The sequence below is a fragment of the Neoarius graeffei genome, chromosome 7, assembly GCF_027579695.1.
Source record: "Neoarius graeffei isolate fNeoGra1 chromosome 7, fNeoGra1.pri, whole genome shotgun sequence".
Taxonomy (NCBI): domain Eukaryota; kingdom Metazoa; phylum Chordata; class Actinopteri; order Siluriformes; family Ariidae; genus Neoarius; species Neoarius graeffei.
In genome coordinates this window covers 3,545,322-3,689,500 of record NC_083575.1, presented here as the reverse complement: position 1 = coordinate 3,689,500, position 144,179 = coordinate 3,545,322, and the positions used below count along the sequence as shown (strand labels likewise).

The window sequence follows — 144,179 nt, the reverse complement described above, 5'->3', positions numbered from 1 at the left end:
TCAATTCACGCATCCTGATGTTCCGATGCATTTTTGGATGCCTCTTATCGCCATGTCATGACTCTTGACCGAGTAGGCCTAAATGTAGTTGCGTTGCTCTGCCTCTAAGTGTCACCAAGTACCAAGATACACCAGAAATGTGTGTACGCCAGCCATGAGGTTTGCGTAGAGTACCGCACTTTTCCATGCCAAGTCAATCTTTGTACATACGAATGTTTGCGCAGAAAGTGACGTACGTAGCTTTTTTTGTGCGTACGCAAGCTTTGTACATGAGGCCCCTGTTCCTTATTTCCTGCCCCGCCTAGTTCTAATTGCCCTGTGTATAAATACTTCCTCAGTTTGGTCCCTAGTCATGGAGTCTTTGTGCTGTTATCACCTGAGATCTCTGTTCCAAGTTCCTTGCCTTTGTCTTTGTGGTCTTTTGTACTTTGTTTTCTTGTGGACATTTTGGACTTTGTGTTTACCATTTTGGGATCTGCTGAGTGTTTGGATTTTTGCCTTTTCTTTTCTTATCTTTGGCTTTTTGTTTTGACTTTGAACTTTTGGATTTTTTTAATTTTTCTCGTATATCTTCTGAGCGTTTGGATTATACTTTTGTTTTTGCCTGGGATTTTGTATATTGTAAATAAACTGTTTTTTCTACTCTACTTTCGCCTCACTCCTCTGCACTTGAGTCATTCCCCTGGTGGCCTAGTGGGGGCTTGCTGGATCACTACACCAGCGACCCGGGTTCGATCCCCAGCAAAACCCTAACAGAAAGACTCCATCATGACCGACTCAGCAGAGGCTTCTTCAACTGTCTACCTGGCTAACCTTCAGGGAATGATGCCCGCGTTAACACGCCTCGGATCTACCATGGACACTCAGGGATGGACTCTTGCAAGCCAACGTGAGACCCTTGCTCACCACGAGATACTGCTTCAGCAAATTGGGAAAGCCCTGGCACAGCTGACCCCTCTGTCCCCATCTCGTCCTCCTGCTCCACCATCTGCTCCCGCTCCAGTGCCTCCTGCCACGCTGCCCTCTTCACCTCGTGAGCCCTGCCTTCCTGCACCACAGAGGTATGACGGTGAGTGCCAGGAGTTCCTTACCCAGTGCCAACTCACCTTTGAGCTCCAGCCTACCACCTACACTACGGATCGCCGCAAGATTGCCTTTGTGATAACCTTGTTAGCTGGTAAGGCACGAGCTTGGGCAACAGCTATCTGGCAGAGACAGGGATCCGAGTGTTCTGATTTCAAGCTGTTTATGGAGGAGATGCTTCGTGTCTTCGATCAGGCAGACACCAGTAAGGATGCAGCCAGGAAGCTCATGTCCGTCTGGCAAGGAGGAAGCATTGCAGACTACGCCATCTTGTTCCAGATGCTCGCAGCAGTCAGCGGATGGAACGAGGCTGCCCTGGTTTCAGCCTTCCACCATGGTTTGTCTGACTAGAGGTCTGCGCGGGTCAGATTTTTCAGTCCCGCCCGCGCCCGCATTGTGCAGTCCCACTCCCACCCGTGCCTGCAAAGAATTATGATTTTCAGTCCCGCTCCCCCCCGCGCCTGCCATATTTTGTCCCGCTCCCGCCCACAAATCCCGCATGATGTAGACGTTCGCGTTATTTCTCAGGAAAGTTCTTGTCTTGACACAGCGTGATGGTGCCCCGCCCCCTACTTTGAGTGGATTTGAGCATAAATATCTACAGCTCATGTTCACATTTGTTGTTATTTACCTTGTTTCTGAATTCAGCATGTAGTGTCTCTAATAATAATAATTAGTGCTGTCAAGCGATTAAAATATTTAATAGCAAATCACACATTTTTGTCACATGAGAAACCATTGTAATTCTCTGATCAGCATAAAAAAGTGAATGGGCTTGCTTTGTACCAATGTTTTTTTTTTTTTTAATTGCAAAGCAGAGCTAGCAAGAGAACCATGAGTGAACAACTCTAATCAGAGAGACAGGTTACACAGTGACGGTAGGCTTGACTCAATGCTATCCCAGAAATCCTTCCTGTAATATGCAAATTTGGCCGCCTCTGATTGGACAGCCAAATTTGCATATTACAGGAAGGATTTCTGGGATAGCATTGAGTCAAGCCTACCGTCACTGTGTAACCTGTCTCTCTGATTAGAGTTGTAGACTAACTCAAGCAGTAAATCACTTCACTTATGGTTCTCTTGCTAGCTGGGTGTGAACGGCGAGTCATTTGAGTGATCAAAGGATTTCCCGTTAGGGTGATCAATGGCAAATTTAAGATGTCATTCCTCACTCAATCTGGCAATCTGACTCTCTCTACAAATTTAGGCATCTTAAAATGTTTTTATTAATGCCAAATAAAATATCCAGTGCAAATTATATATGATAGACATAAATTAATAATTTATAAATTTTATTTCAAACACGTTTTTAGTTAGTGGGACTGCAGCTTATCACCGCTCCCGCCCGCGCCGCATATGTGCACTCCTGCCCACGCTCGCATATGTGCATTTCCGGTCCCGCCCGCACCCGCAACGAGCTTTCAAAATTTGTCCCGCGCCGCACTACTTTGCAGCGGGTCCCGTGAGTCCCACGGGACTCCCGCGGGAGTGCAGGGCTCTATGTCTGACCCCATCAAAGACGGCCTCTATCGGATGCCCAAATGACCTCGAAACTCTGATTTCACATGCCATTCGTCTTGACAACAGGATTAGAGAACGCCGTCAAGTCCTGAGCCTCCCCGGCCTCACTGCCTCTACATGGAGCCCATCTACCTCCTCCAGTGACTGTCCAGAGCCCATGTAATTGGGCCGTACTTGCCTCTCCACATCTGAGAGGGAGCGCAGAAGGAGGGACAAGTGCTGCATCTACTGTGGTAAGCCTGGCCACTTCCGAGCATCATGTCCCGAGCTCTCGGGAAAAGGACCGCCCCGTCCAGCCGAGGGAGGGTTGTGACGGGGCCTACCCTCTCTCCTGAACTTCCTGGCCAAGGAGTCTACATCCTGGTCTCCATCTCCTGGGGTGAGTCCGTCCACTCTTGCCAGGCCTTGCTAGACTCCGGGGCGGCTGGAAACTTTATGGATGTCCACTTCACCCGCAGAATCAATGTCCCTACTGTTCCTCTTGAAGTTCCACTGTCTGTGTCTGCCCTGGATGGCCAAGCTTTAGGTGATGGAAGAATCACCCAAGTTACTTCTCCAGTCTTTCTCCAGTCCCAAGGTCACCAAGAAGAAATATCCCTGCACCTGATTCATTCACCAGAGTTCCAGGTGATTCTAGGCCTTCCTTGGCTTACCCATCACAACCCTCGTATAGACTGGGTAACAAGCCAGGTTGTGAAATGGGGTCCTGCATGCTATGCCTCTTGTCTGCTCTCTAGCTCTCCTGTGTCTCCTGCCGAGCCTCCTGATCTCACAGAGTTATCTCAAGTTCCCACAGAGTACTGGGATCTGAAAGAAGTGTTTAGCAAGAGCAGGGCCGCCGTTCTTCCTCCGCACCGTGCCTACGACTGTGCCATCGACTTGCTCCCTGGGGCTACCCCTCCTCGTGGCAGACTGTTTTCCCTCAGCCAGAACGCAAGGCCATGGAGGAGTACATCAAGGACGCCTTGGCCTCTGGGTTCATTCGACCCTCCACCTCACCCGCAGGTGCCTGCTTCTTCTTTGTCGGCAAGAAGGATGGGGGGCTCCGGCCGTGTATTGATTACAGGGGCCTGAATAAGATCACTGTGCGCAACCGCTATCCCCTTCTGCTGATGTCCACAGTGTTCGATCTGCTCCAAGGTGCCACTGTCTTCACCAAGTTGGACTTACGGAATGCATACCACCTCATCCGCATCCAACAGGGAGATGAGTGGAAGACTGCCTTTAACACCCCGTCTGGGCACTACGAGTACCAAGTTATGCCCTTCGGACTCACCAATGCACCAGCAGTGTTTCAGGCCCTTATCAACGACGTCTTGAGGGATATGATCAATCAGTACGTTTTCGTCTACCTCGACGACATCCTAATATTTTCCAAGACCATGCAGGAGCACCGCCACCATGTCCGCCAGGTTCTCAAGAGGCTGCTACAGAACAATCTGTTTGCCAAAGCCCAGAAATGTGAGTTCCATGTTCCCGAGGTCTCCTTTCTGGGCTTTATTGTACGAACGGGACAACTCCAGATGGATCCAGCCAAGACCCTGGCCATCCGGGACTGGCCCATTCCCAAGTCCATTAAAGAAGTTCAGCAGTTCTTAGGGTTTGCTAACTTCTACCACAAGTTTGTCAGGAACTTCAGTTCTGTAGCAGCGCCCATATCGGAGCCCACCAAGAAGACAGGTGGATCTTTTGTCTGGTCTCCTCAGGCGGAAAAGGCATTTAGGGACCTCAAGCACCGCTTCTGCATGGCACCCATCCTGGTCCTCCCAGACACATCACAACCATTCGTTGTCGAGGTGGACGCCTCGGACAGTGTAATCGGCGCGGTCCTCTCTCAATGTTCGGAGGGAAAGCTGCACCCCTGCGCATATTTCTCCCACCGCCTGACCCCTGCGGAGTCCCGGTATGATGTGGGGGATCGGGAACTGCTCGCAGTCAAACTGGCCCTTGAGGAGTGGAGGCACTGGTTGGAGGGAGCACAACATCCATTCCTGGTTTGGACGGACCACAAGAACCTGGAGTACCTCCAGCGAGCCAAGAGACTGAATCCACGACAGGCTAGGTGGGCCTTGTTCTTTAGCCGATTCAACTTCACCCTATCGTACCGCCCTGGCTCTAAGAACACCAAACCGGACGCGCTCTCCAGGCTATTCTCACCCAACAACAGGGAGAGTGAAGTTGGGCCTATTATCCCTGTGTCTCAGATTGTGGCCCCTGTCCGCTGGGGTGTTGAGGAGGCCGTCCGACAAGCTCAACTCCAGGACCCCGGCCCTGGGACGGGGCCACCGGGCCTCCTGTACATCCCTAGTCAAGCCCGGGCCAAGGTTCTTCAATGGGGTCATTCATCCCCTCTCACTGCCCACCCGGGAGCCCGGAGGACCCTGGACTTCTTGAAAAGACACTTCTGGTGGCCAAGCATGGAGAAGGAAGTGAGGTCATTTGTCCTGTCCTGTGAGGTGTGCACCAGAACCAAGAACCCACAACAGCGTCCCCAGGGCCTCCTGCATCCTCTGCCTATTCCCCGGCGTCCCTGGTCCCATGTGGCGGTCGACTTCATCACGGGTCTTCCCGACTCACAAGGTAACACTGTCATTTTGGTCATTGTCGACAGATTCTCCAAAGCCTGCCGCTTCATACCACTGTGCAAACTTCCTTCTGCTCTTGAAACAGCCAAAATTATTTTTACCCATGTCTTCCGAGTCTTTGGTCTCCCGCAGGACATCGTCTCAGACCGAGGGCCCCAGTTCTCCTCCCGAGTGTGGCAGGGGTTCTGCAAACTCATCGGGGCCACTGCCAGCCTCTCTTCTGGGTTCCACCCCCAGTCCAACGGCCAGACCGAGAGGCTCAACCAGGACCTGGAAACCACCCTGCGAGGCCTGGCAATGGATAACCCGACATCTTGGAGCACCTGGCTGCCATGGGCAGAGTATGCCCACAACACCCTGCAGTCATCTGCCACCAGGTTGTCGCCGTTCCAGTGCCAGTTCGGGCAGAGTGCGAATTACCCCGCCATAATTGGGGGGTACCATCATGGTCCACTATCATATCAATCACCCCCCTGGTCCTGTCCCGTCTCGTCTATGGAAGTCGGTGTCAGTAACTCAACACAATAACTCTGAACAATAATTTTTAATGTCATTAAGAAGCATGACAAACCATACAGTACTACCACAGAAGAAAAACAGCAGTACAACCTGATAACCTTCTTTGTCAGAACAAACTGGGTATCAACACTACAAATGAGTCACATACAGTATATACACACATGCAGAACAGTCCTGCTGAATGTCTTGCTCTCTTTCGTCCTGCTGTGCCTCTCCTGTCTGCTGGGAACCCATTTTCTTTATTCACATGAACAGTGTATAAAACCTAACTGCACCTACACTTGTACTGTAATTGTCTGTAGATCTTAGTGCTAATATTTACTACTTACTCTTTTAGCACCAAAAAAATGCCTGATGTCTGGCCCTTTTCTTTTCCTCATGTTTGGCCTACTGTCTCTGTGAATAAACTCAAACAGGGTACTCAGATGAAACTATGACTATCTTAAAAATAATACAAAAGGAATGTAAGTAAAAACAATAGAAAACATCCATGTACTAGGCTATTTTGCCTAGGCTAGCCTACTACCTGGCTCTTTTTATGTTGCCCCCAGTCCCCAGAGGTCTCATCTCATCTCATCTCATCTCATCTCATCTCATCTCATCTCATCTCATCTCATTATCTCTAGCCGCTTTATCCTGTTCTACAGGGTCGCAGGCAAGCTGGAGCCTATCCCAGCTGACTATGGGTGAAAGGCGGGGTACACCCTGGACAAGTTGCCAGGTGTCCCCAGAGGTTCTGATTGTAATTTTACATAGGCTTAGCTAGGCCTACATCAGAACTTCTTGTGCCTAATCACACACACAGGATGGGCCTATGTGCCAAATGAATTTCAGAAGGGCACAATTTATTCATGATAAAATGAGAATGGAAACATATGGAGTTCTTCTCCTTTGAAATGAGAATCGTTTCTATACCACACTGTAATAAGCTTGATTTAAATAGAGACTTAGCTTATCTTGCTAACTAACATTGGTAACTAACGTTAATGTCCGTCCACTGTAGCCTACTGGCCTCAGTGGGTAAGTAATTCAATGTATAAAGATGTGACATGAGCTGAAAGAACAAATCACTTTAATAAATGAAAGTTGTAAAATAACACATTTTCAACAGGCCAAAAGTTGGTTAGCAACTAACATTACCAATGCACGTCTTCTGCTGCAAACCACAGACTGTATAAATTGCTGCAAACCCATGGACTGTATCTGATGAATCAACTGAATACGGTGTGGACTAGAAGCTATTGCTTCTAGTGCAGGGCTTTTCAAAGTGTGGGGCGCATCTCCCCTAGGGGGCGCCAGAGTTCTTCGGGGTGGGCGCAACGTGAGGAAAAATAAACCAGAATAAGTTACTATTGCGGACATTTAGCGAACTTCAGCTAGCCTTTGCCAGAGACAAAATGGATCGATTTTTAGTACCTAAAGGTACAGTGAGTGAGGAGACAGAGTCTGGGCCAAACAAAAAAAGAAGGAAGTATGACCATGATTATTTAAAATTTGGATTTTCATGGACTGGATCTGAAGATGCTCCACCGCCACAGTGTGTTGTCTGCCAAGAGGTGCTAGCTAATGATGCTATGAGATGTTTAAAATGTGTAAAACAAGATGTTTAAAAAAAGCACATGTTTAAAATGTGTAAAAAAAAGAGGTTTTCAAAAAGCACAGATGTTTAAAATGTGTAAAAAAGATCTTTTAATAAAGCCCATATGTTTTAAATGTGTAAAAAAAAAGATGTTTTCAAAAAGCACAGATGTTTAAAATGTGTAAAAGAAAAAAATAAAAATGTGTACAACACCCATTTTTTAAAATACGAATGGAACATTAAGTATAGCAACAAGAAAAATTGTGTGTGGGGGGGGCTGTTATTTATTTGCTCTCTGCGGGGGGGCTGACTCTCCCACACTTTGAAAACCCCTGCTCTAGCGCATTCTAGCGCTGCGGTGACTAAAAATGGTACAGTCCACAATAGGGGTGTCTGTCTGAAATCAATTTACAATTTACAATTTCCTTTTCACAATTTCAGAAAAAATATCGGACCCCCCCAAAACTTATATTTTTGTCTCTTTGGGGGGTATTGGGTCTTCATTGGGGGGTATAGTACCCCCCAGTACCCCCCGTAATTTGAACTATGAGTTCGGGTTCCAACCACCTCTGTTTCCAGAACAGGAGGAGGACGCTGGGGTGCCCTCGGCCAACCAGTACATGAGACGGTGTCGCAAGACCTGGAACAAGGTCAGGAGGACCCTCATCCAGACTTCCAGGGCCAACCAGACTCAGGCCAACCGCCATAGAAGGCCTGCCCACATTTTCCGCCCCGAGCAGCGGGTTTGGCTGTCCGCCAAGGACCTTCCACTGCAGGTGGAGAACTGCAAGCTTGCTCCTCGCTACATTGGCCCCTTCAAGGTTGTGTGCAGGGTGAACCCTGTTGCCTACCGGCTCCAGCTGCCCCGGACTCTAAGGATCAACCCCACATTCCATGTTTCCCTGTTGCGGCCCGTACTGTCGTCCATGTATGCCCCTGCCCCTAGGAATCCCCAGCCCCCCCCGCGTCTTCCAGGGTCAGACTGTGTTCACCGTGCACCATCTGCTGGACTCCCGCCGGGTCCGTGGCGGGCTTCAATGTCTTGTGGACTGGGAGGGCTATGGCCCTGAGGAACGCTGTTGGGTCCCCGCCCGGGACATTTTAGACAAAGAACTTTGTCGGGACTTCCATTCGGCCCATCCGGATAGCCCTGGGAACGTCAGGAGACTCTCCTTGAGGAGGGGGTCCTGTTAGGACTGGGGACTGTTTTGGCCTCTAGAGGCTGCTGTTATTGCTTTATCTTGTCATGTTTGTTTTGGCCTCTAGAGGCCGCCACTGTTTTCTGTGTTTTGTGTTTGTTTTGACAGCCTTTGTTTTCATGTGCTTTTGCCTCACCTGTTCCTTATTTCCTGCCCCGCCTAGTTCTAATTGCCCTGTGTATAAATACTTCCTCAGTTTGGTCCCTAGTCACGGAGTCTTTGTGCTGTTATGTTATCACCTGAGATCTCTGTTCCAAGTTCCTTGCCTTTGTCTTTGTGGTCTTTTGTACTTTGTTTTCTTGTGGACATTTTGGACTTTGTGTTTACCATTTTGGGATCTTCTGAGCGTTTGGATTTTTGCCTTTTCTTTTCTTATCTTTGGCTTTTTGTTTTGACTTTGAACTTTTGGATTTTTTATCTTTCTCGTATATCTTCTGAGCATTTGGATTATACTTTTGTTTTTGCCTGGGATTTTGTATATTGTAAATAAACTGTTTTTTCTACTCTACTTTTGCCTCACTCCTCTGCACTTGAGTCATTCCCCTGGTGGCCTAGTGGGGGTTTGTTGGATCACTACACTAGCGACCTGGGTTCAATCCCCAGCAAAACCCTAACAATAAGAAATGGGAGTAAAACTCTTTGCAAACAGACATGTGACTCCACCACTAACGTTGGAATTGTGGCTCAAAAGAGAAAGACCCTCCCACTCCAGTGCCCAATCAGCTGCATTCCTTGCATCACTGTGCGTCTCTTGCAAGAGAAGGGCGTCTAAATGCTTAATGCGTGACAAAAGATGAAGCTGTGCCCTTTTCAAGGGATCCCTCACCCCATTGATATTTAGGGAGGCTACACGAAAATCATCCATGATCAAAAACAAAAGAGAAATAAAAATAAACTGTATAATTACAATCATTTTGCTGCTTGTTTGGGTGCTACCTTCTTTGATTTACTGTTTTTACCCAGAAGGGTATTTAGCTTCATAAGGAACTTAGTTAAACGGTAAACTTCAGGGTTAGAAAAAAGCCCATCCGAAATGAACTGCTTTGTTCTAGCCATGAACTGTTCAAGATCAGGGAAAAAATCGTCAATATGAACATTTCTGACATTCTTAGTTTCACTCAGAACATTTTTAATATCTTCTACAGTGTAATCTTGAGTAGTGTAGCCACTCTTGCGCAAACTACAATCCACAATACAGTCAGACTCTAAATCGCTTTCTATCGTAGGTTTGCTTTGGCCTCGTGCAGGCTTCTTTTTTGATTTAGCAAACTCATTGCTTTGTAATTGCTTACGAGTTTTGGGGGGCACTTTAAAAACATTAGGTTCATCCTCTGTTTCCATTTGAGAACTTTCATCCTCTGCATCAATCTCATCCGTCAGATAATCATTTTCTACTGTACTGCTCCACTAGTTTGGGGAATATCTACGCTTTCAGGCTCAGCTTGGGATGCACCTTCCCCTGCTGGCTCATCAGGGGTACCATGCGGGGGACTTACCTCGGCTGAGGAACTTTCCCTCTCTCCCTCTGTCGGAGCACTATTAACTTCTACACCCTCCCCATTATTGGGAACGTTATCACTGGGGGTTTGCTCGCTATTATATTCCCCCTCAGCGGGAGTACTAGCCATTCTGTCTGGGCAAGCCTGCACTAAATGGCCAGTCTGGCCACAGCCAAAACACTTCATCAGACAGGAGGACACATAAACCGAATAATGAAACCCCTCTACCGGCACGTTCAGAGTAAAATCTAAGTCTTTGTTGTCTTTGATGATCATATACACAAAACGTCTGAACGACACATGTTTAAGGAGTGGATTGCTGCTGGAAATCACTATCTTCCTTATGGGTGTGTAGCGGTTCAGTGTTGGTGGGTGGAGCACAAAGGACAGCAGGACAGAGATCAGGTTCGACAATCGTGTTTATTGCTATACTTTTCAGTTTAACAATCGTTTCAAATAGACACACACATGACTGGCGTCTTGTTCGGGGACGAGCTCTCCTCTGCTCTCTGCTCTCCCTCTTTAAATAGGGCGCGGTCACTGGGAAGACACACACAAACAGGTTAATTGACGTCAGGTGTAGTGATTCTGCCACTTACCATTCCTGACTCCGCCCTCCTGTCACAGACTGGCGCTTGACCACGCCCCCACTGCCACATACCCCCACCGCCCGACTCAGGCTGGGTGGCCGTCCGGCCTGCAGCTGACTCCCCCCCCTTGACGGGAGAGGAAGTCCGCCACAACCATCTGTGCCCCTGGCCTGTGGACCACCTTGAAATTAAAGGGTTGGAGTGCCAGATACCAACGGGTGATCCGCATGTTGGCATCCTTCATGCGGTGGAGCCACTGGAGGGGCGCGTGGTCCGAACAGAGGGTGAAAGGGCGCCCCAGCAGGTAGCACCGGAGGGCGAGGACCGCCCACTTGATGGCCAGACACTCTTTCTCTATGGTGCTGTAGCGCCCCTCACGCACCGACAGCTTCCTGCTGATGTACAGGACTAGGCGGTCCTCCCCCTCCACCTTCTGGGACAACACCGCCCCCAGCCTTCTGTCCGACGCATCGGTCTGCAACATAAAGGGGAGAGAAAAGTCAGGGGAGTGTAAAAGTGGCCCCCCACACAATGCAGCCTTTACCTCAGAAAAAGCCCGCTGGCATTGCTCCGTCCACTGGAACGGATCTGGTGCCCCCTTTTTAGTGAGATCAGTCAGCGGGCTGATGACGTCCGAATACTTAGGTATAAACCTACGATAATAGCCAGCCAGCCCCAGGAACTGTCTCGCCCCCTTTTTGGTCTTGGGCCTCGGGCAGGCCGCAATTGCTGCGGTCTTGTTAATTTGGGGACACACCTGCCCGTTGCCCAAGTGGAAGCCCAGATACCGTACTTCCACCCGCCCAATCGCACACTTCTTCGGGTTGGCTGTGAGACCCGCTCACCTCAGTGACCTAAGGATGGCCCTTAGATGTTCGAGGTGCCTCGGCCAGTCATTGCTATAGACGATGATGTCGTCGAGATAAGTGGCTGCATAGGTGGCGTGGGGGCAGAGGACCCTGTCCATCAGTCGCTGAAATGTAGCGGGCGCCCCAAACAGCCCAAATGGAAGTGTGATGAATTGGTGTAAACCAAACGGTGTGGAAAAGGCCGTTTTTTCTCGGGATAGTGGAGTCAAGAGGATCTGCCAATATCCCTTCATCAAATCCAGTGTTGAATAAAAGCGAGCCGTGCCGAGTCGATCGAGCAACTCATCAATACGAGGCATTGGGTACGCGTCGAATTTAGACACTGCGTTGACTTTTCTATAGTCCACACAGAACCGGACCGACCCGTCGGCCTTGGGTACCAAGACCACCGGGCTGCTCCAGTCACTGTGGGACTCCTCGACGATGCCCATTTCAAGCATGGTCTCAAGTTCTTCCCGAACCACCTTTTTTTTATGTTCGGGTAGCCTGTAAGGGCGGCTACGCACTACCACCCCCGGGGGCGTCTCTATGTGGTGCTCTATGAGGTTAGTGCGACCGGGCAGGGGCGAGAACACATCCGAAAACTCAGTCTGCAACTGGGCGACCTCCGTGAGTTGGGTCGGGGAGAGGTGGTCTCCACAGGGGACCGGAGAGGTACATGATGCCAAAGCCCCTTTTTGAACCTCCGGCCCCAGCTCCGCCTTCTCCGGAACCACCGACACCAACGCCACAGGGACCTCCTCATTCCAGAGTTTAAGCAGATTGAGGTGGTAAATCTGTAGCACCCCACCCCTGTCCGTTCGCCTCACCTCGTAGTCGACGTCCCCGACTCGCCGTGTGACCTCAAAGGGTCCTTGCCACTTGGTGATCAATTTGGAGCTCGATGCGGGCAACAGTACGAGTACCTTATCTCCCGGTGTGAACTCCCTAAGGCGCGTACCCTTGTTGTACAGGCGGGCTTGCTGTTCTTGGGCCTGCCGCAAATTCTCCTGGGTTAGGTGGGTGAGCGTGTGGAGTTTTGCGTGCAGGTCCATAATGTATTGAATTTCGTTCTTACTTTGCGAAGGTCCCTCCTCCCAATTTTCCCGCAGCACATCTAGAATGCCACGCGGCTTACGCCCATATAATAATTCGAACGGGGAGAACCCCGTGGAGGCTTGGGGGACCTCTCGCACTGAAAACAACAAGGGCTTGAGCCACTTATCCCAATTACGTGCGTCCTCACTTACGAATTTTTTAATGATGTTCTTGAGGGTGCGATTGAATCATTCCACTAAACCGTCCGTTTGTGGGTCATACACACTGGTGCGGATCGGCTTAATCCCCAGTAACCCATACAGTTCACGCAGTGTCTGTGACATAAATGTGGTGCCTTGATCAGTCAGAATCTCTTTCGGGATTCCAACTCGGGAGATAACACGGAAGAGCGTCTCCGCAATACTGCGTGCTGAGATATTGTGCAGAGGCACTGCTTCTGGGTATCGCATTGCATAGTCCACCAGAACTAATATAAAGCGGTACCCTCGTGCTGACCGATCTAATGGCCCGACGAGATCCATCCCAATCCTTTCGAACGGGGTCTCGATTAATGGTAGAGGGCACAAAGGCGCTTTTGGAATGGCCGCTGGATTTACTAACTGGCATTCGCAGCACGCTGTACACCACCTACGAACATCACCGCGAATCCCCGGCCAATAGAATCGGGCCATTATTCGGGCTAGTGTCTTATCCTGCCCTAAGTGTCCAGCCATGGGATTAAAGTGAGCCGCCTGGAATACCAATTCCCGGCGGCTCTTTGGAATTAAAAGTTGCGTGACTCACTCTTTAGTTTGAGTGTCCTGTGTCATTCGGTATAACCTATCCTTCATAATCGCGAAGTAGGGGAAGGACGGGGTGGTGTTCGGCTGGAGCGTTTGACCATCGATTACTCTCACTTGGTCAAACGCATGTTGCAGAGTCTCGTCTCGTGACTGCTCTAATGGGAAATCTGCGAGGGATTCCCCAATAGAGAGAGGAGGGGCCGGCGGCTCCTCACTCTGACGCGGAGATGACGTAGACGGCTCTGTGACAGCTTCTCCCGCCAAAGCGACACTGGGACCTCCCCCTGTTAAATGGCAGGACCCACTCTCTACTAAGCATGTCATTAAACCCCGAAATCCCGGCCAATCAGTCCCCAAAATTAATGAGTGGGTAAGGCGAGGATTAACCGCCACCTTCACTATAAATTTTTCCCCTCGGAACAAAATGTGGACTGACATCAAAGGGTAGCTATGAACGTCCCCGTGCACACACAACGTCTTCACCCCCTGTGCTCCCCCCAATGCCTCGTGTTGCACCAGGCTTTGGTGAATTGAGGTCTGATTACAATCAGAATCCACCAACACCTGATATGTATCCCCTTGGATACTCACCGGTATGCGATATGCTCCGGCCTGATCGAGGGCGGCTTCTGGCGTGTCAGGGATCCGAACCACCACGCCCACCTCCATTGCCGTGCACTGCTGTTGGTGGTGGCCCGGTTCCCCGCAGCGCCAGCAAACCGGCCCAGACTTCCTCTCTGCACTGGTGTTCTGGGGCTCACTCACCTGAGGGGGGGGAGAGACAGACACAGAAGGGAGAAACGGGAGGGCACCGTGGGTGCGGCGGGCCGGCTGGGGTGGTGCCAGCCCCCGCCTCCGCGGTGGGGGAATGGGGCGAGGACGGGACACAGGAGGAGGGGGGGAGAGAGAGAGAGAAGAGGAGAGAAGAGAAGAGGCTGTCTGCTGTCTTGCCGCTGGAACAGCCGCCAAATGGTCCTCCGCCAACTCGATGGCCTGATCCAGCGACGCCGGGTGGTGGCACTGGACCCACTCCGCGGTTCCTGTCGGCAAGCGCACGATGAACTGTTCCAGCACCACCTGATCGACGATCTCCTCGGCATCGCAGTTGTTGGCCCTCAGCCACCGCCAGCAGGCGTCCCGGAGTTGCTGGCCAAACGCGAACGGGCGGCCGACTTCCTCCAAGCGCAGAGCACGGAAGCGCTGGCGCTGCTGTTCGGGGGTGCGCCCCACACGCTGGAGGATGGCCTGGCGAAGGTCCGCGTAGGCCAGCTGGCGGTCGGCAGGGAGCTGTAGCGCGGCCAGCTGTGCCTCTCCTGTTAGCAGGGGGAGGAGGCGCGCCACGCGCTGATCCATTGGCCACCCCGAGGTCTCCGCGACTTGCTCAAAGAGCGTGATGAAAGCCTCAGGGTCATCCTGCGGGCCCATCTTTGTCAGGGTGAGGGAGGACGGGCCCACGGTGGAAGCGCGGTTGTCCCCGCTGACGCGAGGAGGTGCCGGAACGCCTGTCGGTCCTCTTGCTGGGCCAACACCAGGGACTCGAAGCGCTGCTCCTGCTCCTTACGGAGCGTGACTAGCGCCTGGTGCTGGCTTTGTTGGGCTGTGGCGAGGGCATGGACCAGGTCGGCGAACAGGGAAGACTCCATGGGGCAGTTCGGCGTTGGTGCTCCAGTCCCGGGTTTCGGCACCACTGTAGCGGTTCAGTGTTGGTGGGTGGAGCACAGAGGACGGCAGGACAGAGATCAGGTTCGACAATCACGTTTATTGCTATACTTTTCAGTTTAACAATCGTTTCAAATAGACACACACATGACTGGCGTCTTGTTCAGGGACAAGCTCTCCTCTGCTCTCTGCTCTCCCTCTTTAAATAGGGCGCAGTCACTGGGAAGACACACACAAACAGGTTAATTGATGTCAGGTGTAGTGATTCTGCCACTTACCTTCCCTGACTCCGCCCTCCTGTCACAGACCGGTGCTTGACCACGCCCCCACTGCCACAGGGTGAGACCAGTTTACCAGGATGGGATAGAGCTTCAATAAGGATTTCATCCTTAAGAAAGGGCGGAATATTGGATATAGTAATTACTTTTTTAGAGGGTGCTGATAAAGGGAGCACTGAGGTGAAGACACCATCAATTACTACTCCCCTTTCAAGCATTTCATTTGCCAGTTCCACCGTCTCAAGAAACAAAATGACTGCCTTGTTCATACGGGCAGCAGAGAGAATTTTGTCGTGACCGACCATCTCACCAACAGCCAAACTACACTCTTCAACGCTGGCTTTTGCTGCTATTTTAATGGCATGCCGCCGCATTAAAGACCCAAACATTCCTGTGCCTAAGGCCGCCATGCTCCCAGATCGGGGCAGACGCCTCGGCAAAGAAATAAAACAAAAAACCTAACTACTCCAAACAATCCACCCAAACTAAACCTTAAACAACAAAAAACAAAACAAGCCATACAAAAAAAAGAAAAAAATAAGCAAACAGACGAGAAAAGGTAGAAAAAGTAGTGAAAACAATGGCACAGCGGCCACACTCAGCACCACTCACACACTCGGACTCCGTCCACTTGCTCAGCATGCGCATGAGAGACAGAGAGAGAGAGTGAGGGAGAGAGACCAAGAGATTCAGAGAGAGAGAGAGAGACAGAGAGAGAGAGAGAGAGCAAGAGAGGAGAGAGAGAGAGCGAGAGTGAGGGAGACAGACCAAGAGAGGAGAAAGAGAGAGAGACAGAGAGAGAGAGAGCAAGAGAGGAGAGAGAGTGAGGGAGAGAGACCAAGAGAGGAGAAAGAGAGAGAGAGCAAGAGAGAAGAGAGGGAGTGAGCGAGAGAAGAGAGAGAGAGCAAGAGAGGAGAGAGAGCGAGAGTGAGAGAGAGAGACCGAGAGAGGAGAAAGAGAGATAGAGCAAGAGAGGAGAGAGAGAGGGAGCGGAGAGGAGAGAGAGAGCAAGAGAGGAGAGAGAAAGGGAGAGAGGAGAGAGAGAGCAAGAGAGAGAGAGCAAGAGAGGAGAGGGGGAGAGAGAGTGAGAGAGGAGAGAGAGACTGAGAGAGACAGGAGAGAGAGAGTGAGAGAGGAGGGGGGAGAGAAAGAGAACGAGAGAGGAGAGAGAGCAAGAGAGGAAAGAGAGAGCAAGAGAGGAGAGAGAGAGAAAGAGAGGAGAGAGAGCAAGAGAGGAGAGAGGGAGAGAGCAAGAGAGGAGAGAGGGAGAGAGCAAGAGAAGAGAGAGCGAGAGAGAGCGAGAGAGAGAGACTGAGAGAGAGAGGAGAGAGAGAGAGACTGAGAGAGAGAGGAGAGAGAGAGCAAGAGAGAAAAGAGAGAGCAAGAGAGGAGAGAGGGAGCAAGAGAGGAGAGAAAGAGCAAGAGAGGAGAAAGAGGAGAGAGAGCAGAGAGGAGAGAGAGGAGAGAGAACAAGAGAGGAGAGAGAGAGCAAGAGAGGAGAGTGAGAGCAAGAGAGGAGAGTGAGAGCAAGAGAGGAGAGAGAGAGCAAGAAAGGAGAGAGAGCAAGAGAGGAGAGAGAGGGAGAAAGAGGGATGTTGGAGCCATATTTTGAGTTTAAGAAGTTTGATTTAGTTTAATAACCTGTGAAGATAAGAAATTATTAGTTTCCATTATTTTTAGTTTATGTTATTAATTTGAGTTATGAGATGTGAATGCTTACCTGGATGTAACGTGTAATTAGCTAAACCTACCTGTTAATCAGATAGCTCCTCCTCTGAGGCGGGTCAGCGCGCGAACATGCAGGTGCTAATAGGAGGTTTGGGTCAGTGTTGAGCAGGTTAGATGGCGAGAGGAAACAGTTTTCCGACCGCAGTATATGTCGCTTTACCTTTTCGTTTATTTTGCCTTTGTAACACTTATAGAAAGTCAATCGGATTATGGAATAAACGTTATCCTTTCGATTTATTTCGTTTTACCGTGCGTGCTCACTGTGAAGTGTGTGTCGGAAGGCTCCCCATCTACCTCACGCGGCTATTGTGATATTGTTTGGAGCAGATAGCCGCAACAAGGGGAGAGAGCAAGAGAGGAGAGAGAGAGAGCGCAAGAGAGGAGGAAGAGAGCGAGAAAGGAGAGAGAGAGAGCAAGAGAGGGGTGAGAGAGAGGAGAGAGAGAGGAGGGAGAGAGAAAGAGGAGAGAGAGCAAGAGAGGAGAGAGAGAGCAAGTGAGGAGAGACTGACAGAGAGAGAGGAGAGAGAGCAAGAGAGGAGAGACACTGAGAGAGGAGAGAGTGAGAGAGAGGGAGAGAGGAGAGAGAGAGAGCAAGAGAGGAGAGACTGAGAGAGAGGAGAGAGAGAGTGAGACAGGAGAGAGAGAGACAGAGGAAAGCAAGAGCGAGAGAGAGGAGAGAGCAAGAGAGGAGAGAGAGCGAGAGAGGAGAGAGAGAGAAAGGGGAGAGAGAGCAAGAGAGGAGGGAGAGAGAGCAGAGAGAGGGAGGAGAGAGAGAGCAAGAGAAGAGAGAGAGAGGAGAGAGAGAGCAAGAGAAGAGAGAGAGAGAGAGAGAGAGGAGAGAGAGCAAGAAAGAGCAAGAGAGAGAGAGACTGAGAGAGAGGAGAGAGAGAGAGAGAGAGAGCATTTTATTCGTAATGAAGCCAAACGAGTCGGCGCTCTCAAAATGAAAGAGAAATTAATCTTCGGCTGAAAAAACTGCAAACTGCATTAACTGCAAACAGTTTGAACCCATTTCACCTGTGTTGGGGTTTATAACACACAGTCGATGTCCAGACCTGTGCAAAAGTCTTAGCACCCCCATTTTTTTCATCCAAACTTTGTTATAGATTTCTATTTTATGATTTCTACATTATCAAGTCACAACATTACAACAACATTTCAGAGTCCAAACGTTCGGGGGGTTTCAGCACAAAATCAAACGTTACGGAAAAAAATTTTTGTAATATATCTGAGCCGCATATTCCATAAGAGACACTTTTCAGATTAAAAAAGAAAGCATAATGAAGGCTGCTAGGTTTTGGTGTAAAATGAAGAAGTGAGTGTGACAGTCAAAGTGTCCAGAAGAACTGCGGCTGGTTCTGTAAGATGCTCAGGAAAACCTACAGATCATTTCCGCATAAAACTGCACTCACTGGACCTGAGACGGAGATTTTTTTTAAAGCAAAGTTTAATCTTACACCAAATATTGACTTTTTTCCATTTATTATGGCTTATTGATTACTGTTTATAGTATTTTTTTTAATGTTGAAACATTTTATTTCATTATTTTTAAGCCATTTTTGGTAGACAGCATTTCTTTACATGTGCCTCAGACTTTTGCAGAGGACCATACATCCTATTTTATGCAAACTATAAAATTTTGTCATACACTCCATATTTTTACCTCTGCACACTTTGTTGGTGGATGTTATGTTTTCACCTCCATTTTGTTTGTTTGTTCCCAATGTAACTCAAAAAGAAGTGAACGGATTTGGGGGAAATTTGGTGGACAGCTTTAGTATGATCCCCGGTTCAAGTGATTTGGCTTAATGTTGATGATATGTGACTTGGCGGAGGTATGAGCCCTGCTGAGTGTCCTTCTGGTTATTGTGGTGAAATGTGCTCATTGTGATATATGTTTATTTCTGTAATATCTCACAAAATATCAGGCCATTCTGTGGCTGGGAAGTTATTTAATTTGAGGGGATTAAAGCAAATAATGTGCATGAAATCGCTCGCTTGGCGCAGTCAAGCAGACAGAGGAAGTCCGTGTGCGCATGCGCAGGTTTACCTTCTTCTTCTTCTTTTGGGTTTTACAGCAGCTGGCATCCACAGTGTTGCATTACTGCCATCTACAGGTTTACCTTTGAGCGTGCACTGACAGTTCCATCATTCTGTCGCTAAACGAACAGCTGATCACACCGAGGTGCTCGCTGAGCGCCCATATTTATTAGTTTGGTCCTGCGTTTCCTTTCCTTCGTATAGAACATAACGTCTTTTCTTCTCGCTTTCTTTCCATTACTGTAGTCGGTCTTTCACGGTTCATTCACACACTCACGTCCTCCATTTTTCTCTCCTGTTTCAAATTTGCATCCCACAATGCCTTGCATGAACGGGGAAAGCCCAGCACGTGATGCATGATGTAGTATCTTGTATTGGGTCATGGTGAAGCAGGAAAAAATAGCGGAGAATTTAGGGCCACGTGGAAATAAATTAATTAATTGTTCTATTTTTAAAAAAACTAAAAATTTTAAGTCTTTGATTTGAATTCAGTAGCTTTCAGTCACTAAACAAAAATAATTGGGTGTCGGGAAAATTCTTTTTATGACCTACACTTGAAAAATCTGAAAGGCAGGCTAGCTTTAAGTGAAGTTTAGATGCCTGTCCGAGTATCTGGTTTAATAACAGTCATCCACTGTGCTGCACCACACATCCACACTGCCTCAAAACTCCCGTAAACGAGGCGAGACTTGACATCAGATTTGATCATCGCCTCCGCTTACGTCATGGCGTTATTGATAAATGCCGAGCTTTGTGTGGAACTAACTGCACACCCAGTTTTCTGTTGTACCTTCCTTTAGTAAATGAGGACCAGTGTGTTTAAACGTGATTAGCAGCACCTGTTTAGTCCTCTGTAACAGGTCTCAGTAAACAATGTGTTGAAATTTCCCAAAGGCTTCAGCTGCTTTTTATGAGCCATTATCGTTATAGATGTACGAAAGCTGTGCTGGAGGACTTTACACACTCGTAAATTAGTACAGACACTGCTGGGGAATGTGAACAGGGCCTGCAGAGTCCAAAAAAAACCCACAGAAGGCAGTGTGAGCAATAACATTAATAAATAAATAAAAAGTGCATTTAAAACTCCTATCCTGCACACCTTTATTTCTTTTCCAGTTAACAACAAAAATACATTTGAGTGAATTATGTGCTTTAAAAAATCTTTCTGTTTATCCAGCTATTGACCTTTTTTTTTTTTTTTGAGCGTAATTTAACAGGAAGTGATCTGCGGAAGGGATCCAGTCTGTAGTGTTAGCGTTTATTAAGATTAGCGTCCTGCACACACTTGGCCTGCCTCCAGTGTTCCTGCATCTCTCTGCACTGACGCAAACGAAGCAAAACAAATAAAAACACATTGTACCGGTCACTAAACACAAACACACTCATGCGTGTGTTAATCTGAGGTCTGCCTGTCCTGGAGACCGGAGATATTTATACATAGCAGTAAAAAAAAAAAAAATAACTGTTTGTTTGAAAATCACAGCTGCTGTTTTTTATGGATATATGAAGAATGTGTTCACATGGAGAGGCGCATAAAGTCGCTAGTGTGAGTTCACACACATGTTAAACACACGGTGACAGCATCCTGTTTAAACATGTTGACATCATCGTTGTACGTGACTGAAGCATCACCCCCTTTCCAGATTTCATCAAGTTCCTTTGAAAACGTCACGCGAGGTTCTGCAGTTCATGTTTGGCTACACACATTTTAATCCAGTATTTTACAGTGAGATATGAACTAGTAGCAAAGTTATTGAGCTGTTTAGCTATTTTTTGTTTCATGCCACCTAGCGAGCTATATATTTTGAAGATATATGTTTTCCTGACAAGAATTTAACTGGGTTATTTAATGCAATGCTAATCGTTGCAATGCTAACGAGACAAATAATCTAGTCCCCAAAAGTACAGCAATACATTCATAAAGGTGTGCAGTGTGTAGTCGTAGGAGTGTGTAGTAGTGGTGTGTGCAGTCCAGAGAGTCATTAAAAAATGTCATGAAGTGATTTGGCAGTTTGATTCCTCGCCAACAAACCACCGGTGGTCCCAGACTCTCATAAAACACAGAGGTGAAATATGGAGGCTGGAACACTTTTTTTTTTCTTTACATCCACCACGTGTCCAAAGCTAGAGTATAGAAATATGATTATGAACATCTGGATAAATCATCCATGATAAGTGAAATTGCTTCTGCTTCCATTCACACTCTACTCCAGAAGTTTACAAGCTCAAGATGCTTTCTCTCAGGTCTAAACCTCTCTACTCCCATCCTAATCCTCCTCATTCCACCCTAAAGTCTACAAACTGCTCCTTCTGCCAGTCTGAGGTCTACAAGCTCCTCCTCCTACCACTTTGAGGTCAACAAGCTCCTCTTTCTCCTACTCTGAGTTCTACAACCCCTAATCAGAAGAAGCTGGGACGGTAAATACAACTCCGATTCCAAAAAATTTGGGACAAAGTACAAATTGTAAATAAAAACAGAATGCAATGATGTGGAAGTTTCAAAATTCCATATTTTATTCAGAATAGAACATAGATGACATATCAAATGTTTAAACTGAGAAAATGTATCATTTAAAGAGAAAAATTAGGTGATTTTAAATTTCATGACAACAACACATCTCAAAAAAGTTGGGACAAGGCCATGTTTACCACTGTGAGACATCCCCTTTTCTCTTTAAAACAGTCTGTAAACGTCTGGGGATTGAGGAGACAAGGTGCTCAAGTTTAGGGATAGGAATGTTAACCCATTCTTGTCTAATGTAGGATTCTAGTTGCTCAACTGTCTTAGGTCTTTTTTGTTGTATCTTCCGTTTTATGATGCGCCAAATGTTTTCTATGGGTGAAAGATCTGGACTGCAGGCTGGCCAGTTCAGTACCCGGACCCTTCTTCTACGCAGCCATGATGCTGTAATTGATGCAGTATGTGGTTTGGCATTGTCATGTTGGAAAATGCAAGGTCTTCCCTGAAAGAGATGTCGTCTGGATGGGAGCATATGTTGCTCTAGAACCTGGATATACCTTTCAGCATTGATGGTGTCTTTCCAGATGTGTAAGCTGCCCATGCCACACGCACTAATGCAACCCCATACCATCAGAGATGCAGGCTTCTGAACTGAGCGCCGATAACAACTTGGGTCGTCTTTCTCCTCTTTAGTCCGAATGACACGGCGTCCCTGATTTCCATAAAGAACTTCAAATTTTGATTCGTCTGACCACAGAACAGTTTTCCACTTTGCCACAGTCCATTTTAAATGAGCCTTGGCCCAGAGAAGACGTCTGCGCTTCTGGATCGTGTTTAGATACGGCTTCTTCTTTGAACTATAGAGTTTTAGCTGGCAACGGCGGATGGCACGGTGAATTGTGTTCACAGATAATGTTCTCTGGAAATATTCCTGAGCCCATTTTGTGATTTCCAATACAGAAGCATGCTTGTATGTGATGCAGTGCCGTTTAAGGGCCCGAAGATCACGGGCACCCAGTATGGTTTTCCGGCCTTGACCCTTACGCACAGAGATTCTTCCAGATTCTCTGAATCTTTTGATGATATTATGCACTGTAGATGATGATATGTTCAAACTCTTTGCAATTTTACACTGTCGAACTCCTTTCTGATATTGCTCCACTATTTGTCGGTGCAGAATTAGGGGGATTGGTGATCCTCTTCCCATCTTTACTTCTGAGAGCCGCTGCCACTCCAAGACGCTCTTTTTATACCCAGTCATGTTAATGACCTATTGCCAATTGACCTAATGAGTTGCAATTTGGTCCTTCAGCTGTTCCTTTTTTGTACCTTTAACTTTTCCAGCCTCTTATTGCCCCTGTCCCAACTTTTTTGAGATGTGTTGCTGTCATGAAATTTCAAATGAGCCAATATTTGGCATGAAATTTCAAAATGTCTCACTTTTGACATTTGATATGTTGTCTATGTTCTATTGTGAATACAATATCAGTTTTTGAGATTTGTAAATTATTGCATTCCATTTTTATTTACAATTTGTACTTTGTCCCAACTTTTTTGGAATCAGGGTTGTAAAAAAAAAAAAGAAAGCAGTGATTTCTAAATGTACTTTGACTTGTGTTCAAAGCTATTTCATGTTTTGTTGGTCAACGTCATTTCATTTGTTAATATCCATCCATTCCTGAGTTTCAGACCTGCAACACATTCCAAAAAGAGTTGGGACAGGGAGATTTAGGGCAAGTAATGAGGTAAAACAATTAAATAATGATGTGATGTGAAACATGTGACTGTAATCATGATTTGGGACAAAATCAGTCTCCAGGAAAGGCCAAGTCTTTGAGGAGTAAAGATGGGCCAAGGATCTCCAGTTCATCAACAAATGCATGAGAAATTATTGAAATGTTTAAAAACAAAGAAAGATGGGAAGGGATTTGGATATTTCACCCTCTACGGTGCATAATATCATTAAACCATTCAAGGAATCTGGAGGAATTTCAGTGTGTAAAGGGCTTAAGCCTAATCTGAACCCCCGTGATCTTCGACCCCTAACTGCATCAAGAACCACCATTCATCTACAGCTGATAGAACCACATGGGCTCGGGATAACTTTGGCAAACCTTTATTAAGCTACAACACAGAGTTACATCCAAAAACACCAGTTAAGACTTTACTGTGCAAGAAGGATATTAACTGTGTCCAGAAGCACCGTCGACTTCTCTGGGCTTGGAGACTTCTGGGACGGACCATCACACAGTGGGAATGGGTATTGTGGTCAGATGAATCAGTATTCCAGGTCGTTTTTGGAAGAAATGGATGCCATGTGCTCTGAAGACGAAAAGGACCATCCAGACTGTTACCAGGAGCAAGTCCAAAAGCCAGGGTGTGTCATGGTATGGGGTTGAGTCAGTGTCCTTGGCAAAGGTAACTTTAATGCAGAAAAGTTCACTGAGATTTTGGAGCAACATCTGCTGCCTTCAAGATGACGTCTTTTCCAGGGAGATTTCAACAAGACAACGCAAAACTACATTCTGCTCACATTACAAAGGCGTGGCTGTGGAAGAAGAGGGCGTGTCCCCTCTGTCCCCAATAGAGAGTGGGTGGAGAATTTAGAAATGAAAAATATGACAGTGACGACCCCGAACTGTTACACACCTTAAGACCTGTTTACAGGAAGAACGGGACAAAAATAACACCTGAAACACTTCATCACTTGGAGATTTCAGTCCATAAACATCTTCTCAGTGTTGGGAGAAGGAACGGCAACATTATAATGATTGACTGTCACAACTTATTTTTAATTGTGTTGCAAGAATCAGAATTGAAATGTGTTTATTTTGAAAAAACAATAAAATCCATGAAGTGAAACATTAAATAATGTGCTGTTGTGCTGTTTTGAGTGCAATACAGGGCAAAGAAAAAATGTATGAATTATTTTCAGTTTTAATTTCAGTGTGATTTTTGGATTTGGGGTTATACAAGCTCCTCCTTCTGCCAGTCTGAGATCTTTAAGCTCCTCTTCCTGTCCTCACCCAAGTTCACAATAGAGATCTTGCATGTGACATCACAGCCAATCCAGATTGTGACAGACGCCATCTTGTCGGTCAAACGCCATATTTCCGCCTTCTACTTCTACTTCTGGTTCTACTTCTGCTTCTACTTCTACCTTTTCTTCTGGAAAACCCTACTATATACAATTCTACTACAATGGCTGCGGCTACAAGCTCTCCCTACCTGTGCACGGTTTTTATGTTTTTTGTGTGTATTTTGGCGTGTTGTTCGTCTGTACCGGACTTCAATATCCACTACAACTGTATGGACTTACTGGACATTGGTTTCCAGCAGAAAATGACGGTTTGTAGCGATTTCCATCGCATGCACAACGTTCCGGACGAGATAGCGAGACCAGCGGGGTCTCTGTGGATTGTTATCGGGTCTGGCAGGCGAAGGAGGCGGCGTCGGGAGAGGAAGCAAAAGCGAGGCTGCAGGCAGAGCCGGCCTGTTGACTAAGCTCAGAAAACAGCCACTCAAATCCCCACTGCCAAGCCTCTACCTCTCCAACGCCAGATCCATGGTAAACAAGACGGACGATTTGGAATTACAGCTGGAATTACCTTATTCTATTCTATTCTCTAATCGGCTGGTCAGTGCTATACTAGATACTACTGATATATCTAGTATCAATACTTAAGTGACTTACCCGTCCAATGAGGATTGTTATTTTCTTGTTTACAAGATGCCACATCTGAGGGGGGCTGACAAATCCTGAATTTCTGTAAAGATAACTGTGCAGAGATTTATAAGCACGCAGTGCTTCACCACTGAACAGCGAGGGAAAGTTAATGAGGTAATTATACACGTCTGGGTATTCCACCTCTGGCAGTTCCATATCCACTGACACGGTCGTGAAAACTACGTCCGGTAAGCCATAAGGGTCACTAATCTGTAGGTCGTTTATTTTAGACATATATCTAGTTATCTGTTCATTAGAGAAATGAGCCGTGTAGTCCGTCAGTTGAAATTGATCCATTTTGTACATGAGTGCAGGAGTATTCAGCGGTGTTTTTTACCGACAAGATGGCGGCTGTGTACTTTCCGGTCACGTGACTGCAAGATCTCTATAGCAAGCAAGCACCAAAGCAGGTGATTGGTTATTTTCTCAGTACTCATGCGATATGCTGTGTCGCATGTCACAGAGCAACAATTTCAGCAACAAAGCAACAGTTCAATTCTATGCAAACGAGTCATGACACTGTATCACAACCAATTCTCACGATTAGCTCAAATGATTCCTGGGACCAATCCTCTGGCACGTGTGGTCTGATGTTTCTTCAGTTCTGCACTCACAACTTTTTCTTATCTGCAGTTCGTTCCCATTTACTTTTTAACGCATAAATACGGCTCTGAGAATTTCCATTTTCTTTGTAACTGAAACGCGTGGGATAAAAACTGCCTGGTGTTTGTGAAGGCGATGCTAATGGCACTTCACTTCCTTCGAGAACAGGAAGAGGACATCGAGGCTGCGTTTCCATCAGGAATGTTTATACAGCGCTGAAGGAAAGACAGCGTGGAGATTTTCAACCGACACGATGCAGAGAACAGAGCAGGAGAGCTGAGCCGCGAGGAGCCGAGATAAATATCACATGAGCTCCAGCTGCCGGCTGTAAATGCTTGGAGGGTGAAGGAAGGCATTAGTGCTGAGCGTTCTGGGCGACGACGATGATTCAGCCTCGTAAAAAGCTCTTTAGCTTCTAATGAAATCGGCATTGTTTATGTTTTCGGCAAAACAGGTGCAGGGGCTGGAATAAAACAAAAAAACTCTTATTAAACAGCAATGAGGCTGAATTTTCCACCATAACTATTATTAGCTTCAACCCCCCCACACACACACACACTGAACCGATCAGCTGCTCATGATTAAAACATGTTCCCAGATTTCCTCTCTGGGTGTGTGTGTGTGTTCTGCATTGCTGGCATCGTCACTGCTGAAATCTCATCCACACCTGGTCCTCCAGAAGAAGGTGTTAAAACTGCAGGAGAGAGCGACAGAGCGATGAAGGGAGAGAAGAACTCATTAATGAACAGGTGCACACTTCAAATTAAAGCGGAGAGGACCACGTCGCTCGTAAAAAGCGTTTTATACACAGCCATCTCGCTGCCTCGCGGCTTTAAAGCGCTCCAACATGTGCAAAACTTCAGCCTTGAACCCTTCCTTCACTCAATTCAGATGTGAGAAGATGAAGATTTGCACTCGGAGTTTGGAGTTTCTCACTTCTTACACTCTCCCTGCTGCACAAATTGACTCACTCATGGATTTTTTTTTTAAATCTGAGTGTAATTATTATTACTACTGAGTTCACAGAGCCATGGTATTTATAAAGATGTGACTCAAATGGAGGAAAAAACATTTTAAACATGGTATTTTTCTAAAAACGGAAAAGCAATGATGTTTTTTGCCTCAAATTGCTTGACGCTGTGGGCATGTCTTATTTTCTCTGAATAGACCTCACCCATAACTACGTCATCGCTTGTTTACCGCAGTGCATTATGGTCGATACCCGTGGTCAGCTCCGCCGTATTGTTTATTTTCGCCTTTGTTAAACACTGCGTTGTTCTGTGTAACCGGTGTGAACCGTGCCGCCTAAAGTGAACTGCTGTGTGCCTGACTGTGTCTCCACAACAAAGTGAACACCTCAACTGAGCTTTTATCAGCTGCCAGTCGAGGAGAAGAGAAGAAAGAAAGGAATAAGTTTAATTTGCAACGCAAACCTTCGAACTGAATCGAAATGGACGAGTGTTTGTAGGTTACGTTTCTCTGGTGGGAAAAAGACGGACATAAACTGTGACCCAGCAATATTTCCTTCGGTTATAGAAGATTATAACAATCGACACTGTTCATCGTCTGAAACTAGCGACACTCCAAAGCCTGTAAAACACAGGAGCGTTCTTCAGCCTTTGTCTCTCAATGTAGCGAAGCACTCGGCAGCCGAACGAGCCTGTCGGACCGATAAAACTCCCAAACCACCAAGGGTTCTCTTTCGGGTGTGGATAATGTTCAGTGGATCGCACTAGCGCCGTTTATTGAAGTGAATGCATTTATACTGAAAATGACACGGCAGATCAGCGGCTTTCCAAAGATTCTTTTTTGTGTAATGTTTCCTGATATCAAATTTTATTTAAAGGGGAACTGAAGTCATTTTTAAACTTGCTTTATTTCTGAATTAACGTGTTATTCAATTACGTTTTCAGTTTTAGTAACCTTATATCATGACTCGTATTGCCAACTAATTACAATTAAATGTTTTACTTATTGGCCTGTTCAGTTTTTAGCCGTGTTGAATTTAGTTCGTTTGGTCCACGGCAGGCGTCACTTATCCGCGCGATCTTCCCGAGACTTGTGCGAGACTTCAAAACTTCAAGTGTCAGCCAGGTGTCAGTGCCGCCATTTTGAAAACCGTTTTCCAAACGAAATATTGCAAAAAAACGAGTTTAAATGACAATTACTGCCTACTTTTTTCAAACTTTCTTGATTGCTATCAAAACAAACAAAACTTCCAGCTTGATTACGTCAGCATTCAAAAGAGGGCACGCGCGTCTTTTGACAACACCTGTGTTCGAAATCGCTCCTTACTCACTATATAGGGCACTGTATAATGAGGACGCCATTTTGTAGCGCTGTCCAAAACCTTAGTGAGGATTATTTACACCCTGTATAGTGCACTCAAAAGTATCCCACAATGCATCACAAAAAGTAGTGTACAACGATGGTCACTGACCAAAGCAACATATCCCATCATGCATTGCAGTCGCACTGAAAGAAATCAAATTAAAAGTCTCAAATGTGATTTAATAAAAGGCAGCAGCAAAGAAGAAAGTATTCAGCCTTGATTTAAAAGAACTGAAAGCTGCAAGTACTTTGTGTTTATTAATGTGGGAAATACGCTCAGTATAATATGGATTTATCACAAAAACACACGCATGTATTTATTATTTTGAAACCCACCAGCCGACTGATCTGGCACGTTTTAATTGTGCGACAGTAATGACGTAAATACCAGCGTGACAGACTAGTGTCCAAAAGCGTTTTTTCATTTTACCAATGAGCTCAATATATAGTCCTCTATATAGTAATTCCCTATATAGTGAGTAGTGAACGAGTGAGCGATTTCAGACACAGGGAACATTGGCAAATGCTGGTCACTTTGATTTCCGCTGTATGTTTTACTTCCGTCCTACGATGTCTCGCACAGGTCTCAACGAATCTCGTTTACCACCATTGCTTTGACATATGGACTGATATATTACAGAGCATATTTCAAACACTCATAACTTGCTATAGCAATGACTGTCAGAAGTGTCGAGCTGAGGTGAAGTGAGGACCCAAGAGCAGACTCAAGACAGGCAGTGTACAAAAAGAAAATTCTTTAATGAAGTACAGGGCAGAGGCTTCTTCCTGGTCAATGCCCACATTCTCCTGCAGTGGCGCACAAACACCTGGGCAGAGGGCATGGCGACGACTTCTTCTTGGATGGGTAAAATGGTGGTTGGTAACCCAGAGAGCACTGGAAGGGGGAAAAGACCTGTAGCAGAGGTGGGTAAGGAGTTGAACGTACTCTATCCAAGGAAGGGTCTTGCTCCCGGAGGCAGCATCCTTGGACACCATGCGCCTGAGGGCCACTTCCAGCTCCTGGTTGGCCCGTTCTGTCTGTCCATTGGTCTGAGGGTGAAAACCTGAAGACAGACTGCGAGAAGCACCAATGAGTTTGGGCAGAGAACTGGGGTCCGCAGTCTGACACAATGTCTGAGGGGAGTCCGTGTAGGCGAAAAATGTGGAGTATCAGCAATTCGGCAGTCTCTTTGGCGGTGGGAAGCTTGGGCAGAGGGATAAAATGAAAAGCTTTAGAAAAACGGTCGACAACAGTGAGGATATAAGTATTGCCACCTGAATTAGGGAGTCCTGTGACAAAGTCCAGGGCTATGTGTGACCAGGGCTGGTGGGGAACAGGAAGGGGTCTCAGCAGGGGATCTGTTGCCAGTCTTGTTCCTGGCGCAGATGTCCCAAGCTGCCACAAACCTCTGGCTGTCCTCCTTGATGGATGGCCACCAAAAACATTGTCGGATGAGAGCCAGAGTCCGGGCTGCTCCTGGCTGGCACGCCATTCTGGAACCATGACCCCACTGCAACACCTGTGCCTGCACAGAAACAGGAACAAAAAGATGGTTAGGAGATGCATTACTGGGGCCTGGGGTCTGCTCATGGGCCTTCTGGACCAGGGTTTCCACCTCTAACAGAGCAGCCCCCACCAGGCACCATGGAGGAAGGATGGTCTCAGGGGAGGTCAATTCCTCCTGGAGGGGAGAGAACATTCTGTACAAGGCATCGGACTTACCATTCTTAGAGCCTGGGCGGAAGGAAAGTGTGAACTTGAAGTGAGAAAAGAAGAGACACCATCAGGCCTGGCGAGAATTGAGGCGCTTGGCAGTCCTGAGGTATTCGAGGTTCTTGTGATCTGTCCATACGATGAAGGGAAGGTCTGACCCCTTCAACCAATGTCTCCATTCTTCCAAGGCCAGTTTCACGGCCAACAGTTCCCTATTGCCAACGTTGTAGTTTCTCTCAGAGGGGGAAAGTCGATGAGAGAAGAAGGAGCAAGGATAAAGCTCGTTGTCACTAGCCGATCTTTGGGACAATATGGCTCCGACCCCTGACTCCAAAGCATCGACCTCAACCATGAACTGCCGGGACGGATCTGGGATGGTGAGTATGGGTGCTGATGTGAAGCTTTGTTTGAGCTCGGAGAACGCCTTCTCAGCCCCTTCCCCCCAGCTGAAAGGGACCTTGGTGGAAGTTAGAGCCATGAGGGGCCCAGCTACCATACCAAAGTTCCTGATGAATTGCCTGTAGAAATTCGCAAACCCAAGAAACCACTGGTGTTCTCACCGAGAGGATGGGGTGGGCCAGTCAGCAACTGCCTTGAGTTTCAGGGGGTCCATCTGCATCTGTGCGGGGGAGATAATGAAGCCCAGAAAGGAGACAGGGCTTCTATGGAACTCACATTTTTTGGCCTTAAGAGTTTATTTTCCAAGAGTCATTGAAGGACCTGCCTGATGTGGATGCGGTGTTCATCAAGGGAGCGGGAAGAAAAAAAAGCAATATATCGTCCAGATAAACAAAAAGGTTAAGGTAGTCCCTCAGGACATCATTAATGAGGGCCTGGAAAACCGTGGGAGTGTTAGTCAGGCCGAACGGGACCACAAGATATTAGTAGTGGCCCGTGGGGGTGTTGAACACCATCTTCCATTCGTCCCCTTCCCTGATCTTCATGAGGTGGTAAGCATTGCGGAGGTCTAGCTTGGTGAAAATCTGGGCTCTCTGGAGTAACTCAAAGGCTGTAGTCATGAGAGGTAGGGGGTAATGGTTCTTGATGGTGATGTCATTTAACCCCCGATAATCAATGCAAGGGTGCAAGCATTTGTCCTTCTCCACAAAAAAGAATCCTGCCCCTGCAGGAGAAGAGGAGGGACGAATAATTCCAGCTGATAAGGACTCAGTGATGTACTTATCCATGGCTTGCCTTTCAGAGAGAGATAGAGAGTAAAGTCACCCCTTGGGTGGTGCAATGCCAGGGAGAAGGTCAATTCCACAGTCATAGGGCCTATGGGGAGGAAGGGAAACAGCTTGAGACTTGCTGAACACAGGTTTTAGGTCATTATACTTGGGAGGCATGTTAGAGAGGTGAGGATATTCACCAATGGTGGGCTGGAGCAGCTCGGCATGTGGGAGGGCAGATGTCAGGCATGATGATAAACAGAATTGACCCCATCCTAAAATGGTGTTGTTAGTCCAGTTGACATGGGGGTTATGTAGAGTTAGCCAGGGCAGACCAAGAACTATGGGCACATGGGGATTACTCATGACGAAAAACTGGATGGATTCAGAGTGGTTGCCTGAAATTCTTAAAGTGACCAGGGCTGTTTTATGGGTGATAGTGGTCAGACCAGTACCGTTAAGGGTCAGCACAGTGAGGGACGGGTTAAGAGCCAGTAGTGGACTCCCCAGGCGCTTGGCGGTGGTCGAGCAGATCAGGTTTCTGCCAGCCACTGAATCAATGAGTGCCTGGAGGTCGTGGGGCTGATTGCCATGGATGACCACTGGGAGTAGCAGTCAATTGGTAGGGGGCTGATTCTGGACATTGCCCACCAGGGCCCCTAAATTCACTGGTGGGCTCTTCCTTTTAAAGGGCAGGATTGGCAGAAATGCCCCAGCTGTCAGCAATAAAAACATGCCCTCATATCCCAATGGCGCTGTCGTTCCTCAGGTGAGATGCGGACTCGGTCTACCTGCATTGGCTCAGCGGAAGGGATGGGAGGCTGAGGGGGAGCAAGACTAGTCCGAGTTCATTCTTTCACCCGCTGTCTGATCCGGGAGTCAATACAGCTGGCGAGGTCCATGAGGCTGGGGAGATCGGGTGGCAGTTCTCGTGAGACCAGTTCATCCTTGATGGAGTCTGACAGCCAGTTCAAAAATGTGTCAAACAAGGAAGAAACCTTTATTCGTCACATGCACACTTCAAGCACAGTGAAATTCATCCTCTGCATTTAACCCATCTGAAGCAGTGAAAACACACACACACTCATAGCAGTGGGCAGCCACACCAGAGCAGTCAGGGGTCAGGTACCTTGCTCAAGGGCACCTCAGCCCAAGGCCACCCCACGTCAACCTAACTGCATGTCTTTGGATTGTGGGGGAAAACGGAGCACCCGGAGGAAACCCACGCAGACACGGGGAGAACATGCAAACTCTACACAGAAAGGCCCTCGCCAGCCACTGGGTTCAAACCCAGAACCTTCTTGCTGTGAGGCGACCGTGCTAACCACTACACCACCGTGCCGCCCAAGGCATTCTCATTCCAGCCACACGATGCCACCAAAGTGCGAAACTCAATTGCATAATCAAACGTGGACCGGGCACCCTGCCACAGTCCCATGATTTCTCTTGCTGCCTCTCTGCCAGACAGAGAGTGATCAAAGGTTTGCCGCATCTCTTCTGTGAAATTCTTGAAGCTGGTGCAACATGGTGCATTGGTGTCCCACATAGCTGTTCCCCATTCCCTAACTTTGCCAGTGAGGAGAGTGATGGTGTAGGCCACTCGGGAACGCTCTGTGGGGAAGGCCAGTGGTTGGAGCTCAAGGGTTAGTGAGCATTGAGATAAGAATGATTGGCAAGTACTTGGTTCTCCATTGTATGGCTGTGGGGCGGGAAGTCTCGGCTCCCTGAAGAGGGCTGGAGTAGGAGTGGGAGGAGTGGTAGGCGGAGGGGGTTGTGTAAGAGCGGACTTTACTTGAAGGTGTTGTAGCTGAGTGGCAAGAAGATTGAGAGTGCTAGAGATGGCGACAAGGTTTTGGTTCACCTGTTGGATGTCCTGTTGGTGGGTCCCAAGGAGAGCTCCTTGCTTTTGCACTGCTGCTCTTAGCTGGGTGAAATCTGCTGGGTCCATGCTGGCCAGACTGTGCTGTCAGAAGTGGAGAGCTGAGGTGAAGTGAGGACCTAAGAGCAGACTCAAGACTGGCATTGTACAAAAAGAAACTTCTTTAATGAAGTACAGGGCAGAGGTACAATAGGGCTCAGGCAAAAATCAGTGGTCAAAGAACGGGCCAAGCGGTCAAAACAGAGAAGAGCAGGCAGGCATGGTCAGGGACAAAAACATCTTCACAAAAACTGAAGAAAACAGGGACAAGGAAAACCCAGGCAGAGGGAGCAAAAAACACAATCCAAAGGAACAGGCAGGTACAACAGGGGCAAAAACTGGACAGAAAACTAGACAAAAAAACATGGAATGATACAGGCAGGGGGAACCGAGAACTCACAATACCAAAGGGCTGTAGCAGGCCAGGAAAGTCTGCAAGAGACAGTCTGACAACTGGAGTAGCTCCAAACAGCTCTTAAGAAGGCCCTGGTTGATGGGAGAGGCATGGTAGCAGGTGTGGGAGTGCCGCTTCCAGGAAAATGGCCTACAGCAGGGCAGGACTGAATTCCTGTCCCGGATCCGGCCTGGAGCTGGTATGGAAGTCCCACAAACTCAGGCATGGATGGACTGGACCAGACTGTGACAGTGACAAAATAGCTATCAAAAATACATTCCTATATTTAATAAAATGAGATAAATATAATTTTGATTATAAAAAAATTGCCTTCAGTTCCCCTTTAACTAATCACTCATTTATAAATGTTTTGATGCTGTTCATCTGGGCCCGGGATCACGAAGCAATCTGAGACTGAAGTCAACAGTTGATTTTTCCTAATAGTTTCCATTACTGCATCTGTAACTTTCATTGTTCTGGATCAAGATTAAGTACAAGGTGAAGATTTCATTAGAACAAAGCTTCTTAGAAAATGGTCAGGAAGAACTGAGGATTAAAAGAAACAAATTTAGACTTCAGTCTCAGATTGCTTCGTGATCCAATATACGTCTTCAGAAATAAGATGTTGTGAGATTTGATGATGTTGTTGTTGTACAGTGTGGTCGACTCGGTCTGGACTCTTACCTTCTCACCAAGCTTGATTTGGATTCTGATTTTCCTGCTGTAAACCCTCGACATGTTATCACCTTTTTAAATCACCAGTTTCATTCAGAGCACGGCAAAATCACTCCTCTCACATAAAATTAATCTGACATCCGTCGCATCGTTCAACTGCTGACCCCGGCTATCCCCCACAGTGCACTGCGGGAAACAAGTGAAGATGTAGTTATGCTTGGGGGCTATTGACAGTTGCCATGGTATCACTAGTAGTGCTAACAAATGAGCATAGTTCAAGGTAGCAATTTGATCATAAGTATATGATCATACACCACTAAAAATAAAATTCCAAAGGTGGATCAGTTGGGTTCAAATCACAGCCGTGCAATTTTCCTCTTCATGATTTCTTCCAGTGATTTTACAACCTTAATTGGTTTGAAGAAACATCAAAAACATAGGTAGTGTTCAGTTTTTGGACAGTTAAACACTTACTGCATGGTTTTGGGGCGGCGAACTGAAACAAATACTTATGAAGTACTTGTGAGTTACGTCTCGCAGGAACGACAGCATCCACATACTAAAAAACATGAACAAATATTTCACAATTGGTGAAAAAAACCTCTCTCTTCATTTCTCATTGCATAAAGTTAAAGTCTTCACTTTGTAGCATTCCTTGTCTCACTCATGTCACGCTGCTGTCATGCATGATGTGCTTTTAAAGTGTGTTATTTCACTCGTCATTTTGTAGGTTGGTTGGATTTTATGTTAAAAATGTGCCTTTTTTCCGTATGCTGCATGAATTCTGAATCACTGTGTGATTTAAATCTGGAAAGCATCTTAGCTGTTTGCTAACTTCCGTGCTTTCAAACTGGCCTACAAAAACTTGCCGTCCAACCTGCGGAAGCATATTGAGGAATGTAAACGTTTTATTCCAAGAGAAAGCTTGCAACGAAGTTGTCTGTGCTTTTAGAGCTAGCGATAACATTGCAATAGCTATACAGTCTGGTTTGTCAAATGACTTTCTATGGATTCCCCCCCCCCCAAGTTGCCATCGCCTTGTCTATGACTAACGCTAACACATAGCTAGTTAACTTGGACACTGTTAGTTAGCATGTAAAAACAGAGTTACGCTAACATGAATAACGTTAACTTATCTGAAGTCCTTTCAGAAATAAGTTTTAGCAGAATCTTGCCAAATAAACAGAATGTAGAAATCTTTCTTTTCTAGTAGCGTTAGCTACATAATATGATTTCGAGTTTGAAAAGAGTTTGCTAGCATGTCAGGTGGCGCTTCACTGATAGCTAGCTTAACGTTAACCCACCATGATGGCACAGCATGCGTTCATTTTGTGAATTCACATTTCTGTCTTTGGTAATGGCATTAGGTTTTGTAAGCGTTGTGGCAATAATACAACAATGCGTTGACAGAAAATGTACTTTTCATACTTAAGTATTTTTAAAAGCAAGTACTTCAGTACTTTAACTTCAGTAAAAATTTGACTGGACAACTTTCACTTGTATCAGAGTAAAATTTGACCAGTGGGATCTGTACTTTAACTTCAGTAATGAAGGTGGGTACTTTGTCCACCTCTGATGGATTTTACATGATAAGAAATGTGAAATTAAACAAAATCGGCGACTCCTACGTATCTAGCTCGGCCCACACAACTGTGTTTGGTTCTCTCGGGATCCTGTTAGAAGGGAAACCATTGCGAATTCAGCACCATTGTTTGGTTCCAGTTCAACACAACATGGGTTCATAACCGTATGATGCTGTAAGATTAATTTTAAAAATTAGCGCAACACACTGAAACAGTGTCCTTCTGGAACATTAGTCATCTTCAGAAACATTTCAAGCAAAGAAAAGAAAGAAAGCACAACTTTATTCATCACACACTTGTGAACTTTCCTCTCTGCATTTAACCCATCTAAAGCAGTGAACACACACACACACATGAGCAATGAGCACACACACACATAGCAGTGGGCAGCCATGCTAATAGCGCCCGGGGAGCAGTTGGGAGTTCGATGCCTCGCTCAAGGGCACTTCAGCCCAAGGCCGTCCCATATTAACCTAACTGCATGTCTTTGGACTGTGGGGGAAACCGGTGCACCCGGAGGAAACCCACGCGGACATGGGGAGAACATGCAAACTCCACACAGAAAGGCCCTCGCCGGCCACGGGGCTCGAACCCGGACCCTCTTGCTGTGAGGCGACTGTGCTAACCACTACACCACCGTGCCACCCCAACTTGTCTAAAATACAAAAAAACAAACAAAAAAAGCCACATCCAACCTCAGGAGTGTTTCATAAAATGGCTCAAGCTTCAGTAATAACGTTGATGTCCATAAAGTTTACTGGTTAAAGTTTTTAACATCCTCTTTGACTTGTTTGAGAAATTCCATGAACATGACATGGGTTCTGATTCACTGACAGCTACTTGAGGACCTCTAGTGGACAAAATGCGCGTGTGTGTGTGTGTGTGTGTGTGTGTGTGTGTGTGATAGTGAGAGATGAACAGAGAGACAGGAGAGTGTGACTTTCTTTCCCTAAACAAGAAGCTGAATTGATGGACAGAGCGCCGCCGCAGGTTTCGTTCCGACACACTGGACCCTTTGTTAAAGGTTTTGTTATTGTTATTACTGCGGCTCGATCATGGGGAGCACGAACACACCCTGCTGAAACACACACACACATACAGAGTAAGACGTTTATTAATACTGCAGGCTTCTGAGTGATACTGTGACATTCCTTATATTTCATCTATCAATACATCAAAAAGAGTTCAAAGTAGAACCCTTTTTGGAAGATAAAAACCTGTAATTATCTGGTAGCAGAACCCCTGAAGAACCCTGTCTGTTCAAAATGTACCAAGTGCCCAAAAGCTAAATGTTAAACTCCTGTCAGGTTCAAAATACTCTACAAAGACGAAAATCACACAACAATTTGTAGCGCAAACTTGTCCGGTTCAGAAAAAGGGCTTATTAAGAGTTAATTAACTCAATTAAGGATAATTAAGGATTCTTAGCATAAAAAACGAGGTTCTACGTACATCCAACCCCAAGTCCAAAACATTGGGATACTGTGTAAAACATCATGTAAAAAAATCATAGAAACCTGATGTTCCATTGTAAATGGTACAAAGGCAACATATTAAATGATGAAACTGAGAAATGTTATTGTTTTTTGGTTTTGTTTTGTTTGTTTTTTTTAAATGATCTGCTTATTTTGAATTTAGTGGCAGAAACATGTTTCAAAAAAGTTGGGATGGGGTAACGAAAGAGTGGAAAAGCTCGTCTCGTCTTCTTCCGCTTTATCCGGGACCGGGTCGCGGAGGCAGCAGTCTAAGCATGGAAGCCCAAACTTCCCTTTCCCCAGACACCTCGGCCAGCTCCTCGGGAAGAACACCGAGGCGTTCCCAGGCCAGCCGAGAGACATAGTCCCTCCAGCATGTCCTGGGTCTTCCCCGGGGCCTCCTCCCAGGGGGACATGCCTGGAACACCTCCCCAGGGAGGCGTCCAGGAGGCATCCGAAAAAGATGCCCGAGCCACCTCAGCTGATTCCTCTCGATGTGGAGGAGCAGCGGCTCTACTCCGAGCTCCTCCCGAGTGACTGTGCTTCTCACCCTATCTCTAAGGGAGCGCCCAGCCACCCTGCGAAGGAAACTCATTTCGGCCGCTTGTATCCGCGATCTTGTTCTTTTGGTCATTATCCAAAGCTCATGACCATAGGTCATGAATGCTCATGACCATAGGTCATTTTTTTTTAAATTACACAGAGTGGAAAAGCTGTGTAATTTTTAAAAAAAAATTTAACTAATTAGGTTAATTAGCAACAGGTCAGTAACATGATTAGAGGTTGTAGATTGGAACCTGTTCTGATGGAGAAACACTCGGTTGTATGGATCTACACAGAACCATGAAGAGTGTCCCAGTGGGAGAACTGGAGTTCTTTGGAGAATTAAAGGTTCTTGTAACAGGGAAAAACACTTCGAACATTTATACCCCTTTTCCACCAAGGCAGTTCTAGGGCCAGGTCAGAGCTGGTTTCCTAATCTCAAACTGGTTCTAAGCGTTTCAACAGCTAAGGAATCGGCTCTCAGCCAGGAAAACTGTTTCGAGAGCGGCACCAATTCTTTTCTGCGCTAGAACTAAGAGCTGCTCATGTCAGGGGCTGGAGATGGGATTATCATGACCAACAATGGCTTTCAACATTGATGAAGAGATAAAGGGTCAGGAAAGCTTGATACCTGTTGGAAAGAACAAAGTAAATAATGTACATAGTTTCAAATACCTTGGCTATACTGTCACAAATGACAGCACTGATGATGTCAGTTTCCCAGGATGGGGGCCGCATTTCAAAAATGGAATGAGCTGAAACATGTCTTAACAGACCACAGAATACAACTATCGACAAGACAGAAGTTTCTCACTCCATGTCCATTCACGACTTCTGTACAGGATTTCAGACCTGAGCGCTCTCTAAAAATGAACTCAACAAAATTGAGATCATATGGCATGGATTTTTGAGGAAAATGGTGGATCCCAAGGGGGATATGTATGAAGAAATGCACCATCCAAGAGAGAATGCAGCAAAAATGTCGACTCAAAAACCCAGGTTGATGGTGAACGAGATTGGGATTTTAAGATCTCCAATGCCCGACTGCAAGAGATAACTAACACATTCCCAATCCACGATTCCTGTTATGTTCAACACTTGAAATACATTGGACACATTTGTAGATTAGAAAAAAGTGCACTTCAGAAACAGATTCTGTTTGATGCCAAGATTGAGTCTCTGCTGGGTCTCAACATCCACCAGGTGAAAGGAGATTTCTAACCCGATCCAGGCAGGAGCACCCTGAAGCCATTACCACACCAAGAGGGAAAACATGACGATAATGGAGAATAGCAGAGCTAATGTAGCATCTAGTCTGAAGAATCCAGTCATCCACCATTGTTGTTGTTGTTGTTGTGCTTGATGCTAGCATTGCTGTGAAATCGGTGATGTACAGTATATGGTGACATAATGACCTGGCTCTGTGGTGGCTCTCAAGCCCATGGAAAACCAAACCTGTTCTGAGAAGGTACATAAGTTGAACCAACTCTGAACCAACAGTAGCACCAGCTCAGAACTAGCACATAGTTCAAGCTGGTGGAAAGAAACCTTAAGGGTTCTTTGGCTTCACCAAGGATTAACCAAGCATTGGATTATTCACCCACTAACAGGGAATGTGAGCTGGGGATATGGAGTATTTTGTTGAGGAAGAACTGAAGACTTGCCCAGTTAAAGTTTTCATTATTTAAGGGTTTGTTAAATAATTAAGAGGTTTTCCTGAGAGAAACAAGGGTTCTACTCAGATTGGAACCCTTTCTGATCGGAAAACCTTCTGTTGTAGAGTTCTACCATGAAGGGTTTCTCAACAGGGACAATCAAGGAGCCTGACTTGCCTGTTAATGAACACACTCTTCAGAAAATAGGGTTCTTCAAGGGTTTTTAAGGGTTCATTGGATCAGAAAGGATTCTTGGATTCCTAAAAAGGGTTCTGGAACCCTTTCTTGAGAGGGAAACGCTCAAGAAACACTCTTCAAGAGGGACAACTGAAACACCCTTAAGAGCACAGGTGTCAGGTCATAGCAATGCATTCTGGGTAATTTATCCTCCTGAGGTCCACGCTGATGTCCGCAGCCTTTAAGACGGTGACTGAGGCTCCACTGACAGAAAGTGGACTCAGCATCTGTGTGCATTTCTTCACCTTCGGCCTCCTCATCAGTCCATCAGTTCCACCGAAATGAGACGCTCATTTGTGAACCGTGACGGACGGGATGGCTGTGATCGTCATGGATACCGAGTTACAGCCTGAGAGTGGATAAATAGGTGAAGGTCAAAAAAAATGTGAAAGTTGATCATCATGAATGAGATTGGAAACATATGAAGGCTGTTAAAATCAGGAGAAATTTGTTCCCATGTGGACTTGTTTTGCTTTTGCATGCATTAAATATTTATTTATCCCTTTATTTATTTGTACATACAGTAAAACACTTTGTAATAATGAAGATATAAAACACGTAAAACGAGTTAGTTCCTGTTCTCACTGACGTTATAGCAGTGATAAACAGTCGTTCCTTCACCAGCCTCTTTATTCTCTCTCGAAGCAAAGATCTTAAAATATACCAAGCTAGAGCAATGTAATTCATCTCTATGGGAGCAAAAGTGGAACAGTTCCGATCTCATGAGTGGGCGTGTTGCATTACATCACAAACAAAATCCATGGACCACCTCATTGACTTGAATGGAGCGTTGTGTCGTTCTGGTCTACAGAAAGAAGGATCAGTCACCCCTCCCATTTCTAAAAGTCTTACGTTTGCAGCTCCGCCTCAATCCCCTCCACTCGAAGTTAGTAAGGCAAAAAAAAAAAAACCACAACTTGTCGTATTACCGAGAAACAGCAGAGAAGCGTAAATCCTCAGAACACTAACTGTTACAAAGCACTCACACTGGAGACTCCTTCCATAAATGTTGTTCTGGAAAATATATATTCCTCCCTCACAAAATATCAGCCATTATTTTTAATGTGTTTATTATTATTGCTCGCATCCACACGTCCCTGCAAACGAGCTGTTATTATAGAAACAAAAATGCATTAGAACGAGCACATTAATATAAACTCGCACTATTGTCAGAACTGCTGTTCCAGAACATGAATCAATGCTTTCTAACCAATCACAGTCCAGAATTCAACAGCGTGTGAGGTCGTGCGTGTGTTTATGCTGCCAAGCGTGTTTAAAATAGGATTTTTTAAATATATTTCAGTTTAATAATCCTCTTTATTGCATCAATATCAGAATGAAATTAAATAATCTAATTATTTGTGGTTTGATAGAACTTTCAGTTTGATTTAGCAGATTGTTTTTTATGATGGACATTTGGCCTGATTTCCCACGTTTCAGTGAATTCAAGTAAAACAATGTGAAATGAAAAGGAGGAGAAAGAGAATCATTCAGTCGTGGGAGAGAAGTGGAAGATAAACACGAGTCATGCAGAGACGCTGAGCAGAGTGTTATTGCTTCATCTCCTGCCTTTCTGTTCATCACACACTCGAGCTGAAGGAGGCCTGAAGGACAGGAGCGATGCAGCGATGGGGAGAAGAAGACGAGAGGCTCGCGAATCAAGAAAGCAAAGCTGGAGCAAGAAAGATTGGAGCATGGAGTTCCAGCAGAGAGAAGAAATGAAATATCTCATGTTGACTTTGTACTTAAAAAACCTCATACACTCTGTGTGTGTGGGTGTGAACTCTTGAAGATACTAGAAAGCGCCTATGTTCGAAACCATATACACTGATATTACCCTATAAATGTAGATAGTAGACCTGATCATTCAGTACGTTCAGGTCATCAGCTGACTTCATTTTATTGCCCCATAACATTGCGGAGTCTCGACCTGACCAACTGAATTAACCCCAGATCATCACACTGCCTCCAGAGGCTTGTACAGTGGACACTATGCATGATGGGGCATCGCTTCATGGGCTTCCCTTTTTACCCTGACATGACCATCACTCAGGAACAGGGTCAACCTGGACTCATCAGACCACATGACCTTTTTCCGTTGCTCCAGAATCCAATCTTTATGCTCCTGAGCAAACTGAAGCTTCTTCTCCTGATTAGTTTCACTAACAAGTGGTTTTCTGATGGACACACAGCTGTTTAGTCCCAATCCTGTGAGTTCTCATCATACTGAGTGTGTAAATGATCTTAATTTCACAATTAAACTTCACCATGAATTCTACTGTCGAGTTTTATGATTCGACTTCAAGTGTGTAAACCAAGTCAAGTCAAGTTTATTCTTATAACGCTTTTAACAATAGACATTGTTACAAAGCAGCTTTACAGAATTTTAATGAATTCAAACATGAGCTAATTTTATCCCTAATCTATCCCCAATGATCAAGCCTGTGGCGACGGTGACGAGGAAAAACTCCCTCAGACGACATGAGGAAGAAACCTCGAGAGGAACCAGACTCAAAATAGAACCCATCCTCATTTGGGTGATAACAGACAACGTGATTATAACAGTTTTAACATGAAGTCAGTTTCGTTGATGTTATATCTATTCATTAATGGAAACTTGAATGTAAAACTGTTCATGACAACTGCAGTCCTAAAGGTATCAAGTCGATTGTAGTCCTCAGCCATAGGTGCATTACTGTAAGTGTCCAGAGCATCTTCCAAGTGCGACTTTCAACTGTCCATATGGGGCTGTCCTCCACAAGAGTGATGTGATGAGACTCCAACCAGACGTAGGGCATCAGGATGGATCAGGCAGGTCCGAGGAGCAGAAGAGGTTCAGCATCTCAATCTCAGGATTGACATGTAACTCAAAAGGACAGACAGGGGGACACAGGTTGTTAGGTATGTCCAGTGTCACCTGATGAGTAGGAACAGTGTACATTTTGCACTGAGTGCAAGCAGAGACTCCAGCAAAACTAACTATGACATCATAAATATACAGCATATAAATGATCTCTGATCACGCTCAGTCAAGTTTTTTTTCAGGCCACATTTATTCCGTGAAGTTGATGGATCATCGCTATCCTTCCAGATTTTAATAACGTGTTGGACAGTTCTTAACCCAATTCCAGTCATTTCAGCTTGACTCTCCTTAGTTAGAGTTACTTAGAGGGGTGTGTTTTTTTCATTTCCGTTTCCGGTTGAGAGTACGTCGTGCGCATTCTGGCTGCCGCTTCTCACCAGAGCTTTTTTTAATTTTATTTTCTTTTTTTTTTTCAATTTTCATTTTATTTATTTATTTTTTCTGTGTGTTTGTGTAGTTTGATGTTTGTTTGAGTGTCTTGTCCACTGGTTGTGGTGTAGCTCCGGACCCAGTTTTGGGCGTTGGTTCCCTCTAGGCCTTGGTTCACTGTGGGTGATGCCTGTGCTCCCAGCTGTGGACTGCAGCGAGCTCGCTGCTCATTTAACATTCGTGGTTGTCCAGCGCTCTGTGCTTTAAAGCTTGGCGTGATGTTCCAAGCAATGTTGCTCAGTGGCGTCGCAGCGGCTGTGCAGGCAGTTTGGGACACACCAGCGCTCTGCGTGGCGGAGCTTCTGTGCTCGCTTTGTGGATCCACGGCGTGGTGTTTGAGCGATGTGGCTGACGGCGTCACGGCGGCTGTGCTGGAGATGTGGGACTCATTTTCATGCGCCTTTTGGTGGGACTGTGGTTGCTACACCACTGGAATTACATCCTGACCCCTACTTGGTGGACTTTTTACTTTTATTATTTATTTATTTATTTATTTATTTATTTTTCTTTGTCTATAATTGTAAAGCATCCTTGGGTTTCTTGAAAGGTGCTATATAAGTTGAACTTATTATTATTATTTTAGTTGCTTTCTTTGCAGGCCAATAATATGACCTTCTGAAACATAGTAACATCTTTTCCTCGGCTGCAGAATAAATCTTCCGATGTGGTTGTGTAAGAAATGAGAAGCTACTCACTGCATCAGTTAGGGCTCATTTATTTATTTATTTATTTATTTAGGCAGGGCAGTGTGTATTATTGGATTAGGCTATTAGCAAGAACCTAGCATTAACTTCAAAGAGATGACCAAGAAATTAAATAGCAAGAACTGAACATGAATTTGTATGTGAGCAAGAACATATATTCAAAATAAATCTTAGGTTTTTCGCAAGAATTTCACAAAGTTATTAGTAAAATATTATCAACAAGAAGCGCTTCTTTATCAATCAGAACTTTAGGCTTGATAAAGTCACTGTGGCAGCGGGGGCGTGGTCAAGCGTCGGTCTGTGAATAGAGGGCGGAGTCAGAGAAGGTAAGTGGTAGAATCACTGCACCTGATGGGAATTAATCTGTGTTTGTGTGTCTTCCCCAGTGACCGCGCCCTATAAGAGGAGAGGGAGAGCAGAGGAAGGGAGCTCTTCCCCAACCTGGACACTTGTGTGTGTGTGTGTGTGTGTGTGTGTGTGTGTGTGTGTGTGTGTGTGTGTGTGTGTGTGTGTTGGGCAAGCGAAATGAGAAGCTGAAAAGCTAAAATAAAAGAGTTTTGTGAGAATTCAGTTCTGGCCTGCGGTGCTTCTGTGCTCCACCCACCTTAACTATTTCTACAGTGGTGCTGAAACCCGGGACGGAGTACAGAAGAGAACAGCCTCATGGAGTCCTCCCCCTTCAAGGACCTGATCCATGCCCTCGCCATGGTGCAACAGAGTCAGCACCAGGCGCTGGTCGCCCTCCAGAAGGAGCAGGAACAACGGTTCGAAGCCCTGGTGCTGGCGCAGCAGGAAGATCGCCAGGCGTTCCAGCACCTGCTCGCATCGGCGGGGTCCACCACCGCCGCAGACCCTCCCCACCTCACCCTAACGAAGATGGGTCCGCATGACAACCCCGAAGCCTTCCTCACTCTTTTTGAGCAGGCAGCAGAGGCATGGGGTTGGCCAGTGGAACAGCGCATGGCGCGCCTCCTCCCCCTGCTAACAGGCGAGGCGCAGCTGGCCACGCTACAGCTCCCCACCGACAGCTGGCTGGTCTATGCCGACCTCCGCAGGGCCGTTCTCCAATGTGTGGGGCACACCCCAGAGCAGCAACGGCAGCGCTTCCGCTTACTGTGTCTGGAGGAGGTTGGCCAACCGTTCGTGTTTGGCCAGCAACTCCGGGACGCCTGCCGGCGATGGCTGAGGACCAACAACTGCGATGCCGAGGGAATCCTCGACCTGGTGGCGCTGGAACAATTCATCACCTGACGTCCGGAAGGAACAGCGGAGTGGGTCCAGTGCCATTGCCCAGCATCGCTGGATCAGGCCATCGAGCTGGTGGAGGACCATATGGTGGCTGTTCTGACGGCAGGACAGCGTGTCTCCTCTTCTCCCCTCTCTTCTCTCTCTCTCTCCCCTTCTGTTCCTCATCCTCACCCCATTCCCACACCGTGGAGGCGGGGGCCGGCTCCATCCCAGCCAGCCAGCCACACCCATGGTGCCCTACCATTTCCTACTTCCATGTCTGTGTCTTCCCCCCCTCAGGTGAGTGAGCTCCAGAACACCGGTGCAGAGGGAGAGCCTGGGTCGGTTTGCTGGCACTGCGGGGAGCCGGGGCACCTCCAGCATCAGTGCTCGGCGATGGAAGTGGGCGCGGTGGTCCAGATCCCTGATGCACCAGGGACCGCCCTCGATCGGGCCAGAGCATATTGCATACCGGTGAGTATCCAAGGGGATACATATCAGGCTTTGGTGGACTCCAGCTGTAATCAGACCTCAATCCACCAAAGCCTGGTGCAAGACGAGGCATTGGGGGGAACACAATTGGTGAAGGTGTTGTGTGTGCACGGGGATGTTCACAACTACCCTTTAGTATCAGTCCACATTCTATTTTGAGGGGAGAAATTTAGAGTAAAGGTGGCAGTTAATCCTCGCCTTACCCACTTGATAATTTTGGGGACTGATTGGCCGGGATTTAGGGAATTAATGGCACATTTAGTGAAGAGTGGGGCCTGCCATAATTTAGCGGGGGGAGGTCCCGGTGTGGCATTGGCGGGAGCAGCTGCCACAGAGCTGTCTACATCATCACCGCGTCAGAGTGAGGAGCAGCAGGCTCCTCCTCCCTCTCTCGGGGAATCCCTCGCGGAGTTCCCATTAGAGCAGTCATGAGACAAAACTCTGCGGCATGCATTTGACCAAGTGAGAGTAATCGATGGTCAAATGCTCCAGCCAAACGCCACCCCATCCTTCCCCTATTTCTGCATTACTAAGGATAGGTTATACCGAGTGACGCAGGACACTCAGACTAAGGAACCGATAACACAGCTTTTAGTCCCAAAGAGCTACTGGGAATTTCTATTCCAGGTGACTCACTTTAATCCCATGGCTGGACACTTGGGGCAGGATAAGACACTAGCCTGAATAATGGCCCAGTTCTATTGGCCAGGGATTCGTGGCGACGTCCATAGGTGGTGTACGGCGTGCTGCGAATGCCAGTTAGTAAATCCCGCGGCCATTCCAAAAGCGCCTTTGCACCCTCTGCCATTAATCGAGACCCCATTTGAAAGAATTGGGATGGATCTCATCGGGCAATTAGATCGGTCAACACAAGGATATCACTTTATTTTAGTTCTGGTGGACTATGCAATGCGATATCCAGAAGCAGTGCCTCTTCGCAATATCTCAGCACGTAGTATTGCAGAAGCACTCTTCTGCATCATCTCCCAAGTCGGAATCCCCAAAGAGATTCTGACTGATCAAGGCACTATGTTTATGTCACGCACATTGCGTGAACTGTATGGGTTACTGGGAATTAAGCCTATCCGCACCAGCATTTATCACCCCCACAAACGGATGGCTTAGTTGAATGGTTCAATCACACCCTCAAGAACATAATTCGGAAATTTGTAAGCAAGGATGCACGCAACTGGGATAAATGGTTCGAGCCCCTTTTATTCACAGTGCGAGAGGTCCCCCAAGCCTCCACGGAGTTCTCCCCATTCAAATTATTATACGGGCGTAAGCCACGTGGCATTCTAAATGTGCTGCGGGAAAATTGGGAGGAGGGACCTTCGACAAGTAAAAATGAAATTCAATACGTTATCGACCTGCACGCCAAACTCCACACGCTTACGCACCTAACCCAGGAGAATTTGCGGCAGGCCCAAGAACGTCAAGTCTGCCTGTACGACAGGGGCACGTGCCTTAGGGAATTCACACCGGGAGATAAAGTACTCATGTTGTTGCCCACGTTGAGCTCCAAATTGATCGCCAGGTGGCAAGGACCCTTTGAGGTCACACGGCGAGTCGGGGACGTCGACTATGAGGTGAGGCAAATGGACAGGGGCGGGACGTTACAGATTTACCACCTCAATCTGTTAAAACTTTAGAATGAGGAGGTCCCTGTGGCATTGGTGTCAGTGGTTCCAGAGAAGGCGGAGCTGGGGCTGGAGGTTCAAAAATGAAAATTGACATCGCCAACCACTCTGGTCTGATGTGGAGACCACCTCTCCCCGACCCAACTCACGGAAGTCGCCCAGTTGCAGACAGAATTTTCTGATGTGTTCTCGCCCCTGCCCGGCCGCATCCACCTCATAGAACACCACATTGAGATGCCCCCGGGGGTAGTAGTGCACAGCCACCCTTACAGACTGCCCGAACACAAAAAAAAGGTGGTTCGGGAAGAACTCAAGGCCATGCTCAAAATGGGCATCATCGAGGAGTCCCACAGTGACTGGAGCAGCCAGGTGGTCTTGGTTCCCAAGGCCGACGGATCAGTCTGGTTCTGTGTGGACTATAGAAAAGTCAACGCGGTGTCTAAATTTGACGCGTACCCAATGCCTCGTATTGACAAGTTGCTCGATCAACTAGGCACAGCTCGTTTTTATTCAACACTGGATTTGACAAAGGGATATTGGCAGATCCCCTTGACTCCACTATCCCGAGAGAAAACGGCCTTTTCCACACCGTTTGGCTTACACCAGTTTGTCACACTTCCTTTTGGGCTGTTTGGGGCACCCACTACGTTCCAGCGGCTTATGGATAGGGTCCTCCGCCCCCATGCCACCTACACGGCCGCCTACTTGGATGACATTATTATTTACAATAATGACTGGCTGCGGCACTTAGAACACCTAAGGGCCATCCTTAGGTCGCTGAGGCGAGTGGGACTCACAGCCAACCCAAAGAAGTGTGCGATTGGGTGGGTGGAAGTACGGTATCTGGGTTTCCACTTAGGCAATGGGCAGGTGCGTCCCCAAATTAATAAGACGACAACGATTGCAGCCTGCTCGAGGCCCAAGACCAAAAAGGGGGTGAGACAGTTCCTGGGGCTGGCTGGCTACTATCATAGGTTTATACCTAATTATTCAGATGTCACCAGCCCGCTGACTGATCTCACTAAAAAGGGAGCACCAGATCCAGTCCAGTGGATGCCAGCGGGCTTTCTCGGAGGTAAAGGCTGCAGTGTGTGGGGGCCACTGTTACACTCCCCTGACTTTTCTCTCCCCTTTATTTTGTAGACGGACGTGTCGGACAGAGGGCTGGGGGCTGTTCTGTCCCAGGAGGTGGAGGGGGAGGAATGCCCAGTGCTGTACATCAGCCGGAAGCTGACGGTGCATGAGGGCAGGTACAGCACAATTGAAAAGGAATGCCTCGCCATCAAATGGCCGGTCCTCGCCCTTCACTACTACCTGCTGGGGCGCCCTTTCACCCTCTGTTTGGACCACACACCCCTGCAGTGGTTCCACCACATGAAGGATACCAACGCGCGGATCACCCATTGGTATCTGGCACTCCAGCCGTTTAAGTTCGAGGTGGTCCACAGGCCGGGGGCGCAGATGGTCATGGTGGATTTCAAGGGGGGGGGGAGTCAGCTGCAGGCCGGACGGCTCCCCGGCCTGAGTCAGGCAGTGGGGGTATGTGGCAGCGGGGGTGTGGTCAAGCGTCGGTCTGTGAATGGAGGGCGAAGTCAGGGAAGGTAAGTGGTAGAATCACTGCACCTGATGCGAATTAATCTGTGTTTGTGTGTCTTCCCCAGTGACCACGCCCTATAAGAGGAGAGGGAGAGCAGAGGAAGGGAGCTCTTCCCCAACCTGGACACTTGTGTGCACGTGTGTGTGTTTGGGCGAGCGAAATGAGAAGCTGAAAAGCTAAAATAAAAGAGTTTTGTGAGAACTCAGTTCTGGCCTGCCGTGCTTCTGTGCTCCACCCACCTTAACTATTTCTACAGTCACCAAGATGTTCATGTGAAAAATGCATTTGTTCCATGCTAGTTAAGACGACAAGACGGTTTTGATATAATTAAAGATTTTTAAGATATATATTTTTTATTTTGCAGTGAATGTGTTTGGCTTTGAAAAGATGAAAACTCTTACAAAGTTCAAGTTCTTCCAGAACTTTAACGTTAAATAAAAACAAAAGCGTGCTTTGTCTTTTATTAAAAGCACTGTAGTTGCTTCATCGTTTCAGTTTTCCTCCATTTTTTCAATGAGAAAAAAAGATCCGATAATTTTCACATTTGACACTTTGGATGATTTAAAAAGAAGATATTTTCATGTCCTTTTGCTGAAACACAACCGAGTGTTTGGATTAGTTAGTGAGACAAAATGTATTGCTTCAGCCTGAGGGTTTTAAATGACGTGTCTTACAAGTGTGTGTGTGTGTGTGTGTGTGTGTGTGTGTGTGTGTGTGTGTGTGTGTGTGTGTGTGTTGAAGCGTGAATGTGAGTGGATGTGTGTTTTTCTTCTTTAGAAGCTCAGGTTATTAAAAAATAAGTTATTTTAAAAAATCCAAAGTGAAGGAGATGTCAGTCACAAATTACACACAGCACACACTGTTCCAACATCATCCTTCATTTCACACAATGTCCTATTCATGTGTGTGTGTGTGTGTGTGTGTGTGTGTGTGTGTGTGTGTGTGTGTGTGTTAGACGTGCCTCTGCAGGTAGGTTATATTCCGTCTCCTGCTGTCCATTATTGCACCGCATAACAATTGCAGTGAAACAAAAGAACTTTTTCCTGCTTAGAAAAAACATGACTAGCTGCCTTTCTCTGTTAGTCTTATATTTTTGTAGAAGTTTTAAATTTTTTTTTTCAGCAGGACAGGAGCACACTTGACCTCAACAGTGAAGAACAACAGAACTGAACCTTCACACCCTGTACAGAGTCATATCATCTCGCTCGCACAGAAAAGTAACAGACTCATCATCTATCCAGTGAAAATACCAGGAAGAACTCAGCTTTACTTTATTATATTACCAAAGATGTTAGCAAAACATATGTTAAAGCTGTACTGCCTTTCAGATTTTTCAAGTGTCGGTCATAAAAAGAATTTTCCCGACACCCAATTATTTTTGTTTAGTGACCGAAAGCTACTGAATTCAAATCACAGACTTCCAATTTTTTTTTTAAATAGAACAATTAATGACTTTAGATCCGTGTGTCCTGAAATTCTCTGCTATTTTTTCCTGCTTCACCATGACCCAATACAAGATACTACATCATGCATCACGTGGTGGGCTTTCCCCGTTCACACAAGGCATTGTGGGATACAAATTTGAAACAGGAGAGAAAAATGGAGGACGTGAGTGTGCGAATGAAATGTGAAAGAGCAACTATGGAAAGCGAGAAGAAAAGACGTTATGTTCTATACGAAGGAAATGAAACGCAGGACCAAACTAATAAATATTGGCGCTCAGCGAGCACCTCGGTGTGATCAGCTGTTCGTTTAGCGACAGAATGATGGAACTGTCAGTGCACGCTCAAAGGGAAACCTGTAGATGGCAGTAATGCAACACTGTGGATGCCAGCTGCTGTAAAACCCAAAAGAAGAAGAAGAAGGTAAACCTGCGCATGCGCACACGGACTTCCTCTGTCTGCTTGACTGCACCAAGAGAGCGATTTCATTCACATTATTTGCTTTAATCCCCTCAAATTAAATAACTTCCCAGCCACAGAATGGCCTGATATTTTGTGAGATATTACAGAAATAAACAGAGATCACAATCACCACATTTCAGACGGAACTAAATTTCACTGATTTTATGAAATCGAAAGGCCGTCTAGTTTTAAAAGGCACCTGTTAGCAAGATATATTAACTTAGCAATGATGAGCAGTAAGTTAGTTGGTTTCCACTGCGGTTTTATGCAAAACAGAAATGATATTTTAAATATTTTGACAAAACACAACACTAATTGTGAATGTTCTGTGTTTCCATTGAGTGATGTTACGCAATTAAAGCTAGTTTTTCTCTTCTAGACAGCTCTTACAGAGTGCGCTTTCTTCCAAAAGGTCATTTGCTCTTCACGTCATATCATCTGACTTAATGTGTTTCTGTTTCAATTTTGCAAAATATTACTTTATCGAATCATCTGAAAAACTACCTCATGTGAGCATAAAGATTTTTGTGGTAGTTGAAAGGTTTTTTCCAAAATTCATGTTTCCATTTTGTTGTTGTTGGTTTTTTTTAGTTCAGAATTTCAAATTGTGTATGAAGCAGTTTAATGGAAACATGCCTAGTCAAAGCTTTTGGCTAAAATACTTAAATATTTTCTATTATTATCTGAACTTACTTCTTAGAAAAGTTTTTAAGTCACGTCTTTTCAAAAGTGAGAACATTAACGATGTGAGAATTTCACCACAAATTAGCTCCGGAGTGTAACTATTGAACTGCTTTAGCTGTTTTAGCCAAAAGCTAGAAGTTGAACTTAAATAGAGTAGAAGCCTGATGTTTGCAAGAACCTAAACCAAGTATGAGCATGAATATTGTAAACACAAATATTAGCAAGATCATACACAATAATAACAGCCTTGTATTCATTTCTGCATTAGCGCCTTATACTTTTAATCATTTAGCAAACACCTGACCTTAAATATTATCAAAAACTAGCATAAATATATTACAGAACTAGCATCAACTTAAGAAACAATTTGTAAAGAGTAATAAGTTATAGATTAGCATATATTTAGGTCAGAATTTAGCAGTAACTTTTAACATTAGCAAAGAAAGCTCTCAGTTTGTTTAGCTCATCGAGGCGCCGACATCACAGAAGTGTGCACTTGTTGAACAAGTGGAGAAGTAAGCACAGTTCCCTGGTCATTTGCGACATCTGATTTGTGTGACAATCCAAAAATAAACTTGTGTCAGTGATTTCTGGGCAAGCTCTGATACTGATACAGTCATGCAACTACCCAGGAGATGATGTCTGGGATTCCCCGAATGGGAAAAGCCAAGGGCAAATTCACAAAGGCACGCTAAAAACAATACTGGGACAAGGCCTTGGTTTCTCTTAAGTTTTCTTCCTTTCACAGCTGGTTCTCAAAGCATCGCTGCCCTCTAGTGTATCTTTCTAACCTGCTACCCAGAAATCTGTCACTTTCTAAAAATGTACACACACTTTTTTTTTACTATTTGCGTGTTAGAATTACACTCTTTATTATGAACGCAGATGTTTTCAGATGGACTACGTGGCTGTAATGGCATTCAACTGCAACACGTTCCTACATGGACTTAACAGCTGAATGTACTTACACACACACATATGCACCATGTGCCTGCAGCCTGCTCTTATTCTTTCCAAAGCATTTTTCTCTTCTAACCATTAAACCACTTTTGATTTTGATGTGGCCCATTTAACAATGTGCCCCGTAAACATGTGTGTTTTTTGTCACCGATTGTGTGTATGTGTGTGTATTTCATTGCCAATCCCTTTAATATGTTTATACTTAAGATACTTCAAGAAGGATCCACATCAAACCCACATGCTGCAAGCTGCACCCAGTCACCATGAATTAGCAAACATGTTCCCTAAGTAGTGCATTAAAACGAGGGAGCATCACCACCACACAGCACTAAAACAGAAGCTATTCAAATTCTGGTTAAATTACTAAACTCCTCCTTTCAGATTAGCTATTTACCTAAAACTTTAAAACTAAGAATTATCATAATCTGCATATGAATAACATATACAAGGGTAAGTCAGAAAGTTTGAAGACAAATTGAAAAAAATCTTTATTTATGAAAATAACAAAGCTATTTCTCTACATATCCTCCATTTACGTCTAAACACCTCTGCAAGCAGTGTTTCCATTGGAGAATTCCTTCTTTGTAGAATTCTGGGGGATGTCTTTCACACCTTTTGAAATTATAACATCTGTCTTAGAACTTTTTGACTTACACTCGTATAAAGATATGTAATGTGGAACTGGTTAAAGTAGTAAATGACCAATGCAACTTAGTAGTGGAGCCCCACAAGCATAGAGTGTGGATACATAAAGAAACCCATTGAGTTGTTTTCTGATGGTTTCGGTCCCGTGTGTGCCTGCCACCACAGGAAACCCATCAACTAGTGAAGTGTGAAGTAGAGTAGTAGTTGGGACATTATAGTAGTGAGTAATTGGTATTCTTGTCTCAGCAATGGTGAAATCAAATTTGTAAATAAAATCACTGCCTTGACTCTACTCATCAGGCCAGAGCTATTCTCTTTCTGTGTACATTTTGTACAACATAAGGAAACAGCATAGTAATGATAACAGTAAAGAAATAAAACAAAAGAGGCTGGCTATGATATAAGAAAATTCTACAACCCAAAAACAGATGGGAGCCCCGCTTTTCAGCAGTGCCTAAATCTATATATTACTGGTTAAAGTAGTAAATGACCAACATAACTTAGTACTGGTTAAAGTAGTAAATGGCCAACATAAATAAGCACTTGTTATAATCATAAATGATCTGTGTTCATTTGCGCTGATTAAAATAGCTTCTTGCACGCTAATTACTGTGCTATATGTCTAACAGGGTTGTTGTTTTTTTTTTTTTAGGATTCAGCATTATAGTCCATATGTAAGTGCAGCCCAAAGGGTGTGAAATAATCATATCTTTTCTACACCCTTGGAAGAAATTTGGTATTCAGCTTCTAACTTGCAGTATGCGTGAAGTGCACTGAATAGGACATGAAAAGGACACACCCTATGTAATGCAGTTGAACTCAATGTTCAATAGGTTGCTTGAGATTCAGGTGCACGACATCATGAATGAACGAAATTCTCTTCAATGAACTAATCTTTTGAGCAAAGGTTTTCATGTGCAATATCTAATGCACTCCTACATCAATAGATTTAGATCTGGGTTCATTTATTGCACTTGAAAATTCAGTTTGAGGCACGAACATCCAAAGCTAAATCTTTTAGATGATTGTTTTTAAGGGTGCAGGGGGTGAGTTGGCACCAAGCCCTGTTTTTCTAACCTTCTGTGTGTGTGTGTGTGTGTGTGTGTGTGTGTGTGTGTGTGTGTGTGTGTGTGTGGTGATTTGTTTCAGCTTTCCTCTTGTTTTCCCTGGCTGCATGCCCTCGCATTATTAATAGGCGTCCTAATCACGCTTTAAAGCCTCTGTCCTCGTAATCAGACCCCATATGGCATCAGGAGCTGGAGGGGCCAAGCTGCGCAGTACAGCGGAGGAAATAAATAAATAACGGGATAAAAATGCACAGGGCTCATGTGTTTTTGTTTAAAGTAATGACTTGGTTTTCACTGATCAAATCAATTGCATACTTTCACACACACACACACAGCGCCAAGCAGCAGTAAAGGTTACACACATTTCACTACTGATTTACCAGAGGACTTTGTCTCCCTTTTGGACATGTCGTGCACTACACAGGGTGCCAAATTGCTCCGGTTGGAATACAGATAGAATTTCATTTTTGTGACTAAATCCATTTACTTACTTACTGGTTGATTTTGAGACTCATTCACTGAAATACAACATTGCATTTTATGATAAATTATCGTCAATCATTTTTTTTATTCTGTATATGCACTACATGTCCAAAAGGAATCTATTTAGTATGGTCCAAACAGAATATATGTTCCAAATCGGAAAAAGAGCAAATCATGATTCCAGAGAAGATGTACAAAAAAAAAATCCATATTGCATATTAAACTACAACGATAACATGAGAAAGGAAAAATCCATTTTCCATTTTGGTCCAGTAAAGAGTCAGATGACAAAATGAGTGAGTTGAAACATGAAATAATGTGCCGTTGTATTGGTTTGAGTGAAATACAAATAAAAGATTGTTTACAAATCATTGTTTTTGGTTTTAATTTCAATTCCAACACACCATCCCAACATTTTCTGATTTTGGGTTGCACGTTTTGAAAGTAACCAAATGAAAAAAATCCCACCCCCTCCCTTCAGCCCTCCCTCCAAAGCCAAGTCTCCAAACCACATGAACGCGCACCGCCTGATTCCTGCTGCAAGAGGAGTCCATGAGCTCGAGTGTTGGGGGAGGACTGTAGTATGTCGCTGTCATTTCCAATTACCTCATGTCTTATTCGCATGCAAGAAAACACTGAATATCATCATCACGAATGTAAACAACAAACATGACTGTTATTAATTGGTACGTAATGATTCACCCAGTTCATGATTCTCTACAATTCATGAGATTGGGTTCATGATTCAATTTTCCCACAATATTTTTGAAAAAAAAGTAAATGAAGAAAATGTTATTACCAAAAAAAAGCAACATTAATTTTCCTATTATTTATCAATTTAATGTTCCCTTTGTCCAATAAGAAAACCCCTTTTGTTTCATTTTCTTCATCTCATCTCATTATCTGTAGCCGCTTTATCCTGTTCTACAGGGTCGCAGGCAAGCTGGAGCCTATCCCAGCTGACTACGGGCAAAAGGCGGGGTACACCCTGGACAAGTCGCCAGGTCATCACAGGGCTGACACTTATGGCCCTTTTCCACTACCCTTTTTCGGCTCGCTTCAGCTCACTTCAGCCTGACATGGCTCGCGTTTCGACTACCTCAGAACAGCACAACTCAGCTCACTTCAGCCTTACTCAGCACCCAAAACTCGCACGGTTTCGGAGTGGGGCTGAAGCGAGCCAAACCGAGCCGAGTGGGGCTAGGGGCGTGAGCAGACACTCCCCTGTGCACTGATTGGTGAGGAGGAGTGTCCTCACACGCCCACACACGCCCCGCGAGCACGCTGGGATCTGTAAACACCGTAAACCCGGAAGAAGAAGAATTACGAGAATTTCTGAAGCCTTATGCGCCTCACCTCATCTATACGCTCTTGCCAGTATCTGTTGGCGTTGTCAGTGACAACAAGCCACAGCACCAAGAACAGCAACACTAATGACTCTATGTCCTCCATGTTTATTGTTTACTATCCAGGTCGTGAGACTACCGCTTAAAAGGTCACTGATGTCACTGTTTGCGCTGCCTAAGGACATCATGTGACATCCACCCACTTTCGCTAACTCCACCCAACGTGTCCACCCACTTCCAGCCAGCACGGTTCAGCGCGGTTGTAGTCGAAATGCAACTCCAACAGCCCCACTCAGCTCACAGGCCCGGCGCCATGGGGGGGGCAAAAGGGGGCGTCGCCCCCTCGTGGCTACAGCCCTGCCCCCTCAACGGAGACTCAGATAATTTAATTGTTTTCTTATGAAAATATAATGTATTATAGACGTATTAATAATTTGCATTTTCAAATCCGAAATATTAAGTGGTTGCGCATTGCACAAAAATACATTTCACATAAATCACTACTAAAACTGGCACGGTAGAACAAATCTGATTGGTTGTTATGATTCTTACGTTGCAATCGTAGAATTCAACTGTATTAAGGTAGGATTATTTCAAAAAGCCTGAATTTAATATTAACCCTGTTTTAGACATATGTATCAATCCTAACTACTGGGGACTAGTTATTGTGGGTGTGTGTGTGAAATGTTGACACAGCCGCGCACACACAGACCTGTGATAAGGACAAGGGTCGTGCGGGCGGGCGGGGGTTTTACATGCACACTTACAAGTGCACTGTCTCTGCAATATCCTGTAATATGCAGTCAGTTTACGGGAGTAGTCTTTCCCCCGCCGAATTAAACGAATTCAATCACAATATTGTGAATCCATTTTCTTTCTTTGTAGGCTAAGTTTATCTCCGTTTATGTTGGTGTATGTGTTCATATATGGTCCGCTTTGTGCGCAAATAGCGTAAGAATATGTGTCGTTGACGTCACCCCCCATGCAGCGGGGGTGAAAATTCATCACTTCAGAGTGTTTTGTCCCCTACACGCCTAAACTGGGATCGCGGATTAAGTGGTTAGCGTTGACTCGGTGCGAGTCAGGATTACTGGTGCAGCCGCGGGGTCTGTTGATTTTTTTTTTAAATTATGATTTTGGCCGCCGAGCCAAGTACCTTAGACTTGCATTGACGTTTTGTTTTCATGCCGCGGAGCTATTTGTATGTATTTTAAATGTAAAGGACTTGCCTGTAGGTTTGTGTGTGTTGTTTTATGTTTGGCATCTTTCCGGTTGTACCGCGTGTCTGTGAGAAAATTGGAGGGGAGGGGTAACAGGTGGGCACGGGGGTTGATAAAGCGCAACTGCCCTGGTAATATGTCACATGATTTTCCCGGACTAAAGCAACCTTCGGGGCCGTGGTGGTTTTGTGGTTGGCGCAGTTAATTGTTTGAAACACGTTGTCAGACCGCCATCACTACTACACACTATATGAAAAAACATTTGCCCCCTTGCGATTTCTAATTGCCCCCTTAGTAAACTGTTCCTGGCGCCGGGCCTGTCAACTCAACTCAGCCGCGTTGGTAGTGGAAAAGCGGCAATAGACACAGACAACCATTCACACTCACACCTACGGTCAATTTAGAGTCACCAGTTAACCTAACCTGCATGTCTTTGGACTGTGGGGAAAACCGGAGCGCCCGGGAGGAAACCCACGCGGACACGGGGAGAACATGCAAACTCCGCACAGAAAGGCCCTCGCCGGCCACGGGGCTCGAACCCGGACCTTCTTGCTGTGAGGCGACAGCGCTAACCACTACACCACCGTGCCGCCCTGGCTCCAGACTCCCTTGGGATTTTTCCAGACACGTTTTGTTATTTTATTTTTTTCTGCTGTAGACAGATGGCCTTGGGCAAAATTACCCTTCTGGATGAGTGTGTAAAGGGACATACTTTCATATAAAAAAAACCCACGAAACTGGTCCAGGATATGCACTTTAAGGTCAAAGGTTTTTTTTTTAAGTGTATTGTTTTTACGCCGCCACAGAAGCAGCAGTGGTAGTGACTCCTCCACACGGCCAGGGGGCGCAGGAGCGCAGCGCAGCGCTCTCACCGGCCCCAATAAACAACCAGCGAAGAAGAGGCACTGTGCCGCATGTGTGTGACTGAAAATGGGCAAAAGGAGGCAAAAACTTAAGAATTTAACGAATTTAAGTAAAAAACAGAAGAAACACCTGAAAGAATTCGGAGAACAGCACCCGTTTGATGATCAGTAAGAGTTTATTCAGATGTAAAAAAGGATTTATAGCAGTTTATAAGGATTTTCAGGACAGCCCGGCTAGCAAAATAATACTAGCTCACGAGCTAAACTTTCATTTCGTTTTTTATTTTTGGATTTATAATCATGTTATTGATGTTTAATTTTATTTATATCTGGTTGCGTAATGTATTCGCTCAAAACACAACTTGCAATGAAGTGAAAACAAATAATTGCATTTTCATTGTCAGAATCTAAATATTAAAGATGTAATAAATCATTGTTAAGTTTTTCCCTGGTTTTAGTGTCACTGAAAGACCTGAGAAAACACAGATTGTTCGCTTGGTGAGTGGCAAAGTTTAATATTTAACATGTTTACCTAAAATATATTTAAGTGGAATTGTTGTTCGGTTTGATTCCCAATTAATGTATTTTTATGGTAATTAATTTGAGTATCAGATGAGATTTTATTCCTGGAGTCCACAGCCTGCTCTGCAGTGGGCGAGAAGTGCAAAACAAAATGACAAACGCTTTTACCAAGGGCAAAACAAATTTACATCTTAGAAAACAAATTGGCAAGATGCGAAACACTTTTATGAGCACTGAGACAAATTTACAAATGAAAACCTTCGCAGAAGGGGAATGGACCAAATGCTGAAAGCAACCCGGAAGTGATAGAGTGAGCGGTCAATTCGTGTTGGCTTGGTCCTTCTGTCTGGTCCATGTCCTTTAAAAATCCTAGACACTGTCCACACGAAAAGCAAAGCCACGTTAAGCAGTTCATGTGTTTTCCACAAAAGGGGCAAAACGTCGTTCCGTCACCATAAACTGCATGGGAGATGACACGGATTGACCGCTCACTCTATCACTTCCGGGTCGCTTGCAGCATCTGGTCCATTCCCCTTCCATGAGGATTTTTGTTTGTAAATTTGTCTCAGCATTCATAAGTGTTTCGAATCTTGTCAATTTGTTTTTTAAGCTGTAAATTTGTTTTGTCCTTGGTAAAAGTGTTTTGCTTTGTAAAAAGTAAAAGCATTCAACATTTTTATAATTTTGTTTTGCACTTCCCGGCCACCGCGCTGCTCTGATCTTCAGTTTATTTTCTCACCCTGCTGGGACTTTATTAGGGAGTTCATGTGTGATGACAAAAGGTTAATATTCCTCCTCCTCACAGACCAAGAGTCCGGAAAACTCCGGCTCCGAGATTGATGAGGAACCAGATGAGGAAAAACCGACTGCGTATGAAAACCTGCTTTTGAGCATCAACACCACCACCGCTGGGGATGAGGATGAGAGCGAGGAGGAAGGTGATGAAGATTCTGCAGAGGAGCTGGACGACCCTCATGAAGGTTTGTTGTGTTGATTTATGAATTGATTTTGTCCAGCAGTGTAAAACTGTCCATTACTGAAGCAGATAAGAAAAATTCAGTCAAAACAGAGTCTTGATTTAAAACAAAATCAAGCAATTTCTAGGATCGCTGGGCAATCTCCTAACTAGGGTTGCACCGAATCCAAGATTCGGATTCGGCCGAATCTTGGCCTTTTTAAAGGGGTTCGGTTTCGGCTGAACCCTAGAGTGCCGACTGAACCGGATCCTACGTACGGCGCACGTGCATGCGATTACGTCGTCAATGTTTAGGAGAAGATAGCCTCCATTGTGCTTGCAGTCGACATCGAAAATGGAAGCAGTGAGCCGAAAGAGTGTTGTGTGGCAGTACTTTCAAGTGAAAGAGGGAGATTCAAGTCGCGCAACATGCACACTTTGCAGTACAGAGTTGTCTTGTGGTGGGAAAGATGCTAAACAGTACACAACATCTCCGCTGTTAAAACATCTTCACTCAAAGCATCCGACGGAGTACGAGTTGTGCATGGCCGAATCTAACGTCAGTGAGGCTTCAGGTACCGCACAGTCACAGATTAAAAAGTGGTACTCAGACCACCATTACCAACGCTAGCTATAGAACTAGGTTGTTAATAGACCCCTTTGCATGTTTGTAAACAAACCGACCGTTGCCAGGATGCGCGCGCAGCCTGGACCCAGAAACAATGGCGCTGCCTATAGACCGGCATTATGAGCTGTCAGATTATGCCAAACAATTGTCGTTACAAGATCGAGAATGCTACATAAATAAGTTAACTCTAACAAGTGGACATCGCCTACCGGATCCGCATTTAATTAAAGAGTGGACGGACGATGTTAGTAAGTTCCCTGGTATACAATGGCCAGATATATACTCGTACCTTATTGACAAGACTTCAGTGTACACCCACGAAAAACTTCATGCCTACAAGTCTTTAGACGCATATGATTATGTGCGGGCATGTACAACTTGATTAACAATGGGACATTCATATTCATTTTGTTTTAATCAAATTATGCCAGTGATGTGATGGCAATGTGGCTTTAGCTACAACAGCAAATCCCAACACTAAACAGCAATTTGCAGGAGGTGATGGCATGAAAGGAATGATGGTGTAAAGAGTGCAGCTAAGAGAAATCAGAGCTGCATAAAAAGCGAGAGGCAGAGAGCAGAAATGAAACTGAACGGGGCGGGAGCTAGGTTAGAGCAGTCAGCGTAAGTTGGCATTTAGAGTGAGGGCACACAATTTTACCTTTCCATCCTTGCTTTAAAATGGTATTTTTCGGCATACACAAATAATGACGGCACAAAACCTGGACCGCTTGAGTCAAGCGAGACCTCTCCTACAAACAAAACTGCATGCAAAGCTAAGTTAACATGCTAACAATATTCATTACATTGTGTAACTATGACCCAGCTAATCAGACAAACGTTACCAAAGTATTTTGCTACATCAATAAACGAAGACTAGAAAGAATAAAAAAGAAAGATTTAATAAATAGCCTGATCTTACCTGTGATGAAGTGGGCGCTGCAAACCCGCACATTTTTGATGGTGCTTTCATCCCAGGCTACACGTTTGATGGCTTGTAGTCATAGACGTCGGTGATTTTTTTTGGAATGGGTGAGATCCTGCTGGAATTCTGAACATTTTAACCCCATCACTGCTACGATTCTGACACCCGACAACACAACAACTAGGCATTTCTGAGTCTTTTTGGGTCCAGGCTGCACGCGCAATTTCCGCTTGCGTATGAATGACGTTTACTGCGAAGGGGTCTATAAAATAGCCTACGTGGAGACGTGTTCGAGTTTTTTGTGCTACACTTTGTTTAATGTATCTAATTAAGCCTACAGTTGTAAGTGCTTGAAATTGAAGTGAAATAGCCTATAATTTATGTTCCATGAGCGTAAGCATTAAACATGATCAAGATCCCCAGTAAGGTTTTTTTTTCTGAGGAAAACAGATTCAGCATTAAATATCACCTTTTTGTTTGAAAATTAAGTAGGCTTACATGTATGCAAGAGTTAAAATGTAAATGTGCTATGTTTTGCTGCATTCTATCTGCAGAGATTTTTTTTTTTTTACTTTTTATTTTTTGTTCAACAAAGAGCACTTTAGCAATGGCTCACTGTTACTGACAGGCCTTATTCTTTTAGCAATAATATCACTTTTTGCTCTTTTTCTTTGTTCTTTATAATGGACAGTATACTAAAGCCTGTACACTGAATGACTTTAAGCTGAAAATTTCAGTGGTGTTCTCTAAGGCCCAATCCCAATTCTAATTTCTACCCCTCCCCCTTCCCCTTGGCCCTTCCCCTTGAAACTGAGCTACAAGGGATAGGGCTTGAAATTCAACCCCTACGTATTGGGATAGCCCTTCAACGATCGCATACGTCATCGCGTACCTCCGTCAACGTTTACGTTAGCAAAACGCGACCAAATGCGTCACTGGCTGCGACCAGCCGCTACAGTCAGAGCCAGAGGCAGAAATCTCTGCTGGCAGGGTGTGATTTGTTAACTAACACCACTGAATGGGATATCTTTGGCGCTTCGTGCACCACATCCGACAGAATGAGGTGTCAGAACACTCATGTAAACAATAAAAGCGAGAATAACAGAACAAAACATACACAGTCAAGCAACCGAAAACAATACTCACTCCCAAAGCTTTTTAGCAGCAGCTTGGATTTCAGAAATCGCTGCTCATTCTCAGCTCGAAAGCGAATCAAGCGGCGTGTTTCCTCTGGATAACAACTTAAAACACGTAAATAATGGAGAAAATACATTTATGACAATCTTTCGCCGCGGGAACCGCCATCTTTCTGAAATCCGCATGAAATCTCACTGAAATCCGCATGGCATTGTGGGAAATCACTCAAACCCCTTCGTTCGGAGTCTGCTCCAGGAAAATCTCCGTTTGGAGGGGTACAGAAGCCCTACCCCTTCCCCTACCCCTCCGCGTTAACTGGGATTGGGATACCCCTACCCCTTCACGTGAACGCGCAAAATGGAGGGGAAGGGCCAAGGGGTATGTCCAAGGGGTGAAATGGGATTCGGCCTAAGTGTGACTATTCAAATACAAAAAATGTTTTTACAGTTTAAAATAAAATAATAAAATATTCCTTCTGGATAAAGTATCTCTATCTTACTATTAAGAAAAGGAAATGTGCAATGTTTTTCACTGCATTATAATGTACTAGCTAATGTTCGGAGTAGGATTCGGTATTCGGATTCGGCCGAATCTTAAGCAGTGGATTCGGTTTTCGGCAGAACCTTAAAAATCAGGATTCGGTACATCCCCAGTGTTTCCCACAGACCAGGTAGCAATTTGTGGTGCTCCACTGTGCCGATGTGGGAATCGTGCGCGGTGGTGTTGTGGCGGTCGGTGGAGTCGGTCATTGGGGTGTATGCAAAGTGTTTGCAGCAGGCGGTGTTCAAACACACAGTATTTTTCTTCAGAGTCACCTGTGGGACTATTTTAAAGCTACAAGAAGCATTTGAGATTATTCAGCTCAATATAAAATCTTTTAAGTTCTTTAAGAGAAGACAGCTAAAACAATTTTTACCAGAACCCTGCCTGGTTTCATTCCTCGACCCAACTTTACATTACAGGGCAGGCCAGTAGTTTGCTGGGCTTGATGTTGATGGAAAACCTGTCTTTTAAATTTATGAAAATTACTCACCAAAATTGAAGTTAAAGTTTAGTTTTTTACCTTTTTGGTGGCAATCTTTCAATCATTCTTTAGTTGACCAGGGTGGCCATGGGTCCTTAAAAAGTCTTAAATTTACTTTTCCTAAAATTAGGCCATTAAAAAGTCTTAAATTGTCTTAAATTTCAAACCCCGTGGTCTTAAATTTTCAATCTTAAATTTATGGAGATTTTACTCAGTCATATCGTTAAAATGTGGTACACTTTGGATGGGGAAAAAGTTTAATTGTTTTTGATGCTCACAATTATGCCGCGCAGGCTCCGAATCCACCGGTTGCTAGACACACGCGTGCTTGACAACCACTCAGTGCCTGATCTGTTGATGGAGGGTAGTCCGAGCCACAATGGGTAAATGTAAATTTAATGATAACTGGCTGCAAGATGCAAAATACTCGTGGTGGCTGAAAGCTGTACCCAAAGATGCCAACGAGGCGTACTGTAAGACTTTTAAGTTGGGCACAATGGGGATAAGAGCGGTGGACTCTCGTGTGAAGAGCGCCAAGCACGTTGCTTTTGCTAAAGGCCGCGAGCATCAGCCTCAAATATCCGACTTCAGCGCTGCCACCACTAACGGTCGTGGAGAAGATTCAGGGATGAGAATTTTCCGCGGATCCGCGGAATTCCGAGTTTTTCCCGCTGAAAATGTCATTTTTGTGAAACGTGTAAATCCATTGAGAAAATTTCGGGGGGGTTCGGGGTGTGTGTGTGTGTATGGTTAACGATCTGTGGTCACCTTATAACACAGACATCCCGAATCTCCCGGAAGTTCCGGGAGTCTCCCGCATATTGATAGCAGCTCCCTGATGCCCGCAAATTGGAGAATATCTCCCGGAATCTAGAGCAAGCAAGCGCACGCGAAACATTGTCTACCTCGCGCATCTTAGAATGTGCGCATATGACGGAGCGCGAGAGAGAGGCTGCATGTGTGCCTGTTCATGTAGCGCATGCTAGGGGTGTGCAAAAATATCGATACGGCGATATATCGCGATACTTTGTCTTCCGATTCAATATCGATACTCAAAATTTGAATATCGATATTTTTTCAAATAATAAAATCATGTTTCAGACGGGTTGTAAAACCAGTACGACTTCCGCACCTCTGCTCTGCGAGGTGTCGCTGTGCCGCTCCCTCACTGCAAGGCACTCTTCGTCTTCTCTTTTTTCCCCGGCGGTTGCAGTGAGGAAAAAAAAACAGGCAAGCATGGCTGTTAACGTAAACCTAGAGACGCCGCCGAACTTTAAGGCAGATGTTTGGAGGCACTTTGGATTCCAAAGGAAAGGAGAAAAAAAAAACAGTGAGCCAGACAAAGAGAATGCACTTTGCAAAACCTGTTTCGCTCCAATTAAATTAAGATGCTCCAATTAAGATGCCCACTGCACTTTTCAATGTGTTTCAGACAGTGTGTTGTTCCTGCAAAATAAGCACAAGTTAAATGTTCTCCGGTATATGTTCTCAAGTTTACAAAGAACAAATAGATATTAGTGTTAGCACTGAAATGTATGTGCAGTCTGCAGTGCAAGTTTTAAGTTTTCATAAAACAATTTGATTCTGCTTGTTAAGCAGCACTGATGTGTCCATGCTTACAGAAAAGTTGAGAATACTAGCACAGAAATGGGAATTTTCTGTATGTTGTAGTGAAGCAACTCTTGGTTTTGCCAGCAGTGGAATAGAGACAAATATATGTCTGGCAAGAGTGTGTAGTTATGTATGTGAAATGTAATTTTACAGTGGTCAATAAATTCTGATTTTCTTCAGTGACACAGATATCGTGATGTGGTTGAAATTTCTTGCAATATATTGATTATCGCAGAATCGCTGTACCGTGATAATATCGTTATCATGGGCAAAATATCGCCATAGTATCGTATCGTGAGGTATCTGGTGATACCCAGCCCTAGCGCATGCTAGACAAAGAGCATCCTGATTGGGTTACTCAGCAAAATAAGCCAATCAGCTTTCAGTGTGGGCGGGCTTTTATCCCTTTTCTTGAGGACCGACGTTTTCAGTTGAGTCAGTGCAGCCTACAGGATCGGCATGGCAGAGAGGGCGCGCCCCAAAAAACAAAATACAAAACGCACTTCACCTCAGATTACACAACAGAATCTCCCTGCCTAATAATCTCCCTGTCTAATACAGTGGTGCTTGAAAGTTTGTGAACCCTTTAGAATTTTCTATATTTCTGCATAAATATGACCTAAAACATCATCAGATTTTTACACAAGTCCTAAAAGTAGATAAAGAGAACCCAGTTAAACAAATGAGACAAAAATATTATACTTGGCCATTTATTTATTGAGGAAAATGATCCAATATTACATATCTGTGAGTGGCAAAAGTATGTGAACCTCTAGGATTAGCAGTTAATTTGAAGGTGAAATTAGAGTCAGGTGTTTTCAATCAATGGGATGACAATCAGGTGTGAGTGGGCACCCTGTTTTATTTAAAGAACAGGGATCTATCAAAGTCTGATCTTCACAACACATGTTTGTGTATCATGGCATGAACAAAGGAGATTTCTGAGGACTTCAGAAAAAGCGTTGTTGATGCTCATCAGGTTGGAAAAGGTTACAAAACCATCTCTAAAGAGTTTGGACTCCACCAATCTACAGTCAGACAGATTGTGTACAAATGGAGGAGATTCAAGACCATTGTTACCCTCCCCAGGAGTGGTCGACCAACAAAGATCACTCCAAGAGCAAGGCGTGTAATAGTCGGCAAGGTCACAAAGGACCCCAGGGTAACTTCTAAGCAACTGAAGGCCTCTCTCACATTGGCTAATGTTAATATTTGTGAGTCCACCATCAGGAGGACACTGAACAACAATGGTGTGCATGGCAGGGTTGCAAGGAGAAAGCCACTGCTCTCCAAAAAGAACATTGCTGCTCGTCTGCAGTTTGCTAAAGATCACGTGGACAAGCCAGAAGGCTATTGGAAAAATTTTGTGGACGGATGAGAACAAAATAGAACTTTTTGGTTTAAATGAGAAGTGTTATGTTTGGAGAAAGGAAAACACTGCATTCCAGCATAAGAACCTTATCCCATCTGTGAAACATGGTGGTGGTAGTATCATGGTTTGGGCCTGTTTTGCTGCATCTGGGCCAGGACGGCTTGCCATCATTGATGGAACAATGAATTCTGAATTATACCAGCCAATTCTAAAGGAAAATGTCAGGACATCTGTCCATGAACTGAATTTCAAGAGAAGGTGGGTCATGTAGCAAGACAACAACCCTAAGCACACAAGTCACTCTCCTAAAGAATGGTTAAAGAAGAATAAAGTTAATGTTTTGGAATGGCCAAGTCAAAGTCCTGACCTTAATCCAGTGGAAATGTTGTGGAAGGACCTGAAGCGAGCAGTTCATGTGAGGAAACCCACCAACATCCCAGAGTTGAAGCTGTTCTGTACGGAGGAACGGGCTAAAATTCCTCCAAGCCGGTGTGCAGGACTGATCAACAGTTACCGCAAACGTTTAGTTGCAGTTATTGCTGCACAAGGGGGTCACACCAGATACTGAAAGCAAAGGGTCACATACTTTTGCCACTCACAGATATGTAATATTGGATCATTTTCCTCAATAAATAAATGACCAAGTATAATATTTTTGTCTCATTTGTTTAACTGGGTTCTCTTTATCTACTTTTAGGACTTGTGTGAAAATCTGATGATGTTTTAGGTCATATTTATGCAGAAATATAGAAAATTCTAAAGGGTTCACAAACTTTCAAGCACCACTGTAATCTCCCTGCCTAATAATCTCCCTGTCTAATAAGGGTAAAAATAATGACAGTTTCACACCATGTACTGTTTGCAGCAGTGGTTTCAGCATTGCCCATGGTGGCTTAATTAAATGATTGTAAAGGACATGTTGAGGTGAGGAGTGTCCGTTCATGTGCATTATATTTAGGTTAGCAACAGGCTGTCATGAAAAGACCAAACTTATTGAAGATTTCCGTAAAGTAACAATGTATGAATATACATCATATCACATATATATCTCAAGTACACGTCATATATAAGTGTGTATCTTTTATAAATGGGGTTAGCTTATCTAATGTAGCATGTTGGGGAGAATCATAGTATCATATCTATATTTCTGATAAAATCTTAGGTATGATAGCGTGTATAACTCTCCTACTTATTGCTCATTTCATGGGGGGAATTGCTGGCATGTGCCGCGCAGGAGCGTCTGCCCAAGTTTTTTAGGCTGAGATGAACTTATAGTTTTTGATTTAAAAAAAATTCCAACATGTAATGCCCATTGTACACGCCTGTTCTTTAATTCAAAATCACCATCTCGATCTTCAGATTGACTGTATGGTATCTGTATTACATTCCACAACATCCTGTCCAGATAAAACCTTGTTGGTGCACACAGCAGTTGAAAGGGAAGTGATGAGTGATGTTGAATGTTGCCTGCTTAATATGCAAGACCTCCTGCTACCATGAGAACATCAGAAGAAAGCTTAAGAGAATTATATGACAGAACTTTTTTCTGGTTTGCACTTCATTGTAAAGGATTAGAGTATTCAAAGACATGAATAGCAAAAATGCAGAAATATAATACTGTAGAGCTCGTTTATATTAAAAGGTGCTTTGATTTTTTTTTTTTTTTTGAAATCATCAAATGTGAGTTGATTAAAAACAAGTCTCTTGTCCCATATTAATCGTTTTCACCTGGGAGTCCACCAAGAAGGGGAATTTATTTCCAAATAAATTGCAACTTTTTGCTGATAAAATTAATGGTTTTGGGGTAAAAAAAAAATAGCCAAAAATAATTAACTCCCGCCCCCTGGGTCCCCACCGGGGCTCTGCCAGGGAAATCGATAAATCAAACGGGATAAAGAACTGTTTCCGATGGGCATGGCTCGATAGTAGCGTTACCGTCATGCAGATAGGGACACAAACTGTGACGACGTGCCTGACGGAACATATCCGAAAAGTGGACGTGCCGGGAAAGGTTCTGTGTATTCTGTGCTCAGATATGATCAATTATGGAAACAGAGGAGCTAGAAACGTCCAGGAGCACATCAAAACAAAAAAGCACAAAGGTACGTTTTACTTAAATTGTCAAAGATAGAGTCAGGAGGAATCTAATATATCGTTACGGTTACCTCCATTATCGCTCACGATATATATTTGTTATCTTAAAGTTTATAAACGTTTTAAACCATCATTGAATTTGAAAACATATATAAAGCGCACCCCCCTTTTGAAACCCCCCCATGCACACTTTGCGAGCGTTATGTCTGCCCTTGGCAGACATTTCAGAGTTTTTTTTAAATGTCCCATTCTCATCCCTGGAGGATAGATCTGCAAGATGTAAGAGAATATTGTGTGTGTGTGTGTGTGTGTGTGTGAGAGAGAGAGAGAGAGAGAGAGAATATATTCTATTGCGTGCATGTGAGAGAATAGTATTGTTTGTGTGTGGGTATCGTTCCAAGTGTTTTAAGAAGTGCAAGTGAGCGTACCTTTCAAGTGAGTGAGCCGAAGTTTCAGGTGTATGTGCATTCACATTGTTTAACTGTTGTTTTCTGCATTGTTGTTTGACCAAAGATGGAATTGAACAATTCTGCTTACAATGCGACTCGCCAAGCAGAGAAAATAATAATAAAAAAAAAACCTGTTGCATTGGATTCTGTGTGTGACTTCATTCACATTTTCACCTTGTTACACTGGATTCAAACATTGTGACTGCATTCTCACTACGTTCACACTGCAGGCTGAAGTGACTCAAATCCGATTTTTTCGCCCATATGTGACCTGTATCCGATCTTTTATTGACAACATGAACGACACAGATCCGATTTTTTCAAATCCGACCCAGGCCGTTTGGATATGTGGTCCTAATTCCGATTCCTATCTGCTCTTTTCATATGCGACTTCAGTCTGAACCGCCAGGTCGCATTCATCCGACTTAGGTGGTGTTTACATTAGACCGTTCGTTCACATTAAAACGCCGGGAAACGACTCCACAGGCGGAACAACTTGAATCCGCCAGGGCCCACGTATTCAACCCAGTTCGTATCTGATCCGGTGCTGTGTAAACGTTGAGATACGAGGAAACGCAGTGCTGAGCTCTAGCTGATGTCGTCATTGGACAACGTCACTGTGACATCCACCTTCCTGATTCGCTGGCGTTGTTCATGCCACGTTGGTCATGTGACGCGACTGCTGAAAAACGGCGCGGACTTCACTTCCTGCTCTTGTTTCCGCCTTGTATCACCTTTTTGTTTTTCATTAAAGAGTATAAAAGTATGAATATAATGCTTTGCTTTGTCATTCTTAATGTTGTTCATGGTAAGATGCAAATACTGCCCATTGTGTAGTTATGATTGTCTTTAGGCTTGCCATCCTTCCACTTGCAAGTGGTGAGTGACTTGCGCATGCCCGATATGCACTGGGATCACACACACAGCGGCTCAGTCCCGAATCACTGCTCGTGCGCTTCACTCGCGCGCTCTGTGAGCTGCGCAGGGCCGGAGTGCGCACCCTCCAGAGGGCACTCGCTGTTCAGGGCGGAGTGATTTGGAGCGCAGCCGCTGAGGAGGAAGCGCTGAGCCGCGCTGACACATTTCAACTTACGTGCCGTCTAATTAGTCATGTGATTAGCGTATCTGTGTATTGGCGTTGCTGTGTGCACGCTAATCGTTTTAAAAACGTTAATCTGATGATCCGCTGATACGGTCTAATGTAAACACCACCTTACACGTCATCAACAAGCCACAAACGTCACTATTCTGCGCTGAAGTAGGCGGCGGGTCTCTCAAAAAAAGTTACAACAACATGGCTTTGATGTTCCTTTGAACGGAGGTTGCAGTCACTACCCCGCAGAACGCCTGAGCCAAAACCCTTGCCCTCTTCCTTCTCAACCTCCTCCTTAACATCAGGCTATTGTGCATGTTCTGGCTCCGTCGCAACAGCAACTGCATCATCACCAGGTACTCCATGCTGGCTACTGTCATACACAGGAAACTTTAGGTTACTTCCGTAAACACTGGCCATGCTCACTGCGTGTGACGTCGTCGTATCCTGCAATGCGCATGCGGAACACTTTTAGGTCGCTTTTCGTTCATACTGAGGATCACATACAAGTCGCGTATATTTGTTAATGTGAACGACCTCACAAAAAAATCGGATTTCACAAAAAAATCGGAATTGAGCATTAAGCCTTGCAGTGTGAACGTAGCGTCTGATTGTCACATAGTTACAAGCTTATCCTTATATTGTGTTCTGAGTGTGTGAACGCCTGTCGAGGAAAAGAAATGAAGTACTTCTACTAGAATAGTGTTTTCTGGTGAATGTTTACAGGAACAATAAGTTACATTAAATTATATAGTTTTTTTTTTTTTTTTTCCCCAAAAGAGTACGTTTTTGCATGACTTTAGATTTGGTCTTAATTTTTTTTGGAACATGGTATGAAAAAGTCTTAAGTCTTGAATTTAACTTGGACAAACCTGTAGACACCCTGGTTGACATTCAAGGAATAAATTGCAAAAAACAAGCTGGAGGTTTTTATTTTAAATATTGAACTCAACACTTACCTCAAGCAATACTAAAATGAAATAAATAGTATAATGTAAGAACAAAATAATAATAAAATAAAATATCATAATTAGATGTAAGAAACCACTTAAGGTAACACCAAGGCAACTAACAATAATGAAAAAGCATTACCCTAATTGTTGCAAAGCCTGCATGCCCTATCAGAACATTTAATTCAGCTGCCAGTGTGTGGCGTGTCAGTGATGCAGTGATGGTTTATCTACTTCGCCAATAAAGCTAATAAAGATGTTTCTTAAAATATTCAGATTAGAGATGCACCGATTGCGATTTTTTGGGCCAATTCCGATTTTCCATGGAGTGTGACCTGCCGATACCGATTTTGGCCAATTCCGATTTCATTTTTTCAAACCACTTCACAGCACACACAAAGACTATTTTATCTTTATCTTTTCTGTAATAGAACATTCTGCCAGATTTTCAGTAATAAATTTTCAACACCTCAAAGGTTGAAAACAAACAAAAAGACATTGTTCTTTGTAAAATCTTTCTTCATGTTTGGTATTAACATATTAATTCCTGAAATAGGAAATTCACACTTTTTTTTCTTTCTTTCTTTTCCCATCCAATATCTGGCACAAAACCAACTTCCCCCTCATATATTATTTGCCCACTGCTATGGAACACACTTTCATAAGCCTGTTTAGATCTGAAAACTTCTGCCTTATAGAACAACCCATTTCTTCATTCAGTATCAAAATACAAAAATAATTTCCAGTCATACTTATACCATAGCCATTCTATCATCTTTGTCAAATGTGTATTTGTAGAGTAATTTCCAATGGAATCAAGTGCAACCAAGGCTGTAAAACAAACAAAAAGACATTTTTTTTTTCTCTCTCTCTTTGTACAGATCTAATTAAGATGTTTGGTAATAGGCTAACGTATTAATTCCTGTTATGGGAAATTCACACAACCACAAACATTTTCTTCTTTTCACATCCAATATCTGGCACCAAAAAAAAAAAAATCACTATATTTGGATATATAATATATCCAAATATAGTGAATTTTGTTGTTTTGTTAACGGCGCGTGCGCCAGTGCTCGTTAGGCGCGCAGGACTGACACTGTTCTGCGCAAGCGCAACACAATCGCACTAGAAAGCATGTTCAAGCTGCCAGTGGAGCTGCAGCCTTTTTAGTTGCGAATTGCGAGTATTTCCACTTTCATCTCTATGTGATACACAAGTTTTGATCGGCAGAAAATCGGCATATTTTAATTTTGACAGGCCGGTCGCCAGTCATGGCCGATCACATGAAAATCGTCCGATTCCGATCGGCAGCTGGTCAGTCGGTGCATCTCTGATTCAGATTTTATGCTTCAGATAGCATCAACTAGGCATCCCCGCGAGTATAACATTTTATTTAGGCTAGTGGGAAATCCTTATTTATTGTGAATGTCAAGCCATTATTAATAACTTGCATGAATGGTGAAGCGGGATAAACGGGATAATGCAATAAGGCCGGTTCCTCGCGTCAAGCTGCTACTGTATGCATCAAAATTGGTTTATAGCCTGACTATGAATGAACGGAACGATACGCAATGGAATTTTTTTTTTTTCTTCCAAAATCGCGAGTTGGACAGCAGAAGAGGAGAGCCATCCGCAATACCACCGAAGCGGCAGAGAGGGCCTCAAGATGGCTGTGGCTCAAGAGAGGAGAACCATGGAGTCGTGGTAGCTAGCATGCCATCTGGACACAAGCTGGGGTCTGATCAGCCCCGGCTGGGTCACCTGGATGAGGGTGTATGATGTTGAAAGACCTGAAACACCCAATGATTCCAGGAACATCACTGACAATGTGTCCAGTTGCATCAGTAGATGTGTTTCCACAGCACTGAGTAGGCGGGGCTAAATGCCCACCAACAGACGGTGTGGGTTTTGTTCTGAGACTCAGTGGTGTGTGGGGAAAACTCAAGAATTACACAAGCAAAGGCAGAGATTCAGAGTTAAAAGGATTCCTCAAACAAAAGTGGTTTGATTCCAGCATCTGGAAAAAGAGATCCCTAAAGCGAGGGGCCGGATTCCAGAAGCTTTCAGTGGAACTCTGGGTTTCAGGAAACTGAAGGCAGGATTATGGTTGGTACAGATGGATTTCCAGAACCTGAAATGGTGTGATTCTGGAAGTTCAAGGCAGAATTCCAGGTGGCAGGGATCAGAAACATGTTCCTGAAACTCCAGGTGGGATTTTGAAACCTGGAAATACAGATCTGAAAGCGAGGGAAGGGGTTGGTAAAGATGAGACGCAGTATTCCTGAAACCAGAGGTGAAATTCTGGACGCTGGGAATTTGTGAGATTGTGGCAAGGTTCTCTCATGGAGCAGACTTCTTCTGCTGTGTTTAATTTTCTGTCCATGTTTATCCGAGATTACAGATCTGAAACCTCAGTCGTATTTTTATCTCTTAAAGAGGATGATGAAGACGCAGAGGAAAGCGGAGATGATGATGAGGAGGCGGAGGCGGCAACTGAAGAAGGCAGGAAGCAGAAGCAGCAGGAGGATGAGTTCACCGATGGAACACGTGAAGCTGAGTTCTGTTTGGAGTCGAACCTGCCTGCGGACGGAGAGCCAGAGAACGCCGACACGTCACGAGAGGGTGGAGTTTTCTCCCAGAACCCCTTCACTTTAAAACATGTTCTTAGTGATGTAAATGGAATGATGATAATGATGGTGTGTTCTGTGTTTCACACACACAGATATGTTTGTGAAGCATCGGGAGGCGGAGCTGAGTGAAGTCGAGGTGAACAGAATCTCAAACGGCTCCAAAATCCGGACTCAGGTTAAGGTACGATTTTATTCCTCTTGTCCTGATATAAAGATTCAAAATGTCAAGATTTTGTTCTTTAATGTCGTGGTTGTTTTTTCTGCTCCTCAGTGGTCCAGACTGGGCGTCCTGCACTGCTCCCGTCCCCTCGAGCGGTCTCCTGCCGTGTCTCAGTCCTCGTCCGTCTCTCTCCCACTTTTCCATAAAGCACTGGAGTCTCGATGGCGTTCCCTCAGCCACTCCTCCACACCTGAAGGGGGCAACGCAGCAGGGCTCACCGACCTGCAGGATGAGCTGCTGAGGCTCATGGGTAAGGACAAAACAAATATCAATCTCAGCTGTGTCATTATCACTCTTTTTTTTTCTTTTCTTCCCCCCTTCCCCGCCCGAGGGTGTGTCCTAAACCGCATGCCCTAGTAGGCCATGTATATAAACAACTCCCCCTCAGGCCATTATGGACGCGTCCCAAATCATATTCACTACATAGGCCACATAAACACACACACTGTGGGTGTGTCCCAAATCATATTCACTACATAGGCCACATAAACACACACACTGTGGGCGTGTCCCAAATCATATTCACTACATAGGCCACATAAACACACACACTGTGGGCGTGTCCCAAATCACATGCACTCTTGTCTATATGGTTATGACATAAATACCAATAGCAACCTTTATTCACTAATCACCATCCCAGAGTGGGCGTGTCCCAATCCATGTGCCTTGTTCACTACGTAGGCCACGGAAACACCATCACCCGTCGACTCTGGTTGTGTCTTGAACCACACATCCAGTTCACTATGTAGGACACGTAAACGTCACTATCGGTTCACAGTGGGCGTGTTCCAAACCATCCCCCTTATTCACATGAACATGGACGCGTCCCAAACCAACACACATTCTTCACTCTGCTGTTTCACTGGGGCGCGTCTCGAACCATACAGACCTCATAAACACCATCACTGTCTCAAACCATGCACGTTGCAGTGTACAGTGGGGTGTGTTCTTGAGACGTGACCCTGCGCAGTGCAGCGCGTGAGTTAATCCTCACTGTGTGTAGGGTCCTACAGGGATGTTTATTACCCAGAATGCAGTGTGCTGGACAGGGTGGCGGAGACTCGCCGGGCGTACTGTCTCCACGCTCTCAACCACGTCCTGAAGGCCAACTCCACAGTCCTTACCCATAATGCCGTGCTGAAGGAGGCGAAGGGCGGGGACAAGGACGAGTTTCGGGATCAGGGCCTCACCAGACCCAAAGTAACCGTTCACTGTTTTCCATGAGAACTCTGTCAGATCAAAGCGAAGGCTCCACCCTGACCCGTTTCCTCCTGCAGGTTCTGATCCTGGTTCCGTTCAGAGACGCGGCACTCCGCGTTGTCCAGACCTTCATCTCCCTGCTGGAGAGCGACGGGAAGAAGATGGACGTCAGCAACAAGAAGAGGTTTAAAGACGAGTACGGAGAGGCGCTGAACTCCAAATCGGCTGCTCTGCACCGCCCTGACGATTATCACGCCGTCTTCTCCGGAAACGTGGACGATCACTTCAGGATCGGTGTGTGACGCGTTCTCTCTCCCTATCTCTCTCTCTCTCTCTCTCTCTCTCTCTCTCTCTCTCTCTCACACACACACACACACACACACACACACACACACACACACACACCAGCTACGGGGGAAAGGGGCATACGAATAACAGAAGCTTATAGTCTCCAATTCAGAATGGTTCTCTCTCTCTCTCTCTAGGTGTGTCCATCCTGAAGCGTAGTATGCGTCTCTACTCCCCGTTCTACTCCTCTGACATCATCATCGCATCTCCTCTGGGGCTGAGGACACTGATCGGCGTGGACGGAGACACTCAGCGGGACTTTGACTTCCTGTCGTCTGTGGAGCTGCTGGTTTTCGAGCAGAGTGATGTGTTCCTCATGCAGAACTGGGAGCACGTACTGGTGAGGAACCTTCAGCACTCACTCGTTTCCACACATGGCTCAGACGTTTGAGTCCCGAACCGCTCGCGGTGCAGCCGTGTGGTGAAATGTGTGTGAGAGAGTCGTATGTGTGCAGAACCTGATGCCGTGTTTTGCAGCACGTGATGAAGCACATGAACCTGCAGCCGCTGGAGTCTCACGGTGTGGATTTCTCCCGCGTGCGCATGTGGAACCTGAACAACTGGGCCAAATTCTACAGACAGACGCTGGTGTTCAGCTCCATCCAGGAACCACAGATCAACAACATCCTCAGCAAACACTGTCACAACTACAGGGGACAGGTACACACACACACTGTCACAACTACAGGGGACAGGTACACACACACACACTGTCACAACTACAGGGGACAGGTACACACACACACACACTGTCACAACTACAGGGGACAGGTACACACACACACACTGTCACAACTACAGGGGACAGGTACACACACACACACTGTCACAACTACAGGGGACAGGTACACACACACACACACTGTCACAACTACAGGGGACAGGTACACACACACACACTGTCACAACTACAGGGGACAGGTACACACACACACACTGTCACAACTACAGGGGACAGGTACACACACACACACTGTCACAACTACAGGGGACAGGTACACACACACACACTGTCACAACTACAGGGGACAGGTACACACACACACACTGTCACAACTACAGGGGACAGGTGCACACACACACACTGTCACAACTACAGGGGACAGGTACACACACACACACTGTCACAACTACAGGGGACAGGTACACACACACACACTGTCACAACTACAGGGGACAGGTACACACACACACACTGTCACAACTACAGGGGACAGGTACACACACACACACTGTCACAACTACAGGGGACAGGTACACACACACACACTGTCACAACTACAGGGGACAGGTACACACACACACACACTGTCACAACTACAGGGGACAGGTACACACACACACACACTGTCACAACTACAGGGGACAGGTACACACACACACACACTGTCACAACTACAGGGGACAGGTACACACACACACACACACTGTCACAACTACAGGGGACAGGTACACACACACACACACACTGTCACAACTACAGGGGACAGGTACACACACACACACACTGTCACAACTACAGGGGACAGGTACACACACACACACTGTCACAACTACAGGGGACAGGTACACACACACACACACTGTCACAACTACAGGGGACAGGTACACACACACACACACTGTCACAACTACAGGGGACAGGTACACACACACACACACACTGTCACAACTACAGGGGACAGGTACACACACACACACACACTGTCACAACTACAGGGGACAGGTACACACACACACACTGTCACAACTACAGGGGACAGGTACACACACACACACTGTCACAACTACAGGGGACAGGTACACACACACACACTGTCACAACTACAGGGGACAGGTACACACACACACACACACTGTCACAACTACAGGGGACAGGTACACACACACACACACTGTCACAACTACAGGGGACAGGTACACACACACACACACTGTCACAACTACAGGGGACAGGTACACACACACACACACACTGTCACAACTACAGGGGACAGGTACACACACACACACTGTCACAACTACAGGGGACAGGTACACACACACACACTGTCACAACTACAGGGGACAGGTACACACACACACACTGTCACAACTACAGGGGACAGGTACACACACACACACTGTCACAACTACAGGGGACAGGTACACACACACACACTGTCACAACTACAGGGGACAGGTACACACACACACACTGTCACAACTACAGGGGACAGGTACACACACACACACTGTCACAACTACAGGGGACAGGTACACACACACACACTGTCACAACTACAGGGGACAGGTACACACACACACACACACTGTCACAACTACAGGGGACAGGTACACACACACACACTGTCACAACTACAGGGGACAGGTACACACACACACACTGTCACAACTACAGGGGACAGGTACACACACACTGTCACAACTACAGGGGACAGGTACACACACACACACTGTCACAACTACAGGGGACAGGTACACACACACACACTGTCACAACTACAGGGGACAGGTACACACACACACACTGTCACAACTACAGGGGACAGGTACACACACACACACTGTCACAACTACAGGGGACAGGTACACACACACACACTGTCACAACTACAGGGGACAGGTACACACACACACACTGTCACAACTACAGGGGACAGGTACACACACACACACTGTCACAACTACAGGGGACAGGTACACACACACACACTGTCACAACTACAGGGGACAGGTACACACACACACACTGTCACAACTACAGGGGACAGGTACACACACACACACACTGTCACAACTACAGGGGACAGGTACACACACACACACACTGTCACAACTACAGGGGACAGGTACACACACACACACTGTCACAACTACAGGGGACAGGTACACACACACACACTGTCACAACTACAGGGGACAGGTACACACACACACACTGTCACAACTACAGGGGACAGGTACACACACACACACACTGTCACAACTACAGGGGACAGGTACACACACACACACTGTCACAACTACAGGGGACAGGTACACACACACACACTGTCACAACTACAGGGGACAGGTACACACACACACACACTGTCACAACTACAGGGGACAGGTACACACACACACACTGTCACAACTACAGGGGACAGGTACACACACACACACTGTCACAACTACAGGGGACAGGTACACACACACACACTGTCACAACTACAGGGGACAGGTACACACACACACACTGTCACAACTACAGGGGACAGGTACACACACACACACTGTCACAACTACAGGGGACAGGTACACACACACACACTGTCACAACTACAGGGGACAGGTACACACACACACACTGTCACAACTACAGGGGACAGGTACACACACACACACTGTCACAACTACAGGGGACAGGTACACACACACACACACTGTCACAACTACAGGGGACAGGTACACACACACACACACTGTCACAACTACAGGGGACAGGTACACACACACACACACACTGTCACAACTACAGGGGACAGGTACACACACACACACTGTCACAACTACAGGGGACAGGTACACACACACACACTGTCACAACTACAGGGGACAGGTACACACACACACACTGTCACAACTACAGGGGACAGGTACACACACACACACTGTCACAACTACAGGGGACAGGTACACACACACACACTGTCACAACTACAGGGGACAGGTACACACACACACACACTGTCACAACTACAGGGGACAGGTACACACACACACACTGTCACAACTACAGGGGACAGGTACACACACACACACTGTCACAACTACAGGGGACAGGTACACACACACACACTGTCACAACTACAGGGGACAGGTACACACACACACACTGTCACAACTACAGGGGACAGGTACACACACACACACTGTCACAACTACAGGGGACAGGTACACACACACACACTGTCACAACTACAGGGGACAGGTACACACACACACACTGTCACAACTACAGGGGACAGGTACACACACACACACTGTCACAACTACAGGGGACAGGTACACACACACACACTGTCACAACTACAGGGGACAGGTACACACACACACACTGTCACAACTACAGGGGACAGGTACACACACACACACTGTCACAACTACAGGGGACAGGTACACACACACACACTGTCACAACTACAGGGGACAGGTACACACACACACACTGTCACAACTACAGGGGACAGGTACACACACACACACTGTCACAACTACAGGGGACAGGTACACACACACACACTGTCACAACTACAGGGGACAGGTACACACACACACACTGTCACAACTACAGGGGACAGGTACACACACACACACTGTCACAACTACAGGGGACAGGTACACACACACACACTGTCACAACTACAGGGGACAGGTACACACACACACACTGTCACAACTACAGGGGACAGGTACACACACACACACTGTCACAACTACAGGGGACAGGTACACACACACACACTGTCACAACTACAGGGGACAGGTACACACACACACACTGTCACAACTACAGGGGACAGGTACACACACACACACTGTCACAACTACAGGGGACAGGTACACACACACACACTGTCACAACTACAGGGGACAGGTACACACACACACACTGTCACAACTACAGGGGACAGGTACACACACACACACTGTCACAACTACAGGGGACAGGTACACACACACACACTGTCACAACTACAGGGGACAGGTACACACACACACACTGTCACAACTACAGGGGACAGGTACACACACACACACTGTCACAACTACAGGGGACAGGTACACACACACACACTGTCACAACTACAGGGGACAGGTACACACACACACACTGTCACAACTACAGGGGACAGGTACACACACACACACTGTCACAACTACAGGGGACAGGTACACACACACACACTGTCACAACTACAGGGGACAGGTACACACACACACACTGTCACAACTACAGGGGACAGGTACACACACACACACTGTCACAACTACAGGGGACAGGTACACACACACACACTGTCACAACTACAGGGGACAGGTACACACACACACACTGTCACAACTACAGGGGACAGGTACACACACACACACTGTCACAACTACAGGGGACAGGTACACACACACACACTGTCACAACTACAGGGGACAGGTACACACACACACACTGTCACAACTACAGGGGACAGGTACACACACACACACTGTCACAACTACAGGGGACAGGTACACACACACACACTGTCACAACTACAGGGGACAGGTACACACACACACACTGTCACAACTACAGGGGACAGGTACACACACACACACTGTCACAACTACAGGGGACAGGTACACACACACACACTGTCACAACTACAGGGGACAGGTACACACACACACACTGTCACAACTACAGGGGACAGGTACACACACACACACTGTCACAACTACAGGGGACAGGTACACACACACACACTGTCACAACTACAGGGGACAGGTACACACACACACACTGTCACAACTACAGGGGACAGGTACACACACACACACTGTCACAACTACAGGGGACAGGTACACACACACACACTGTCACAACTACAGGGGACAGGTACACACACACACACTGTCACAACTACAGGGGACAGGTACACACACACACACTGTCACAACTACAGGGGACAGGTACACACACACACACTGTCACAACTACAGGGGACAGGTACACACACACACACTGTCACAACTACAGGGGACAGGTACACACACACACACACTGTCACAACTACAGGGGACAGGTACACACACACACACTGTCACAACTACAGGGGACAGGTACACACACACACACTGTCACAACTACAGGGGACAGGTACACACACACACACTGTCACAACTACAGGGGACAGGTACACACACACACACTGTCACAACTACAGGGGACAGGTACACACACACACACTGTCACAACTACAGGGGACAGGTACACACACACACACTGTCACAACTACAGGGGACAGGTACACACACACACACTGTCACAACTACAGGGGACAGGTACACACACACACACTGTCACAACTACAGGGGACAGGTACACACACACACACTGTCACAACTACAGGGGACAGGTACACACACACACACACTGTCACAACTACAGGGGACAGGTACACACACACACACTGTCACAACTACAGGGGACAGGTACACACACACACACTGTCACAACTACAGGGGACAGGTACACACACACACACTGTCACAACTACAGGGGACAGGTACACACACACACACTGTCACAACTACAGGGGACAGGTACACACACACACACTGTCACAACTACAGGGGACAGGTACACACACACACACTGTCACAACTACAGGGGACAGGTACACACACACACACTGTCACAACTACAGGGGACAGGTACACACACACACACTGTCACAACTACAGGGGACAGGTACACACACACACACTGTCACAACTACAGGGGACAGGTACACACACACACACTGTCACAACTACAGGGGACAGGTACACACACACACACTGTCACAACTACAGGGGACAGGTACACACACACACACTGTCACAACTACAGGGGACAGGTACACACACACACACTGTCACAACTACAGGGGACAGGTACACACACACACACTGTCACAACTACAGGGGACAGGTACACACACACACACTGTCACAACTACAGGGGACAGGTACACACACACACACACTGTCACAACTACAGGGGACAGGTACACACACACACACTGTCACAACTACAGGGGACAGGTACACACACACACACTGTCACAACTACAGGGGACAGGTACACACACACACACTGTCACAACTACAGGGGACAGGTACACACACACACACTGTCACAACTACAGGGGACAGGTACACACACACACACTGTCACAACTACAGGGGACAGGTACACACACACACACTGTCACAACTACAGGGGACAGGTACACACACACACACTGTCACAACTACAGGGGACAGGTACACACACACACACTGTCACAACTACAGGGGACAGGTACACACACACACACTGTCACAACTACAGGGGACAGGTACACACACACACACTGTCACAACTACAGGGGACAGGTACACACACACACACTGTCACAACTACAGGGGACAGGTACACACACACACACTGTCACAACTACAGGGGACAGGTACACACACACACACTGTCACAACTACAGGGGACAGGTACACACACACACACTGTCACAACTACAGGGGACAGGTACACACACACACACTGTCACAACTACAGGGGACAGGTACACACACACACACTGTCACAACTACAGGGGACAGGTACACACACACACACTGTCACAACTACAGGGGACAGGTACACACACACACACTGTCACAACTACAGGGGACAGGTACACACACACACACTGTCACAACTACAGGGGACAGGTACACACACACACACTGTCACAACTACAGGGGACAGGTACACACACACACACTGTCACAACTACAGGGGACAGGTACACACACACACACTGTCACAACTACAGGGGACAGGTACACACACACACACTGTCACAACTACAGGGGACAGGTACACACACACACACTGTCACAACTACAGGGGACAGGTACACACACACACACTGTCACAACTACAGGGGACAGGTACACACACACACACTGTCACAACTACAGGGGACAGGTACACACACACACACTGTCACAACTACAGGGGACAGGTACACACACACACACTGTCACAACTACAGGGGACAGGTACACACACACACACTGTCACAACTACAGGGGACAGGTACACACACACACACTGTCACAACTACAGGGGACAGGTACACACACACACACTGTCACAACTACAGGGGACAGGTACACACACACACACTGTCACAACTACAGGGGACAGGTACACACACACACACTGTCACAACTACAGGGGACAGGTACACACACACACACTGTCACAACTACAGGGGACAGGTACACACACACACACTGTCACAACTACAGGGGACAGGTACACACACACACACTGTCACAACTACAGGGGACAGGTACACACACACACACTGTCACAACTACAGGGGACAGGTACACACACACACACTGTCACAACTACAGGGGACAGGTACACACACACACACTGTCACAACTACAGGGGACAGGTACACACACACACACTGTCACAACTACAGGGGACAGGTACACACACACACACTGTCACAACTACAGGGGACAGGTACACACACACACACTGTCACAACTACAGGGGACAGGTACACACACACACACTGTCACAACTACAGGGGACAGGTACACACACACACACTGTCACAACTACAGGGGACAGGTACACACACACACACTGTCACAACTACAGGGGACAGGTACACACACACACACTGTCACAACTACAGGGGACAGGTACACACACACACACTGTCACAACTACAGGGGACAGGTACACACACACACACTGTCACAACTACAGGGGACAGGTACACACACACACACTGTCACAACTACAGGGGACAGGTACACACACACACACTGTCACAACTACAGGGGACAGGTACACACACACACACTGTCACAACTACAGGGGACAGGTACACACACACACACTGTCACAACTACAGGGGACAGGTACACACACACACACTGTCACAACTACAGGGGACAGGTACACACACACACACTGTCACAACTACAGGGGACAGGTACACACACACACACTGTCACAACTACAGGGGACAGGTACACACACACACACTGTCACAACTACAGGGGACAGGTACACACACACACACTGTCACAACTACAGGGGACAGGTACACACACACACACTGTCACAACTACAGGGGACAGGTACACACACACACACTGTCACAACTACAGGGGACAGGTACACACACACACACTGTCACAACTACAGGGGACAGGTACACACACACACACTGTCACAACTACAGGGGACAGGTACACACACACACACTGTCACAACTACAGGGGACAGGTACACACACACACACTGTCACAACTACAGGGGACAGGTACACACACACACACTGTCACAACTACAGGGGACAGGTACACACACACACACTGTCACAACTACAGGGGACAGGTACACACACACACACTGTCACAACTACAGGGGACAGGTACACACACACACACTGTCACAACTACAGGGGACAGGTACACACACACACACACACACTGTCACAACTACAGGGGACAGGTACACACACACACACTGTCACAACTACAGGGGACAGGTACACACACACACACTGTCACAACTACAGGGGACAGGTACACACACACACACACTGTCACAACTACAGGGGACAGGTACACACACACACACTGTCACAACTACAGGGGACAGGTACACACACACACACTGTCACAACTACAGGGGACAGGTACACACACACACACTGTCACAACTACAGGGGACAGGTACACACACACACACTGTCACAACTACAGGGGACAGGTACACACACACACACTGTCACAACTACAGGGGACAGGTACACACACACACACTGTCACAACTACAGGGGACAGGTACACACACACACACTGTCACAACTACAGGGGACAGGTACACACACACACACTGTCACAACTACAGGGGACAGGTACACACACACACACTGTCACAACTACAGGGGACAGGTACACACACACACACTGTCACAACTACAGGGGACAGGTACACACACACACACTGTCACAACTACAGGGGACAGGTACACACACACACACTGTCACAACTACAGGGGACAGGTACACACACACACACTGTCACAACTACAGGGGACAGGTACACACACACACACATGTCACAACTACAGGGGACAGGTACACACACACACACTGTCACAACTACAGGGGACAGGTACACACACACACACTGTCACAACTACAGGGGACAGGTACACACACACACACTGTCACAACTACAGGGGACAGGTACACACACACACACTGTCACAACTACAGGGGACAGGTACACACACACACACTGTCACAACTACAGGGGACAGGTACACACACACACACTGTCACAACTACAGGGGACAGGTACACACACACACACTGTCACAACTACAGGGGACAGGTACACACACACACACTGTCACAACTACAGGGGACAGGTACACACACACACACTGTCACAACTACAGGGGACAGGTACACACACACACACTGTCACAACTACAGGGGACAGGTACACACACACACACTGTCACAACTACAGGGGACAGGTACACACACACACACTGTCACAACTACAGGGGACAGGTACACACACACACACTGTCACAACTACAGGGGACAGGTACACACACACACACTGTCACAACTACAGGGGACAGGTACACACACACACACTGTCACAACTACAGGGGACAGGTACACACACACACACTGTCACAACTACAGGGGACAGGTACACACACACACACTGTCACAACTACAGGGGACAGGTACACACACACACACTGTCACAACTACAGGGGACAGGTACACACACACACACTGTCACAACTACAGGGGACAGGTACACACACACACACTGTCACAACTACAGGGGACAGGTACACACACACACACACTGTCACAACTACAGGGGACAGGTACACACACACACACTGTCACAACTACAGGGGACAGGTACACACACACACACTGTCACAACTACAGGGGACAGGTACACACACACACACTGTCACAACTACAGGGGACAGGTACACACACACACACTGTCACAACTACAGGGGACAGGTACACACACACACACTGTCACAACTACAGGGGACAGGTACACACACACACACTGTCACAACTACAGGGGACAGGTACACACACACACACTGTCACAACTACAGGGGACAGGTACACACACACACACTGTCACAACTACAGGGGACAGGTACACACACACACACTGTCACAACTACAGGGGACAGGTACACACACACACACTGTCACAACTACAGGGGACAGGTACACACACACACACTGTCACAACTACAGGGGACAGGTACACACACACACACTGTCACAACTACAGGGGACAGGTACACACACACACACTGTCACAACTACAGGGGACAGGTACACACACACACACTGTCACAACTACAGGGGACAGGTACACACACACACACTGTCACAACTACAGGGGACAGGTACACACACACACACTGTCACAACTACAGGGGACAGGTACACACACACACACTGTCACAACTACAGGGGACAGGTACACACACACACACTGTCACAACTACAGGGGACAGGTACACACACACACACTGTCACAACTACAGGGGACAGGTACACACACACACACTGTCACAACTACAGGGGACAGGTACACACACACACACTGTCACAACTACAGGGGACAGGTACACACACACACACTGTCACAACTACAGGGGACAGGTACACACACACACACTGTCACAACTACAGGGGACAGGTACACACACACACACTGTCACAACTACAGGGGACAGGTACACACACACACACTGTCACAACTACAGGGGACAGGTACACACACACACACTGTCACAACTACAGGGGACAGGTACACACACACACACTGTCACAACTACAGGGGACAGGTACACACACACACACTGTCACAACTACAGGGGACAGGTACACACACACACACTGTCACAACTACAGGGGACAGGTACACACACACACACTGTCACAACTACAGGGGACAGGTACACACACACACACTGTCACAACTACAGGGGACAGGTACACACACACACACTGTCACAACTACAGGGGACAGGTACACACACACACACTGTCACAACTACAGGGGACAGGTACACACACACACACTGTCACAACTACAGGGGACAGGTACACACACACACACTGTCACAACTACAGGGGACAGGTACACACACACACACTGTCACAACTACAGGGGACAGGTACACACACACACACTGTCACAACTACAGGGGACAGGTACACACACACACACTGTCACAACTACAGGGGACAGGTACACACACACACACTGTCACAACTACAGGGGACAGGTACACACACACACACTGTCACAACTACAGGGGACAGGTACACACACACACACTGTCACAACTACAGGGGACAGGTACACACACACACACTGTCACAACTACAGGGGACAGGTACACACACACACACTGTCACAACTACAGGGGACAGGTACACACACACACACTGTCACAACTACAGGGGACAGGTACACACACACACACTGTCACAACTACAGGGGACAGGTACACACACACACACTGTCACAACTACAGGGGACAGGTACACACACACACACTGTCACAACTACAGGGGACAGGTACACACACACACACTGTCACAACTACAGGGGACAGGTACACACACACACACTGTCACAACTACAGGGGACAGGTACACACACACACACTGTCACAACTACAGGGGACAGGTACACACACACACACTGTCACAACTACAGGGGACAGGTACACACACACACACTGTCACAACTACAGGGGACAGGTACACACACACACACTGTCACAACTACAGGGGACAGGTACACACACACACACTGTCACAACTACAGGGGACAGGTACACACACACACACTGTCACAACTACAGGGGACAGGTACACACACACACACTGTCACAACTACAGGGGACAGGTACACACACACACACTGTCACAACTACAGGGGACAGGTACACACACACACACTGTCACAACTACAGGGGACAGGTACACACACACACACTGTCACAACTACAGGGGACAGGTACACACACACACACTGTCACAACTACAGGGGACAGGTACACACACACACACTGTCACAACTACAGGGGACAGGTACACACACACACACTGTCACAACTACAGGGGACAGGTACACACACACACACTGTCACAACTACAGGGGACAGGTACACACACACACACTGTCACAACTACAGGGGACAGGTACACACACACACACTGTCACAACTACAGGGGACAGGTACACACACACACACTGTCACAACTACAGGGGACAGGTACACACACACACACTGTCACAACTACAGGGGACAGGTACACACACACACACTGTCACAACTACAGGGGACAGGTACACACACACACACTGTCACAACTACAGGGGACAGGTACACACACACACACTGTCACAACTACAGGGGACAGGTACACACACACACACTGTCACAACTACAGGGGACAGGTACACACACACACACTGTCACAACTACAGGGGACAGGTACACACACACACACTGTCACAACTACAGGGGACAGGTACACACACACACACTGTCACAACTACAGGGGACAGGTACACACACACACACTGTCACAACTACAGGGGACAGGTACACACACACACACTGTCACAACTACAGGGGACAGGTACACACACACACACTGTCACAACTACAGGGGACAGGTACACACACACACACTGTCACAACTACAGGGGACAGGTACACACACACACACTGTCACAACTACAGGGGACAGGTACACACACACACACTGTCACAACTACAGGGGACAGGTACACACACACACACTGTCACAACTACAGGGGACAGGTACACACACACACACTGTCACAACTACAGGGGACAGGTACACACACACACACTGTCACAACTACAGGGGACAGGTACACACACACACACTGTCACAACTACAGGGGACAGGTACACACACACACACTGTCACAACTACAGGGGACAGGTACACACACACACACTGTCACAACTACAGGGGACAGGTACACACACACACACTGTCACAACTACAGGGGACAGGTACACACACACACACTGTCACAACTACAGGGGACAGGTACACACACACACACTGTCACAACTACAGGGGACAGGTACACACACACACACTGTCACAACTACAGGGGACAGGTACACACACACACACTGTCACAACTACAGGGGACAGGTACACACACACACACTGTCACAACTACAGGGGACAGGTACACACACACACACTGTCACAACTACAGGGGACAGGTACACACACACACACTGTCACAACTACAGGGGACAGGTACACACACACACACTGTCACAACTACAGGGGACAGGTACACACACACACACTGTCACAACTACAGGGGACAGGTACACACACACACACTGTCACAACTACAGGGGACAGGTACACACACACACACTGTCACAACTACAGGGGACAGGTACACACACACACACTGTCACAACTACAGGGGACAGGTACACACACACACACTGTCACAACTACAGGGGACAGGTACACACACACACACTGTCACAACTACAGGGGACAGGTACACACACACACACTGTCACAACTACAGGGGACAGGTACACACACACACACTGTCACAACTACAGGGGACAGGTACACACACACACACTGTCACAACTACAGGGGACAGGTACACACACACACACTGTCACAACTACAGGGGACAGGTACACACACACACACTGTCACAACTACAGGGGACAGGTACACACACACACACTGTCACAACTACAGGGGACAGGTACACACACACACACTGTCACAACTACAGGGGACAGGTACACACACACACACTGTCACAACTACAGGGGACAGGTACACACACACACACTGTCACAACTACAGGGGACAGGTACACACACACACACTGTCACAACTACAGGGGACAGGTACACACACACACACTGTCACAACTACAGGGGACAGGTACACACACACACACTGTCACAACTACAGGGGACAGGTACACACACACACACTGTCACAACTACAGGGGACAGGTACACACACACACACTGTCACAACTACAGGGGACAGGTACACACACACACACTGTCACAACTACAGGGGACAGGTACACACACACACACTGTCACAACTACAGGGGACAGGTACACACACACACACTGTCACAACTACAGGGGACAGGTACACACACACACACTGTCACAACTACAGGGGACAGGTACACACACACACACTGTCACAACTACAGGGGACAGGTACACACACACACACTGTCACAACTACAGGGGACAGGTACACACACACACACTGTCACAACTACAGGGGACAGGTACACACACACACACTGTCACAACTACAGGGGACAGGTACACACACACACACTGTCACAACTACAGGGGACAGGTACACACACACACACTGTCACAACTACAGGGGACAGGTACACACACACACACTGTCACAACTACAGGGGACAGGTACACACACACACACTGTCACAACTACAGGGGACAGGTACACACACACACACTGTCACAACTACAGGGGACAGGTACACACACACACACTGTCACAACTACAGGGGACAGGTACACACACACACACTGTCACAACTACAGGGGACAGGTACACACACACACACTGTCACAACTACAGGGGACAGGTACACACACACACACTGTCACAACTACAGGGGACAGGTACACACACACACACTGTCACAACTACAGGGGACAGGTACACACACACACACTGTCACAACTACAGGGGACAGGTACACACACACACACTGTCACAACTACAGGGGACAGGTACACACACACACACTGTCACAACTACAGGGGACAGGTACACACACACACACTGTCACAACTACAGGGGACAGGTACACACACACACACTGTCACAACTACAGGGGACAGGTACACACACACACACTGTCACAACTACAGGGGACAGGTACACACACACACACTGTCACAACTACAGGGGACAGGTACACACACACACACTGTCACAACTACAGGGGACAGGTACACACACACACACTGTCACAACTACAGGGGACAGGTACACACACACACACTGTCACAACTACAGGGGACAGGTACACACACACACACTGTCACAACTACAGGGGACAGGTACACACACACACACTGTCACAACTACAGGGGACAGGTACACACACACACACTGTCACAACTACAGGGGACAGGTACACACACACACACTGTCACAACTACAGGGGACAGGTACACACACACACACTGTCACAACTACAGGGGACAGGTACACACACACACACTGTCACAACTACAGGGGACAGGTACACACACACACACTGTCACAACTACAGGGGACAGGTACACACACACACACTGTCACAACTACAGGGGACAGGTACACACACACACACTGTCACAACTACAGGGGACAGGTACACACACACACACTGTCACAACTACAGGGGACAGGTACACACACACACACTGTCACAACTACAGGGGACAGGTACACACACACACACTGTCACAACTACAGGGGACAGGTACACACACACACACTGTCACAACTACAGGGGACAGGTACACACACACACACTGTCACAACTACAGGGGACAGGTACACACACACACACTGTCACAACTACAGGGGACAGGTACACACACACACACTGTCACAACTACAGGGGACAGGTACACACACACACACTGTCACAACTACAGGGGACAGGTACACACACACACACTGTCACAACTACAGGGGACAGGTACACACACACACACTGTCACAACTACAGGGGACAGGTACACACACACACACTGTCACAACTACAGGGGACAGGTACACACACACACACTGTCACAACTACAGGGGACAGGTACACACACACACACTGTCACAACTACAGGGGACAGGTACACACACACACTGTCACAACTACAGGGGACAGGTACACACACACACACTGTCACAACTACAGGGGACAGGTACACACACACACACTGTCACAACTACAGGGGACAGGTACACACACACACACTGTCACAACTACAGGGGACAGGTACACACACACACACTGTCACAACTACAGGGGACAGGTACACACACACACACTGTCACAACTACAGGGGACAGGTACACACACACACTGTCACAACTACAGGGGACAGGTACACACACACACACTGTCACAACTACAGGGGACAGGTACACACACACACCTGTCACAACTACAGGGGACAGGTACACACACACACACAGCTGTCACAACTACAGGGGACAGGTACACACACACACACTGTCACAACTACAGGGGACAGGTACACACACACACACTGTCACAACTACAGGGGACAGGTACACACACAACACACTGTCACAACTACAGGGGACAGGTACACACACACACACTGTCACAACTACAGGGGACAGGTACACACACACACACTGTCACAACTACAGGGGACAGGTACACACACACACACTGTCACAACTACAGGGGACAGGTACACACACACACACTGTCACAACTACAGGGGACAGGTACACACACACACACTGTCACAACTACAGGGGACAGGTACACACACACACACTGTCACAACTACAGGGGACAGGTACACACACACACACTGTCACAACTACAGGGGACAGGTACACACACACACACTGTCACAACTACAGGGGACAGGTACACACACACACACTGTCACAACTACAGGGGACAGGTACACACACACACACTGTCACAACTACAGGGGACAGGTACACACACACACACTGTCACAACTACAGGGGACAGGTACACACACACACACTGTCACAACTACAGGGGACAGGTACACACACACACACTGTCACAACTACAGGGGACAGGTACACACACACACACTGTCACAACTACAGGGGACAGGTACACACACACACACTGTCACAACTACAGGGGACAGGTACACACACACACACTGTCACAACTACAGGGGACAGGTACACACACACACACTGTCACAACTACAGGGGACAGGTACACACACACACACTGTCACAACTACAGGGGACAGGTACACACACACACTGTCACAACTACAGGGGACAGGTACACACACACACTGTCCAACTACAGGGGACAGGTACACACACACACTGTCACAACTACAGGGGACAGGTACACACACACACACTGTCACAACTACAGGGGACAGGTACACAACACCACACACTGTCACAACTACAGGGGACAGGTACACACACAACACACTGTCACAACTACAGGGGACAGGTACACACACACACACTGTCACAACTACAGGGGACAGGTACACACACACACTGTCACAACTACAGGGGACAGGTACACACACAACACTGTCACAACTACAGGGGACAGGTACACACACACACACTGTCACAACTACAGGGGACAGGTACACACACACACACTGTCACAACTACAGGGGACAGGTACACACACACACACTGTCACAACTACAGGGGACAGGTACACACAACACACACTGTCACAACTACAGGGGACAGGTACACACACACACACTGTCACAACTACAGGGGACAGGTACACACACAACACACTGTCACAACTACAGGGGACAGGTACACACACACACACTGTCACAACTACAGGGGACAGGTACACACACACACACTGTCACAACTACAGGGGACAGGTACACAACACACACACTGTCACAACTACAGGGGACAGGTACACACACACACACTGTCACAACTACAGGGGACAGGTACACACACACACACTGTCACAACTACAGGGGACAGGTACACACACACACTGTCACAACTACAGGGGACAGGTACACACACACACACTGTCACAACTACAGGGGACAGGTACACACACACAACACTGTCACAACTACAGGGGACAGGTAACACACACACACTGTCACAACTACAGGGGACAGGTACACACACACACTGTCACAACTACAGGGGACAGGTACACACACACACACACTGTCACAACTACAGGGGACAGGTACACACACACACACTGTCACAACTACAGGGGGACAGGTACAACACAACAGACACACACACTGTCACAACTACAGGGGACAGGTACACACACACACACTGTCACAACTACAGGGGACAGGTACACACACACACGACTGTCACAACTACAGGGGACAGGTACACACACACACACTGTCACAACTACAGGGGACAGGTACACACACACACACTGTCACAACTACAGGGGACAGGTACACACACACACTGTCACAACTACAGGGGACAGGTACACACACACACACTGTCACAACTACAGGGGACAGGTACACACACACACACTGTCACAACTACAGGGGACAGGTACACACACACACTGTCACAACTACAGGGGACAGGTACACACACACACACTGTCACAACTACAGGGGACAGGTACACACACACACTGTCACAACTACAGGGGACAGGTACACACACACACTGTCACAACTACAGGGGACAGGTACACACACAACACACTGTCACAACTACAGGGGACAGGGTACACACACACACACTGTCACAACTACAGGGGACAGGTACACACACACACACGTCACAACTACAGGGGACAGGTACACACACACAACACTGTCACAACTACAGGGGACAGGTACACACACAAGACAGCACACTGTCACAACTACAGGGACAGGTACACACACACACACTGTCACAACTACAGGGGACAGGTACACACACACACACTGTCACAACTACAGGGGACAGGTACACACACACACACTGTCACAACTACAGGGGACAGGTACACACACACACACTGTCACAACTACAGGGGACAGGTACACCACACACACTGTCACAACTACAGGGGACAGGTACACACACACACACTGTCACAACTACAGGGGACAGGTACAACACACACACACTGTCACAACTACAGGGGACAGGTACACACACACACACTGTCACAACTACAGGGGACAGGTACACACACACACACTGTCACAACTACAGGGGGACAGGTACACACACACACACTGTCACAACTACAGGGGACAGGTACACACACACACACTGTCACAACTACAGGGGACAGGTACACACACACACACTGTCACAACTACAGGGGACAGGTACACACACACACACTGTCACAACTACAGGGGACAGGTACACACACACACACTGTCACAACTACAGGGGACAGGTACACACACACACACTGTCACAACTACAGGGGACAGGTACACACACACAGTCACAACGGGACTGGTAACACACAGTCAACTACAGGGGACAGGTACACACACACACACTGTCACAACTACAGGGGACAGGTACACACACACACACTGTCACAACTACAGGGGACAGGTACACACACACACACTGTCACAACTACAGGGGACAGGTACACAACACACACACTGTCACAACTACAGGGGGACAGGTACACACACACACACTGTCACAACTACAGGGGACAGGTACACACACACACACTGTCACAACTACAGGGGACAGGTACACACAACAACAACACTGTCACAACTACAGGGGACAGGTACACACACAACACACTGTCACAACTACAGGGGACAGGTACACACACACACACTGTCACAACTACAGGGGACAGGTACACACACACACTGTCACAACTACAGGGGACAGGTACAACACACACACACTGTCACAACTACAGGGGACAGGTACACACACACACACTGTCACAACTACAGGGGACAGGTACACACACACACACTGTCACAACTACAGGGGACAGGTACACACACAGACACACTGTCACAACTACAGGGGACAGGTACACACACACACGTCACAACTACGGGGACAGGTAACACAACACTGACAGAACACAGACTGTCACAACTACAGGGGACAGGTACACAACACACACACTGTCACAACTACAGGGGACAGGTACACACACACACACTGTCACAACTACAGGGGACAGGTACACCACACAACACACTGTCACAACTACAGGGGACAGGTACACACACACACACTGTCACAACTACAGGGGACAGGTACACACACAACACACACTGTCACAACTACAGGGGACAGGGTACACACACACACACTGTCACAACTACAGGGGACAGGTACACACACACACTGTCACAACTACAGGGGACAGGTACACACACACACTGTCACAACTACAGGGGACAGGTACACACACACACACTGTCACAACTACAGGGAAGGTACACACACCACACTGTCACAACTACAGGGACAGGTACACACACACACACTGTCACAACTACAGGGACAGGTACACACCACACACTGTCACAACTACAGGGGACAGGTACACACACACACACTGTCACAACTACAGGGGACAGGTACACACACACACTGTCACAACTACAGGGGACAGGTACACACACACACACTGTCACAACTACAGGGGACAGGTACACACACACACACTGTCCAACTACAGGGGACAGGTACACACACACACACTGTCACAACTACAGGGGACAGGTACACACACACACTGTCACAACTACAGGGGACAGGTACACACACACACACTGTCACAACTACAGGGGACAGGTACACACACACACACTGTCACAACTACAGGGGACAGGTACACACACACACACTGTCACAACTACAGGGGACAGGTACACACACACACACTGTCACAACTACAGGGGACAGGTACACACACACACTGTCACAACTACAGGGGACAGGTACACACACACACACTGTCACAACTACAGGGGACAGGTACACACACACACTGTCACAACTACAGGGGACAGGTACACACACACACTGTCAGCAACTACAGGGGACAGGTACACACACACACACTGTCACAACTACAGGGGACAGGTACACACACACACACTGTCACAACTACAGGGGACAGGTACACACACACACTGTCACAACTACAGGGGACAGGTACACACACACACTGTCACAACTACAGGGGACAGGTACACACACACACACTGTCACAACTACAGGGGACAGGTACACACACACACACTGTCACAACTACAGGGACAGGTACAGCACACACACACTGTCCACAACTACAGGGGACAGGTACACACAACACACACTGTCACAGACTACAGGGGACAGGTACACACACACACACTGTCACAACTACGAGGGGACAGGTACACACACACACACGTTGTCACAACTACAGGGACAGCTGTCACAACTACAGGGGACAGGTACACACACACACACTGTCACAACTACAGGGGACAGGTACACACACACACACTGTCACAACTACAGGGGACAGGTACACACACACACACTGTCACAACTACAGGGGACAGGTACACACACACACACTGTCACAACTACAGGGGACAGGTACACACACACACACTGTCACAACTACAGGGGACAGGTACACACACACACACTGTCACAACTACAGGGGACAGGTACACACACACACACACTGTCACAACTACAGGGGACAGGTACACACACACACACACTGTCACAACTACAGGGGACAGGTACACACACACACACTGTCACAACTACAGGGGACAGGTACACACACACACACTGTCACAACTACAGGGGACAGGTACACACACACACACTGTCACAACTACAGGGGACAGGTACACACACACACACTGTCACAACTACAGGGGACAGGTACACACACACACACTGTCACAACTACAGGGGACAGGTACACACACACACACTGTCACAACTACAGGGGACAGGTACACACACACACACTGTCACAACTACAGGGGACAGGTACACACACACACACTGTCACAACTACAGGGGACAGGTACACACACACACACACACTGTCACAACTACAGGGGACAGGTACACACACACACACACACACTGTCACAACTACAGGGGACAGGTACACACACACACACTGTCACAACTACAGGGGACAGGTACACACACACACACTGTCACAACTACAGGGGACAGGTACACACACACACACTGTCACAACTACAGGGGACAGGTACACACACACACTGTCACAACTACAGGGGACAGGTACACACACACACACACACACACACACTGTCACAACTACAGGGGACAGGTACACACACACACACTGTCACAACTACAGGGGACAGGTACACACACACACACTGTCACAACTACAGGGGACAGGTACACACACACACACTGTCACAACTACAGGGGACAGGTACACACACACACACTGTCACAACTACAGGGGACAGGTACACACACACACACTGTCACAACTACAGGGGACAGGTACACACACACACACTGTCACAACTACAGGGGACAGGTACACACACACACACTGTCACAACTACAGGGGACAGGTACACACACACACACTGTCACAACTACAGGGGACAGGTACACACACACACACACTGTCACAACTACAGGGGACAGGTACACACACACACACACTGTCACAACTACAGGGGACAGGTACACACACACACACTGTCACAACTACAGGGGACAGGTACACACACACACACTGTCACAACTACAGGGGACAGGTACACACACACACACTGTCACAACTACAGGGGACAGGTACACACACACACACTGTCACAACTACAGGGGACAGGTACACACACACACACACACACACTGTCACAACTACAGGGGACAGGTATACACACACACACACTGTCACAACTACAGGGGACAGGTACACACACACACACTGTCACAACTACAGGGGACAGGTACACACACACACACTGTCACAACTACAGGGGACAGGTACACACACACACACACTGTCACAACTACAGGGGACAGGTACACACACACACACTGTCACAACTACAGGGGACAGGTACACACACACACACTGTCACAACTACAGGGGACAGGTACACACACACACACTGTCACAACTACAGGGGACAGGTACACACACACACACACTGTCACAACTACAGGGGACAGGTACACACACACACACTGTCACAACTACAGGGGACAGGTACACACACACACACACTGTCACAACTACAGGGGACAGGTACACACACACACACTGTCACAACTACAGGGGACAGGTACACACACACACACACTGTCACAACTACAGGGGACAGGTACACACACACACACTGTCACAACTACAGGGGACAGGTACACACACACACACTGTCACAACTACAGGGGACAGGTACACACACACACACTGTCACAACTACAGGGGACAGGTACACACACACACACTGTCACAACTACAGGGGACAGGTACACACACACACACTGTCACAACTACAGGGGACAGGTACACACACACACACTGTCACAACTACAGGGGACAGGTACACACACACACTGTCACAACTACAGGGGACAGGTACACACACACACACACACACTGTCACAACTACAGGGGACAGGTACACACACACACACTGTCACAACTACAGGGGACAGGTACACACACACACACTGTCACAACTACAGGGGACAGGTACACACACACACTGTCACAACTACAGGGGACAGGTACACACACACACACACACACACACTGTCACAACTACAGGGGACAGGTACACACACACACACTGTCACAACTACAGGGGACAGGTACACACACACACACTGTCACAACTACAGGGGACAGGTACACACACACACACTGTCACAACTACAGGGGACAGGTACACACACACACACTGTCACAACTACAGGGGACAGGTACACACACACACACTGTCACAACTACAGGGGACAGGTACACACACACACACTGTCACAACTACAGGGGACAGGTACACACACACACACACTGTCACAACTACAGGGGACAGGTACACACACACACACTGTCACAACTACAGGGGACAGGTACACACACACACTGTCACAACTACAGGGGACAGGTACACACACACACTGTCACAACTACAGGGGACAGGTACACACACACACACTGTCACAACTACAGGGGACAGGTACACACACACACACTGTCACAACTACAGGGGACAGGTACACACACACACACTGTCACAACTACAGGGGACAGGTACACACACACACACTGTCACAACTACAGGGGACAGGTACACACACACACTGTCACAACTACAGGGGACAGGTACACACACACACACACACACACACTGTCACAACTACAGGGGACAGGTACACACACACACACTGTCACAACTACAGGGGACAGGTACACACACACACACTGTCACAACTACAGGGGACAGGTACACACACACACACTGTCACAACTACAGGGGACAGGTACACACACACACACTGTCACAACTACAGGGGACAGGTACACACACACACACTGTCACAACTACAGGGGACAGGTACACACACACACACTGTCACAACTACAGGGGACAGGTACACACACACACACACTGTCACAACTACAGGGGACAGGTACACACACACACACTGTCACAACTACAGGGGACAGGTACACACACACACTGTCACAACTACAGGGGACAGGTACACACACACACTGTCACAACTACAGGGGACAGGTACACACACACACACTGTCACAACTACAGGGGACAGGTACACACACACACACTGTCACAACTACAGGGGACAGGTACACACACACACACTGTCACAACTACAGGGGACAGGTACACACACACACTGTCACAACTACAGGGGACAGGTACACACACACACACACACACACTGTCACAACTACAGGGGACAGGTACACACACACACACACACACACTGTCACAACTACAGGGGACAGGTACACACACACACACTGTCACAACTACAGGGGACAGGTACACACACACACACTGTCACAACTACAGGGGACAGGTACACACACACACACTGTCACAACTACAGGGGACAGGTACACACACACACACTGTCACAACTACAGGGGACAGGTACACACACACACTGTCACAACTACAGGGGACAGGTACACACACACACACACACTGTCACAACTACAGGGGACAGGTACACACACACACACTGTCACAACTACAGGGGACAGGTACACACACACACACTGTCACAACTACAGGGGACAGGTACACACACACACACTGTCACAACTACAGGGGACAGGTACACACACACACACTGTCACAACTACAGGGGACAGGTACACACACACACACTGTCACAACTACAGGGGACAGGTACACACACACACACTGTCACAACTACAGGGGACAGGTACACACACACACACTGTCACAACTACAGGGGACAGGTACACACACACACACTGTCACAACTACAGGGGACAGGTACACACACACACACTGTCACAACTACAGGGGACAGGTACACACACACACACACTGTCACAACTACAGGGGACAGGTACACACACACACACTGTCACAACTACAGGGGACAGGTACACACACACACACTGTCACAACTACAGGGGACAGGTACACACACACACACTGTCACAACTACAGGGGACAGGTACACACACACACACTGTCACAACTACAGGGGACAGGTACACACACACACACTGTCACAACTACAGGGGACAGGTACACACACACACACTGTCACAACTACAGGGGACAGGTACACACACACACTGTCACAACTACAGGGGACAGGTACACACACACACACTGTCACAACTACAGGGGACAGGTACACACACACACACTGTCACAACTACAGGGGACAGGTACACACACACACACACTGTCACAACTACAGGGGACAGGTACACACACACACACTGTCACAACTACAGGGGACAGGTACACACACACGCACTGTCACAACTACAGGGGACAGGTACACACACACTGTCACAACTACAGGGGACAGGTACACACACACACACACTGTCACAACTACAGGGGACAGGTACACACACACACACACTGTCACAACTACAGGGGACAGGTACACACACACACTGTCACAACTACAGGGGACAGGTACACACACACACACACACACTGTTACAACTACAGGGGACAGGTACACACACACACACACTGTCACAACTACAGGGGACAGGTACACACACACACACTGTCACAACTACAGGGGACAGGTACACACACACACACACACACTGTCACAACTATAGGGGACAGGTACACACACACACACACACACACACTGTCACAACTACAGGGGACAGGTGCACACACACACCCGAGGCACTTCAGTCACCCCATTTATCTGAGTCACCTGTGTTGCAGTGACTTATAGAAGATATTCATCAATAATATATTCTCTCCTCCTCCCTGCTCCCCTCTCTCTCTCTCTCTCTCTCTCTCTCTCTCTCTCTCCCTGCTCCCCTCTCTCTCTCTCTCTCTCTCTCTCTCTCTCTCCCTGCTCCCCTCTCTCTCTCTCTCTCTCTCTCTCTCCCTGCTCCCCTCTCTCTCTCTCTCTCTCTCTCTCTCTCTCTCTCTCTCCCTGCTCCCCTCTCTCTCTCTGTCTCTGTGTGTGTCTGTTTCAGGTTTCAGTTAAAAATCTTCCAAAAACAGGCTCCATCTGCCAGGTGCTGGTCCAGCTGCCACATGTCTTCCAGATGTTTCACACAGACAGTTTCATGGACCAGGATGACAGGTGTGGGATAATAATAACAACATATTAATCAAGGCTGTAAAGGGAATAAAAGTATGAATGAATGAATGAATAAACAGGTTTACTTTGGAAAAGAAAAGGAACAATCCTGATTTTTAAAAGTGGCATTTTTCTTGTTTAATTGCAGTGAACACTAGAGGGCGTCATTTACCTAAACATCATTCAGTCCATTCTTTCACAAGTAAAATGATCTTTGAGCCAGGGTTGGTTTGTTTATTTGTTTTTGCATCTTTTTTGTTTTGTTTTTAATGAAACTTCACCAAATTTACCAAAAAAAAAGGTTATTTTATTCCACGAAAAGGTCACAGGACTCAGCCTGCTGCTTCCCTCCACTTGTTTCTGGTGTAAACTCGGATGTAAAGAGAAGAATAACTCCATGTCCCATGATCCTCCAGGTTCCAGTTCTTCGTGCAGAAGGTTCTCCCGCAGTACCGGGACTCCGTGATGTCGCACACTCTCATCTACGTGCCGTCGTACTTCGATTTTGTGCGTGTGAGGAACTTCCTGAAGAAGGAGGACGTGAGCTTCTCGACAATCAGCGAGTACTCTGAGAGATCGGAGGTTTCCCGCGCGCGCCACTACTTCAGCACGGGAGAGAAACAGTTCCTGCTCTTCTCCGAGAGGTTCCACTTTTACAAGAGGTGAGTGAGAGAGATTTGGACCGAAGTGATGAGGATCAGGTGAAACCCATCTGCTTCTGGAACATTCCAGGGATATTCAGTTGCCTTTGATGTTTCTCTCTCTCAGGTCCACCATTAGAGGAATCCAGAACGTGATCTTCTACGCTCTGCCCACGTACGCTCACTTCTACAGTGAGGTGTGTAACATGCTGCAGGTGGGCGGCTCTGACGGCGTGACGAGTTCGGCGAGCTTCACCTGCACTGCTCTTTACTCGCGCTACGACGCTCACAGACTGGCGGCCGTCACGGGAGCCGAGCGAGCCGCCAGCATGACCCGGTCCACCAAGTCTGTCCATCTCTTCATCACAGGGGAGGAGAAGCGTGCGTGAGGGGGAGGAGGAGTGTGTGTTTGTCTAAACGCAGCTCTCTGGAGTGTAGCTCAGGAACTGTTTCAGAAAATTCTCTATCATGTCTTCATTTTACAAAACGAACCATTCCAGTAATTTTATAAAAATAAAATCTGTTTGTAATTTTATACAGTTTAAGCCTCTGTCATCAGTCGAGGTGTAAGGACAAACGGAGACAGAAAACCACGTCCTCTTTTTAACATGAACAGATTTCCATGGTGTGAATCTTCCACACACTCCGCAGTTTCTCCACAAAACCTGGTCTGGGGGCGGAGTTATGGATGTGCTCAGGTTATGATGTCATGAAGGCTCCGTTCACACTGCAGGCTGAAGTGACTCAAATCCGATCTTTTCGCCCATATGTGACCTGTATCCGATCTTTTATTGACAATATGAACGACACAGATCTGATTTTCAAATCCGACCCAGGCCGTTTGGATATGTGGTCCTAATTCCGATTCCTATCCGCTCTTTTCATATGCGACTTCAGTCTGAACCGCCAGGTCGCATTCATCCGACTTACACGTCATCAACAAGCCACAAACGTCACTATTCTGCGCTGAAGTAGGTGGCGGGTCTCTCAGAAAAAGTTACAACAACATGGCGCATAATCACGGGCGCAGATAGAGGGGGGGACTCGTCCCACCCAGATTTAAATTCACCTCGTTCGGTCCCCCCCCACTTATAGGGAGGAAAAAACGTCTATGCTGTCTTTCTTTGCATAAGGCAAACCTCACGGAAAAATCAAAAGACTAATTACCATTCGGTTTATTGAGGTGCACAGCAGTACAGACATAGTTGCAACAACTCACATAAAACAAAACAAAGACTGATATTCGGTTGGTTGAGCTGCGCAGACTGCACAGGTTGCGAGCTCAAGCTTGGTTGCTATGGCAACCCACAAGAAGTTTGACAGGCATATCGGGGTTGGGGTTAGTTTGCTGGCAGCTTTGTCCCCCCCAGTTCAAAAAACGTATCTGCGCCCCTGCGCATGACATCAATGCGAGGGACGCTTCGGGCTGTGAAGGTTCTGAATCTTCTCAATGGAAGGACGCAGAGGTTAGGGAGCTGATTTCCATTTGGGGGGATGCAGCTATTCAAGCTAGATTGGATGGGTCATACCGCAACCGGGCGGTTTTACTTCCATAAACACTGGCCATGCTCACTGCGTGTGACGTCGTCGTATCCTGCAATGCGCATGCGGAACACTTTTAGGTCGCTTTTCGTTCATACTGAGGATCACATACAAGTCGCATATATTTGTTAATGTGAACGACCTCACAAAAAAATCGGATTTCACAAAAAAATCGGAATTGAGCATTAAGCCTTGCAGTGTGAACGTAGCGTAAATCAGTTCTGTGGGTGTGAACTTTTTGTCTGAGCGCTCTGAACTTCAGCACACTCACTCTGTCTCTCTCAGTCTGCTTTTAGTTTCATTCACTCCTCGCTGACGTTAATGACGCAAAGCATCCTGGGAGTTCTCTCAGCGTTCTGGTGCGCTATAAACTCCAGGCTTTGAGTTCATTTGTGGACAAAAGTGAAAAATTTCACAACAGAAACAGTTGAGGAGATCTGCTGAAGGATCTGTGTGTCTCTGGAAATCTCTATTTTATTAAATAAAGGGAAAATATTCCAGTGCGGAGAGCGTGCTTAGTTTGTTTGTTTGTATTTATGGTAATATTTTTATATTGATTATTGTATAATCAAGAAAATGCCTTTAACAGACTTCTTACCATCGTTCTGGAACGTTCTTCTGAACAGAGATGGGAGCGGAGGAAAAAGTGCAAGAATTTCCTCCAGAAACTGAAATTACTTTTGTTCTGAAAACAGAAGCGAGTGTTTGAAGGGAAGGCAGCGGTTGAGTTTGATGTGCTTCTGCTCCACACAGTGTGATGTGTGAGATTTCTACAGGAGAGGAACATGAAGATCATAATCTCACGCACATTTTTATGTGAAGTTTTGGATTATTTTCTTTAGCTGTGTGTAAGAGAAGGCGTGTGAGTGAAATGCAGTTTTGGGAAAAATCTGCAAAATGATTGACATGAAAAATAAAATATTTTTACCTGCAGTGTTTTGCCTTTTTTTCCCCCCAAATTTATTTCTCTCTCTCACACACACACACACACACACACACACACGGTTTCTCTTTCAGAGGTGACGAATCGCTGCTCTGTGTCTGTGTGTAGTTTGGCTTTGAATCTTCCTCATGAATGTTTGTCTCCCAAAGACTCTTCATCCATCTGTCCTCTCTCTCTCTCTCTCACACACACACACACACACACAGTGAGTTGTTCCTGTCATCTCTGAGGAATCTCAGCAGTGACCTGATGCCTGAGTGAGGAAAGTTCCAGTCCATGATGAGCTCCACATTAAATAATCATAAACACACACAGAAGCTCAACCGTGCTGTGTGAGGAGACAAAAGCTTTCAGACAGTAAATTATTCAACATGGAGATGAAACATCTGTCATTCCTGATGTGAAACGTGTGTGTGTGTTTTCTTACACACACCTGAGGAAGCTCAGAAGCTCTTAAGCACGCTATAACTCAGTTATGTGTGTTGATGTTGATCTGAGTGTGTTCACTGCTCTCAGGAAATCTCACAATAAGATTTTTTTTCTGTAGATTTATTAAATAATTGTTTTATAAGGATAGATTCTGTGTTTCTAAATCCAGTGATTGGTGACATGCTGATATTCTCATCTCTCAGTAATTCCACTCGTGTCTTTCACTCAAGTCACTGGATTCGACGTTTTCTGGTTGAATTGTTTTGAAAATTGTCCTTTTCGATTAGATATGAATCCGATTTAACTGAAAAGTACCGGTTCGGACTCGTCACAACCACAGAGCTGTGTTTCCCCTTAATGATGTCTTTCCAAAATTAGAAGTATTTTCAGTTTGATCTCCAGAGTTTGGAGGAAACATGTCATCCTGGTCTCTGACAAAAGCTCGATGTGTGTTTGACGTCACGTCCGTAATGGTGATAAATCACTGTTTTGATCACGGCGTGAGCTTTTCTGCGTCCTTGAGAATTTAAACCACAATAAATCAAATGTAAATCATGTGACTCATCGATCCTGAGTTCTTTGCCGCTGTGACAGGTTTTGTTCGCCGCAATAACATGAGTGCACGCACGTCACATCCAGAACACTGGAATTTCCTGTTTATATTTTTACTCATCTCATTATCTCTAGCTGCTGGATCCTATCCCAGCTGACTACGGGCGAAAGGCGGGGTACACCCTGGACAAGTCGCCAGGTCATCACAGGGCTGACACATAGACACAGACAACCATTCACACTCACATTCACACCTACGCTCAATTTAGAGTCACCAGTTAACCTAACCTGCATGTCTTTGGACTGTGGGGGAAACCGGAGCACCCGGAGGAAACCCACGCGGACACGGGGAGAACATGCAAACTCCACACAGAAAGGCCCTCGCCGGCCACGGGGCTCGAACCCGGACCTTCTTGCTGTGAGGCGACAGCGCTAACCACTACACCACCGTGCTGCCAGACATACTCATATGAAACTGAAATCTGTGTTGTGATGTCACACATTTTGTTTACTTTATTTCAGTAAATATGTTTATGTTTACAAAATAATCCCAGGTTTTTACTGAATCAGATTTTGGTAATTGTCCAATCAACACACTCACATGAAAAATGTTTCCTGTAAAATCACTGCAGCTTCCTGTTGATTCTCAGGAGTTAATAGGCTCAATGAATGCTCACAGTTTCTATGGCAACAGAGCTCTTAATTCACTAAGTGCAGAAATATTGACAGTCTCTCTCTCTCTCTCTCTCTCTCTCTCCTTTTTCAGATTCTCTGCATCCTAAATCAGTAAAACAGAGAAACCCAGGAAGTCCACATTCCCCATGATGCACTGCAGCAGTTCAAGGTGGGCTGTGACTGATAGAGGGGATGTGATGTGATGTGATGTGATGTGATGTGATGTGATGTGATGTGATGTGATGTGTGGGCTGTGATGGACAGATAGTAAGAACAGATGAGATAGATGGTTAGAAAATATAAATTGTTGGAGGGAGAGATGAACAGATGAAGAAAAGGATGAATGGCGTGCCAGGGAGATGTTCAGGATGGATGGGGAGACACTTGGCCATGGTGTCATCGAGAGATAAACAGATGCAGAGGGAAAGGGAGATAAGAGAGAGAGAGAGAAGCACAGAGAGAGAGAGAGAGAGAGAGAGAGAGAGATGCATGACATATATAACAGCACATGTTTGTGTTTTGAATCAGGACAATGAAGCACATGGCAACTGTAACCATAGTGATGATTAAGGATGCACGCGCCCACACAGAAAGAGAGAGAAACACAGACACACAGAGAGAGAGAGAGAGAGAGAGAGAGAACTGAATGCTGTAGCTGCTGTAATGGTTTTTATTTTCATTTTATCTCTATAACTCACATCACACTCTCAGGATTAACTAAAGACACTCAGAGCTCTCTCTCTCTCTCTGTTTCTCTCTCTGTGTGTGTCTCTCTCTGTGTCTCTCTCTCTCTGTTTCTCTCTCTGTGTGTGTCTCTCTCTGTGTCTCTCTCTCTCTGTTTCTCTCTCTGTGTGTGTCTCTCTCTGTGTCTCTCTCTCTCTGTTTCTCTCTCTGTGTGTGTCTCTCTCTGTGTCTCTCTCTCTCTGTTTCTCTCTGTGTGTGTGTCTCTCTCTGTCTCTCTCTGTGTGTGTGTCTCTGTCTCTCTCTCTCTCTCTCTGTCTCTGTGTGTGTGTGTGTGTGTGTGTGTGTGTGTGTGTGTGTGTGTGTGTGTCTCTCTCTGTTTCTCTCTGTGTGTGTCTCTCTCTGTCTCTCTGTTTCTCTCTCTGTGTGTGTCTCTCTCTGTGTGTCTCTCTCTCTGTGTGTCTCTCTCTCTGTTTCTCTCTCTCTCTGTCTCTCTCTCTCTCTCTGTCTCTCTCTGTGTGTGTTTCTCTGTGTGTGTGTGTGTGTGTGTGTGTGTGTCTCTCTCTCTGTGTGTGTCTCTCTCTGTGTGTGTCTCTCTCTCTGTTTCTCTCTGTGTGTGTGTGTGTGTGTGTGTGTGTGTGTGTGTGTGTGTGTGTGTGTGTGTGTGTGTGTGTCTCTGTCTCTCTCTCTGTTTCTCTCTGTGTGTGTGTCTCTCTCTGTTTCTCTCTCTGTGTGTCTCTCTCTCTGTTTCTCTCTCTCTCTGTGTCTCTCTCTCTGTTTCTCTCTCTCTCTCTGTTTCTCTCTGTGTTTCTTTCTCTCTCTGTTTCTCTCTGTTTCTCTCTCTGTCTCCTTCTCTGTTTCTCTGTTTCTCTCTCTGTCTGTTTCTCTGTTTCTCTCTCTCTGTTTCTCTCTCTCTGTTACTCTCTGTGTTTCTCTCTCTCTGTTTCTCTCTCTCTGTTTCTCTCTCTCTGTGTTTCTCTCTCTCTGTTTCTCTCTGTGTTTCTCTCTCTCTCTGTTTCTCTGTGTGTGTGTGTGTGTGTGTGTGTGTGTTTCTTTCTCTCTCTCTCTCTCTCTCTCTCTCTCTGCACTGCATGCTGGGAGTTTGCTGGTGGAGGGTGTGCTGAGCGTTAGCTGAGAGCTTGCGATTTTTCCTATCTAAACTTTTCTCGTTTTTTTCTTGTGCTTATTAATTTCTGGGTATTTTGTAGTTGTTGGTAGTGGTGTTTTAGTGTTTTGTGTGTTTGTTTGTTTGTTTGTTGGCTGTTTGGCGGGGATGGTGTCCTCCGGGACTCCGCCCCTGTCCTTGAAGCATGGAGTAAGGGCGGTCCCACAACCTATGGTTCCGGTAGAGCAGGTGCTGCTTGCGGTCGGAACACAGCTAACAATTTTACGTAGTAACTACGTACTTACAACGTAGTGGTTTGGTAGATGTTACGTAGTGTTTTATGTAGTTACTACGTAAAATTCTGGACTACCAGCAACATTTTTACTACATCGTAAAGTTACGTAGAGAAACTATGTACCTACCACCTTCCCACTACCCTGTGGGGACCTTCCCACTATACTATGGATACTTTCACACTCATATGGGCACGTTCTCACCACCTTACATTTTCACATCCTTTCTACTACCTTACAAAACCCGAGTAATCTTATGCAGAAAACATGGAAGAAGCAGCAATATTTTGCATAGTTGGTGCATTTATTTCAACAAAAAAAATAGCTGCATCAGCCAGGTTAGGTTAGAAATGTGAACAATATATATAAAACTGCGTGTACTAGTACAATTGACAAACATAACAGGTCATGTGTTGTAGTTTCACAGGATGAAATAGAAGATTAATACATGCATTACCTGAATTAAATGTAATCATGAATATGCAAAGGAACTTAAAGGTATTATTCTGCACTTTTATGATGGCCGCTGGTCAGATATTACATTACACTAAAATGGCATAAAAACCTACAGAGACTGACTGCAATATTTACACACATGCCAACCATTATTTTTGTTCTGGCTCTAGAAAATATTTAATGGTGAACCGGTATTCAATAATAGAAATTCTAGCAGTGAAAGAGCGAACAGCTGTCTCTGGTTTCTGAATCAGATGAATGGAGGGTTGGTACAGTAGTTCTCTCCTTAGTTGTTGCAGCCACAGCAGCGCGAGCCTGCAAATATAATTATAATCAATGATAAATTGGGAAATCCTGGTTTACTATTATATGGTCAGATTAAGTGATTGTGGCAGTTCCTATGTATGGGCAGAGCACAGAAGACGGCAGGACAGAGCTCAGGTTGATAAACCGTTTTATTGTCAGACTTTTCAGTCTAACAACTTTGAATGACTTTTATAGACACACACTTGGCATCTGGTTTCGGGAAGATCAAATCAAGTTTCAAGTCAAGTTTATTTGTATAGCGCTTTTAACAATAAACATTGTCGCAAAGCAGCTTTACAGAATTTGAACGACTTAAAACATGAGCTAATTTTATCCCTAATCTATCCCCAATGAGCAAGCCTGTGGCGACGGTGGCAAGGAAAAACTCCCTCAGACGACATGAGGAAGAAACCTCGAGAGGAACCAGACTCAAAAGGGAACCCATCCTCATTTGGGCAACAACAGACAGCCTGACTATAATATTAACAGTTTTAACAGGTATAACCCTCAACTGTCCTCATGGGGCCGTCCTTCACAGGAGTGGGGCGATAAAACTCCGACCAGACACAGGGCACCAGGATGGATCAAGCAGGTCCGAGGGGCAGAAGAGGCCAGCATCTCAATCCCAGGATCAACATGTAACTCAGAGGGACAGATGGGGGGGGGGGGGGGGAGAGAGAGAAAGAAAACACGTTGTTAGGTATGCCCTAAAAATGACAAGTATTAAATCTGTGTGGTAGGCTCGCAGAGACGAGAGTCTTTACATCAGGCATGACACACAATGGCATGTTAATATGGTAAAAAATATATCATGACCTGCTCTGGCTGGATGCTTGATTGGGTGATGGGAGCACACTCCTCAGCAATGATGAGATGCAGATGGGACCCTTAGGCCTGGCCAAGACAATTCAGTTACATTTCACCGGGTCTGGGACATGCGACAGAATGTCTGACGGCCGATTCCCTGCAGGCTATGATAGCCAGTCGAGGTCCCCACCGTCTCCACCAAAAGATTTCCTGTTGACTCCATGTAACTCAGAGGGACAGATTTGGGGGGGGGGGGGGAGAGAAAGAAAACACAGGTGGTTAGGTATGCCCAATGTCACCTGAATAAGTAGGAACAGTATACATATTGCACCGAGTACAAGCAGGGACTCCGGCAACTAACTATGACAGCATAACTAAAAGGAGAGAGCCAGAAGGTAACACAGGCATGAGGGAGCCCCGGGACATAAAGCAGCCAGCCACTGCACCGTCAACAAACTCGAGTGAGCAAGCGAGTGGGGACTGACAGCATCCATACATCCCAGTTTACCAAAACACTCTATGTCTGAGGACCCTCCAGATCTACTCCTCACCTCATAAACACCATTAACAAAAGGCTTGACTAAACAGATATGTTTTCAGCCTAGACTTAAATGCTGAGACTGTGTCTGATTCCCGAACATTACTTGGAAGGCTGTTCCATAACTGTGGGGCTTTGTAAGAAAAGGCTCTGCCCCCTGATGTAGCCTTCACTATACGAGGTACCAGCAGATAGCCTGCACCTTTTGATCTAAGTAGGCGTGGCGGGTCATAGAGGAGCAGAAGTTCACTCAGGTACTGTGGTGCGAGACCATTTAGTGCTTTAAAGGTCAATAGTAGTATTTTATAATCAATACGACGAGCCCCTCTGCTCTCGCTCTCCCTCCTTAAGTAGGGTGCGGTCACTGGGAAGACACACAAACACAGGTTAATTGCTCTCAGGTGTAGTGATTCTGCCACTTACCTTCCCTGACTCCGCCCTCCTGTCACAGACCGGCGCTTGACCACGCCCCCGCTGCCACATACCCCCACCGCCCGACTCAAGCCGGGTGGCTGTCCGGCCTGCAGCCGACTCCCCCCCCCCCGACAGGAGAGGAAGTCCACCATGACCATCTGCGCCCCTGGCCTGTGGACCACCTTGAAATTAAAGGGTTGGAGTGCCAGATACCAACGGGTGATCCACGCGTTGGCATCCTTCATGCGGTGGAGCCACTGGAGGGGCGCGTGGTCCGAACAGAGGGTGAAAGGGCGCCCCAGCAGGTAGTACCGGAGGGCAAGGACCACCCACTTGATAGCCAGACACTCTTTCTCTATGGTGCTGTAGCACCCCTCACGCACCAACAGCTTCCTGCTGATGTACAGGACAGGGCGGTCCTCCCCCTCCACCTCCTGGGACAAAACCGCCCCCAGCCCTCTGTCCGACGCATCGGTCTGCAACATAAAGGGGAGAGAAAAGTCAGGGGAGTGTAAAAGTGGCCCCCCACACTGTGCAGCCTTTACCTCAGAAAAAGCCCACTGGCATTGCTCTGTCCACTGGACCGGATCTGGTGCCCCCTTTTTAGTGAGATCAGTCAGCGGGCTGGTGACGTCCGAATAATTAGGTATAAACCTACGATAATAGCCAGCCAGCCCCAGGAACTGTCTCACCCCCTTTTTGGTCTTGGGCCTCGGGCAGGCCTCAATTGCTGCGGTCTTCTTAATTTGGGGACGCACCTGCCCGTTGCCTAAGTGGAAGCCCAGATACCGTACTTCCACCCGCCCAATCGTACACTTCAGGTTGGCTGTGAGACCCGCTCGCCTCAGCGACCTAAGGACGGCCCTTAGGTGTTCAAGGTGCCTCAGCCAGTCATTACTATATACGATGATGTCGTCGAGGTAGGTGGCCGCATAGGTGGCATGGGGCGGAGGACCCTGTCCATCAGCCGCTGAAACGTAGCGGGCGCCCCAAACAGCCCAAACGGAAGTGTGATGAATTGGTGTAAACCAAACGGTGTGGAAAAGGCCGTTTTTTCTCGGGATAGTGGAGTCAAGGGGATCTGCCAATATCTCTTCGTCAAATCCAGTGTCGAATAAAAGTGAGCCGTGCCGAGTCGATCGAGCAACTCATCAATACGAAGCATTGGATATGCGTCGAATTTAGACACTGCGTTGACTTTTCTATAGTCCACACAGAACCAGACCGACCCGTCGGCCTTGGGTACCAAGACCACCGGGCTGCTCCAGTCACTGTGGGACTCCTCGACGATGCCCATTTCGAGCATGGTCTCAAGTTCTTCCCGAACCACCTTTTTTTGTGTTCGGGTAGCCTGTAAGGGCGGCTATGCACTACCACCCCGGGGGCATCTCTATGTGGTGCTCTATGAGGTTAGTGCGACCGGGCAGGGGTGAGAACACATCCGAAAACTCAGTCTGCAACTGGGCGACCTCCGTGAGTTGGGTCGGGGAGAGGTGGTCTCCACAGGGGACCAGAGAGGTACGTGATGCCAATGCCCCTTTTTGAACCTCCGGCCCTAGCTCCGCCTTCTCCGGAACCACCGACACCAACGCCACAGGGACCTCCTCATTCCAGAGTTTAAGCAGAGTGAGGTGGTAAATCTGTAGCGCCCCAACCCTGTCCGTTCGCCTCACCTCATAGTCGACGTCCCCAACTCGCCGTGTGACCTCAAAGGGTCCTTGCCACTTGGCGACTATGTAATTTGGAGCTCGACGTGGGAAACAGTACGAGTACCTTATCTCCCGGTGTGAACTCCCTAAGGCACGTACCCTTGTTGTACAGGCAGGCTTGCCGTTCTTGGGCCTGCCACAAATTCTCCTGGGTTAGGTGGGTGAGTGTGTGGAGTTTTGCGCGCAGGTCCATAACGTATTGAATTTCATTTTTGCTTTGTGAAGGTCCCTCCTCCCAATTTTCCCGCAGCACATCTAGAATGCCACTCGGCTTACGCCCATATAATAATTCGAACAGGGAGAACCTCATGGAGGCTTGGGGGACCTCTCGCACTGAAAACAGCAAGGGCTCGAGCCACTTATCCCAATTATGTGCGTCCTCACTTACGAATTTTTTAATTATATTCTTGAGGGTTCGATTGAACCGTTCCACTAAACCGTCTGTTTGTGGGTGATACACGCTGGTGCGGATCGGCTTAATCCCCAATAACCCATACAGTTTGCACAATATCCGTGACATAAACGTGGTGCCTTGGTCAGTCAGAATCTCTTTCAGGATTCCAACTCGGGAGATAACGAGGAAGAGCGCCTCCGCAATACTGCGTGCTGAGATATTGCGCAGAGGCACTGCTTCCGGGTATTGCGTTGCATAGTCCACCAGAACTAATAGAAAGCGGTACCGTCGTGCTGACCGATCTAATGGCCCGACGAGATCCATCCCAACTCTTTCAAACGGGGTCTCGATTAATGGAAGAGGGCGCAAAGGCGCTTTTGGAATGGCTGCTGGATTCACTAACTGGCATTCGCGGCATGCCGTACACCACCTACGGATATCCCCGCGAATCCCCGGCCAATAGAATCGGGCCATTATTCGGGCTAGTGTCTTATCCAGCCCTAGGTGTCCAGCCATGGGATTAAAGTGAGCCGCCTGGAATACCAATTCCCGGTGGCTCTTTGGAATTAAAAGCTGTGTGACTCGCTCTTTAGTTTGAGTGTCCTGCGTCACTCAGTATAACCTATCCTTCATAATCGCGAAGTAGGGGAAGGACGAGGTGGCGTTCAGCTGGAGCGTTTGACCATCGATTACTCTCACTTGGTCAAAGGCATGTCGCAGAGTCTCGTCTCACGACTGCTCTAATGGGAAATCTGCGAGAGATTCCCCAATAGAGAGAGGAGGGGCCGGCGGCTCCTCACTCTGACGCGATGACGACGTAGACGGCTCTGTGACAGCTGCTCACGCCAAAGCGACACCGGGACCTCCCCCTGTTAAATGGCAGGACCCACTCTCTACTAAGCATGTCATTAAACCCCGAAATCCCGGCCAATCAGTCCCCAAAATTAATGAGTGGGTAAGGTGAGGATTAACCGCCGCCTTCACTATAAATTTTCCCCTCGGAAAAAAATGTGGACTGACACCAAAGGGGAGCTGTGAACATCCCCGTGCACACACAACACCTTCACCCCCTGTGCTCCCCCCAATGCCTCATGTTGCACCAGGCTTTGGTGAATTGAGGTCTGATTACAACCAGAATCCACCAACTCCTGATATGTATCCCCTTGGATACTCACCAGTATGCGATACGCTCTGGCCCGATCGAGGGCAGCTTCTGGTGCGTCGGGGATCCGAACCACCACGCCCACCTCCATTGCCGTGCACTGCTGTTGGAGGTGGCCCGGTTCCCCACAGCGCCAGCAAACCGGCCCGGGCTTCCTCTCTGCACCAGTGTTCTGGGGCTCACTCACCTGGGGGGGGGAGAGACAGATACAGAAGGGTGAAACGGGAGGGCACCATGGGTGCGGCGGGCCGGCTGGGGTGGTGCCGGCCACCGCCTCCGCGGTGGGGGAATGGGGCGAGGACGGGACACAGAAGGAGGGGGAGAGAGAGAGAGAGAGAGAGAGAGAGAGAGAGAAGAGGAGAGAAGAGAAGAGACTGTCTGCTGTCCTGCCGCCAGAACAGCCGCCAAATGGTCCTCCGCCAGCTTGATGGCCTGATCCAGCAACGCCGGGCGGTGGCACTGTACCCACTCCGCGGTTCCTGTGGGCAAGCGCTCGATGAACTGCTCCAGCACCACCTGATCGACGATCTCCTCGGCGTCGCGGTTGTTGGCCCTCAGCCACTGCCAGCAGGCATCCTGGAGTTGCTGGCCAAACGCGAACGGGCGGCCGACTTCCTCCAAGCGCAGAGCATGGAAGCGCTGTCGCTGCTGTTCGGCGGTGCACCCCACACGCTGGAGGATGGCCCGGCGAAGGTCCACGTAGGCCAGCCGGCGGTCGGCGGGGAGCTGTAGCGAGGCCAGCTGCGCCTCCCCCGTTAGCAGGGGGAGGAGGCGCGCTGTGCACTGATCCATTGGCCACCCCGAGGTCTCCGTGACTTGCTCAAAGAGCGTGATGAAAGCCTCAGGGTCATCCTGCGGGCCCATCTTTGTCAGGGTGAGGGGGGACGGGCCCACGGTGGAAGCGTCGATTGTCCCCGCCGATGCGAGGAGGTGCCGGAATGCCTGTCGGTCCTCTTGCTGGGCCAACACCAGGGCCTCGAAGCGCTGCTCCTGCTCCTTACGGAGCGTGACGAGCGCCTGGTGCTGGCTTTGCTGGGCCGTGGCGAGGGCATGGACCAGGTCGGCGAATGGGGAAGACTCCATGGGGCGGTTCGGCGTTCTGCGCTCCAGATCCCGGGTTTCAGCACCACTGTGGCAGTTCCTATGTATGGGCGGAGCACAGAAGACAGCAGGACAGAGCTCAGGTTGATAAACCGTTTTATTGTCACACTTTTCAGTCTAACAACATTGAATGACTTTTACAGACACACACTCAGCATCTGGTTTCGGGAAGAGCCCCTCTGCTCTCGCTATCCCTCCTTAAGTAGGGCGCGGTCACTGGGAAGACACACAAACACAGGTTAATTGCTCTCAGGTGTAGTGATTCTGCCACTTACCTTCCCTGACTCTGCCCTCCTGTCACAGACCGGCGCTTGACCACGCCCCCGCTGCCACAGTGATGTATGCACACACAAAATATTTGCAAGAGGTAAGTACCTACAGATAATTCTGCACAATTTCATCTTCATGCATCAGAACCTTTCTCTGATAATTTATAAAAACACACAAAAAGGAAATGGTGAGTGTCATGGGCCACATAAAAACCAGTGAGCATTATGCATTTATGAATTAAACATATACATTTAAAAAGTGGTTGGCCTCGTCTCATCTCATCTTCTTCCGCTTATCCGGGACCGGGTCGCGGAGGCAGCAGTCTAAGCATGGAAGCCCAAACTTCCCTTTCCCCAGACACCTCGGCCAGCTCCTCGGGAAGAACACCGAGGCGTTCCCAGGCCAGCCGAGAGATATAGTCCCTCCAGCGTTTCCTGGGTCTTCCCCGGGGCCTCCTCCCAGGGGGACATGCCTGGAACACCTCCCCAGGGAGGTGTCCAGGAGGCATCCGAAAAAGATGCCCGAGCCACCTCAGCTGATTCCTCTCGATGTGGAGGAGCAGCGGCTCTACTCCGAGCTCCTCCCGAGTGACTGTGCTTCTCACCCTATCTCTAAGGGAGCGCCCAGCCACCCTGCGAAGGAAACTCATTTCGGCCGCTTGTATCCGCGATCTTGTTCTTTCGGTCATTACCCAAAGCTCATGACCATAGGTGAGAGTCGGAACGTAGATCAACCGGTAAATTGAGAGCTTCACCTTTTGGCTCAGCTCCTTCTTCACCACGACGGACCGGTAAAGCGACCGCATCACTGCGGAGGCTGCACCGATCTGCCTGTCGATCTCACGCTCCATCCTTCCCTCACTCGTGAACAAGATCCCGAGATACTTAAACTCCTCCACTTGAGGCAGGACTTCTCCACCAACCTGGAGAGGGCAAGCCATCCTTTTCCGGTCGAGAACCATGGCCTCGGACTTGGAGGTGCTGATTCTCATCCCAGCCGCTTCACACTCGACTGCAAACCGCCCCAGTGCATGCTGAAGGTCCTGGTTTGAAGAAGCCAACAGGACAACATCATCCGCAAAAAGCAGAGATGAAATCCTGTGGTTCCCAAACAGGATTCCTTCCGGCCCCTGGCTGCGCCTAGAAATTCTGTCCATAAAAATTATGAACAGAACCGGTGACAAAGGGCAGCCCTGCCGGAGTCCAACATGCACTGGGAACAGGTCTGACTTACTGCCGGCAATGCGAACCAGACTCCTGCTCCATTCGTACAGGGACTGGACAGCCCTTAGCAAAGAGCCCCGAACCCCATACTCCCGAAGCACCCCCCACAGAATACCACGGGGGACACGGTCGAATGCCTTCTCCAGATCCACAAAGCACATGTGGACTGGTTGGGCAAACTCCCATGAACCCTCGAGCACCCTATGAAGGATATAGAGCTGGTCCAGTGTTCCACGACCAGGATGAAAACCGCATTGTTCCTCCTGGATCCGAGGTTCGACTATTGGTCGAATTCTCCTCTCCAGGACCCTGGAGTAAACCTTCCCTGGGAGGCTGAGAAGTGTGATTCCCCTATAATTGGAGCACACTCTCCGGTCCCCTTTCTTAAAAAGAGGGACCATCACCCCAGTCTGTCACTCCAGAGGCACTGTCCCCGACCGCCATGCGATGTTGCAGAGGCATGTCAACCAAGACAGCCCTACAATATCCAGAGACTTGAGATACTCAGGGTGGATCTCATCCACCCCCGGTGCCTTGCCACCGAGGAGCTTGCAAACCACCTCAGTGACTTCAGCTTGGGTAATGGACGAGTCCACCTCTGAGTCATCAGCCTCAGTCTCCTCAGTGGAAGACATGACGGTGGGATTGAGGAGATCCTCAAAGTATTCCTTCCACCGCCCGACAATGTCCCCAGTCGAGGTCAACAGCTCCCCACCCGCACTGTAAACAGTGTTGACAGAGTACTGCTTCCCCCTCCTGAGGCGCCGGACGGTTTGCCAGAATTTCTTTGAGGCCAACCAATAGTCCTTCTCCATGGCCTCCCCGAACTCCTCCCAGTTCCGAGTTTTTGCCTCCGCAACTGCCCGAGCTGCAGCATGCCTGGGCTGCCGATACCCGTCAGCTGCCTCAGGAGTCCCGGAGGTCAACATGGCCCGATAGGACTCCTTCTTCAGCTTGATGGCATCCCTTACTTCCGGTGTCCACCACCAGGTTCGGGGATTGCCGCCACGACAGGCACCGGAGACCTTGCGGCCACAGCTCCGAACAGCTGCATCCACAATGGAGGTAGAGAACATGGTCCACTCAGACTCAATGTCCCCCGCCTCCGTCGGAAGCTGGGAAAAGCTCTCCCGGAGGTGGGAGTTAAAGACCTCCCCAACAGAGTGCTCGGCCAGACGTTCCCAGCAGACCCTCACCATACGTTTGGGCCTGCCAGGTCTGTCCAGCTTCCTCCTCCGCCAGCGGATCCAACTCACCACCAGGTGGTGATCAGTTGACAACTCAGCCCCTCTCTTCACCCGAGTGTCCAAGACATAGGGCCGGAGATCAGATGAAACGACTACAAAGTCGATCATCGACCTCCGGCCTAAGGTGTCCTGGTGCCACGTGCACTTATGGACACCCCTATGCTCGAACATGGTGTTCGTTATGGACAAACTGTGACTAGCACAGAAGTCCAATAACAAAACACCACTCGGGTTCAGATCGGGGAGGCCATTCCTCCCAACCACGCCCCTCCAGGTGTCACTGTCGTCGCCCACATGAGCATTGAAGTCGCCCGGTATGACGCAGCCGGGGCCCCACCCTGGAGCCAGGCCCGGGGTTGGGGCTCGTATGCGAGCACTTGGTGGCCGGGCCTTTGCCCATGGGGCCCGGCCGGGCTCAGCCCGAAGAGGTGACGTGGGCCCGACCTCCTGTGGGTTCACCACCCACAGAGGTAGCAGTAGGGGATTGGTGCAGTGTGGATTGGGTGGCAGTCGAAGGCAGGGGCCTCGACGACCTAAAAGTGGTTGGATTTTATGATAAATTACCACACATCAATAAGTAATATTATTAGTACTGGATGTCACTACACAGATATTCAGACTGATAGATCACAAATGTAAGCCATTTATTCAAGTAGTGTTTCTATCTTTTCATAAAATGATCTCCACCGCACGCTCATCATCCGCCACAAACAACATGGTGCCACGCGCACTTTCCTGCGGTGGAGACTCACACACTAACATTCATTAAAATAAACATTTAATGATAACATTTACATATAATATATCATCAGACTTAATCATCTTACATTCACACAGTGACAACAACAGCAAGGGGAACATTCTGACCTTGAAAGATTCTGTCGATCAAAACTCTCCAACTCTACCTAAACACCTTCCCTTCGCACCAATAAACACAACTGAGAGGCCGGAAGTCACTCCTTCAACGGGTTTTGAAAGCCCGACGCTATCCGGAGCCGCAAAGCATGATGGGATAGAGGTCAGCCAGCATAGGCCCTTTTCCCGCCAAGTTAACAGGGTGGAGGGGGTCAGGGAGAGGGGCGGAGTCAGGGAAAGGGGCGGGGATTGGATTGATAATTTCTCCGAAAAGCGTCGACAAGCGGCCTGAAGGCGCGCTGGGAAATGAAACTGTACATGTTCATTCAGTGAATCTGAGCATATTTAGAATAATTTTGCTTGCTTTACGCTTTCTGTTGTGTTTAATCTCCCCCCCCCCCCCCCCCCCCCGGTCGCTGAACAGGGGTTAAACCCCGCCCCCGGATCCGCCCTGGGGGTCACAAACATAAACATTCTCAATCACGCTTCACAGGAATAGAAACAGGCTCAAATCACGAGTCACGGAAATAATTTGTTGGCAATCACGGATCATGTGAAAGTCCTCCCCTTCAGTTAAAGTTTTGCGTGGGCCGAACATGATTTTGGAGAAAAAAAATCCCACTAATAGTTATATTAGAGGGTTACAATGCAGATAAACTGATAAGACATGCCTAACTGCAAAATTATGAATCTACAAACTTTTATTTCATTGAAATGGCCTCATTCAGCGCTATTTTAAAGTTCAAATACAATCAATTCATCAATAGACCAAGATCACATTGTTAATGTTATTCATAGAGACATACAACAAAATGTACGAAAGCAAATTATTAATACATCGATCATCAAATAGAAAATACACACAACATGTAGACTACGTAGTAGGACATACGCCACTGGATGGTCGCCAGGTAACATGTCCGTTACATATTATCACTACGTTGTCGTTAGGAATTACCACTACGTCGTTATTACGTATTACCACTATGTTGTCATTACGTATTACCACTATGTTGTCATTACGTATTACCACTATGTTGTCATTACGTATTACCACTATGTTGTCGTTACGTATTACCACTCCGTTGTCGTTAGGTATTCCACTACATTGTTGTTATGTATTACCACTACATTGTCATTACATATTACCACTACATTGTCATTACGTATTATCACTACATTGTCGTTAAGTATTACCACTACGTTGTCATTACGTATTACCGCTATGTTGTTGTTAGGTATTATCACTACGTTGTCGTTACGTATTACCACTACTTTGTCATTAGGTCTTATCACTACATTGTCATTACGTATTACCACTACATTGTCGTTAGGTATCATCACTACGTTGTCGTTAGGTATTACCACTACGTTGTCATTACGTATTACCACTACGTTGTCGTTAGGTATTATCACTACGTTGTCATTACGTATTACCACTACATTGTCATTAGGTATTATCACTATGTTGTCGTTAGGTATTATCACTACATTGTCATTACATATTACCACTACGTTGTCGTTAGGTATTACCACTACATTGTCATTACGTATTACCACTACAATGTCATTAGGTATTATCACTACGCTGTCATTACGTATTACCACTACATTGTCGTTAGGTATTATCACTACGTTGTTGTTAGGTATTACCACTACTTTGTCATTACGTATTACCACTACGTTGTCGTTAGGTATTACCACTACATTGTCATTACGTATTACCACTACATTGTCATTAGGTATTATCACTACGCTGTCATTACGTATTACCACTACATTGTCGTTAGGTATTATCACTACGTTGTTGTTAGGTATTACCACTACTTTGTCATTACGTATTACCACTACGTTGTCGTTAGGTATTATCACTACATTGTCGTTACATATTACCACTACGTCGTCGTTAGGTATTATCACTACGTTGTCGTTAGGTATTACCACTACGTTGTCATTACATATTACCACTATGTTGTCATTACGTATTATCACTACATTGTCGTTAAGTATTACCACTACGTTGTCATTACGTATTACCACTACGTTGTCGTTAGGTATTATCACTACGTTGTCGTTAGGTATTACCACTACGTTGTCGTTACGTATTACTACTACATTGTCGTGAGGTATTACCACTACGTTGTCATTACGTATTACCAGTACGTTGTCATTAGGTATTACCACTCTGTTGTTGTTAGGTATTACCGCTACATTGTCGTTACGTATTACCATTACATTGTCATTACGTATTACCAGTACGTTGTCGTTAGGTATTACCACTCTGTTGTCATTAGGTATTACCGCTACATTGTTGTTACGTATTACCACTACGTTGTCGTTACGTATTATCACTGCATTGTCATTAAGTATTACCACTACGTTGTCATTACGTATTACCACTACGTTGTCGTTAGGTATTATCACTACGTTGTCGTTAGGTAATACCACTACATTGTCGTTAGGTATTATCACTACGTTGTCATTACGTATTACCACTACATTGTCGTTAGGTATTACCACTATGTTGTCGTTAGGTATTACCACTATGTTGTTGTTAGGTATTACCACTACGTTGTCGTTAGGTATTACCACTACGTTGTCGTTAGGTATTACCACTACGTTGTCATTAGGTATTACCACTACGTTGTCGTTACATATTACCACTACTTTGTCGTTACGTATTACCACTACGTTGTCGTTATGTATTGGCACAACGTTATATTAGGATGTGCCTACTATGTAATGACGACGTATTTCCCTGACATTACCAAACCACTACCTAACCACTACGTCGTATATACGTTGTGTGTTTGCTGGGCAGGTGGGTTATGGTAATATCGTGTGTGCCTCCCGCATGAATAAAGTCGTGGTGGTGTTTTTGAAGCACCAGGAACTTGTCAGTCAGCTCATAGAAAGCAATTATACATTAATGATGAGTTTGTCCACACTCAAAAAAATAATTAACCCTAAAAAATAGACTTTATGTAATTTAATCACATGACAATTTTCCATGTAATTCTATCACATAAAATTTAAGTAATTGCCGAGCTTTATGGTACACATTTCAACCATGTTAAGGTAATGCAAATAAATTACATAATGGTTATGGATTTTTTTTAAATAAACCTTATGTGGATAAATGGACTCAATGTTTTTTAAAGATATTTTTTGGGCTTTTTTTCAGCTTTATTATTGGATAGGACAGTGTAGAGACAGGAAACGAGCGGGAGAGAGAGACAGGGAGGGATCGGGAAATGACCTCGGGTCGGAATCGAACCCGGGTCCCCGGATTTATGGTATGGCGCCTTATCCACCTAAGCCACGACGCCCCCATGAGTCAATGGTGAAATTAAAATGATTTTTTGATTCCGCTTGAATTGTGACATGAATTTCACATATCGTGTTTCTGAAATTTTAAATATAATTATTGTACCAATAAGGTCACAATTTAGTAGGAAGAAGTTTGACACAATGACTGAAAATGTTGCCACCTGCCATCTACTGTGCGGGAGTGTGATGTGCATGTCAGTCCCTATGAGATCTCATCAAGTAAAGTATACATGATTTGTTTAGATATAGTAGGCCAGTTCAAATAGCGTTTATATGATTTAATTGAATATATTTTCAATTTTATAAACTTTACTTAAATTTTCTGTGTAACTATTTCTTAATATTTACCTGGACCAAGAATCATTTTTTTGAGTGCAAGTTTCCCCACTGGCGGTGCCTCTGTCTGGGTCACCGTGTCTGGAGTTCCTCCGTTTATTCCCAATGAAGCACTGGAGAGAGAGAACTGAAGCACTTTGGGAAATTCGCGAGCGGATTCCGGACAGTTAATTTAGGCTGCAGGAATGACAAATTAAAACACGTTCAGTCTCTACGGAGACAAGTGCACTGTAAAAAAAATATTTGTTGTTTTAACTTACAAAAGTTAGTGCAAGGGCTGCCTTAAAATTTTGAGTTCACTGGAATTCACATAGTAAGTTAAATTGTTGTGAACTTTCTATATTAATTTCAGTGAACTCAAAATTTTAAGGCAGCCCTTAAGGCAACCCTTGCACTAACTTTTTTAAGTTAAAACAACAAATCATTTTTTACAGTGTGTTCATGTTTCTGGACTCCCCAACTCAAACACTGGAAGTTTCCTTCCGTGTGAAACACGAGGAAGGGTTTTACATGGTTTATGCGAGTTTGGGGAGCATGAAATGTTCTGAGTGTGGGGATGTGGGACACAAGTGGGTCACTTCTCCTCACAGTCAGCGGGGAGCAGAGCCGCCTGCTGCCTCTGGGACTGTCAGTGAGGACAGGGGAAGGAACAGGACTGGGAGCAGGGTGACTGCGGAGACTGACCATGTGGAAGGGGACAGTGGGGTGGTTGGTGTGACTGATGGTGGGGAGGGGGTCAGCGGGGTGGTTGGTGTGACTGACAGGGGGGAGGGGGTCAGCGGGGTGGTTGATGGTAGGAAAGTGAACAGCGGTGTGGATGTTGTGACTGACGGTGTGGAGGAGGGCAGCAAAGTGACTGACAGTGTGGAGGTGAACAGCGGTGAAGCTGTTGTGACTGACGGTGAGGAAGGGGCAGTAGGGTGACTGATGTGACTGACAGTATGGAGGTGAACAGCAGTAAAGCTGTTGTGACTGACGGTGGGGAAGGAGGCAGTAGAGCGACTAATGTGACTGACAGTGGGGAGGGGGGCAGTAGAGCGACTAATGTGACTGACAGTAGAGAGGGGGGCAGTAGAGCGACTAATGTGACTGACAGTGGAGAAGGGGCAGTAGAGCGACTAATGTGACTGACGGTGGAGAGGGGGCAGTAGAGCGACTAATGTGACTGACGGTGGAGAGGGGGGCAGTAGAGCGACTAATGTGACTGACAGTAGAGAGGGGGGCAGTAGAGCGACTAATGTGACTGACGGTGGAGAGGGGGGCAGTAGAGCGACTAATGTGACTGACAGTAGAGAGGGGGCAGTAGAGCGACTAATGTGACTGACAGTGGAGAAGGGGGCAGTAGAGCGACTAATGTGACTGACGGTGGAGAGAGGGCAGTAGAGCGACTAATGTGACTGACAGTGGAGAAGGGGGCAGTAGAGCGACTAATGTGACTGACGGTGGAGAGGGGGGCAGTAGAGCGAATAATGTGACTGACAGTGGAGAAGGGGGCAGTAGAGCGACTAATGTGACTGACGGTGGAGAGGGGGGCAGTAGAGGACTAATGTGACTGACGGTGGAGAAGGGGGCAGTAGAGCGACTAATGTGACTGGCGGTGGAGAAGGGGGCAGTAGAGCGACTAATGTGATTGACAGTGGAGAAGGGGGCAGTAGAGCAACTAATGTGACTGACGGTGGAGAGGGGGGCAGTAGAGCGACTAATGTGACTGAAGGTGGAGAGGGGGCAGTAGATCAACTAATGTGACTGACGGTGGAGAGGGGGCAGTAGAGCGACTAATGTGACTGACGGTGGAGAGGGGGCAGTAGATCGACTAATGTGACTGACGGTGGAGAGGGGGGCAGTAGAGCGACTAAGGTGACTGACGGTGGAGAAGGGGGCAGTAGAGCGACTAATGTGACTGACGGTGGAGAAGGGGGCAGTAGAGCGACTAATGTGACTGACGGTGGAGAGGGGGGCAGTAGAGCGACTAAGGTGACTGACGGTGGAGAAGGGGGCAGTAGAGCGACTAATGTGACTGACGGTGGAGAGGGGGGCAGTAGAGCAACTAATGTGACTGACAGTGGAGAAGGGGGCAGTAGAGCGACTAATGTGACTGACGGTGTAGAGAGGGCAGTAGAGCGACTAATGTGACTGACGGTGGAGAAGGGGGCAGTAGAGCGACTAATGTGACTGACGGTGGAGAAGGGGGCAGTAGAGCGACTAATGTGACTGACAGTGGAGAAGGGGGCAGTAGAGCGACTAATGTGACTGACGGTGGAGAGGGGGGCAGTAGAGCAACTAATGTTACTGATGGTGGAGAGGGGGCAGTAGATCGACTAATGTGACTGACGGTGGAGAAGGGGGCAGTAGAGCGACTAATGTGACTGACGGTGTAGAGAGAGCAGTAGAGCGACTAATGTGACTGACGGTGGAGAAGGGGGCAGTAGAGCGACTAATGTGACTGACGGTGGAGAAGGGGGCAGTAGAGCGACTAATGTGACTGACGGTGGAGAGGGGGGCAGTAGAGCGACTAATGTGACTGACGGTGGAGAGGGGGGCAGTAGAGCGACTAATGTGACTGACGGTGGAGAGGGGGGCAGTAGAGCGACTAATGTGACTGACAGTGGGGAGGTGAACAGTAGTTGGCCAACGCCATCAGAATCTGCTCCACCTGCTCAGGTTGAGTCTGGCAGCTCCGCGCTTGGAGCTACGGAGACTGGAAGCAGTGTTTCAGCGGAGTTGATGGAGGCTGAACAGAGCAGGGTGGAGCTAGTAGAGGTCAGTCTAGGGGGGTCTGAGCAGGACGCGGAGTCTCCGGTCTCACAGGAGGCTGTCAGACCCGACAGTGAGACAGAAGACATGACGAAGCCGGACCGCTGCTATGGTGACAATGTAACTGACATGGACTGTGACTCTGACTCTGTTTCTATCACAGACAGTTTTTCCCAAAGTGAGGACCTCAATTCACTCGAGGAAATAAATCGTTTTTTGGACAAAACCTTTGGAAAAAAAAGCAAATGTTAAAGATTATTTTCCCAACATTGAAAAGTTTATCAGATCAGTTACCACACTTCAAAGAGTTGTGGGAATGGATTTACTAGATGGAAAGAAATGTTACCGATTAAAAAAGCACATTACTGGTTTGAGGAAAGGGTTAAAGGAGTCTTAAAGAAGAATGATTAAAAAAATGAAAATGAGAAAATAAAAGTTTTTTAATGACCGTGCAGCACTGGGTGTTTTATCTCTACTGGTTCTTTCCATCTGTCTCTTTACATTTCTGTCTCTTATCTTTCAATATGCAGGGTTTAAGAGTCGCGTCTTTAGATATAAATGGGGGAAGAGATGAACAGAAAAGAGTTTTATTATCTGAAGTAATTAGACAGAAAAAACTGGATATTATTTTATTACAGGAAACACACAGTGACGAGTTGAATAAAATAGCCTGGGATTTATGGTGGAATGGACAATACGTTCTTAGTCATGGGACAAATTTTAGTGCAGGAGTTGCAATTTTATTCTCTCCTGTTTTAGATATAAACATCGTGTCCAGTACAGAGTTGGTGAAAGGTAGAGTTCTTATGGTAAAAGTTAAAATACAGGATTTTACTCTTAGTTTTATCAATGTTTATGCACCAAACCAAGGCTCTGAATGTGAAGAGTTGTTTAATTTATTAAAAGAGAAGTTAAGGTTTAGTGATCCAGGGGAGTGTGTTGTAATGGGGGGAGACTGGAACTGCTGCACAGACTTTACATTAGACAGGACTGGAGAGGAACCACACATTCACTCCTCGTCCATTTTATCTCACTTTTTAAAGAGAACCGATCTGGTTGATGTGTGGAGAATGAAGCACTCTTCAGTCCGACAATACACATGGGTGAAAATGCCTGACGGTAGAGTCTGTGCAGCAAGGTTGGACAGATTTTATATTTCTGCACCTTTTACTTCAAGAGTTATTGACTGCCAAATCTCCCCTGTTGTTTTTACAGATCATCACTTCGTTTTAATGGAGCTTTTTTTATCTCCTGCGGAAAAACCAAAGTCCTTTTGGCATTTTAATGTTAAGTTATTGCATGATCTTAATTTTTGTAAAAGTTTTAAATTATTTTGGATCTATTGGAGATCCAGGAAGGAAACTTTTCCTTCACTCATGAAGTGGTGGGAGGTAGGAAAGGCCCAAATTAGGGTGTTTTGTCAGCAGTACTCCTCTAATTCCACAGCTAAAATCCAAAGAACTGTCCAGAAACTGGAAGAGGAAATAAGAGACTTGGAAAAAAATTTCTTTACCTCACAAGCTGATCAACAAAAAAATGATGAGTTCATTTTTAAAAGGCAGGAACTCAACTCCCTTCTGCAGGACAGAGCTAAAGGAGCACTTGTCCGAGCATGTTTTACTAGACTCCAAGACATGGATGCACCAACTTCTTTCTTTTTTAACCTGGAGAAATCTGCTGTTCAGAGGAAACAAATGGTCTGTCTTCGTCGTTCTGATGGAAATATAACTACAGACCCAGCCGAGATGAGGAAGCTCGCAGTGGAGTTTTATACGGATCTATTCAGCGCAGGCAGCTGTGATATGGACTCCGCTGCAGAGCTTCTGCAGGGGCTTCCTCAACTGAGCTTAGAAGACCAGAACACCCTGAACGCAGAAATCGTTTTAGATGAGCTGACTGCTGTGGTGTCCCAGACGGCACCAGGCAAGGCTCTGGGACTAGATGGTCTTCCTTCGGACTTTTTTAAACACTTCTGGGACGGGACCTTTTGGCCATTTTTAAAGAGTGTTTTAAAAAAGGGAGCCTTCTGGCTTCCTGTAGGTGAGCAGTTCTTTCACTGCTGCCCAAGAAGGGAGACCTAGCTCTTTTAAAGAACTGGAGACCTGTAGCTCTTTTATGTACGGACTGTAAGATCCTCTCCAAGGTTTTATCAAATAGATTAAAACATTTTATTGAATTATTTATTGGTGCAGATCAGTCTTATTGTATTCCAGACAGGTCAATGTATGATAATTTATTTTTAATAGGGGATATATTTGATGTTTGTAAATTGTGTAATATTAATGTTGGTATTTTATCCATTGACCAAGAAAAGGCGTTTGATCATGTGGATCATGGTTTTCTCTTCTCCACCTTGCAGGCTTTTGGAATTGGGGGGAGTTTTTTATCCTGGGTCAAACTACTGTATAATGAAGCCTGCTGTTTAGTAAAGGTGGGGGGAGGGTTGAGCTGCCCTGTGCCAGTTAAAAGAGGAATCAGACAGGGCTGCCCCATCTCAGGCCAGCTCTACAGCATTGTCACTGAACCTCTTCTGTGTAGGCTGAGGAGCAGGTTACAGGACCTGGGCCTCCCTGAGCTGGCTCAGAACCACTCTGTGGCCGTCTCAGCTTATGCAGATGATGTTAATGTTTTTATACAGGATCGGAGAGATATACAACAACTTAAAGGCAAGGCAAGGCAAGTTTATTTATATAGCACATTTCATACACAATGGCAGTTCAATGTGCTTTACAGAAGTAAAAACAAAAACAGTAAACAATAGAGAAATAAAATTGCATAAAATAATTGTATCTTTATTCTAAAATAATTAATTAAAAGAAATTAAAAGAATTAAAAGAAAATAATAAGAATTAAACAATAGTAGAAATAAAATATTAAAATGGCAAAAAGAAAAAGGAGAAAGAGAAAGAGAAAAAAAAACCTAGCAGAATAAAATAGAATAAAGTTAAAATAAATTTAAAACATGCAGAGAAAAAGATTATAAAAAATGTAAAAATATTAATTATTTAACAGAAAGCATCTGAAAACAGCTTGGTCTTTAACCTAGATTTGAAGCTGCCAACAGCAGGAGCATTTTTAATGTCCTCTGGCAGTTGGTTCCATAGCTGTACTGCATAGTAGCTAAAAGCTGCTTCACCACACTTTGTTTTAACAACTAGTTTTAATAGTAAATTTTTCTGTTGCGATCTGGTAGATCTGATTGGGTTAGGCCGCTGCAACATATCAGAGAGGTAATTGGGCCCTGTACCATTTAGAGATTTGTACACCAGCAGTAATGCTTTAAAGTCAATTCTGTAGCTTACTGGAAGCCAGTGAAGGGACCTTAGAATTGGAGTAATGTGCTCTGTTCTTTTTGTTCGTGTGAGAACCCTCGCCGCTGCATTTTGAACCAGCTGAAGTTGTTTGATGGTCTTTTTTGGCAGGCCTGTGAAAAGGCCATTGCAGTAATCAACCCTACTAGAGATGAAGGCATGTATCAGTTTTTCCAGATCATTTTTTGACATAAGTCCTCTTAGTTTGGAAATGTTTTTTAGGTGATAAAATGCCGATTTAGTGATTGCTTTCATGTGACTGTCAAAGTTTAGCTCGCTGTCAATGAAAACACCAAGATTTTTAACCATTTCTTTAGTTTTAATCCCTTTTGTGTCAAGAATAGTGGTAATCCTGAGTCTTTCATCTTTTTTTCCAAATAGAATTATTTCTGTTTTACCTGTGTTCAGCTGAAGAAAATTTTGTGACATCCAGCTATTGATTTGATCGATACACTGGTAGAGACATTCAAGGGGGGCATAATCATTTGGTGATAGAGCAAAATAAATTTGGGTGTCATCTGCATAGCAGTGATACAAAATTGAATTTTTATTGATAATTTGCCCAAGTGGGAGCATATAAAGGTTGAAAAGTAATGGTCCAAGAATCGACCCCTGGGGGACACCACAGGTCAAGGGCATTGACGTTGAGGAACAATTTCCCAGGGTAACAAAGAAGCTTCTATCTTTTAAGTATGATTTTAACCAATTGATAACTTTACCAGTCAATCCAACCCAGTGTTCAAGTCGATATAGCAGTATGTTGTGATCAACAGTATCAAAAGCTGCACTGAGGTCCAGTAATACCAGGACTGATGTTTTGCCTGCATCAGTATTAAGACGTATGTCATTTATAACTTTAATCAGCGCTGTTTCTTAAAGAAAGTAAAGTAAACTTAAAGAACTTAAAGAAAGCCTGACTGTGTATGAAAAGGCCTCCTCTGCTAAAGTTAACTGGGACAAATGTGAAGCGTGTCTAATAGGTCAGTGGAGCTCGGGAGACGTCCCTGAACTACCTGGGAAACTTAAGTGGGAAAAAAGAGCCATCAAAGTTCTGGGAGTGTACTTGGGGTGCGAGGACTTCCAAAAACAGAACTGGGAGGGAGTGCTGGAGAAGGTGAGTGCCAAGTTGTCTAAATGGAAATGGCTGCTTCCCCAGCTGTCCTACAGGGGTAGAGTTCTGATAGCCAATAACCTGGTCGCCTCTTCCCTTTGGCATAGACTGATCATCTTAGTGCCACCACCAGGCCTCATGAAGGACATACAGTGGCTCTTGGTGAACTTCTTCTGGTCAGGTCAGTATTGGCTGAGGGCACCAGTTCTTTATCTCCCTGTGGCTGAGGGAGGACAAGGTCTCATGAACATTTCATCGAGAATTGCTGCCTTCCGACTGCAAACAGTGCAGAGGCTACTTTATGGCTGCGGTTATTGCTGGCTGGCATCTGCTCAGCTGCTCCTGAGAAAGGCTGGCCGGCTAAGACTGGGTAAACAGCTGTTTCTCCTAAAGACCTCTGAAGTTAACCTGACCAGAATAACACCCTTCTACAACTTGGTGCTTGATGCATGGAGGAGTCTCAAGACCGCACGGACCACGGACCTCAGACCTGGTTTGTGGATCTTCGAGAAGCCGCTGTTACACAATGACCTCTTTACATCTGGCATGCTTTCTTCCACATCACTCCGTGTCAAGTTCATTGAGGCTGGTATCATCAAACTGGGCCACCTTATAAGAACATCTCCGGAGAGGCTTGGTGGAGTCATCGGCGTCAGGTCTTCCAGGGTGCTAAAGAAGATAGTGGATGAGGTCTGGCAATCCTTGTCTGTAACCCTTAGGGTGTACGCCCAGGATCATACCCTGGTTAACCTTTGGCATGAGGACCATGAGTACATCTTTCCTGCACTAAGCATCAGACCTGTGACTGAAGAGTGGCGAGAGGAGAGAGGGCTGCTTCTGTCTCTGAAAACACCGGTGCTGGGCAACTTCAGCTCATGCGGGAAGAAGCAGCTCTACTACAGCTGCGTAAAGGTACTGAACTTCCACTCTTTGGTCGAAGTCAGGGAGTCGAGGTGGGCCCAGGTTTTTGCACCCCTAAAGGCTGCTGGAGGACTCTGTACAAGCCGCCCATCGAGAAACGGACGGCTGACCTCCAGTGGAGGATCATACATGGAGCGATAGCCACAAACAGACACAGGGCTCACCTGGATCCCAGCACTGGGGAGGACTGTCCCTTCTGTCACCAACAAGAAACCCTAGGACACTTGGTGTCTCTTTGTCCTTGGCTAGCGGGCCTATTTAAGACATTGCAATAGTGGGTGGAACATCTAGGGGAGAAATTTTCCATCCCTTTGTTTGTCTTTGGGCCGAAATACACAGTCAGGAAAAGACAGACTCAGGTTTTAATAAATTTTTTAATGGGAACTGCAAAACTAGCAATCTGGAAGACCAGAAAGAATCAGATGCTGGGCCTGGGATGGACTGATGTGGTTCAGAACCTGAAAGGTTTGGTTGCATCTCGTCTTAAGGTAGAGCGTGCTTTTTACAGACTAACCAATAACCTGGACACTTTTATAGATCTGTGGGGTTTTCGACAGGTTTTATGTTCACTCGAAGAGGATGGTGCACTAACGCTCAGCTTTTAATTTTTAATGTATAATTGTGTGTGAGAATGTTTTAACAGAAAAGGTGTTTTATGGACTGATTTTGATGTGTTTTTTAGTAATGACTTTTTATGTACCTTTTAATTTTCTCCATTATTTATTGTTTTTATTTCTTGTGAAAAAAAACATATACATGGAACAATGGGAGAATTAAAGGTGGCTTAAAAGTCTCTCTCTGTGTGTGTGTTTCTCTCTCTCTCTCTCTGTGTGTGTGTGTTTCTCTCTGTGTGTGTGTGTGTGTGTGTGTGTTTCTCTCTCTGTCTGTCTGTGTGTGTTTCTCTCTCTCTGAGCTCAGACTGTGTGCAGTGTGTGAGATGTGATCTCAGTCTGGTGTCTCAGACTTAATTAACTCTGAGTGGAAAATGAATCAAACTCCATTTATTTGAATCAATTCGCTTCCGGTTCCTTCCCGGATAAACGGTTCTGTTCAAACAATCGATTCCGGAAGAATCGACTCAGAACGAATCATGACTCCGGACCGTACCATGTGGCCCGTCCCTTCCACTGTGAGACCGCCCCCTCTCCCTCCCCTCCCCGAGCGGCACTTGGTTCGGTCCGGATCAGAACACCATGGCGATTGATGGTGAGTAGGCCGGTCCGCGCGCGCTCTCTCTCTCTCTCTCTCCTTCATTTCCGCTTTTATCCGCGCGCTGCCTTCATTCTCTCCCCCGGGGGGCGTGGGGGGGGGGAGGGTGTGGGGTCGCTTTGTGTCTCGAACGCATACCCTGCTGGGAGTGTGTGTTATTGTGCTGTGTGTTTTCAGTAGAAATGCCGGGTTGGTTGATTATTGGTGATTGATTGTCAGTTGAGTGTAAAATCCCAGCGGCATCGAAACGCTGCTTCTCTCAACTTACTGCTCAACACAGATAAAGATTAATCAATCAGTAAACAAATAAATAAATGGGATGTTAATTAGCAGCTCAGTTGTTATGAAAGCATCAGGTTCATTTCCGTTCCTGACTCCAGCTTCCTGGTGATGCTGCAGTAGATCTCATCCCCTCCTGGGGGCATCTCAATCCCCTCCTGGGGGCATCTCAATCCCCTCCTGGGGGCATCTCATCCCCTCCTGGGGGCATCTCAATCCCCTCCTGGGGGCATCTCAATCCCCTCCTGGGGGCATCTCAATCCCCTCCTGGGGGCATCTCAATCCCCTCCTGGGGGCATCTCAAACCCCTCCTGGGGGCATCTCAATCCCCTCCTGGGGGCATCTCAAACCCCTCCTGGGGGCATCTCAATCCCCTCCTGGGGGCATCTCAATCCCCTCCTGGGGGCATCTCAATCCCCTCCTGGGGGCATCTCAATCCCCTCCTGGGGGCATCTCAATCCCCTCCTGGGGGCATCTCAAACCCCTCCTGGGGGCATCTCAATCCCCTCCTGGGGGCATCTCAAACCCCTCCTGGGGGCATCTCAATCCCCTCCTGGGGGCATCTCAATCCCCTCCTGGGGGCATCTCAATCCCCTCCTGGGGGCATCTCAATCCCCTCCTGGGGGCATCTCCCCAAACAGCCCCGAGGGACTCCCTGCGGCCTGAGGGGAGAACCCTCCGCAACCGGAGTCGCACAGAGTTTGTGTGTCAAGCTGTGTGTGTGTGTTTAAAGACCACCAAGGACTAAATGTCCCCGTAAGGAGAGTAAAATCTGACCATTTCGACCTTGTGGGGACATTTTGACTGGTCTCTACAAGGAAATTTTTGCTTAACAACATTTAATAATAATAAATAATAATAAAAGAGCCAGAAAAGTGAGGTTAAGGTGAGGGTCAGGTTTAGGTTCAAGTGCAGCATTAATTAACTGCATTAATAATTATGTCAGTGGATGGGCTTCAGAAGGATAGTAGGGCAAACGTGTGTGTGTGTGTGTGTGCGCGCGCTCACACCGTGGTGTTGTGTGTGTGTGTGTGTAAATTTGTTTATGACAACTGTTTTGGTGTGAACCTCCTGTAATGATGGTTCAGTTATTTTTTTCTGTATTTATTTTTTGTCTGTTTAGGGTTACCTCTACAACAGGCAACACTTCACACACGAAGATGAAGCTGTGTGTGTTTGTTTCTTGGCTAGCTGCTTTAGTTAAAATAGATGAACCCGTAATCAGGACACGTGGTGTTTTTATTCGCCGACTTTCCTGATAACGTCATGTTTATTAATAATTGTATTAGACAGTTAATATAAATCTAACTTAATGTTGAATTTCATGGCAGTTTTTTTTTCTTTATGGTATAGCCTCCTTTTCTTTTTTTAAGTCCTGCTCTCGTGTGTGTGTGTGTGTGTCTGTGTGTGTGTTTCTGAAAGGACAACTCCTGAAATTGACATGACTCACTGAACTCTCTGTAGGAGCTGAGAGAGAATGGAGTTTGAGAGAACGTTGCAGTAAAGAAACTGTGTGTTTTTTCAGTAGAATGCGGTGTGACAGCGTGGTGTGATGAAGCAGAATGAATGTGATTATTTTCCCATAACGACACGTCCGCAAGTATTTTGTTCCTCTTTATTCGGCAGCAGATTACCAACAATTGTAATTTTTATTTATTAATGAATGATCCGTTGTTTTTTATCCATTTATAGTTCCATTTTAGTGTTGTGGAATGTTCAGAAAACACGTCCGGTCTCACTGATGGTCTTACTTCCATTCTAGGAGCTAAGAACAATTGATCCCTCACCAGGTTTTTATTTTCTCTTCAAGTTAATTTAAAAAAAAAAGAGAGAGAGGAAAAAACCAAAAGTGTAAACTCCTCCATCCTGAAGACGTCAGAACTCTTACAGTTCCAGTGTCACTCTGAGTGTTCCACAGCGCTCACACTGGAGACTCCTTCCAGAAACGATACAGAAACATCTCCAGACTTTAGGAAAACTTCCACTGTGTCACTGATTAGTTACGGGGTGTTTTTTTTTAAATATAAATGTGTTTATGTGGAGCATCTGCTGTCCCTGTGAATGAGCTGTTACTATAGCAACTATGATGGATCATAAGGAGAGCATTAATATAAATAAACCTGTGATGTGCAGCTGCATGATAGTCAGAGCTGCTGTTCGAGAGAATTAATCAACACCTGATGACCAATCAGAGTGCATTTAGAACATCAGTTGAAAAAGATTTTGTTCCACCGTCTGAAACGTCTCACTTCAGTTCTAAACTCTAACGGAGGTAAAGGTGTCAGTTTTCTGAGACAGGAAGGGCTTCAGGATGGAGGACAGGTGTGTGTGTGTGTGTGTGTGTTCCCTGTCATGTTCCGTCATTCTGAGCATCACTGTTTAACGTTACAGCTGCTGAACATCTGCTGCTCTTCATATGTATACACTGCTGTAATAACGTTTAGGAGAGTTATTGTGACGTGTGTGTGTGTGTGTGTGTGTAAGATCATCCACTTGAGCTCCTACACACACTCCCCCACAGCCAGCCTACACACACATTAGTAGAGCTGGAGATGAAAACACTCAGCTGCAGATCATCATCAGGGTTTAAAAATGTTTCAGCTTCAGGAACGAGGAGAAACTTCACACGTGGAAAGATACAATAAAAAGAGAACAGAATAAAAGAAAATAAAATGGGCAGAGGGATACAAAAAAAAGGATGGAGAGATGAAAGAATGGATGGATGGAGGGTTGGAAAAATATGAAGAAAATGAAAAAGGATGGTGGATGGAGAAAGAAAGAAAGAATGTGTAGAACAGCTGGAGGAAAGAAGGAAGGGAAAGAACAGAAAACAAGGAAAGAAAGCTGGAGATGTAAAAGAGTTCCTGGTGGAATGAGAGAAAGAAAGAAAAGGGAGAAAGAGACGAAGGGAAAACAGAATCAACCTTGTGTTTAAGACTCAAGAAAAATCCAGTTTGTGTGTAAAGCTGCTCGAGTGTTCTGGCTTTGCTGTGTGTGTGTGTGTGTGCAGATGAACGCTGAGTGAAACTCCCTTCACTCTCACCATAACACTCTGCGTTCTCTTTTCAGAACTCATTCAAAATTCTATCTGTCTGTAATTCTCTCTCTCTCTCTCTCTCTCTCTCTCTCTCTCTCTCTCTCTCTCTCTGTCTGATTCTCCAGGTTAACTAACGACCTTTTTAACGAGACGACTGTAAATATTCCTTTAAAAGAGCAGATCAATAATAAACGACGCTCTGATTTTTCCCAGTGGAAGTTTTGAAGTAATTCCCACCCAACACCACGTCACTGCTGAGTTCTGGACTCTGATTGGTCGTCAGGTGTTGATTAATTCTCTCTAACAGCAGCTCTGATAGTCGTGCAACTCCAAACCACAGGGTTATTTCGAATTAATGCTCTCGTTCTAATGCATTATCGTTTCTATAGCGACAGCTCGTTCACAGGGGCGTGTACAGCGGACGCTCCTCGTACACCATTTTTAAAATAATCATAGATTTGCTGAATTTTTCTGTAAAGGGTTTTTTTGTTTTGTTTTTTGTTATGAAAGGAGTCTCCAGGGTCAGCGCTTAACACTGTAACTGGATGTTTTCTGAAACGTCTTTTCAGATTGAGTCACATGACCAGCTGCATTTCTTCTCCTGCTGAGAGATCGACGGTTTATCGCTGCTCTGACGTACGTTCTGTGAACTGGCTATCTGTCGTTCTTTACTGGAGATCGGCTTGTAAGAGGAATAAATCACTTTCCACATGCTGTTGGAGGAAAATATCTTCAGGATGGGAACAGGAACTCGCGTCATCTTTGTTTTACTCCAGCGGTGCACCGTGATGCGTCTGATCGGAAAGTTAATATGGAAAATATTAAACTAGTGAGTGGAATGATGCAATGACAGTTCAGAAAGTTTGTAGACGAGGCCTTGGTTTTTAAACTATAGATGGCCCAGACTCGAGCCTTGTGGGACTTCGAAGAAGAAAATGCATCTCCGCCTCCCATTCACACATCTCCCTCCCCCCCGTTTCACTTTCAGTCAACCTTTTGGCAGTGCAGCTGAGGGGAGTCTCCTGAAACTGGGACACTTGTGTACTCTATAAATCCAGAACAGATCAGTCTTGTGTCTGAGAGAGCGAGAGAACAGGAAGCTGTAACCTCACCTTGACCTTGCTTCCACACTCATCTCGTTCCACTTTCTAACACTCAAATCTCGACCTTTTAAACTCTAACGAGTTTTCGACAAGGCTCGTTTTCTAAACGAAGTGACCGCTCGTGAGTTACAGAACCAAGCTGCAGAAACGGACTCTTCTTTCCATCTGGTTTGCGTTTGTGAGTAAATTTGGAGTTAATTTCAAACATTGACACAATCAGACCTTCTCAGTGTGACACCAGGGGGTACGTTGGAACTTTATAAGGATTATTTCTTGAATGTGGTGCGAATACACTGATAATGTTGCTATGGCGAGACGTCCGTCATCCACAATTCAGTTAAATCGTACCTCCTCTGTCAGTTCTCTACGGATTTCCGTTCCAATTGTTTTGTTCGAAAGAACTCCTCACGCCGCACAAAACTTGGTCGTTGTTTTGTCTCATTTTTTTGCTAACGAGTTACTACTTCGGCCAAATTAACGACTTTTTCCAGGCCTCTCGCTAGAGTTGTATCTCCTGTCTCTGATTTCTCATCCGATTTCAGTTCTGATCGATGTTTGTTTTGGGTCGATCTTCCCTCGGGGAACAAAATTTAGTCCTGTGTTGATGTTCCTGTTGTAAACAGTTTGTGGTGGAGGTTGGTCCTCTCTCGCTCACATCTTCACATTTCAGTTCTGTTTGATGTTTTGGTCGTCATGGTTGTTTTGATGGCAGGCCAGATGAGCTCCTACGTCCCTGACATTCTGGTTCATTAGAAGATGAAATATTCCAGCGTCACGTCTTTTCCTCAGTGACTAGCGCCGCATTCCAGACTGTATACTAACGTGAAAGTGCGCTCTTGTAGGCGGGGCTTAATTTTAATATTTCTGACTATTTAACACCGGTTATGTGAGCTGTGAAACTAAATGCTCAACACACAGGAAGTGTGAGGAGTGAGGCTGAGAGGAAACATGTCGTCACTTTCAGGAGAAATGTCCGCGGTTAAATGTTTCGCTGATTTGAGAATGATCTGATGAGAAAAGGCGTTCGGTCGCAGCTTTATCACCTTAAAGAGGCCCTTTGACACGCCCCCACAGAATAGAATAGAATGCCTTTGTCACTATACACATGTACAATGAGATTAAAGCATCTCCAATAACAGCGCAAACAGCGTGTACAGAGGGAGAGAGAGAGGAAGGGGGGAAGGGAGAAGAGAGAAGGAAAGAAAAGGGGGGTGTAAGGTGCACAGTCTGAGGCGTATGTGTTGTGTTACACATTATGGAGTGAGGTATTGCACATATAAAGTATTGCACAGTGCCAGTCACATTGTAAATTATTGCACGAGAGAGTCACATTATAAGATAAAATATTACACATTATGAAGTATTGCAAGGTAAGGTAAGGTGCACAGTCCTGAGGTGTGTGTGCTGTGTGTAAGGTGCACAGTCCTGAGGTGTGTGTGCTGTGTGTAGGGTGCACAGTCCTGAGGTGTGTGTGCTGTGTGTAGGGTGCACAGTCCTGAGGTGTGTGTGCTGTGTGTAAGGTGCACAGTCCTGAGGTGTGTGTGCTGTGTGTAAGGTGCACAGTCCTGAGGTGTATGTGTTGTGTGTAAGGTGCACAGTCCTGAGGTGTGTGTGTTGTGTGTAAGGTGCACAGTCCTGAGGTGTATGTGCTGTGTGTAAGGTGCACAGTCCTGAGGTGTGTGTGCTGTGTGTAAGGTGCACAGTCCTGAGGTGTGTGTGCTGTGTGTAAGGTGCACAGTCCTGAGGTGTGTGTGTTGTGTGTAAGGTGCACAGTCCTGAGGTGTGTGTGCTGTGTGTAAGGTGCACAGTCCTGAGGTGTGTGTGCTGTGTGTAAGGTGCACAGTCCTGAGGTGTGTGTGCTGTGTGTAAGGTGCACAGTCCTGAGGTGTGTGTGCTGTGTGTAAGGTGCACAGTCCTGAGGTGTGTGTGCTGTGTGTAAGGTGCACAGTCCTGAGGTGTGTGTGCTGTGTGTAAGGTGCACAGTCCTGAGGTGTGTGTGCTGTGTGTAAGGTGCACAGTCCTGAGGTGTGTGTGCTGTGTGTAAGGTGCACAGTCCTGAGGTGTGTGTGCTGTGTGTAAGGTGCACAGTCCTGAGGTGTGTGTGCTGTGTGTAGGGTGCACAGTCCTGAGGTGTGTGTGCTGTGTGTAGGGTGCACAGTCCTGAGGTGTGTGTGCTGTGTGTAAGGTGCACAGTCCTGAGGTGTGTGTGTTGTGTGTAAGGTGCACAGTCCTGAGGTGTGTGTGTTGTGTGTAAGGTGCACAGTCCTGAGGTGTGTGTGTTGTGTGTAAGGTGCACAGTCCTGAGGTGTGTGTGCTGTGTGTAAGGTGCACAGTCCTGAGGTGTGTGTGCTGTGTGTAAGGTGCACAGTCCTGAGGTGTGTGTGCTGTGTGTAAGGTGCACAGTCCTGAGGTGTGTGTGCTGTGTGTAAGGTGCACAGTCCTGAGGTGTGTGCGCTGTGTGTAAGGTGCACAGTCCTGAGGTGTGTGCGCTGTGTGTAAGGTGCACAGTCCTGAGGTGTGTGTGCTGTGTGTAAGGTGCACAGTCCTGAGGTGTGTGTGCTGTGTGTAAGGTGCACAGTCCTGAGGTGTGTGTGCTGTGTGTAAGGTGCACAGTCCTGAGGTGTGTGTGCTGTGTGTAAGGTGCACAGTCCTGAGGTGTGTGTGCTGTGTGTAAGGTGCACAGTCCTGAGGTGTGTGTGCTGTGTGTAAGGTGCACAGTCCTGAGGTGTGTGTGTTGTGTGTAAGGTGCACAGTCCTGAGGTGTGTGTGCTGTGTGTAGGGTGCACAGTCCTGAGGTGTGTGTGCTGTGTGTAAGGTGCACAGTCCTGAGGTGAATGTGTTGCGTTTCACATTTTGGAGTATGGTATTGCACATTATAAAAGTATTGCACAGAGAGAGTCACCTTATAAAGTACTGCACATTATAAATTAGTAAAATAGTAAAATAAAATGGACTATAAAGTCAGAGCATATCCGAGTTCAGGGCGGTTATGGCTTTTGGAAAGAAGCTGTTTTTTAATCTATTTGTTTTTGCCCTGATGCACCTGTAGCGCCTCCCTGAGGGCAACAGATCGAACAGATCAAAGCCAGGGTGGGAGCTCTCCTTGATAATATTCTTAGCTCTGCTAAGGCAGCGGGAGGTGTAAATGTCCATCAGGGAGGGGAGAGGGCAGCCAGTGATCCTCTGTGCTGCCTTTACTACCCTCTGGAGCCTCTCCCTGTCTACAGCAGTGCAGCTGCCGTACCATACTGTAATACAGTACGTCAGTATGCTCTCAATGGATGAATGGTAAAAGGTCAGCAGCAGGTTGGAGCTTAAGTTGTACTTCCTGAGGACTCTCAGGAAGTGTAGCCGCTGCTGAGCCTTCTTAATGACTGCTGTGATGTTCTCTGACCAGGAGATGTCGGCGGAGATGAGGACACCGAGAAACCGGAAGGTGTGGACCCTCTCCACATACTCGTTGTTAATGTAGAGGGGGGGCTAGGTCGGTGCTGTGCTTCCTGAAGTTGACAATGAGCTCTTTGGTTTTCTTGGTGTTCAGAGCGAGGTTATTTTCTGAACACCAGGCTGCCAACTTCAGGACTTCCTCTCTGTAGGCTGCCTCGTTTCCCTTTGAGATGAGTCCGACCACTGTGGTGTCGTCAGCAAACTTGACGATAAGGTTGTTGTTGTTGTGGGTCGGACTACAGTCGTGGGTGTAGAGGCAGTACAGGAGGGGGCTCAGCACACAGCCCTGTGGAGAACCGGTGCTCAACGTGCGGGTGGAGGAGAAGTGGGGGCCAAGTCTCACAGTCTGGGGCCGGTTAGTAAGAAAGTCCTTTAACCAGGCACATGTGAGAGGGGGGAGGCCGAGAGTGTCCAGTTTTCTAATAAGGATGTCCGGGATTATTGTATTAAAAACTGAACTGTAATCCACAAAGAGTATGCGGACGTAGCTCTGCTGCTGCTCCAGGTGATTTAGTGCAGAGTGGAGAGCTACGGCAATGGCGTCCTCTGTGGATCTGTTTGTGCGATTATGTGAACTGGTAGGGGTTGAAGTCTGGGGGGAGGTGGTCTTTGATGTGCTGAAGAACTAGTCTCTCGAAGCACTTCATGATTACCGGGGTGAGGGCCACAGGACGGTAATCATTCAGGCTGGTGACGGGAGACTTCTTCGGCACTGGGATTATTGTTGCAGATTTTAGGCAGGGCGGGATGACTGCCTGAGCCAGAGAGAGGTTAAAGATCCTGGTGAAGGTAGGGGCGAGCTGGTGGGTGCACGCTCTGAGCACCTTACCAGGTACACCATCTGGGCCGGCAGCTTTCTTGGGGTTCACTGCCAGGAGCACCCGTCTGACATCGTGCTCCTGTACAGTGAAAGGAGTGGTGTAGGAACTGTGTGGTGGTGGGGGCAGGGCAGGAGCAGATGAGTGCTGCTGAGATGTTTCGAAGCGAGCAAAGAAGTGATTTAGCTCTTCTGCTAGTGGCGCACTCCAGTCTCCTGTTGGCGCATCACAGTCTCTGAAGTTTGTGATGTCCTGAATGCCCTGCCACACCTCCCGTATGTTGTTGCTGGACAGGTGGGACTCTATGCGCAGCCTGTGGTCCGCCTTGGCTTTATTTATTCCTCTTTTCAGATCAGCTCAAGTAGCTCTGTACAGAGCTCTATCACCTGACCTGAAGGCAGCATCGCGAGCCCTGAGGAGTGAGCGGACCTGGCTGGTCATCCAGGGTTTCTGGTTTGGGAAGACCCGGATGTTTTTATCCACCGTCACATTCCCGATGCAGAACTTGATATAGTCCAGCACCGTTCTTGTGAATGTCTCCAGCTCCAGATGTTCAAATAAGTCCCAGTCTGTCTGTTTAAAGCAGTCCTGTAGTTTGGTGAGTGCGTTGTCAGGCCAGGTTGTGATAGTCCTTGTGGTGGGCCTGGCTCTGCGTCTGAGGGGGGTGTAGGCTGGGGAAAGCAGGAGGGAAAGATGGTCTGACTGGCTGAGGTGGGGGAGGGGTATGGCTCTGTACGCATGCTTGATGTTAGAATAAACATGATCCAGAGTGTTCTCCCCTCTAGTAGAACACTTAACATGTTGGTAAAACTTCGGCAGTACAGTCTTCAAGTTGGCCTTATTAAAGTCTCCTGCGATTATGTGAACACCGTCAGGGTGGGCCCGCTGCTGTTTGTTTACGGTGTTCAGCAGGAGAGAGAGCGCTGTGTTTACACTGGCATCGGGTGGAATATACACAGCTGTGATGATCACTACAGTTAGCTCTCTCGGTAGAAAAAAAGGCCGGCATCTTATAGACATGTACTCGAGATCCGGGGAACAGTGTTTATCTATAATTGTTCCGTTGTTACACCAATTATCATGCACGTAAATACAAACCCCTCCCCCTCTGCTCTTACCAGAATTCTCAGTTCTGTCCCAGCGGAGCAGAGTGCGGCCTGCTAGCTGCAAGCTAGCACCGGGTATTTCCGGATGAAGCCAGGTTTCTGTGATAATTAAAACACAGCAGTCCCGAACATAGCGATTTCCAGCGAGTTGTAATTCCAGATCATCCGTTTTATGCACCAGGGATCTGGCATTAGAGAGATACAGGCTCGGTAGAGGTGGCTTGTGTGGTTGTTTTCTTAGCCTTAGCATAGCACCGGACCTGCAGCCCCGCTTCTGCTTCCTCTCCCTCCTCCGTCTGCGCCGCCTCCTAGACCCGACAACAATCCACGGAGAGCCCGGTGGTCTTGCTATGTCACCTGGGATGTAATGCGTGAAGAGAAAGCCGCTTGAAACAGATACCTGATGTTGGTTACTGATGGCTAAAAGTGTCTGGCGGGTGTACTGTATGTTTGCAGAACCGATGTTGCACAAACAAGCAAGAAATAAATACAAAAACAAACAAAAAAAAGAGCACTGAAAAGGAGAGCCGTAAGCCGCTGCAACCACGCGCGCTGCCATCTTGTCGCCACCTTTCTCATATTAATGTTTTAAAGTTAATGTGAGTGCTGGGTCTGCAGGAAGTGTTGTTTTTGTTGAAATATGAGATTTATCTGACTGTTTCATTTGGTTTTATTTTTCTGAATCAGTTTAATGATTTTTTAAAAGCGCCGAGACTGAAGACTGTCCATCAGTGTTCCAGAAAGGTCCCCTGACTGATGAGAAAACTTCACCGTAAACAATGGCATGTTTTTAATCCATTTCCTGTGAATGAGCTGTTACTATGGAAACAATAACATATTGTATTAGAGCAAGTGCATTAATATAAAGTTGTGGGATTTTTTGAATAATGATCTTCCTGCAGTGTTTCATATCGAACGTGCTGAACTCTGATCCTCAGATGCTGTGAGTGTAAGATGATGATGATGATCTTGTAGCTGTTGAGGACCTCGTTAGTGAGATCAGAGATACGACACGCTGAGACAGACGTGAGCCTGTAATGTAATTATTCCTGATGAGACGCCGCTATGCTAATACGCAGCAAGAGTTGTCCATCTGAAGGACAGGAATCCCATCAGCTCTCATCAGGGCAGTTTGTTTTCCAGGGCTGGAGGTTTGTTTTTGTTGGATCTCTATCTTTGGAGCATCCTGAAAGCTGCTTTGGAGTCCTTTTCATTTGTTCTGGATTCTTTTCATTTTGTCTTGCATTCTGTATTATAGTGACTTTTTAGGGCTTTTTTTAAAATCCACAGCACTTTTTTTTTTTTTTTTTTTGCGGATGTATGAAGCTTCAAGGGCTCTGTCTTGCACACTTGCGTAGAACATGGACATTGTCACTTGCTTGTGAAAGCAGGATGGTGATGGTGGAGTCATGGAATGATTTTCCAGCCTGACAGATGGATTAAGATCCGGATTGGATCGAAAATAAACTACTGCGCTCCTCCACACCAGTAGAGGGCGCCCAGTTGCTGACCTAGAGGCTTAAAGATAATAGGCAACGGTTTTCAATTTATGTACATTTGAAACTTTATTTAAAAAAACCCTCTGTAATTTTCTTCTGGTCCCAAAAAGTATTGTTAATAAGTAATAATTAAAATAAATTAGTGTGGATTGCAGCGAATTCCTGTTCGGCGATTTTCGTGACCACTTGGCGCGTGACGTCATTTAAGACAAACAAACCGCTTGAGTTGAGTCCACTTCCGTTTACTCACATTGCCGTTCGGCTTGAGTGCAGACGTGTGTTCAGGAATT

General features: G+C 46.8%; 1 protein-coding gene across 1 annotated transcript; it reads left to right on the top strand.

Annotated features, from left to right (window-relative positions):
• Positions 1–57,606: 57,606 nt before the first annotated feature.
• On the top strand, positions 57,607–105,401 carry utp25 (UTP25 small subunit processor component). The gene is made up of 13 exons (XM_060925163.1): positions 57,607–57,746; positions 58,037–58,076; positions 58,906–59,080; positions 72,775–72,960; positions 73,061–73,149; positions 73,240–73,438; positions 74,195–74,391; positions 74,469–74,685; positions 74,877–75,079; positions 75,217–75,399; positions 102,179–102,288; positions 102,702–102,947; positions 103,054–105,401. Exons 1-13 carry the CDS (start codon positions 57,646–57,648, stop codon positions 103,313–103,315), a joined length of 2,208 nt encoding a protein of 735 aa, XP_060781146.1. The 5' UTR covers positions 57,607–57,645; the 3' UTR covers positions 103,316–105,401.
• The last annotated feature ends 38,778 nt before the right edge of the window (positions 105,402–144,179 follow it).

Excerpts from the sequence above, each read along its gene's own strand:
- utp25 (XM_060925163.1), top strand. The coding sequence starts at position 57,646 with ATGGGCAAAAGGAGGCAAAAACTTAAGAATTTAACGAATTTAAGTAAA. Across the intron at positions 59,081-72,774 it reads GCTGGACGACCCTCATGAAG|AGGATGATGAAGACGCAGAG; the intron begins GTTTGTTGTGTT and ends TATCTCTTAAAG. Across the intron at positions 75,400-102,178 it reads GTCACAACTACAGGGGACAG|GTTTCAGTTAAAAATCTTCC; the intron begins GTACACACACAC and ends TGTCTGTTTCAG.